Source organism: Harpia harpyja, chromosome 3 (genome assembly GCF_026419915.1).
Source record: "Harpia harpyja isolate bHarHar1 chromosome 3, bHarHar1 primary haplotype, whole genome shotgun sequence".
Lineage (NCBI taxonomy): Eukaryota > Metazoa > Chordata > Aves > Accipitriformes > Accipitridae > Harpia > Harpia harpyja.
The window spans coordinates 14,967,684-15,085,240 of NC_068942.1; the positions used below are offsets into that span (position 1 = coordinate 14,967,684).

The 117,557-nt window shown below is 43.6% G+C and overlaps 4 protein-coding genes across 8 annotated transcripts; 2 read left to right on the forward strand and 2 right to left on the reverse strand.

Annotated features, from left to right (window-relative positions):
• Positions 1–2,472: 2,472 nt before the first annotated feature.
• On the reverse strand, positions 2,473–9,960 carry PRDM13 (PR/SET domain 13). Of its 2 annotated transcripts, none has more exons than XM_052781438.1 (4): positions 9,520–9,960; positions 7,679–7,810; positions 7,460–7,604; positions 2,473–4,105 (listed from the first exon to the last, which is right to left on the reverse strand). In XM_052781438.1, exons 1-4 carry the CDS (start codon positions 9,658–9,660, stop codon positions 2,592–2,594), a joined length of 1,932 nt encoding a protein of 643 aa, XP_052637398.1. In that variant the 5' UTR covers positions 9,661–9,960; the 3' UTR covers positions 2,473–2,591. The 2 variants fall into 2 exon arrangements, with proteins under 2 accessions (XP_052637398.1, XP_052637399.1); XM_052781439.1 differs by having other exon boundaries at positions 7,460–7,580; positions 9,520–9,954.
• Positions 9,961–28,188: 18,228 nt separating this feature from the next.
• Positions 28,189–46,603, forward strand: CCNC (cyclin C). Of its 3 annotated transcripts, XM_052781442.1 has the most exons (12): positions 28,189–28,343; positions 29,093–29,199; positions 32,917–33,001; positions 33,245–33,314; positions 34,831–34,882; positions 37,732–37,787; positions 39,079–39,114; positions 40,877–40,968; positions 41,698–41,765; positions 42,041–42,120; positions 44,042–44,160; positions 44,836–46,603. In XM_052781442.1, exons 1-12 carry the CDS (start codon positions 28,312–28,314, stop codon positions 44,888–44,890), a joined length of 852 nt encoding a protein of 283 aa, XP_052637402.1. In that variant the 5' UTR covers positions 28,189–28,311; the 3' UTR covers positions 44,891–46,603. The 3 variants fall into 3 exon arrangements, with proteins under 3 accessions (XP_052637402.1, XP_052637404.1, XP_052637403.1); XM_052781443.1 differs by lacking the exons at positions 28,189–28,343; positions 29,093–29,199 and adding an exon at positions 29,212–29,594; XM_052781444.1 differs by lacking the exons at positions 28,189–28,343; positions 32,917–33,001.
• Positions 46,604–49,637: 3,034 nt separating this feature from the next.
• On the reverse strand, positions 49,638–52,190 carry TSTD3 (thiosulfate sulfurtransferase like domain containing 3). Of its 2 annotated transcripts, XM_052781445.1 has the most exons (5): positions 52,082–52,190; positions 51,755–51,925; positions 51,371–51,530; positions 50,206–50,356; positions 49,638–50,063 (listed from the first exon to the last, which is right to left on the reverse strand). In XM_052781445.1, the coding sequence occupies exons 1-4, from the start codon at positions 52,155–52,157 to the stop codon at positions 50,212–50,214; spliced, it is 552 nt and encodes a 183-aa protein (XP_052637405.1). In that variant the 5' UTR covers positions 52,158–52,190; the 3' UTR covers positions 49,638–50,063; positions 50,206–50,211. The 2 variants fall into 2 exon arrangements, with proteins under 2 accessions (XP_052637405.1, XP_052637406.1); XM_052781446.1 differs by lacking the exon at positions 50,206–50,356.
• A 4,180-nt stretch (positions 52,191–56,370) lies between these two features.
• USP45 (ubiquitin specific peptidase 45) lies at positions 56,371–111,175 on the forward strand. The gene is given in 19 exon segments (XM_052781441.1): positions 56,371–56,456; positions 64,424–64,533; positions 66,670–66,839; positions 68,425–68,528; positions 69,022–69,122; positions 77,492–77,637; positions 78,929–79,024; positions 81,148–81,278; positions 93,604–93,691; positions 97,326–97,407; positions 98,410–98,501; positions 100,563–100,619; positions 101,973–102,116; positions 105,211–105,696; positions 105,698–105,881; positions 107,595–107,692; positions 108,081–108,167; positions 108,643–108,796; positions 110,009–111,175. Coding segments are annotated over 18 exon segments (2,454 nt in total). The 5' UTR covers positions 56,371–56,456; positions 64,424–64,433; the 3' UTR covers positions 110,143–111,175.
• The last annotated feature ends 6,382 nt before the right edge of the window (positions 111,176–117,557 follow it).

Here is a 117,557-nt window from a genome sequence, read left to right on the forward strand (position 1 = left end):
GCCCCCGCACACGCACCCGCTGGACTCCGTGCTGGAGCGCTCGAGGGACGTCGCAGGGATGGGGTCCCAAAATTGGAATCTGGTAGAACTTCTCCCTGCGTCTCCCCCCGTATTTTGTATTTCCCCGCAGCCGCTGCATAGCAGGTGTTCGAGGGTTTTGTTGATTTGGGTCTTTTTTTTTAAAAGCAAAACATATTTTGTTCTGATGTTTTGGTGTTCTGTTTTGTTCTCGACTTCGGTTGTTTGCGGTCCGTTGTATTTACTCCGGCTTATCGTTGTTTCTTAACTCAAAGAATACACTAATTTCTAGACATACAGACCGTTAATTGACAGGAATTGACTGCCCAGAGTACCTTTTTTTTGTAAAGGTAGCCCGAGCAGGACGATTTGATGGGACACTTCTATTAAAACACACAAACTCCAGTGACATGGAAATAATTCCCGGATCACAGTTTTATTATTCTACCCTTCGCGCGACCTCATGGCATGCATGACGCGCCTCTCCCCGGCAGCAGCTCCATGGTGGGTGTCTTCCTTTGGGAAGGCAATAGATAAATATTGAAATAAAGAACTGGCCGGCTAAATTCCGGGTCCCGCTGCCGGTGCTGTAAAGGACCAGAGGACTTTCGACTCCACCGGCAGACGGAGAACATCCCGCTCTCCACAGGAGAGACGTTTTCCATTTACTTTCATGACAGAAACACAACTTGCGTCCTGGGATAAAAGCGAGTCAAGTAAGTGGGTATTTAGTGCACCAGCCCAGACAAAAAACAATGCTAAATCCTACAGCTTTTGAATCTAAATCAAACCTTTAAAGGAATTCCAAGCCTGGCATTTGAATTCCCCTTTCCTATTACTGTCAAGCGCGTTTAGCCTTAAGTGGGCAAACGGAGGATCGGTTTTGTATCCGAGCTTCTTTCAGCTTTGTAGCTGAGATTCTTTCAGATGCTGGAAGTAATTTGTTTGTATTTTACATTGCGTCACCTACAGCCTGGACTGAAATGGGGCCCGACCCTGGAAACTCACAGCCTTCTAACTCTCCGCATCCGTGGAAGAGACCTACCATCTGCTCCAGAGTTGTGAGCCACGCAAAATCCAAAAGCGGGGCTCCCTCCTGTCTCCTCCGCCTGCCCGAGTGCCACCTCCCACGGAAAGCACCAGCTCGGAGCCGAGAGGGGAGACCCGCACAGCCGGCGGGTCGCTATCGGCAGCGTTGCATGGTGACCTGGAGGATTTTCCAGGGGAAACAGATATTTTTCTGACAGTCTTTTTTAAGTTGAATGCGTTTCAGCTTTTTCATACCAACAGTATAAGGAGATTTTTTTTTTCCCTCGGATAAAAGTAACAATGATTCTAAAGCAGAGTGTTTGCAAAAGGGGTAGATTTGGCAGAGCACAAACAGATAAAGCAGACTAATCATGCCCAGCCTTTAACATGCCTGCGCTGGCCCCGTGGAAAAAAAAAAAAAAAATGTTTTCCAAAAGTCATAGGCACAGGGAAGAACGGATTGGATTTTGTTTGGAGTTTGCTGGTTTGTTGTGCCGAGTGAGAGAAGGAAAACGCTCAGACGAAATATTCAGGGGCATTCTTTAGAGCTTGACCCAAAGACCCCGAATACAGCGGGATCTGGGCCGAGCTCCCGATCATCAGAAGCGTTATGGAGAATTCCTGCTGACAGCACTTCAGTGAACAACTAGACAAACACTAGTTTGTCAGTAACTTTATTTTTTTTTTAAAAATCGCATGACAAACTGGAACCAAGACCAAAATACTGTATCCACTGTACATCATTCATTAGAAAACAAACATACACCACATTTGTATTCTACCAAACAGAGAGTGTATTTCCTTTAAAAGTATATAGTGCGTGCTTTTAGATTCATGCTTTTCAATATTTATTTTACATTTGTTACTCAAATATTATCTGTTATAAATAATTGCAACTTGATCAAATGGTGCACCTGTTATCCTATGCGAACCTCTTCAGTGCTGCAAGTGTGGCTTTTTGTCGCCTTTTTTTTTTTTTTCTCTTTCTTTCCAAAAAGCTGTTGGTATTGCTTTATTAGGACCCGAGAAAGCACATCTGAGGTGTCAAATAAAGTGTACAGATGCCAGAGGCGCTTGCAGACCCGGGACTGCTGCTGAGCCCCACGGCTCGGACCGCTGGAACAAGTGACGGGAGAGCACATAGAAAAAAATCGTTTCCAAAAGGCACAATTTCCTCGACACAAAGGTACAATAAAAATATATGGCCACTGAAATACGGGCGCCTACGGGGAAGCGGTGCCTCTCCAGTGGGATCCCGGGCCTGCCAGGGTTTCGCCCCCCTTGTCCCGTTCCCCCTTGTCCCCGTCCCCCCCACCTTCTCCCGGCCCCGCGGCGGGAACCCGGGGACACCCGCGACGAGCGCGCAGTCCCGGCCGCCCCGCCGCCACCGCCGCCGGCGGGTGGGTGCCTGCCAGCCGGCTCTCCCCCGCGACACGGCCTCCCGTGGGACCGCCCCGGGAGGCCGGGAGCTCAGAGTAAGGGGGGGGGGGGCTGCATCGCGCCCCACGCCGCCGCCGCCGCCGCCGCCGCGCCCGCCTCCTGCATCACTGCTCGCGGTTCCTGCTGCCGCTCTCCGGGTCGCTCTGGTCGTCGGTGAAGCAGACGTCCACGTCGCTCTCGTTGTCAGTCTTTTGCTCCTGCTCGGGGTGCGCGTAGCCAGAGTCACTCTTGTCCTCGGCCGCCTTGCCGAGGCTCTGCCCCGGGTGCCGGGACTTGACGTGCCGCTCCAGGTCGCGGCGCCGCACCAGCACCTTGCCGCAGTACTCGCAGCGGTAGGGCGTGTTGCCCTCGGCGTGCAGGCGGATGTGCTTGTTGAGGTTGCTGGGGTCCCCGAAGGGCCGCAGGCAGACCTTGCACTTGAGGGGCTTGTAGCCGGTGTGAGTCCGCATGTGGATCTTCAGCCCGTACTTGCGGGAGTAGAGCTTCCCGCAGTAGAGGCAGAGGTGCCCGGTCTTGGGCTTCCCGCCGGCCGCCGCCGCCGCCCCCGCCGGCAGCGCCTCCAGCCGCCCGCGGCCCTTCTCGGCCGCCAGCTCGGAGAGCTGCTGCGTGTGCATGGCGATCTCCCGGTCGATGCCGGCCAGCGAGCCCAGCTCGGCGGGGTGCAGCCCGGCCGCCGGCCCCCCGAAGTACGACACCGACTCGGGGTACTTGAGGAGGCCGCCGAGGTGCAGCTTCAGCGGGTAGTAGGGCGCGGCGCCGTAGAGCAGCTCCCCGTTGTAGACGGTGAGCGGCATCACCGGCAGCCCGCACTCCCCCGCGTACGCCTTCAGCCCCTCGAAGGGCGGCAGCGCGAAGCGCTCCAGCGCGCCGCCGGGCAGCGGCGGGTAGCGGGCGGGCGGCAGGGCGGCGGCGGCGGCGGGCAGCCCCCGCTCCACCTGCCGGAAGGCCGAGGCCTCCTCCAGGGGGGAGAGCAGCGGGAAGGCGCGCAGCCCGCCGCCGCACGCCAGCCCCGCCGCCGCCGCCGCCGCCGCAGCCGCCGCAGCCGCCGCCGCCGCCGGGGGGGCGGCCTCGCCCGGCAGCGCCCCGCACTTGGGCGGCGCCTCGGCGGCGGCGCGCCCCGCCTTCAGCCCCCCCAGCAGCTTGGAGAAGCCGAGGGCGGCGGCGCCCCGCGCCTCCTCCCGCAGCGGCCCGGCGGGGCGGAAGGCCGAGCGCGCCCCGGGGCAGAGCGCCAGCCCGTTGCCGCCCGCCGGCCCCAGCAGCGGGCCCGGCCCGCGGGCGGCCCCCACGCTCATGTCCAGGGCGCGCTCCTGCTCCTCCTTGCCCGCCGGCCGCTTGGGCAGCCCCGGCTTGGCGAGCGGCGGGGAGGTGGCGGCGGCGGCGGCCTCCCGCTTGACGGCCTCCCGCGGGCCGCAGCCGGGGGGCGGGTGGCCGCGCAGCGCGGCGGCCGGCGGCTCCTTGGGCGGGAGGCCGAAGGCGGCGGCGGCGGCGGGCCGGCCGTGGTCGTGGTGGAGGAAGGGCCGGCCGTGGCTCAGCGCGCAGTGGAAGTGGACGTGGGCCTTGAGGCTGTTGGGGTACTTGAAGGTCCTCCAGCAGTACCAGCAGATGTACCGCTCCTCCCCTGCGGAGGCAAGCGGAGGGGCCCGTCAGCGGCGGCCGCGCATCCCCGCGCCTCCCCGCGCCGCCTCTCCGCGCCCCCGCCGCCCCGGCCCGCCCCCGCCGTGCCGCGGTGCGGTGCGGTGCGCGGTCGGGGCTGCGCTGCCGCGGACGGCGCGCCGGGGGGGAGCAGCTGCCGCCGCGAGTCGTCTGTCGGGGGGCCCATCTGTTGGCGTTTGCAGGGGAGGTAGCGTATGTCAGGGAGTCGGCTGCACCGAACAAAGGCCAATCTAATGATCGTGAGCCCCTCATTACGCGGCGAGACAATATCCGATATGTATGGGCCATATGTAATCGTTCCCTTTCAGAGGACAATGCCCTTTGTGCCCCGTCCCCTAAACATTTCGGCTTCTCTCAAGCGGAACAGACCTCGGTGGCCGCGGCGCTGGAGACTGCCCCGGCACCGCAGAGGCACAGGCTTCGCTTTCCCCCTCCTGGCCCTGCTTGCCAGGAGGAGCACCTCCCCAGCCCCGACGGTGAAACTCTGCCTCTGCGGGCAATCTGTCTGTCTGGGTATCTTTTTCTTTATTCTTTTTTCTTTTCCCTTTTCTTTGCCTTTTCCTTTTTCTCTTTCTTTCTTTCTCTTACTCTTTCTTTTCGTCTCTTCCTTCCTTCTTTCCTTCCTTCCTTCCTTTTCTTTCCTTTCTTTATCTCTCTTCGCCCCCTTTCCTTTTCCCTTTCCCTTTCCCTTTCCCCTTTCCCTTTCTCCTCTCCTTTCTTCCATCTCTTTTTCTGTCCGTACGTTTCCATCTCTCTCTCTCCCGTTCCCCCCGGTCACTACAACACACCGACAAGACGTTTCAGAAGCCCCCGGAGTTCCTCCGAGCGGCTGCCCACCCTGTCCGTCCCCAGCCGATCCTCACTCCCGGGTTAATGCACTGAAACGCCGAAGGTGAGGCCAAGTGCCACACGGAAACGAGAGGCCGCTCCAGGCCTGGGGCCAGCTCCTCACGTTTCGGGGGGTCCCTTGGGGGGCGATGGGGGGGTGAGGTGGGGCACAAGCGAGCGGGGATGCGCTCCGCGGCAGCCGGGGCACCTGGGGAGGGGGCAGCGGGTCACCGAGGCGGACACGCTGGCCGCGACCAGCCTCCCGGGAGGGCTTTTGAGGCAGCGTTTGGGCCAGGGATCAGCCGGGTGCGGGTGGAACACGAAGGCTTCGCTCTCCGCGGGAAACTCGGGCGCGAACTCGCGTGCGAGGATCCAGCGCTGTTGCCTGCGTCTCGTCGCCTGTGTCCTTGCCGTGGTGCGCAGCCCTTCCTCGCTCGCCGTGGAGCGGCGGTCCGCAGGCTGTGCAGCGATATGAAGTCGTCGGACGAGGTTTTTCGCCCCGTCGAGGAGGGAGGGAGGCGGGAGGGTGTCTGCCCGGGCGCGGAGGAGGGGGGAACCACGGCCGCAATCCCACCGACTTGCGTTGCAAAACGGGTGAAGGAGCAGTACGGACCGAGGGGCGTGCGGCCACCCACCCCCGCGGGCTACCTCCTCCTGCCTTCCGTGGCCTTTACGGGTCTCTCCAGCGGGGCGGTTTGGCCCTAGTCGTCCTCGGCAAAAGCGTGACGGGACCGGCGGGACCGGCCGCCTCCCGAGCGCCACCGAGCCCGGCCCGGCGCTTTCCCCGGCTCAGCTCCAGTCCAGCAACCATCGCTCGGGGGAAAAAAGAAAAGAGAAAAAAAAAGAAAAAAAAAAGAAAAAAAAAAGAAACTAAAACCGTCCCTTTCTCATCACGGTAAACCCAAATAAATGGGGTCAAAGACAGATTTCCAAAGTTTTGTTTTGTTTTTTAAAAAAAACTCTCTAAATTTCTTCCGCTCTGATTGTTTGGTTTGGGGTTGTTTTTTTTTTTTCCAGCGTACTATCCTTAAAAGAAGAGCGCTTCAGCATTTTGATACACTTATTCTGAGTCCGTAATAATTAGTCTGGAAAGTGTGGGGCCGGAGACGCAGCAGATCCGCAGGGTCAGCCTGCAACTAAGCCTCGCTTCGTTGGGACGAGGAAGATTCCACACGCTGGGTGCCTCTCGCAGACCTGAGCTCCTTTCTTGCCCTTCTTTCCCCCGACCAGCACTGGCACCCATCGACAGGCAAGGGCTGCTGGGTCGGAGGGGCAGAACCCAGCACCGTGTCCTCCTTCCTGCGGCCGAAACTTCGCCAGAGCCCGGGCTTTTCGAGGGGGTGACCCTCCGGAGACCCAGTCTCTCACTGCCCTTGGTGGGGGGGGACAGAGACGTGACCAAGAGTTTCCTTTCCGGGTACAGTTTCAGCACTGGGAGGGATTTGGGCTCCTGCGCCATCGCACGAGTCGAATGGGACGTGAGCAGCCAGCGCCCGGCGTTTCGACAAGCATCCCTCCGGGCCGGATCCTGATTACCCTGCGGAGTAGCCAGCCTTGAGGGGTGGGGAAGGCTCAGCCCCTCCCCGGATCGTGCCCTTGCTGCCTTCTCAGGGACAGCGTCAGGCTGAAGGGTCTTCTGCCTAGGGCGGGAGCGGGTGGGCTGCCCTCGCCGCCGGCGGAGCGGGCTTAGCCCGAGGGGAGCGAGTGCCCGCGGGTCCCACCGAGCCGCCGCCGCCCCGGGGAGCGCCGGGACCCGGCCAGGACCGGCAGGAGGGTGGGCCCGCCGCCGGAGCTAGCCCGACGGGTGAACACTGAGGGGTTTCGTCTTCTTTTCCCGTTTAATGTGCTGCCACCTTATCATTTTTCTTAACATCGGTGTAATTCCAGCTGAGAATCAGCTTGCAGATTGAAACGAGCGGTCCCAGGCGGGTGTCTTCCCCTTCCTCGGATGTCCTTATCTGAGTGTAATTTGACGCCGACTTAATTTTTTACCTAATGCATCCTAATTTCTGCCAGTAGGCAGTAGACTGCCCAGTACCCGTTTTGACCTATGTGAATCTGCCCACAAGACAGCCTGAAGAGAGGCTCTGAAGCCCTGACCGAGGAACACCCAAGGTGACAGCGGTATTTTGAAAACCTATGAAGCCACATTGCTGTCTCGCATAACAGCACTAGCGTTGTTTCAATAGAAATCCCATTTGCCTATCAAAAGATCATTAAATTGTGCCGATGACGGAACGACTCGAGGCACGGGGGCCTTTCCATACGCTACCGAGTTAATAGATCACCCTTTAAATATAAGCAGATGGAGTCTTAGTTTAAAGGGTGGCAGGTTAAAAGTCACTGCAGCTGTGCGGGCATTAATTTTTCTGAGGGCGCGGATTTGAAGGGCCCACGTTTGCCTACGGCAGTCTGAGCTCCCGGCAAAGGTATCAGTTAAAGAGGGTTGCATTTAATTAGGTTGCTCTGAAACGAATGCCCGCGTCTGTACCTTTCTCGTCGTGCGTCGGGGTGGCCGTGACGGGGATGTCAAACCACTGCGCCAAGGGGTTGGAGTACCAGACGGTGAGCTCCTCTCCCGGCTGGACATCTCGCAGTGCCCGGTAGAAAATCTGGGAGGGGGAGAAAGGAAACTTCTTCAGGAGGCTTGAGAGGGGAGGCTGGTGGCGGAGAGCGGTGCCAGGCCGGCCCGGAGCCGCGAGTGGGGTACCTGTCCTCCTGGCAGATCCGCAACAGCCTCCAGTGTTTGCTCTTGGGAGTTTCGGGCAGCCCGGATTAACCCTATCCACTCCAGAGCTGAGCTCCCGGCTTCATCCACTAATTCCCCTCTCACCATCCGCACCTGGAAGACAGGCAGCACCACTGTCACCTCCACGCGAGACGAAGCAGAAAGAAAGAAAAAGCTTACCCGCCCCCCCCCCCCGCCTGCCTGCCCACTCTGCCGTGCCTGCTCTCCCACACCGGGCCGGTGTCTCGCAGTGGCGAGAGCACCCCGTTTTGCCGCCTGTTTGACTCTTCCATCCTCACCCGCCGTTGGGTAGGACCTTCCTCGACTCGCAGGTGCCTTGGGAGAGCTGCGGCTGGCCTGGAGGGGGTTGCTGCTCTGTGGGGGTAAGGATGGAAGAGCCCGGGCCCGGCGGGGACCTGCAGCGTTACGAGGGGAAATGGGATTTTTTCCTTTGGGCCGCACTGGCCCAAACGCACCTTGCTCGGTCGCAGCTGCTACGTTTAGCTTAACGCTGTATTAAATGTCCAGGTAAGACGTTATTTTTTTGGGAGGGTCTGTGCAGCCTCTGAATCGGTGCAAAACAATTGCCACACACACGACTTGTCGGAAGACGGGGAGGGGGAAAGGGGAGAGGATTCCGCTTAGCTACAAAGTCTCTGTAGCCCCATACTTCATAATCTGCTTGCCCATACAAAGAGAAAATGAAGTGCCCGTTCCCTGAATGACCGTGCAATAAAAGTCATCGGAACAAAGCCGTCTAAAGCGAGAAACCAAGGGAGCCAGATGAGAAATAAATTTGAGTGGGCTGGCAGAGCGTTTAAAAACAATTAAAGGGCATTAAAAATCCGAGCGGAACGCGTGAGCCGCGGCTGCCCGGGGGGTGGAAGGAGGGCTGTCCTCCGCAGCCCCCTGAAGAGCCTGATGGACGGGGCGAGCACCCTTCACCGCCTCCTCCTGGCTCCCTCCCAGCTCGGACACCGACTGACCCCGGAGCCGGCAGCCGGCTGGCCGTCACCCCCTCCCGCTCCGGCCGTGGGGGTTGGTTTGCGGCTCCTGGGGTAGGAGCCGGCCCGAGGCTTGGCGAGGAGGCCGACCTGCGCTGGGCTGCCCCGACACCTGCGACCCGCACCCCGCCGCCGCCCCCGGGGGACCCTCGGCCCGCTCGCCCCGCGCTCCCCTCCGGCCCCAGCCAGCGGATCCGCGGCCGAGGAGAGGGACGGGGGAGGCACGAACCCGAGCCGAAGGCAGAAATAAATCGGTGCGTCTGCGTCTCGCCCCCCTCCTTCCCCGGACAAAACCAGGGGGGCTGTGAAAGCCGCGTGCCCCCGCCTCGCCGGGGCTCCAGGGGCGAGGAGCCAGCCGTGGCACGTCCTGGCCCTGCCGGGGAAGGGGCAATGCCCGAGTGAGCGGAGCCCCGCGGGGCGGGGGCCGGGCGGCGGGACTAGCGCCCTCCGGCACCGGGCACCGGGCACCGGGCGGCGGCGGCGCTTTCGGCACGTCTGTGTCCAAGGCGGGGGCGCGTCCGCTCCTCCGGGAGAGCCCCCGGGTCCCCCGGCCTCGCCGCGGAGGCCGGCCGGGCTAGCGGGGCCCCGGCGCTGGGGAGGAGGGGGAGAGGGCACGGGCGGGCCGGCTTTCCTGGCAAAGCCGCGAGGAGACATCTCGGGACGCTCTGGAAACGCTTCCCTTCCCTTTCCTGGCTCGCTCTAAGAAGGGAGGATCGAGGAGAGAGGGGAGGGAAGAGCAGCCTCTTCTCCCAAGCCGGCTTCCCCCGAGTCAACGAAAAAGCAAGGTCCAGCGGTGCAGGAGAGACGGTAGGAAAATACCTTTTTTTTGGGTCCTGGCTCCCTGCGGTCTGAGAGGTACTTGCCCAGTTTGAAGATGCCCGGCACAGGACCCAGGCGCAGCCCCGCCGGGATGCAGCTCTCCGCGCTCACGCTGATGGCCGGAGCCCTGCTGCTTTGCATCGCTGCCTCTGGGTGTGAGCGCTCGGGAACCCCAACTACTTAAGGGGGCCGGAGTGACAGCGGCGGGAGGACGAGCACAGGCGTATCTCCGCCCGCAGAGTGACGCGGCGGTGTGTGGACGCCGGCTTTTCAACGGGAGCAGGAGGGGTACCCCTTGGCAGGGGGATGCTCTGGGGCGCAGAGTTTGGTGAGAGAGTTTGGCTCCTCGAGCAGCTGCGGAGTCCCATCCAAGAGGGTCACATGGAGCCTTTCCCTAACCCTCCTGCATAATCAGGCGGAGTGAATGGCTGGCAGACAATGGGCCAGGCGACCTTCCCATTCCTAAAAATCCAATTTGTCAAGGGCAAAGAAAAGGCGCTGGTGAATCAAAGGTCTGGAGGGACCATTAATCCTCAGCATGGGGTATTGTCCCCGAGACAGTTACGATATTTTAAGTGACAAATCCACTGTATAATTTCTCCATAAATTTTACTTCCTTTTATTGTTCCTCGACAAACCAGTTTTGGAAAATAAGTGACTATTTTAAGTCTACTTGGCTGAGCCTTTTGAGGTTTAATATACTTCAAAGATTTTTAATTCTCTTCCCTTGGCTTTATTGTAAAGGAGATTAAACAAAGAGATGGGGAATGTTTTGAGGACTTGTTAACTTCTATTGATTCCCGGCGTGTGCCATACAGAAATTGGGCAGGTACTTGATGGGAAAACACCAGAAAATACCTACACTTTTTTTTTTTTTTTTAAAGAACGACCATATTACCATTTCAGTGGGTTGGTTTCAGGCCAGTAATCTGTTCAGAAGAGCTTTGATCCTTAAGGAGGATGAATAGCACAAAATATGAGCCGCCGTAGCCCCTGTAAAACACAACCCGCTGCATCTGCGAGCGCTGGGGAAGCTGTGTCTGTAGATCGTGCGATTAAGAAATAGGGACAGGAGGAAATAGAGACATACAGCCACCAGGAAACAGGGAGGCACGGCCAGCAGATAACACAGATCTCTAGCGAACAGCGTGCAGCTGGATTCCTCGTTTAATACATCCACAGGTTCCTCTCCCGCACGCAAAATCGCTTGCACCGAGACCGCTTTCGGAGGTGGAACCTACAAAAAGCCACTGTAAATAAAGCCAGAACGAAGTGATTGGAACAGACTGCGTCTATGTCCCTCCTCTTCGCATAAATATTTTAATTAAGATACAACGAGGCGCTAGGATTATGTCGGTTTATAATTCGGGCTGGGTAAATGTCCCAAGATTTTTCCAGGAGGTGAAAAGGAAAGGTGTGCGACTTTTTTCTTATGCACGTGAGACAGTCCGGATGTGCCTGTCAGACCAAAGAGTACAGTTACACATTCGATTTTCCACTTTCGCTTTTATAGTCCTGTCTAATTCGTGCTATCAGGTTTTCTCTGCTCCATACTTCGCTAACTCTCCAAAAAGAAGATTTCTGAACCTTTCTCCCGCGGAGAAGTTGCACAGGCAGATTTTATCCATTGCTTTCAGAAGTAATTGCAGATATGGGGCTTTTTTCTTTCTTTCTTTCTTCCCCCCCCCCCCCCCCCCTGCCCTTTTCCTAATAGTCAGACCTAATAAATTTCAAAAGAAAATCCGGAAAGCTACGTTTGGAGGTGTATCTGCCAATAGGTGCCAGGTAACGGAGCGGGCTCTTCTCAAGAAGCCCCGATTTCAGCAAGATAAACCCCGGCACGTCGCTTTCCATGTGACGGCTAGTGTGGGCTTTACTCTGGATTATGTCTGCCGCCGTCACGAGTGGGAGCAAGGGCCGCAGGGACGCGCGGGGCGGGGGGACACGAGAGCGATTTTGAAGCGGCACGTCTCCCGAGTTGCCCGTCGCAAAGATGCTCTTTCCCCTCTCCCTGCCCGGCACGGCAATTACAGCTCGGCCTCCCGGCGAGCTACCGCCGCTGCCGCCATGACATTCGCCCACGCCGGTCGCCGGTTGTTCCGGCCCCGCGGCGGCAGCGCCCGGCCAGCCCTCCGCACGGCACCGGCCTCCGCTGGCACGGCCGGGGCGAGCCGCCAAACCTCTGCGTCCCCGCGGAGGCCGGCGGGCAGCGAAGGGCTGGCCGCACCGACCGCCCTCGGCGCTGCCCGCGGGCGCTGGGCGGGGAGCGCCGGGCTCCACCGGCCGGGCGGCACCGGCACCGGCCGGGCGGCACCGGCAGCGGGACCGGCAGCGGGGCCGGGCGCTGCCGCCGCCCGCTCCGGGGGCTGCTGGCCGGCACTGAGTCCGGGTGGGCCGCGGATGGATGTATTTTTAGTAATGACACGTATTGGCGCGCACGCGAGATAAATGTCGCGCCTGTCCCCCCGCAGCATCAATGATCATCGATCGCATCTCGCCGGGGTGCAATGGCAGGGACCGTCCCGGGAGCGGGGCGGGGGGGGGGGGGTTTCTTTTTCCCTTCAGGGACGGGAAGGGGGCGGGGGGCCGGGGGGGGGGGGAAGAGAGGATGTGGGGAACTGAAGATGACCCCTTTGATCAGCGGCCTGAATGGGGCAAAAAGGATAAACAAGAAGTTGAGGGCAATAAATTTAAGCCATGAACATGTCCCTGTAACCTCTGGCCTGGCCGCTTGAAGATGAGACCGGGTTGAAATTCCGAGAGCCGCAGAGGTAGAGAGGGGGCTTTTAAGGCGACCAAGGTACCCTACTGCTCCGCCTCGGGAGCCGCTCCCTCCCAGGCCTTAATGAGTCAAAAAGCGTGAACGACACGCGAACAATTTTATCAATAGGACCATGTAAAGGCCGACTGTGAGGAAAGTTATTTATTAATATAGCCGATTGTGGCTGGTTCCCATCCACTCAGAAAAGAAAAGCCCTTGCTCTGGAAGCATTCACACCAGTTCTCCAATTTTTATTCTGTCCTGTGGCTCAAAGTTGAAGTTCCCCAAGTGAAATAAATTGTCCACAAAAGAGGAAAGGAACCACATTTTCTTTTATTTTTCCTTCCCTAAAAAGGAAGGGTGAAACCGATCTAATGTGCCCACTGGAGCAAGATGCAGCATGAAAGGCCGGGTGTTAAAAGTAAAAGCAGCCTTTGGAGCAAATGGGATGGAAAATTAAATGAAATTAAATAGCTTGAACGACCGTATTGTCCCTTATTAAAAAGACACATTAATTACATGGTTTCAGCTTTATTCAAAGACAATGTTTAGACTCAATCAAAACATTCCACTATCGCTCTTTATATACTTAAACCGGGCTACGAGAGGCACCATTAATGCGAGATCACTTTTGCCCAGAGATGCGATGAAAGTTATTTTCCTCGGCGGCCCTTATTTATGCCCACCGCTGAACTGCCGGTGCCCCTGAGTAACACTTTGGCACACTGTTCTCCCTGATTTAACAGGTTGCCCCATAATGAGGCATGAATGTTAAGGAACAACAGTCATCCAAAGAGGCACAGTTGCAGAGAGCAATGTCCCACCAGGGAGCTCCATTCAAACCATCAAACCGCTCCGGCACAGAGAAGGTTCAACACCACATTCAGACCAGCATGAATGCCTGTATACAGGGCCCGGCTCATTATGCCGCGGAGCACCGCAGCGGAGGCTTGAACAAAATGCTGCAAGTTCATTCAGCAGGCCATACTCTGGCGGGGCAGTCCAGCCGGCGGCTCCCGGGGTGACCTTTTTCCCAAATGGCTTTGCCCCGCCGAGGCGGCCCTTCCCCGGGCTGCGGGACGGCCCGGCCCCGGGGCTCCCGGCCCTGCTCTGCCCTGCCCCGGGGCTCCCCGCCCTGCTCTGCCCTGCCCCGGGGCTCCCCGCCCTGCCCGAGCCGGCCCCGGGGCTCCGGCCGGGGGCTCCTCTGCAAGGGGATGGGGATGCAAGGAACGGGGCGGAGGGCAGGGGGGGAGGCGTGCTGAGACCCCGAAACACGGGAATCCCCTTTAAACCGAAGACACCAATACGGTCTGAACGTCTTTTCTCTTTTTCCTTCCTTTTTTCTTCTTCTTTTCTTTTTTCTTTTCTTGTCTTTTCTTTTCTCTTCTCTTCTCTCTTATCTTCTCTTATCTTCTCTTTCTCTTTCTTTCTCTTTCTTTCTCTTTCCCTCTCCTCTCCTCTCTCCCTGCTTCCCTGCCTTCCCCTCTCTCTCTCTTTTGCAGTCCCTTTATATCTCTTCCTCGACTTCGCTCACTTTCTCTCTTTCAGCCACCCTCTCTCAAAAACACTTCCCTGTACCACCTTCCCCTACTTTCTTTCCCACCGCTTTCCTCCCCCGGGACGCCGCCCGCCGCCGCCGCCGCCGCCTCCCCGCCGCGGCGCTGCCGGTGCCCGGTGCTGCGGGCGGGCGGTGCCGATCGGCGGGGCCGGGCGGCTGCGGCCCGGGCCGGCGGCCCCCAACCAGCTGTGCGGTGCAGACGAGATGCGGGTGGGATATTAAAGCAGCTTTTGAATAGTAATTCAGGTTCTATGGGAACCCGGGCAGATGACAGGAGCTCGATTTGGTATTCGTATTGTTAATCGCGAGCGTCAGCCCAGATCGGATTCAAACACGTTTTGTGCTCGTTAAAAATTCCAGTGTAGGGGCCGAGATTTTTTTTTTTCTTTTAGCCCAGCTTCAATTGGAGGCGAAACTTGCCGCATAAAGTATTCAAAGTCTGTCTAAAGTTGCCTTTTAACCGGATTCTCCCCCTCCCGCAGCCCCCACCGTATCTCTTGGTTCTTTCGGTTGACATGGTGCAAATAAAAGTCAGTAAACTTGTTGCTGAATTGCAATGTTTCGGTGTACCTTATAAATTCATACCTTTTCTCCCTCGATCGCCTCAGAATGAGCCCCTGCCTCAATTCGATTTTCCTTGCTGTTGGGCACATTTAGGAGAGAGTCTATTTGTGAAGTTCATTTCTAGGCAAATGTATTCAAGAGCTGATTGGGATGAATAGGACCGTGTGTCAGCCGCCCCTAATTGGGATTAAAGCACTTCGGACCATATGCAGAGAGTGACAGAAATTCTCAGGTTTCATTGTGCTCAGACTTCCACCCGCCTGGACACTCCTCCTGGAAAAGGGGGATTTATAAAGATTCCAGGGAGAAACTGAGGAAATAAAGGAGACGCAGAAAACGACCGGGCTAATGTCCCTCTGCGAGGCTGCCAGCGTGGCAACTGCCGGGGACAGCGGCGGCAGCGGCGGGCGAGACCCGGCGAGACCCGGCAAGACCCGGCGAGGCGGCGGGGCCGGGGCCAGGCGCGGCGGGAGCGGACCTGGAGCCGGGTTTCCCTTCGGAGGGAGGGGAAGCAAGCCTCCGCTCTCTCACGCCCGGCTCGTGTTCGGGCTTGGAAACGTAAATGCAAAAACATAACCCCGGGGCTGGGGGTTATATGGGATGGGAATGAAACCCCCCACGCAGAAACTTCCCCGGGTGTTTCTAGCCTAAGGAACAGGCTCCCAGGGGACGAGGGAGGCAGGGAGGGAGGGAGGGAGGCAGGGGAGGTGTGAGTCACAGGCAGACGCCACTCCCTGCCCAGCCCAGCACTGGTATCAGGGAAATTAGGTTTTTGGCAATGCGGGCCTGCCTGATCTAGTGAAAGATGCCCATGGCCAGGGGGTTGGACTAGTTGATCTTTAAAGGTCCCTTCCAACCCAAACCACCCTGTGAGTCCGGGAAGCTCTTAACCCAAAGCTGCTCCAAGTGCATATCCATCCATCGCCCTGTCTGCCCATCTACCCATCTGCGTGCCAGCTGTGCACAAGCGGCCCTGGCAGGGTGAAGCATCCTGCTGCCGAAGGCTCTGCCCTTGCTGGAGCTGTAGCGAGAGGCACATTCTAGAGCTCGGGCCTGGCCTTCACACTGCCACTAATCCGGGGTCGACTGGATGCGGCAACCCAAAACGTACGTGGTGAGAAAAATATTACTTGGGTTAGTGATTTTTAAACTCTGTGGTCGGTTGTCAGAAAGACGATGTTTAATCCCATCGTAAACAAAGGGAGAAGAGCCCGTAGCGCTATCAGGGCCTTTGTTCGCAGAGGTTACTTTGTCCCAGCGAGGTGACCGAGAGCTGGCGACCGTCTGCTGCTCTCGTCCTCTCTAGGCTCCTCTGCAAAGCACCCATCGCCCCGACGGGGCGGGTTTGCGCCAGTGTCCCCCGGCAAGCCCGTGTGTCGCGGGGTGCACAGCCTGTGTCCCGGCGGGGACGCCGTTCCCGGGCCGTGCCCTGCTGCCGTCCGGGACCCACAGACCCAGCGGGGCCTCCGGGAGGGCACGGCAGCCCCGGGGCGATACGGACACGACTTTGCTCGGCGATACAGAGCCGGGTGTCCCCTCCGCAGGGGAAATGCCCCGGCGCTGCCTGCAGGCTGGTCCGTGGCGGTGGGAAGGGTCCTGCCCGCGCCCCAGAATTAGGCAGTAACGCCGCTCGCCTGCGTGGGCACCTCCCCTTGCCCCGTGGGTCTGGCCGGGCGGGGAGAGGCAATGGGGCTGACCGAAGCCGAAGCGTGCCCTGCGTCCCGGGCGGGGTGCCCTCTTTCCAGCGCTGAATGGGGCTCGGGATGCGACACGTGAAGTCCGGCTGGCCTGGGAAGAAGCAGAGGGACTTTTAACAGCAAATGTTGCTGAAGTCTCAGATCAAGGACTGAAGTCCGTTCTCTGGCGTGGGTTTGCCCCTGCAAGCCGTCCCCGGTAAGCGGAAGGTCTGGTTTAGAGGAGGCTGACGGAGCCGGAGCCCTCCGCCTCTCCTCCCGCACCGCCGGCTACCCGACGTTCATATTCCCGCAAGACAAAGAGCGGGAGGAGCGGCGGGCACGGCCGTGCGTGGCGGTGTGCGGGGCTCGGCCGTCGCGCCGGCTGGCCGCCGCTCAGCCCGGGAGAAGCCCCTGACAAAATTTCGCCGCAACCGCGCTGGTTACGGGCCGGGAGAAATGCACAGCCCTGACGTGCCTCCGTGGCCCCCTCGACGGCTGCGTGCCTACGTCCCCCGTCCGTCCGTCCCTCCCCCCGACGGCTGCGATATTTAAATAAAAAAAAGGAAAGAGCACCCCCGCGCCAGCCCGGCAGCGCTGCCCCAGCTTTCCGGGGCAGGGCGGGGGGAATGCGGCGGGTTTGCCAGCGCAGCCCGAGCCCAGCCGGGGTGACCAAACCGTGTTTGCCCCCCGCGCTGGGAGCCAAACCTCTGTCCCCGGCCCAGTCCGAGGGGAGAAGCGCGGCCCCGGGTCAGGGCGAGGGGACAGGCGCCCGGCCCCCGGCTGCCCGTCGCTCCCGGGATGCCCGGGGAAGGGATGCCCGGGAGGCCCCGCTGCCCGGAGGCTGCTCCTCGGGTTAAAGGCAGAGCTGCGCACAGCTGCCTGCAGCTACAGCATCCATACGTATCACGCGTATATCCACAGGCACCTCAGAGGCAGGAGGGATGCGGGTTTGCCTGTGTGTCCGTCCATACGCACCCGGGTATGTCTGTGCGTATACACACACATACACACATTTGTTTCTAAGTCGGTATGCTGGAGTCACTGCGATCCTTTTTTTCCATGGCTTTCGTGACCGGAGCGCAGGGAGGAAGGCCCTTCCTCTCCTTCACGGCCGTCCCTGAGAGACAGGGCTGTGACTTATGGAAAAGCATACTGTACGTACCAAGCCAAAGGCTACCGAACATGTACCGGACCAACGCGCTAGGAAGCATCTGCAAAGGTCTGCGTGCGCTGAGGAACCGATTTGTTCCTGTGCTCCGGAGAGCAGCAGAGTGAAGAAGCAGAGGGTGCTTCCCTCCCTCCCCGTCCTCCAGCATCAAAAATATCCCCGGGAATCCAATTCATAGAGCTACATTCTGATTTGAGCTCCGTCTGAGTCGGGCTTTGTAAAGACAGTGGTTGTACCGCTTAAATCACATGGTCCTTCCACCTCTAGGCAGGCAAGCTAGCATTGACTTTTTATTTCAACTTGGGCTTTAATTGTTTGTTTGGGGTTTGCTTCTGTTTTTAAGTACAGTGGGAGTCCCCTTCTGTGAGCATTTCCACAGACTGTCTCTCTCCGTCCTGACAGCTTGATAGATCCGAGCCCGACCCTGAATCTCTTCCAGGGATGAAATTGTGCCGCGACAGAGGAAGCCGAAGCAGGCGGGCAGAGCGCACATCCTGCAGAGCTCCCCTCCTCCTCCTCCTCCTCCTCCTCCGACCCCTCTGCCGTGCTCAGCTCGGCTCAAGGCGAAAAAAATTCCTTATTCACAGTGTAAATTTGTTGCGTTTTCCTCAAGAGCTCACAGGGGGGGCTCATCTATTTTGAAATCAACCCTGCGTTTACAGAAGAGTTGCAGCTCTAAAACGAGGCACTTAATTTCTGTAGATCTTCTCCCCGAGGGGCAGCGTTATAGTACAGTAACAGCAACGACCTAGCTGGAGCTTGTGGAGGGGAGGAGTGGTTCATAGGTAGATGAGAAGCAAGTGGCCGTCAGTGCCGGGATGGGAGTGCGGAGCCGGGGGCAGGGCGGAGGGAAGGCTGCCCGATGCCCTCGGTGCGGGAGTCGGGAGGTGAAAACGATGGTGATTTTGCCTGTTAGGCTCCCACTGAATCCAGCACTTGATCTGAGGAGAGGCAGGGAAATAAATCATTGGCACGGAAGAGAGAAAGAGATGAAAAAATGGTAGCTGCTGGAAGGAAGACCTCTCTCTGCAGTGGCACCAGAGAGCAGGGGCAGAGCTTTCTGGCTGGCTGGTAATAGTGTAAATGGAGAAAGAGATAGGTTTTGCCAGCAAGGAGAAAGGGCTGTAAGAGAGCTGACTTCCTAATGAGCGCATATAATGTTGTAAAGGGTTTCAGCGTTTTATGCTTTTCAAGATACGACTATCAGCAAGAAAAAAAAAAAGATTTTAGCAAAAATGCAGCCATCAGAAACTGTTCGTTACACTCTGGTAAACATCCCCTCATGGTGAAATTGTTGGTGGGGGCGGAAGGCAGGGCAAGAAAATGCATCTTCTTCTAGTATATGCAGCGCTCTAATTAATGAATCTGACAAACCGAAAGGTCTTCCTCTGGTTCCTGTGACTTGACTTCTTTTTTTTTTTTTTTTTTAACCCAGTAAAAACATTCGAAACAAGAAAGCATTTGGTTTAGATATGCAGAATAACGGAGGTTAAACCCACGTTATCTAGGACTTATCTTAAAGTACACCACGAAGTACAGACCTTTTTCTTCTCTTCATTTCGGCATTGCATATTTTGATGCCGAAATATGCATCATTTTTGACAGCTTCGGAGTTATGAAACAAAAAAAACTTGTAGGTGTCATCTGTCGGAAATAATTTTTCGTTACAGACTGTAGATTTAATGTTGTTCTTTCTATTCATTGTTTGTGCTATTAAAATAAAATCTAAATAAAATTATTCTGGATTTTTGCCTGATCGCTTGTAGACCGCTGCCCTCAGCTTCCCCAGTGTCACCATCTTTCAGTCTAAATATTCAAATATGCGTTTAGAAGAAGAAGAAGACAGATTAACCTCAAAGTTTCTGTCTCACTCTATGTCTCTCACACGGAAAAATAAGGGCACACTTCGGGCACACACATACAGAAGGGTTAGCTCTTCCAAAACTAGGAGGAAAAACCCTATTTGTCTTTGAACATTTCTATCACGGCTTGGTATTCGGAAGGGGCGCGTCTCGTTAATAAACTGACCCCTTTAAATTATTTGCGGAATGAACCCTTCTTAAAATCGGGGTTGAATTAAGCTGCGCTCAAAATATCAGAGTCAAACTACCTCCTGTTTTTGAGTCACTGGTTTTAAAGTTAAATTATGATGCCCACCGTATAGGTATTTCTGCCTGAGAAAGGTGATTTGCGGCCATTGTGTTTAAACCCGTGTCCCGAGGGATTTGAAGAAAAAAATCAAGTGTGCACATTCAGCTACCGCTGAGAAGAGGTTTTCAACAGCCCCTGTTAGCCAGAGCAGTGCCCCGGGCTTTAGGGCTCACCCCCAGGTACAGAACCTACTCTCGGGTGGGTGCGGGATCGGACCCTCTACAAACGTAACCCCATATGGAGGGAATACCTGACTTTCCGACATCCCTTATGAGCCTTCCAGGCAGCTTTTCTTCAGGAATTTGAGACCCAGGCCAGTCCCCGAGGTGCCCGCACCCCCCAGTCCTGGGCTCCCAACGCTGCACCAAGCTGTCCGCACCCGCTGCCCCCCCGCCCGGCTTGCGGACTGAGCGCCGCTGCCCTGCTCGCTCCCTAGCAAGACCCCGCAACCCCGGACGTCCCGTAGTCTGTGTGCCGAGATTTTCCACTAGCCTTTTACCTTGCAAAGAAATAAAAAAAAAATCGACCATGTTTTTGAAATTTCGAGAGACGAAAAACACGTCTGTCCCCTGGGATGAGTTCCCAGGAGGGGAAATATCCGGATTTTCATCACGGCACACCTGAAGCTCTCACCCCGCCCCGCTGTGCCAGTGGTCACAGCCAGCCCCTCTCTCCGTGACCCTCAATTCCGATAAATATCAACCTCACCGGCGGTCCCCCCCCACCCCGCAGCCGACCCGCGGGGTCCGCAGCGCGGCCGCGCAGGTTTGCGCGGAGCGGGTGTGTGTGGGGGGGGGGGTGTGGGGGGTGTGGGTGTGTGTGGGTGCGTGTGTGTCGGTTGAAACCTGGGGCGAGAAGACGGCAGTTTCTCAAACTCCCTTTGGGAGCCCGCAAAACTGGGTGCAAAAGTACGCGCGTACACACGTGCACGTGTAATGCGCGTATGTGAAACCTGGCCGGGGGAATATAAACACGGAAATATATAACGCGGCAGTGATCTATTTTCTCTCCTCGGTTATACAGTTTTTCCTCACTTAGATAGTTTCAGAACCCCCCTCTGAGCTTCTGGGTTGGAGAGAAACCCTTTGCTACCAGATAGAGCGAGGCAGCGAAGCCTCCCCTCGGAAAAGCGTCTCTCAAGCGTGATCCGGCGAAGATGCGACTAATTAACTCGCTTCTCTGTTTTCCGCTCATTTCTTTCCGGTAATGTCAGGGGCTTGCCGGGGAAGCGGGAGTTTCTCCTCGGGCCAGGCTCCGCCGTGCGCACCGGGGAGCCGCAGCCCCCCTCCCTCCTGCCGGGTTGCTTCAAGGTTACCCGATACCTTCGCGAAGTCGTGCAGAAAACCCGGCTCCCGAGGTCCCACGGGACCGAGTCAAGTAAGAAAATACGTGTTCCTAATTTTATTCGAGTTAATAAAAGCGACACAACAGGTTTGCAAAGGCGGGCGGCTCGGGCTGAAGACGGAGGAGCTGCTCGGGGGGGTGTAGGGAAACGCAAGTTTTTGAGTGAAAACCTAGAGGAATAGAGAGAAAGGAAGGAGGGGTCCTGGGGAGGTGGGGAAAGCCCCTGTGCAAGCCTGGGGTGGCACCGGAGCATCCCCAGTGTCCTGCGGGGGGGCCGCGGGTCGTTTCCATTTTACGGCAGCATCCTTTTCTCCGGAGGGGCCAAGAGGTCAGCACAAAAACCTACACCTTCGGGTCAGACTCGCTTTCTCCAGAAGGTGTTTAGGGTGCGGAGGGGTCCCCCGAGGCACCCAGAGGTGCGGGGCAGGTAGAGAGGGCTCCTGCCCTGGGCTGGGCTGCAGCCTTGGGCTGCCTCCTGACTTCTCAGGACGCCTTTCATCGCCCACGACGACTTAATGTTTGTTTAACTGAACGTTTGCCAAGACATAAGAGAAAGGTAAACTCTCCCTGCGAGGTGCAGGCTACCCCTGAGACCTTCGGTCCCCTCCTCGTGTCCCGGCGGAGGTCCCCAGCGCAGCCACCCTCCCTTTGCAGCTCCAACACAGGGAAAGGACAAGCCGCGACTCTGCTCAGCGCTGGGGTTTGGCGGGGGGGGACACAAGGGGGGCAATCCGCAAAATACCCATTCAGGGGGGCTCCATTTCACCCTGGGGACTTGGTCTTTCCGGGAGGGAAAGCCCTCCCCGATGGGACACATGCCCCATGTGAGCGAAGGGCCACCCGGTGTCCGGACTGCAGGTTGATCTACGCGGCCCCCTCCCAGGGCCCGAAGGCCGGTTTAACCCCCGTCTCAGCCTGGAGCGGGTGTGCTGCTCAGAATCCGGCCCCACACACCGGGGCCGGGGCCACCCCTGCACGGAAACCCTGAGCCATCGGGGTGGAGGATGCACTTCCAGCTGACCAGAGGGGAAAAAAAAAAAATTAAAACCAACGTAACACTGATTTGATACTCTGTCCTGCATATGTTCCTGCTGTGTACGCTTTACTGAGAGGAGGTGGGGTTAAATGCCAGAGTGTCTGTGACCCAGAAAGGAAAACCCTTTCAAATAACAGGCTACTGTGTGGGAACGCTGGCGATTTTTAAAAATTATTTTAAGCGCATGTTGGAAGGAGGTGGCTGAGAGCATCTTTCTGAACCAGCTACCCTCGCCAAGGAGTTCTCACAACAGAGCTGATGGTCTCTTGTTATTTATCCTCGTGTTGTAAACTGAACCGTCATTATTCTAAACTCTTTCCCTCATCTAATGAAATCCTGAATGTCTCCTATGTAAAATATTAAATGGTTGCCTTTGCAAGAGTCTTTTTGTGTGTGTGTGCATTGGGGGGGGTGAGGGTGCTTCAAATAAAACATTCTCCAATATAAATCATTTGCCCCTAAAATTGTTGATCAAGAACAACAGGATCCTTACGTTCAGATGCGTGCTACTGAGCAGATGAATTTTTATTTCATATGTATAAACATTATTTGTGGATACTTCCTACTGGTTTGACATGGGGTCACATCCAGAGTCACCACTCCTCTAATCCACCTCCCTCGTTGCAGAATATAGCCTAAAAGACCACCTTTATTGGGAAAAATATCAGACAACTGTCACATTACCTAACTTAGTGAAATCATAACAAAGGCTTCCATTAGAAGTGACATAACATAAGCTGGAAGGGGTTTTCAATTCCACTTACACTTCTTTTCCCCGTTCCTTCCCTGAAATGTCTCACATTCTCAGCATGTTTTGTGGAAGCTTGATTAAAGTCAGGAAATCTGGTTTTGTACCACTCATTCAGTTCCTGAGGGGATATTAAACAGAAGAGGGCAAACAGGAACGCTTATTGTCAGATCCGTGAGAAGATACGTACTGTTTTCAGTTATTAGATGAATATGTAAACATGTAAAAAACCTGAGACTGTTAGTAAAGACTATTTTTTGTGTGCAACTAAGGGAGAGGGCTAAAGGAAATATTGTGTTTGGAACTGTGGAGGAGGACCCATGAACAAAAAAATGAACCCGCATCATTCTTCCATCATGTTAAATGCTATTTATAACATGTGGATTGGAAGAAGCATTTATTTTTCAAAAAAGAAGAATCTATCCAACCATCTTGTGTATATTTATATCTACCGATAGACTAGTAAGTATATTCAATATGTTTGTGATGGTTTTTTTTAGGGGGGCAGAGGGGGAAGAGATCAGCGAGAGCTGACAGATAATTTCATCTCACAAATAAGACAAAGTATAATTTTACCTGCAGGTTCTTGGCTGCGATTTTTTCATCCTATATCTGGATGTCCCTCAGAGCAGCAGCCAGGTCTGAGGCTGAGCAGGAGACATCGGCACACACAGCAGCACTGCACATCTGTTTCATGAAATCTTCGTTTGCCTGTTTTGACAGAAACACACAGAGAGGACATGGTAAATAAAGCGATCCTCCACACAGCTCCTGAAAAAGAAAGGCTGCAAAGCAATGTCAAGGGGAAAAAGCTCTGCCCTGTCTGCCCCCCGCCATGCCCCTGCCCAGGAAAGCCCTCCCAGCTGGGCCTCCAGGGAGATGGAGCCACAGCGGCATCCACGTCCTCCAAGAAACACGGGAAACCGCACATGGCCATCAATCCCCCCTGCACTGTGTAATGTGGCCCCATGGCTCCACTCCAGCTGCAGGACTCCTGGCCTGGCAACGGGCACCCCCAGCACACCCCAGTCGAGAGGAGCTTTTGCCCCTTTGCTCAAGGGATGCTGCAGGGCTGGGAAGGGTCCTCCAAAGCACTGGGAGCCCCTGGGTACCACGCCACGGGAAGGATCCATGGCAGGATGTCCCTTTGTAGGGCACCAGGAGGGTTTACTCCTCCACAGCTCTGGTACTGGTGTGGTCTGCTGCTGTGCTGTGAAATGGGGTCACACAATATGAGGCCTGTCCTGCCGAGAAAAAGACAGTCTGGGAGCAGGGCTGGCAAGACCCTGCCAGGCGCTCCCATTCCAGCAGCGTTACACAGCCCCAGCAGTGCCAGGTGCAGGGCAAGCAGAGCTGTCCCCTGTGCCCAGTGTGCAGTGGAGCAATGCTATTTGTCATAGCTATGGTAAGTCTCCTGCCCAGTCCCTCCTAATTATTTCCTGCCACACTGCAGCATACAGAAACAGAAATCGCCAGCATGAGGTAACAAAACGCAGGTACCAGAGCAGAGCAAGAAAAAGGCAAGGGGGCAGGTAGAGAAGGATGGTGAAACAAAGAGATGCCTGCTTGATGTGATAAGCAGCGGCATGAGGTCTGCTGCTATTTTGGTTGCTCTAGTATGTTCAGTGAGGCAGTGACAGGCTTCTCTGTTATACAGCAGCTTCTCTCTCTGCTGGCTCCTGGTGCTGTGCTAAGCTGGGTGCGATGCAGTTGTGAGTGGCTGTGATCCAAAGGCATGTGCTGGCAATCTGGTTCCCCTCTTTGTAGCTGTGACATTGAAATAGCGGAATAAGGACTTTCTCCTTTGAGTTTTCACATGCTCACAAGTTCTGCAAGGTCTAGATGGCTTTTTGGAGAAAGGTGTCAGGTCACAGAGCCTCCATAGAAATCCCACAGAACTCAACCTGTGGTCTCCATCATGTCTCCTTGCACTGAGAAGGGAGAAGTAAACACAGCCAGGGCATGCAAATTCTTTCTTCCCTACCTCACCCCTTACTCTCACATTCTTACTTAAAAACAGGGTCTCAAACCTAGACTTCGACATGGCAGGGAAGGTGTCTCATTCCTCCAGCAAAGCCATTTAGAAACACCACTGTCTCCATCTTATCCCATTGTCGTGGTTTAACCCCAGCCAGTAACTAAGCACTACGCAGCCATTCACTCAGTCCCCGCCCTCCCCACAGTGGGATGGGGGAGAGAATCAGAAAAAAAAAGGTAAAACTCATGGGTTGAGAAAAGAACAGTTTAATAGGACAGAAAGGAAGAAACTAATTATGATAACAACAACAACAATAATAAAATGACAATAATAATAATAATAAAAGGATTGGAATGTACAAAACAAGCAATGGACAATGCAATTGCTCACCACCCACCGACCGATGCCCAGTCAGTTCCCGAGCATCGATCCCTCCCAGCCCCACTCCCCCCAGTTTATATACTGGGCATGACGTCCCATGGTATGGAATACCCCTTTGGCCAGTTTGGGTCAGCTGCCCTGGCTGTGTCCCCTCCCAACTTCTTGTTCCCCCCCCAGCCTTTGTGCTGGCTGGGCATGAGAAGCTGAAAAATCCTTGACTTAGTCTAAACATTACTTAGCAACAACTGAAAACATCAGTGTGTTATCAACATTCTTCTCATACTGGACCCAAAACATAACACTATACCAGCTACTAGAAAGAAAATTAACTCTATCCCAGCCAAAACCAGGACACCAGTGCATCTTCCCTCTCTGCTTCATAGTTCCTCATGCATCCCCAGCATCTTAGCTACACCGTCAGCAACAGATCACTGCAGAGTCCTGTGGGACTGGGTCTGGAATGCCTTTCAGGAGTACTTGGTCAGTCTAAGAGCAACCATCAGGTGCTTCTCACTGCTCCTGCCACCCAGAAATTCTTGGTTTACTGCTTCCAGTCCCCAGCCCCTGCCTGTTTCAAGGCAAAGCCCAAACAAAGCACCCCTTGTATGCTGCAGGGACAGGGAGGGACATTCACAGACCATCTCTGTCATGACAAAATCAAGATAGCATTCAGGTTCCTCTACACAAACACATATATGTATATGTATACACACCTGCATACCTCTAGGCTCATCTTTGCCTAACACAATGCCAAATATATTCATAGATATATGAACATATGTTAAGTTTTGCTAAAGTTTCCTTGCTCGTTGGTGACAATGGTGTTGGCTGCCTTGCAGGATATTTACTTCTGGCTCTGCAGACAGCCTCTTAGTTCAGGCTGATAAAGCTTAGGGAGGTGTTTGAAGTGGTGGACAGAGATGGAGAGAGTTTGCCCACTGTGAGGACAACCCCTAGGGAGCAAGCTGACTGCTCTTTGCACGGTATGCTGCATGCAGACAGACAAGGCATACTTAAATTTCAGAACAAATAGGTTTTGTCAGACCATGCAAAAAATAGTCCTCAAGTGCTCACAGGTCTTGCCAACCATTAGCACCAAGCACAACCTTCCCAGCAGGATAAACCAGGAGTTACTTCACCTCGCTGAGCATCTGTCCTGTGGGAGTGCTTCTTGCTGCCATCATGATTGCTGACAGAAACTTTGCTGACTTTTGTGGGCGCAGGGATGGGTCTGAACCTCAGCCTGGGTTCGTAGTGGAATGGGGAGGCCATGAGGGCTGCAGCTTTCCCATAGGTGCTGCCAGCTGCTGTCTGTCTTGTGTCCAGGCACCATTCGCCTTCCTGCCCACATTCAGCCCTGAAAACTGGGCTTGCGGGAGGGATGAGTACACACACTCATCCAGGTATAAGACCACACATGTATGTCTCTGGGTGGGGAAGGAAATAACCCCCCAATCTATGTTCTGCCATGGTAGAGTCCTCATTAGAGGTAACCGAGTCAGACTGTTGATCTTGCAGTAGAAGGTGTAGGAATGGGCAATGCACCCGGGACTGACTTACTCAATCCATTAATTTTATATATGGTGCATGTGCAGGATGGGGGAGAGGAAGAGATGAATGTAACTTCTGGCACCAGTGAACACGGGTAGAGCTTGCCTTCAAGACCCCAAGAGTTTCACCTTTTTAACATGCTTGGTTAATTAGCAAATTAGGAAACTGTTCTGGAAAGCTGAGGTAGTCAAGTGCAAAACCTAATGATCTGGATAGCAGCTTTAATGCAAACATGCTTGGGTGAAATATTAAATCTCATGAAACAAAGAGGTCCCTTCTACTGCATCCGTGCTGGCACATCATACACCAGCTCCACGTGCCAGGGCCCCGAGGGCACCCACAGCCCTGACTGTTCCTGCCCACCCCCCGGGGGTCCCCCCACCCTGCCCGCAGCCCAGGACCCCACCTCAGCCCCCTGGGGCTGTCAGGCACTGCTACCTGCTGCCAAACGGCATTAATGAGCCCCCTCTCCAAACGTGGAGCGGGGTTTTAGCCAGCGTGTGACAGGACTGCGGATACTTGGCCTGTAACAGCGTCAGTCCCAGCAGCCTTGCTCAGGGCGCCTCGTCGGTGGCCGCACACTCCCAGCCCTGCCAAATGCCAGCAGGCTTGCTGGCCTGCGAGGTGACAGCTAGTATTCAGCTAGACTCCTTCAGACTTTTTAAATACGTCCTTTAAATACTGATCTCGCTGCAAAACTGTGGCGTACTTCCCGTAGCGACACTGCTGCTCGAAGAAACAAAGGCACCATCCTTCCCTCCCTCCTGCCACGCTGGCCCTGCCGGGAGCGTCCCCGCAGCAGGGCAGGTACGGGGACCCACAGCTCCTGCCTCCATGCCCCCTTCCCAGCAGGACGTGGATCAATACGTCTCAGATCCCACTCAGAAGTGGAGAGCTGAGTGTTTCGTATGCCACCAGAGGGAAGAGCTGGAAAAGAAAGCTGCAAAGGACTTGGGCCCAGGTTCTTCCTGTTAAACTGGAAAAAAAATTACTTCCAGAGGCTCTCTCCCATTAAGAAAACTCCAGCACGGAGCAAGCTGTGCCCTGAGCCCTTGGGAACGGGTGAGGTGAAGGGAAGTTGAGGTGAGGTGGAGACAGTGCAAGACAAGTCAGTGGTCTTACTGGGACCGCTAGGCTGTGGCCGACTGGGACCTTACTGGGAGCAGACCGGTACTGAATTTAGACAGCAGTGGTTTTAGACTGAAGGAGGGCAGGTTCAGACTGGACATGAGGAAGAAGTTCTTCCCTGTGAGGGTGGTGAGGCACTGGAACAGGTTGCCCGGAGGGGTTGTGGATGCCCCCTCCCTGTCAGCGTTCGAAGCCAGGCCGGACGGGGCTTTGAGAGACCTGGTCTGGCGGAAGGTGTCCCTGCCCATGGCGGGGGGGTTGGACCGGACGGTCTCTGAAGGCCCCTTCCCGCCCAAACCGCCCCGCGTCTCTCCGAAGCGAGCGGCGCCCAGGGAAGCCCTGCGAGGCCGGCGGGATCCCTAACGGCTCCCGCCAGGGCGGGAGCAGCCGCCCGCGCCCCGCGCTCGCCGTCCGTTGGCGGTGCCTTCGCCCCTCGCCGCCGCGGCTGGCTGCGCGGCGGGAGCCGGCCGAGGCCGTGCGAGGGCTGTCGGGACGCGGCAGCCCTGCCGTGCCACCGGGCGGCCGAGGGCCCTGCCGGGGCTCCGCCGGCGGCGGGCGGAACCCGCGCGCGGGGGAACGGTTGCCAGCGCCGCGTGTTGCCGGCCGGGGCCCCGCCGGCGGCGGGCGCGGGGCGGCGGCGGCGGCCGCCTCCTTCCTGCTGCCGGCGCGGGGGCGGCGGCGCTGGCGCGGCGGGGCCGGGACATCGCGGGCCCGGGCGCCTCCTCCCCTTTCCTCTCCTCTCCTCCCCATGGCCGGGAACTTCTGGCAGAGCTCGCACTAGTGGGTGCCGCGGCCGCGGGGTGGGGGGCGAGGGGGGCCGCGGGCGGCCGCCGCGCTTTGTCCATTCATTGCCGGGCCGGGCCGGGGCGGCGGGGCCGGGGGAGCGGGGGGCGCGGCTCGGTCGGGAGGCCCGGCGGGGCCGAGGGGAGCGCCGCGGCGCTGGGCTGCGTCTCCCGGCGGCGGCGGGGCCTGCTCGGCGCGGAGCCCTGGCGGGAGCCGGGCCGGAGTGGGAGAGCGGCCGGAGCCGCCGCCGGGCCGGCCGGCCTCGCGTCGCCGTGAGCTTCGAAGCGTTGGGGCTCCCCGGGAGAGAGGGGGGGCCGCGTCCCCGCCCGCCCTGGCTTGGCCTCAGGCGATGGAGCGCGGGCGGCTGCGGGGCCGCGGTCGGTTTATCCCCAGCGGTGGGGCAGCCGGGGCCGACCCGCCTTAAAATACGTCGTGCTGGGCGCCTCGGGGTTTAAATGGGTGCCTGTGACCTACCGACGGCACGTAAACCCTGCTGGCGACGGGCAGTGCCTCAGAGCTGCGCAGCCCGTGTAGCTTGCTGTAGGGAAAGCCGGTCTTAGTCCCTGCCAGCGCGTGTTTTTTCGGACGAGGGACTCGGAAGACCCGAGCGAGCCTTCGCTGGGGAAGCCTGCGCGTGGTTAAAGGCCACGAGCCCTCCAGCCCCGACCTGCAGCCCGTGGTCTGCGCAGGAGTCGCTCGTGGTGATGTTGAGAAGCAGTTGCTGAAGTAATTTTCCCTTCCTTTAGTTTACAATGGATTTTGGATAAACAAGATCTATTGAAGGAACGCCAGAAAGACTTGAAATTTCTGACTGAAGAAGAGTATTGGAAACTACAGATATTTTTTACTAATGGTAAAAGTGTTTTATTTTTATTTCTGCCGTGAAAGCTGCACAGTATCTGCCATGTCTAAATGCGAGCTTGAATTGCTGTGAGAACGTAATGTTTTCGTGGTGATACTGCATATACTTCCACGACCTATTTTAACAAAGAACTGCAATCGCAATAACGTTGTCATCTGTTAGTCGTATTAACACAATTTTAGGAGAACTTACAGGCAAATTAGCTGCATATATAACATTTTAACCTGTGATGGGACAAAATGTAGCACGTTTTCTTATTTTCAAGAGGTTGTTACCAAAAACGTAAAAGGAGGAGAAGCAAGCAGAAACTGCTGACCTAGCACATTAAAGGCTCAATGTCAAGCATTAATAGCCAAACTGGGCTTTTGGTGGGCTCTTAGGCTGTGGTAAGTATTTAGCCGATCTGTGCAGTCCTATTAAACAGTGAAGCTTGGAAACGTGTTATTTGTGTTCAGTTATATTTTCTGAAACCTGCACCACAGCATGTGTCTTGCCTTGTGACTGATGCCCCAGCACTGGGTGGCTCTCAAATTGTCTACGAGTTTCTGAGAGCTGTTGGCAGGCAGCCTGTTCTCCCAAAGAGTCTGGGGCTTGTCTGTGAAGTTATCTAGGAGTTACTTGGTCCTGCAAAGTATTTAACCGTATGAACGGCCACACTGGACCATATCAGGTTACGCCGCCACTTAAACTCTTTTCTGTGCAATTGTTCAGCATTTAAAAAAAATCTCCCTAAGCAGAGGATATTGCTCAGTAGTAATTTGTTTGCAGCCAGCTCTTTAAATATTTTTTCACAGGAGTCCCTTAAAGTACAAAATGCTTATTTTTTCAGCTATCTGGCCAGACTTGAGACAGAGAAGTGAAGTGACTTTCCTAAGGCCACTGGAAGATCTTATGTCAGTGCTGGAATGATATCTGTGAAAGATACTTATCCCAGCTTCTCCCTTAGCTTAGCTATTTTTATAATAATTGCGTATGCTGTGAATCTGATTGCTGTGGATACATCTGTGTTGTCACTTAGATGGCACCAGGAAATCAAGCTAGCAATGTTTCACCTATTCGATCAATTCCTGAAATTCCTTGAGCTTAAAACAAAGTGGCATAGCTTCATAGTGCAAAAAGAGAAATCTGAGTACTGATATTTCTAAAACTGTATTTCTATGCTAATTTTCACTAGAATGAATTTGAATTATGAAATATGCTTTTTTTCAATGTTTCACTTCAGTATTTTTCTTGAGCAAACAAAGATTTGCAAAGTAGACAAGCTGGTTTCAGTTTGTGGTTCTCAGACTCCTTTCCCTTGGCACTCCTTGTCTCCTGTGAAAGTACGGTGTGTGACCTGCGGCAGCTGGAGAACAGCTCTGCCAGCATCTCCCTTGTGCATGTGCGAACACAACCTACCTTGGAGGAGAGAGTGGTACTGGGCTTTCACCCCTTCTGTAGCAAAGAGAGGCACCTTCATGGGGAGGACAGTTAGGGGCTGCTCTGTACTGGGTGGGAGCTCAGGCAGAGCTTGCCGTGTCAAGCCCTTGACGTGTGTTGTATCATCACCTGCCTCTGAATGGGGACCCTGCTTTGGGTTTATAGAGCCTGCCCCTCTTCTCTCCCACCTCCTGCATTACTTGGGTAGGGATTGAGTCTCGGCCACGCCTTGTCATGTTCAGCATGTGTCTGCCCAGGAGATGGTTGTTCATTAAAGCCATGAAAAAATTGCCTGGAGAGAGGCAGTTTCCTGCTGCCTCCTCATTGGAATACAAGTGCAGTAGATCACCAACTGATTTTATGGCCACGCACAACTACTCAGAATGTGAATACTGTAGAGAGGGAAAACTGTCATCTTCTAAAATAGTTTTGAAAATGGAAATTGATGTTGATTTCTCTCTTTGGATCACCAAGTCTTAATAGAGTTTTTGGTTGAAAAGCGCAATAATGGATTTCCCTCTCTGGTCTAGGGCAGAAGCTGTAATGTTTGTGTTACAGGCTACTCAAGATATTCAGATTTAAAACAATTTTTATTTAAAACACCCCACTGAAACCACTTATTTTGTAAACATAGGGGAATAAATAATCCAACAGTTTCTTTTAAAAAATTTAAAAAATTAATTACAAGTGTTGGACTTTTTCCCGGCATATACAAGCTTCCATTTCATTAAGTCTCTCTAGGCTCATGTCCATTTTTTTCCCTAAACCACACTTGGTTTTTCTCTGACAGCAGATGGCCTAACCGTTCCTGAAAATCCCATGGGAGTGAGAAACATATTTGGAGAATTCTGTTTAGCTTAATATTTGAATTTTTCTGATGCCCTAGTAGTAGGACAGCTTTGTAGCCCCATGGTCAAATCAAAGGGAGAAATCCTTTCATGCCTCCCAAGATACACTGATAAATATTTTAATATTTGTACAGACGTGGCATACCGGGTTTAACCTCCTTTCTGGCAGTATTGCTTGTCCTACTGTCACTGGCAAGTTAGTCTCAATTTGGCATTCTTCTCTTTAGGAAAAGAGTAATAGGACACAGACAGGGACTTAATGTTGCTTTGGGTAATCATAGTGGCAAATTCGTTACCTTTTCCTGTGTGTGTGTGTGGGAAGTTGCCAACCATCAGTGCTGTTCAGGGTGTTTTTTTCCTTTTCTCCTACGTTCAGCCCTTTTCTAGCCAGCAATGTCCTTGACATTTGCATGTTTTGAAATGCTGTGATGCTCATTAAAAGCAAGAGTAGGGTATACCCTGACTATTCCCGAGGGATACAGGATAAGAGCATGGGGAAAAAAATCTGGACTTGCATGCTTAAGTAGAGACTAAGAATTTAGCAATGGCTGAGAACAGAATTGTTTGCTTTTCCCATCAGTGGTTGCAGTCTTGATCTTGCTGTACATATTTTAAATATATACTTCAGTATATTTTAAATTATTGTTTTGGACATTTCTGGTGAGGCAGAAAAAAAGGAAGAGGGAGGCTTAACACAGCCAAGCCTTGCTCTGAAGAATGGCTGCGAAGAAGTATGGGAAAAATAACAAGTAACAACCTTATGTTTCACTGTGCCATTCTCTATATCCAACCCCTGCTCTTAATCCCAGCTTGATGCATCTAATTTGCTTGGCACCTTTCCTTTGCCTGGGAGGCCAAACAAGAGCTACCTGCACAGATGACACCAGGGTTGTTTCTTGGCCAACTGGCAGAGGACCACTGTGATGGAGCAGCTGACTGCATCCTCTGGTCTCCCACCCCCTCTCCCTAGACTAAATATGTCATTTTTTTAACACCTGCTGCCTCTGCCAAATTGTTTGTGTTGGCAGCTTTAGTTGTTTGAAAAAAACCCCATCCATTTTGCAAGGCACTGAAACGCCATAGACTTATGTGTTTGAATTTGTTTTTGCTCTAAGAAGGGTAAAGCTTGGGTATTCCATTTGAGATTTGTGTTGTCATCTTCTTAAAGGTCTTACTCACTTTGTATGCAATGAAGTCAAGTTACCTTTCCCTTTCTGAAGGTGTCCACAAGCTTCAGGATGCAGTGCTTCTTCTTCACTTGCAGGTCTGTAGGTTTACAGCAACATGTCTCACCAAAGCAACGTATCTGAACTGAGGGAGAAGACTGTGCTGCTGCTCCTTAGAATCCCCAGCACTAGTCATGTTTTGAGATCCTTTGCTATTTGGTGTCAAATTGTTGTAAAAACTCAACTCAAGCTTTTGTTCATTTTTTTTTTTTAAGTTATCCAGGCTTTAGGTGAACATCTTAAATTAAGACAACAAGTTATTGCCACTGCTACAGTCTACTTCAAGAGATTCTATGCCAGGTAGGACTGTTTACTATGATGGTACAAGAATAAAACATTTGCTAGGCACATTTTGGTAGCCCTTTTAAAATGCAGTTCTGTATTAAAAACAGTGCCACTTTTGTTTTCTGGATGGTGTAAAGCTTTTATGCTAATAAAGTTAACTTAAGCTTTGCTTTTTCAAAAGGAAGTGTGGTGCTCTTAATAGATTAATCGTTCTACGTGTATGAAACAACATATTATAATTTTGTTATAACATTTCAGATATTCCCTAAAAAGTATAGATCCAGTATTAATGGCTCCTACGTGTGTGTTTTTGGCATCCAAAGTAGAGGTATGAAGTATTACAATTTTTTAATGTAAAATTATGTGATGTATGAGAGAGAGAAAACGTTTAGGACTTTTAAATTTTTTGTCATTCTTCATGCTTTGGGGGTTGAAACCTTCTCTTTTTTTTGTATAGATTTCTATAGCATTTAAGAAAAGGAGACGGAGAAGGCCTTCAAACATGTTATTTAGTATTTGATCTTTCACAATTTTGTCTGAATTACTAACCCTGAAGGGCCTCTGAAAATTGGAAAATGGCTGTTTCACTGTGATACAGTGTTTACATATTTACATGCACTATATCTTAAATTGTGCAATGTCTCCTTTCTAGTGTGTTTTTCCTTATTTATGTTTACTCAAACTTTAAAACATCATTTGAATTTTTTTCCTAATTATCCTTTTCCCTTTCATATAGTGAGGGATCCTCAGAGTTTACCACACTTTCATTACTTGAATTAAAAGTACTTTGTAGCTCATATGCTGTCTTTTGAGAAATTATCATAGGGAACTGACCCATTAGGGATAGTGGTGAGAAGGCTCCATGCCTCCACCATTAGAAGTCCACTTTGAATGTGGCCAAGAGTTAGCATCAGCTGGGCGCTGCTCTTAGTCTTCTGTAATGCAAGAAGTTTTTCAGCTGTTTGAGAAGTGTCTGCGTAATGGAAAAAAAAATCAAATTGGCCAATCTGTGATATGTCAGCGCTAATGAATTTTACAGGAGGAATTCAAACGCCTAGTGGATGGTAGAAGCAGTCCTACTAAACCAGTGTCTACATGTGATACTGTTGTCTGTACAAGTACTGTGATACCTTTCAGTGTTTGGAAAAGATGAAGGAAAGGAGAAAGATGCAGAGTATTGGACAGAGTATTTTTTTATGAGTCTGTTAATTAAGCCTTTAAGAAAGTACAGACATAGAGTGTATATGTACAGATGTACCGTATATTTTAGAACAAATACTAGAAGTCTGTGCGGCCTTCCTTACACTAAAGCTTCTGCAACTTTAGAGGGCAGCTGTAGCAGTAATGATTCAGCTATGCACTTCTCTGAAGGAACACTGTATACAGAAAATTTTCAGATTGCTTACTGTCTCAGCAGAGGAGCTAAGACTTTATGGAAACATAATAAAAAGAAGTAGTTAATGACAGGTTTCTAAACGCAGTTTTCTCTCCCAAGTGGGTTAAGGAAAAACAACATACCTTCTTGAAGCCCTCTTGTCTAGTTTATATGTAGAGTGTTAGCCAACCGAGCTTTTGTGGCTTTAGTACCTTTCATAAACGTTTACTATTCCTCGCAACTCAAACAACAAAGTAACTAATCAATGAAAAAACTCTTTACGTAAGAGTTTACCCTGTTCACCTTAAGGAAAAAAAAAAAAAAGGAAAGAAAAAGGGGTGGGGTGGGGGGGAAAAAAGTACTGCGTAAAGAAGCCCAGTTTAGTAAGAAGCTGTTATTTTAATTTGATAACAGTGTGAGTATATGGTATTTCAGGTGGTTCACTTCATTTACCATTCTTTTTCTTCAGGAATTTGGTGTTGTTTCAAATACAAGGTTGATTTCTGCTGCTACTTCTGTATGTAAGTATCGGTGATTTTCATTATGCTGTAGTTAGGTATCTCTATAGGGAGATCAGATATTTTCTTTGTGGGTTTTTTGTTTGCTTGTTTTTAAAAGGTAGCTTTTTATCAAGTCACGGGGGGGGGCTTGTGTGTTGACTGCTAGAAGCCACTTAAAGCCATTTAGAATAAACAACTTCTGTTTCTAAATACAGAAACAGAAGGGTCCTTTCTGTATTAGTTTTGGTTGATTCTGGTTGGAACTTATGCCAAGCATAAATAAAACTAAAGTAATAAAATTAAACTACTGAGGTTTATAAACAGTCTTGAGTAGGAAATTGAATTCTGAACTACTCAAAGATAGAATTGGAAGTGTAGGACTTTACTTGTCTGTTTTATAAAAGGTATGGCTCCATGGAAGTACCTATTTTCAGAATTTTTGGTAGGCTGTATACCTTCTAATTTTTTTTAACCCCCCCCCCAATAAAATTAGTCTTTGCACATGGTATTTATTTCTAAAAATACATTTTATAACCTATATATTGTTCACAAATAAATGCAATAAAATCACACTGTAGTTACTTCATTCTCTCCCACTTGCCTTCTATTTCCCAGTTCCTGTAACTTGCATCTCATCCATCAAGGTCTTAAAGTGATGGCTTCTTTAACTGAGTGCTATAATTTGACCCAGAAGGTCCAGCTGCTCTCAGTAGACAATTCCTGGCTATGCTCTTCAAAATGTAGGTCAGTGCTTTCAAAATCCCTCTTAGCCATTGAGGGGACAGGTGATTGGCTGCATCTGTAGCCTCCACATGCAGTAAGTATATCAGTCCATGGGGCTGGCCGTATGACAGTTCCACCACCAGGAACTGAAATGCATCTTCAGTGCCAGCATGACCAAGACCAGTACTAGATTTAGCAATAAGAGTTGCTATTTTTACATCAGTAGCATCTCAAAGCACAGATCTATGTGGCAGTTTTGATGTGTCAGTGAGAAAGTTAGATGGATTTTGGTAAATCTGCAGTAGCTGGTTTTACTTGGACTCCTAGTCCTGAGCTGTGCTGTTTCTGAAAATCCCAAGTCTCAGAATCCTGCAGAAGATTTGCCCCACAGTTCTTCCTTCAGACGTAGAAGCCCTGCCTGCCCCAATAAGTACTCTGCATTTCATGGAAGTGGGGACAAAAAGCAACAGGCTTTCTCCTAGTGTTTATGTCTTTTATTCTACCTGGTCTTCCTTTATCAGAGTTGCTTCAGTAGCACACAGCAATTTTTTTTTTAGATCTTCATACAAAAGGTGAAAAAAGCTGAGGCAAGACAAGTAAAAGAAAGCTAACAAGGGGTGACTAGCCTAACAGTGGTTGGTTGAAAAGGTTTGTTTGCTTTTAGTTAGGTAGAAACATGAAGTTAGTAACACATGCCTCCTTTGTAAGGAAGATAATCTCAGATTGGTTTCTGGCAACCTCTTCAAAAGCTGTTAGCTCTGTTTCCATAGCTTACTAAAAGGGCAGCTCCATATGGTTGTGTCTGCAGCTTGCTTTGTGGGAAAAATGTTTTGTTTCCCTATCTTCCCCCTCAAAGTGGTTTATTTTTTTACTATGTATCTATTCAGTTTGCATGCTTCTTGAGAAACCTGTTTTATTCATTCTTATCTTTCTTGAAATAATTAAAATTTCCAACCAGTAGCCTAGTCTTACTGTCCTGCAGCAAATTTTCTAGCAAAGTCCACCATAGGTCTAAATGTTGAAGACTTTAGTCCAGAGGACTGACGCTATCTTTTCATCAAAGTGAATGGCGTACTGATTTTCTGGAGGTAGTATCAATTCATAATATACTGTCTGTCATTAATATAAGGAATGTCATCTACCTACAGGATGTTAAATGTTACCTGTTTTCCTTGGAGGACAGGGACTTTAAGTAGATTTTAAGTGTTTCACTTGTACAAATCTCAAATCCACATCCTCAAGTGTATTTAAGGTTTGTTTTTTTTTTTTTGCTCAGCATTCTCGTATGAGATCACTCTGTTTTTCAACTTAACATAATTCTTAACAGTGCACTGTTTGTACCTGTTCTCCTTGTAAAATGCATGAGGATAATTAGGTATCTAAATCAGGGATCATCATAAGATAGAAAACTGAGGATATATTTGAACATTCTTGTGGAGGCAAGTGTCTTGAATCACATCATATGCCTAAGCGGATGCTTAGGTGTCTCTCTCAAGGAGAGAAACACCCTTGAAATGTCCAATAATCCAGTGCCTAGGACACTGATCTGCAGTGTGGTGAATTGACATCTTGCTTTGAATTTGAGCCTGGTTTTTGCATATCCAAAATCTTTTCCTCGTGGACATCCAAGATCTCTTGGTTGAGCTCACTCACCCTGCCCTCAGTCTTGCTTTTCTAAGACCATTACATGGTTTAAAATCTTCTATGTTGAAGGGTCAAGCCTATGTAAAAAATCCTACGTGGAAGTTCCATCTGGATTTAGTGTTGGAAGTGAGATCCTGAAAAGATCACCAGATTTGGAGTGACATCAGTAGGTAGATAGCTCTGTGAATGATAACTTGTGGAAAGTTAGGTGCCCATAAGCTAGTTGGTGGTTAAGCAGAAGATTTAGTAGTGCCCAATGCAGCAGACAGATGTCTGGCTGAGTACCTGTGCAAATCTGGGTTACAAGTGTACTTCTCTTTCCCTTTCAGGATCTTAAATCTTCTAACTTAACTTTTCTCTTTCAAATACAAACCTTTTGTACTGCAAGCAGTTGTGCTGCCAAATGGATTTGAAGGGCTATATACAGATGAATTAATAGAAAGGTAAAGAAGTAAAAATATTAATTACATAATTTTTAACATACCGATTTCTCTTTACTGTAGTGAAAACTAGGTTTTCGTATGCCTTTCCGAAGGAGTTTCCTTATAGGATGAACCATGTAAGTATGCTGTTCAAAATACAATTTGATCAAATAAATTAAGACAAATAATTGTTAGCAGGAAATCCTGTCTTTCAAATTCTAAGAAAGAAATATTTTCATACTCATATGTCAGGTTGCTCATAATTAGTTTTGGATAGATTATTGGGAAAGTTACTTTTAAAAGTAACAAATCTTACATAACCTCCTTTCCTTAAATTGTTGACAGGAATGCTGTAAAGAGAAGTGATGTGACTCAGTGACTGAAATAGTAATTGTTATATAGTATGATGATAAAAGAGATTTAGGTTTGTTTTGAATGTTCTTGTTTACAAATACATTGCTCCATGGAAGGTAAATAGCCCTTGCAACCTGGTATGCTTCCAAGCTTGCACACAGGAGCAGTTGGCTTACAGAAAGCTGTTTTATTTTTGCCTGTAAAATGTAATGGCTTTTGAAAAATGATTTTTATTTATTATTTAAAATTTAGATTTACTAGTAGTTTTCAAGGCATCCTCAGTCACAATACTGAGAAATTTTGTAGTTTTTCTTGAAACCAGTTTTGACCTGTGCTGTGGTATTTTGAAAGTTAAACGGATCTAATTATTTCTAGATCCACTGTGGCAAATGTTACTTTTTTTTGTTGGTTTGCTTTCCACCCAATTTAGAAAGCCAAATGATATATCAGAATATAAAATATCTAAGACCTTGCAGTAAAAGTGCTCTGCTATTTTACAGATAAAGGCAAATGGAAACATATTTCGGAGTACTGCTTTCCTATAGCCAAAGCAGTCCAATCTTTTGCTTGATATCACTAATACTTTACTATCTCTATGGAAAATGAGAGCTGATTTAATTGCTACAATTGAACAGAATAATTCATATTAAATTAAATCTGAAAATACTTTAAAAGGTCATTTGGCATGTTAGTGGTCTGATGAAGAGGCTCTAATTCTACAGAAGGACTTCTCTATTGCTGTTAAGTGTTTATACGCTGGGAACAATTTGCTGCTGCCAGGTATTGAAACAAATCAGACAAGTACTGTCAATGAAGTAGTCTTTCATAGTAAACTTGATCCAAAATGTTTAAATGCATTGTTATTATGACTGGAGTTAAGTTATGATGGTGGTAAGGCAATGGCTAATAATAGTTTGATTTTTTTTGTTTGGTTTTGTAGTTTCAGGTGAAATGTATTTAGGACTGTTGGAAATGTGTTGAGAATTCCAGTGATGAATTTAAACTGGATGCCAATTAATTCTTTCTGCTGTCTGAAACATGCTGCTGTTTAACTGTGATTTTACTTCTTTGCAGATACTAGAATGTGAATTCTATCTCTTAGAATTAATGGTAGGTTTTTTTTTTTACTACTGTTGCCTCAGTTTACTTTTTACTGATAAAGAATATTTTGAGTTTTGTGCTATGAAATATGCATTATGCTGTCTTGTTTTTTTTTTTTTTTCCCCACTCCAATTTTAGAATGAATGATGTCCATGCAGGTCTAACATTTATGTTTTCAGCAGAATGCCGTAATTACTGTGCTGTCATCTAGGCTGAGTGAGGGCATTCTCACCTCCTTGTGTTGAAGCTGGACTTCTCAACAGAAAGAGGGCAAATTGTGGGATCGGTGAGGACAGCAGGAGTGTGTATGGCTTTGCATCCTAGTGGTTAGAGCAGTTGGTTAGTGGTGTTGGAAGGGTAAAGCATAAGTTCTGTTTCCAGAACTGCTTGTTTTTAATAGAAAGGTAACTGTATATAAGTCCTGATGCAGAGACTAGGATGTCGGTGTCCTTATTTCCCCAGATGAATGGCCAGTCAGGAGCATAAAGAGTTGTATTCTTTCTATGCCCTCTTCTTCTTGCCTGGAAGAATCTGGAGCTATATATGTACGTTCCAGCTTCAGTAGAAGGTGTGGGTAGTATCCCACTCAGGCTAGTGTATAACCTGATAATTAGAGTAATCTTCTAGGAAGTGAGATGTGGGTTTGAATCCTATGAGGAAGAAACTGAATTCAGGGCCTTGCGTTTTCTGAGATGGTGCTGTAACTGTTGGATGAAAGGAGTACAATGTGACATTTCCTTCCAGGCACTTTCAAAGAAAGGGTCTGTACCTGCTTTTTGTAAAGTTGCCATCCCATTGCTATGTTTTCTAGGGCAACTGAAAAGATGCAGCCCAGGCTTCTTAGGTAAAGTGGTGCCTAATTTCTGCATATTGGTTGGACTTGGATGGGTTAGGCACCAAGGTCGCTGTACTGGAGTGGTTCTGCTCAAGTGCAGAGAAAAGGAGAGAGAAACCAGGGAGGAGCCTAGTGAGTTAGGCAGCAACGGAGAAAATATGTTTTGGGAACAGGACACAGAGGAGGTTGGATCAAAGTTTTTTGTTCGTGCCTACAGTTGTTATAACCCCTTTTTAGATAGCCTGTTTAGATTTAGTCCTTGATACCTCTTCTATACATGGCAGTAACTCTTGAGTTTTGTATACAGGAGTTTTATCACAAGTAACTGCATTTACAAGAAGTTACATTTTAGGGATTAACTTACTTTTCCAGTGTGCTATGCAATATATAGTATGTATAATAACTGTCTCACTTCAGTGTTCAGCACATGTAACTTAATGGAGCTTTTCCCTATAGTATCCATACAGTTGACTGCTTTCAGCGACAGGGTTACTCCTTCTTGCTTACACCAACCTGGGCCTGAAAAGAGGGGTTTTGAGAGCAGCGGATTTTTTTCCTTTTCTTTCTTTCTTTCCAGACCAGTGTCAATTATTTTGGCATGCTTTCCATGTATGGTATTTAGTGACAGACTGTTTTCTGGCAGTGGTTTGTATTTCCAAGTGGGAATTACGGGTTTGTAAGCAAATGAGGTTTCAGTGTGCTGCAGATGTGGCTTTCCCTGTCTCTTAGGGGAATGACATTGACAGACTGGCAACCATGCTATGTAATGGTATTCTAGAGAGAGCACTGCCTTCATTAGAGCAGGGTTAGGTGTCAGAATGCTACATAAAAAAAAAAAAAATCAGTAATTGACTTGTAAACCAAATGTTTTTAATGTGAACTGACAACACATTCTGCATTGTAATTTAACTTGTATCCTGTTGACATTTTTCCTAGGACTGCTGTTTGATAGTGTATCATCCTTATAGACCTTTGCTACAATATGTGCAAGATATGGGCCAAGAAGACATGCTGCTACCTCTTGCATGGTAATGAAGACAATGAGTAACAATAGTGCCTCCTTTCAGCAAGAAAGCAAGTGTTTAACGGTTATGCTTCAAAGGTGGTTAAGCAAAAGCAGGCTTAGCCATATTTGAATACAAAGGGTGCCCTAGTTAACCTGTGCAGGTACATGTCCCTGACTTAGCTTATTCTGTCTTTAACCCTGTAATGATTTGACTTTGCAGTGGTCTAATTTTTATTTTTAGACTAGCTCTAATAGCACAGTTTTTTACACTACTGAATGGTGACTATGAGTAGAGGTAATCTTTTTCTACCAACTTCTGCTTTCTGTTGTATCTTGTCATAGGAGGTAGAAGCAGTATGTAGGGTTTTTCAGCTGTGTTAGCAGAACTCTTATTCTTGAACTGTTTCACAAATACAGAAAGGCAGTAAAAGTACTACTTTTATGCTTGCCCTTATTTGTGAAACAGGGATAAATATTTTATGGTATACGTCAACACCGTCTGCAGAAGGACTTTTATGGTATTATAATAGTGTTTCCAAATAAACTTCTGCAGTGACTACAAGAAAGAAAATGAAAGGCTTTAAGAGATTTTTACAAGGGGCGAGATCTCTTCCCTCGCTGTTTTGCCCTGCAGCCTCACTGCTTCTACCATCTGGGAAACTGACAAAATATTTATAAACTGACAGCAGTTTTTGAAGTCTTATAGTCTAAAGGTGAATAGGGCAATACTTACAAGTTCTTTTTTGCACAGGAGGATAGTGAATGACACATATAGAACTGATCTTTGTCTGCTGTACCCTCCTTTCATGATAGCTCTAGGTAAGTAACACAAGTAATGTCTCTTGTCATGTTTAAATGGATGTGTTCTGTGTGCTGTCCCATCAACAAGCATTCCTTAGAATAAGGTGCTTCAGTTTGCATTTCATACAGTACTGACAGTGTAGCTTTGCAACTTAAAAAGTCTTGGAGAAAAATCAGGTAATTAATCCCGATTTTTTTCTGTTGACCTGTATAGTGTTTATAAAAAATAGAATGTTTCTAACTGTATCAAGAGTGGCTCTTTGTTCAATATGCATGTCACCTGATCTTTGCAGCTTGCCTACATGTGGCCTGTGTTGTCCAGCAGAAGGATGCAAGGCAATGGTTTGCTGAGCTATCTGTTGATATGGAAAAGGTACTCTGTTTTTAATTCCTGCCACCTGTTATGGACTGACCAGAAATGGTAGTCATGGTTATAAAACTACCGTCTTACATGTCTGCAGTACTGATTTGAACTTCATTCAGTGATCATATGTTAGGTGCTGTTGAAATTAGGTAGATCTCTCAGGGAGGAAGACAATGTCAGGTCATTCAGTCATCACCCTGCTCTGAAAGTCAAGACAGAACCATTGCATAACCAGCAAAGTGTTGCTGGTGTTGCCGTTTTTCAGATGGATACATAAAACCAATATACTTTGCATTTTTTGCCAGAAAAAGAATTCCCAGTGTTTTTTGTCATTCAAGATTGCCATCATGAGTTTGACTTCTATTCTAGTGCATGTGATTTTCTGTTCTCATTTTCTCTCTATAAGCGTATGTAATATAGCAGAGTGTAAAACATTCTAAGCACTTTCAGGATGACCAGGACCATGACTTCAGTCAGTGTTAAACAGGGGGATGCCAAGATCATTCAGTTGAGTTCCCTGCTGTTGCAAATTCTGTGTCAAATGATCTCCTTCATAAATTTGTCAGGTTCTGAGGCGCAGTTGTTCTCATACCAGTAACGTGCTTCATCTTCACTAGTTCCTTTTACTTTTTAGATTGACTTCTTTAACCTTTGTTGAGCTCCAGCAAGCAAGCCAAACTAGTACTCATACTCCTTATCACACTGTTTCACTCTGCACATATTTTTCAGTCTATCTTTTTTGAAAATGAGCATCTGGAATTAAATAGCATATTATGGATGAGACGTACCATTGCCCTCTCTGCCCTCAGTATTGCCCTTTATCCTGGCATTGTATTTGTATTCCAGGATTTGTCTTCAAATTTAAGCACGGTGTGGATGCTATGCTGCATCAAGAGCCTTCTGAATTGTGCTGTCATGCATGTAAAAGCAGGGTGATAATAAATTAGCAGCAGAGGAGAAGCAACCTATATTTGACAGATAAGGTTACCATAAGCTTGATACTGAACATGTTTGAATGTTTACATGTCTTGGTTCTCATGCCAGTGATACAATCTAAGCTTGATTTTTTTTTACATTAAGACCATGGACCTCTTAGCTAACTATGACTTTTGTTTCAAGGATATATATTGTTCTAGTACTTAATCAAGGTCCATGTATTAAAAAGAATAAAGAAGTGTACTTTATTAATTTAGAGAATGATGAAACAAAATTATGAACCAAACATTATGCACTGTTTATATAGAATATTGCACTAGAAATTTAATAGGAAATTAAGGTAGTTGAGGTGCAGTAGATAGGAAATGTCCAAACTGATAGAGAATGCTTATGCTTCCAGAAGTGGAATATGAAAGTTCAACAATTCTTATTATATGTATATAAGAATATAGCAAGAATAATAATAATAAGAATATAATAAGTATTTAGATACTCCTTGGCTCTTTATTTCTTGGAAGGAAAGAATTCAGACCAATGTTTTGTGGTTTGGGGTTTTTTTTCCTACACTGTGCCTCTGATGTGTATGAACATTGATAATCGTCGGTTACTGTATTGGTAATCCGTGGTCATCTAGCTGCAATCATGCTGCCAGGTGTCTGTATTTTCCCAGTAGCATAGTTATAAACTGTGGCAGTAGTTGCAAATAAATAAAAAGCTATTTAGCTTGCAGGGGAGGAGAAGTGGTATATACAGTTGAATGGTAGGGAAAGTATTCTGTTCAGGCTTCCATTCACAATTAAATCAAAAAACTAATTACAGAAATGGTTGATTGCCAGACCAGATTAAATGTGAGACAGCTCTGTTTATAATATGAAAATTGTGCTGCTTAATTTCAGTTTGGGGCATGTTTAATTAATTACACACTTAAACTGACTATGACAAAGATAAAATCACTATTGTGTCTGACCTTAGGATCTCTTTTCTTTCTAATCAGATTTTAGAAATAATCAGGGTTATTCTGAAGCTGTATGAGCAGTGGAAGAACTTTGATGAGAGGAAAGAGATGGCTACTATTCTTAGTAAAATGCCTAAACCAAAACCACCTCCAAACAGGTACTGTACTTCCTTAATACACCTTTCACATGGAAAAACTGGACTGCTATCTTAAGAATGAGTAAATGTTTAATCTGAGGTATAACCACGACACGTATATTTTTACAGTGCAGACTTTTCTATTACAAACAGCCAGTCTGATTGTTCAGGAGCTAGCGAGAAGCAGAACATTTATTGTTTTATGGAGAGTGTTAATGTGATTAGAATGTGATCAGTACAGCTTAGCAAATGTAAGGAACCACGGTGTGAGGCTCTGTGGTTGAGCCAGATTCATTAGAACTGGGCCTGCTTGATGTCGTATTTAATGACCGTGATTAAATACCACTGTTGGGAATCTGCACATGCAAATTCCTGTGCGCATGCTTATGTAATGTGAACTTTGAAATGTTGACTTCAGAAGTAGATTCAGCAGGCAGGTGCATGGGTATATATTGAAATTATTACTCAAGTAAATACACTGAAGTTATTTATGCATGCTGAGATTAACCTTTGCATTTTTAATGAAATTTAGCACAATATCTTAACCTAGTTGTGTATATGTTGAAGTATTTTCCTTCAAAAGGTTTTTACTACTTTCAGAATACCGTTTTTTTTTAAATAAATAAAAAAGACAAAAATGTAATATGATGCTTCTTTTTGAAGACATGTGGTTTTGGTTTTTTTTCTTCCAAACAGTGAAGGAGAACAGGGTCCAAATGGTAGCCAGAACTCTAGTTATAGCCAATCTTAAGACATTCCAAAGAATTTGTTTATGGACCACTTTGACTCAAGACATCCTGGGATCTTTCCTGTGTTCATGAAATGGACAGAAGGTTTTAGTAACATCTTTGACAAAGAACTTGAAGAATAAATAGCTTGTTTGTGTCAAGCATTTTGAAAGCTTTTTCTCTAAAACTGCATCATTTTCTCTGACGCTGGAGCAAATGTACTAAGATTTTTCAATGTAAGGAATCAAATGTTAAACCAAGCTGCAAAAGATTAACACTATCCACTCAAAATAAATAGTTCATTATTGGTTTTGTTTGCTTTGAGAAAATTGTAACTTGCCATTGAAGTGAACTATTTTTAAAGCGACAGTAACCTGAAGCCTAAGTGTAACTGTATTAATGACTTGTGTTGTCTTCATTTTGTTTGTGACTGAAGGAAGGTAGCGCACTGTGTGTTAAATCTATTCATTACCTTGAGTTTTGTTGATTTTTTTGAAAATAAATATGGATTCTGTAACAAGTAACACAGCAATCCTTCAGAAACAAAACCTAGAAGAGCCTGCAAAGAATATTGTTACAGTTTTAATGAAAGCTGCAGGAAAGAAATTCAGTTCCTTTTTTGGATTAGAAAAATGCTATTTTACTTAGCAGATGTACTTGGATGTTTTTGCCACGAAGTGTAGTAGCCCAGCTTACCAGAGAAGTGCAATATGTATAGTGATTCTGCAGTTTTCTTAAACGTTTCAAGTGTTAGGAATTAAAAAAACCCAACATACTATGATTTTTTTTGCAAGTAAATGTACTGTATAGTACAATCGGAATATTTCACAGTCAAGTACAAATCTGGATATGATTGCTGTTTTTTATGGTGGATTTTTTTTTGTACAAAAGATATACACTGTTAGTCTGCCTTCACTGTTGGTGTGAATTTGTGTGGTTCATTAGAGAGTTTATTTAAGAGGATCAAGCTTTTGGTGAGTTTCATACTGGCTAATTTTAATTGTGATGTTAGGAGCAACTCTTTAGAATAACTGAAATGGGATTCCTTGGTTAACTATGTGCTGGAGAAAATGAGATTCCTTCAAACAGAAGGCCATATCCTGTGTTCCTTACTCAGGCAGATATCCCACTGAAGTCAGGAATTGGCCTAAATCGAATTTCTTGATTTTTAGGTAACTTTGTTTCTAATTAAGTTCTGTACAACTTCATTTTGAATGATAGTGCTGACTTGCCCAAGTATAAAAATTGAATGATAAAGTGCAGTAACATTGTTCTCTTTTTTTTTTTTTTTTTTTTTTTCCCTGAAGCAACACATTTCACTGGTCTGAAATATTGGAGGGAAATTCTTGAAAACCCTTGCTCTGTGATGCGTCTTGGTTTAAAAAACTGGCCCCTTAAAAAACCCCTGTTTTTTGCAAATACCTGTCTTTGTAATTGGCTGGTCATTAAGTGAAATATAACTGAAGTGTGTTTGTATGTAGCCCATTAGGCTACTAGCATTTATTTCTGTTCAGGTTATTTTTGTAAAACATTAGGTAAACAAGCCCAAACCACTTTGGTGAGATAGAAAATATATACATTTTGGTCTTTGCTACTTTGTTTCCATTTGATCCATACCTTTTATAGACACTTGATTGATGAAGTGGAATTTGGCTGTTTGCCTTTGTTTCTTGAAGTCTAAAATGTGCTATTTGTAATGTGGACTTGGGGAGTAGAAATAAATCAATGCAACTTGACCATTGTGTGGAGTTCTTACACAGGAACTGTCCTTTAGGTAAACATCAGTCTTCTCACATATACCACATACTCTACTAAGAAAGCTAATGTTTTGAAATTAGGGATTTCACACAATTAATGAAGAATTCTGGGTGGAGTGATTAAAAGTTTTCTTGCTGTTCAAGAGCCTTGGCAGACTTTACTTCATACCTAAATTACCTATGTGACCTAAATGTTGGAGCTAAACTATCAGGCACTTCTTGATGGTAAATAGAAGTATCTTAAGTCATTTCTCTACTGGGGAGGTGAGGATAGTTTTACCAGCTCTGGTTCCAGTGTAAACAGTGAAAGGCAATAAAGTGCAGTCAAAGGAACTGGATTCAGTGATGACAGTTATAAAAAGAAAGATGTAAATTGGAACAACAGGAAATAGAACATAATCTGAATTCAACAGCTTTGCTACCAACCAGACAGAAAAAAATCACCTTTACTGTGCTTAATTTCAAAGGAGAGAAATGCATAAAAATGAGGTATCTCAAAGAAGAGGTAGCTGAAAGTCTTCATAGATTATATGGTTACAGGTGACGGTGGAGTGTCAAAGCAAACACTGGTGATCTGTGCCAAAAAGACTTAAGGAAAAATCTAAAAGGAATCAAACTGAACTGAATCAGACAACTTATTTAACTCAAAAAGCATAATTTGAAAAGCAAGTTATATCCACATAAGGAAGATACAGAGGAAGACACAGAAAGGATCATCAACTTTGACAAGCTACAAATAGTTTGAGAAACACCTTGCAAAAAACTAGCAAGACTAATAAACACTAAATCTACCAAGACTAATAAAAACTAATGAAAATAAGAGGTAGACAGTGGCTTTCCTATTAAAAAAAAAAGAAATCCACTGCTCTTCAGCTCAGACAAGACAGCAGAGGTCTAGAAAAATCATGAGTGGTGTGAAGACTGATGAGGTGACAACTGTTCATCTCTTCTGACAGAAGCAGCAGGAGCATCCGATGAAAACAATACATGGCGAGTTGAGAAGCAACAAAGGGAAAGACCTCTTCTCACAATGCATTGTTAAACCCAGTACAGCCTGCTGTGACTGCTGGGAGTTTGTGTTGAAAATTTACAAATACCCAAATATACCAAGACATGCAAAGCCTGAAGGAAGTATCAAAGCACTCCAATTTGTAAATTAGAATAATCTGGGGGTTGTATCACTACATACTTGTCTTGTTTTAAGCTCTTCCTCAGATGTTTATTACTGGTTGTTGCCAAACAGGAAAATAATGGGCTAGACAGATCTTGGTGTGACCCAATATAACTGTTTGTTGTTCATTGTTTGTAGCTATGTAGTTTTAGATGTTTGCAACAAACTTTAATGTAGCTACAAAAGGAAGCATTTGCCACTTATGACTAAATCGTGACTAAGTTTAGTTGATTAGATCTCCTTGCTTTGTTCATCTGTATACTGAAGTTTGGTGGCTTGGTCAATACAGCTAGGCATGATTAATAACACTTTTAGCTAAATATTTTCAGTGTGTCTCAAATTTTCTATACAATCTGACCGTAATGATCTAGATCAAAAGGCATCATTAGTCCTGGTGAGGCCTGGCACAACACAACCAACAGTGGGCTTCAGTTGCCCCTTTGACTATGTGCCCACAGCATTGTGAAACTGTCTAGGTCATGTTAAACAGGCAAAATTAATAGATCATAGGATTTGGCTAAATCCAGCAAAACTGTTGGCATCTGTTACTCCTCCTGATCCAGTCTGAAAAACACCTTTCAAGAGTAAGATAGTGAGAATTGCAGAGTAATTGACCACAACAAGGTAACACCCATCCTCATTCTGGCATTTTAATTTCATCTTACTCCCATTAATCGATCAGTTAAACTAAACCAGTATTTTGGAAATTAGTCTAAATTCTGGTTCTTGTTTGGTTTTTTTTATGAATTGGAAATAAAGTATAGCATTAAGACCGCTAAAAAGTCAATGATACTTTGAAGAAAAATGCACTCATTACTCACTATTACGACAGCTACACTACAGGGTCTCTAATTATTAGCAAAGACAGGAGAACGGAAACCACTGTAAGATACATCATCAGGGCAGCACAGCTAACACAGCTGGCTGTGCCAACTGCAGGAGTTCTCCTCTACAAACAAATGACTGCAGAGAGACTGTGGGACTTACTAGAAATAAAGTTCTAGTAAGACTAGTGACTTTTTCTTTTCTCTAAACTTGAGACAGTATATTTTTTAGGTCCTCTTCTCACCATGCAGACCGGACGGTCAGAATGGAAGAGCTGTAGGGTAAGTGCACATTGCCTGCAATACTCATTAGAGCAGAACCAGAAGTTTTAATTTCTTCTTCCAGACATCCTGCAGAGTCCTGAACTTCTGTGCTAGGACTTGAATTTTCTAGAGGCCAAAGCAATTCACCTTTGCTAGTTCACCTGAACTGCTAACAGCATTAAAAAACAAAAAAATTCTTAAAATTATGACTATGCAAATTTATAGGTGGGGATGGGATGGATCAGTTTGGTTTTTGAAGTTTAAGACACACAACATACATAAAAGAAGGAAGGGTGTTTAGTAACTTCCTTCGACACCTCAAATTTTCCAGCCTAAAATGATTACATCTCTGTAATAGTAACTTCAAATATAGGCAAGTTCTCACTTGATACTGAGCTGCTGAGGGAACAGAAGTTGTTGACTGAATGCTATATAGCATTCTGTGCTCAGAAGCAGATCTGCATATAAAAATGGATATATTTTTAAAATAAGGAATCACACAATATTTTGAACAGCAAGTATTCTAGCATCAGGTCAGTTTCCCTTTGTATTTTCTGACCCGTAAAGTTTTGACTTTACAATCACATAGTACAAACCTAAAAATCTGTACTCTACTTGTACTCTTTGATAACACAGTAACTGTTTTAAAACTCCAGCTATGCATGAAATACAATAAATCTGTGCTTAGGGCGGTTACCCCAATTCCATTACAATATCTGCAGTTTAACTATTCTAAACAAACTATCCAACACAATTATTTGGGAAAGGGTAATTTTATTTGTCCCATCATCATCATTACTTTAAACAGTCGTAAACTACATCATACAAAAATCTTAGTAAACATAATAAGCACTTAGGTTCTCCTCACATACTTTCACCAAAAAACATAGCCCAAAGTAAAGACTGAACAAATTTAATGTCCTCAGTTCATGTCATAGTCTTTAGCTATAATTTGAACCAAGCAGCCGATATGCATGGCTATTTGAAGGTGAATGTTCATTTACACAAGAAAGCAGGAGTGGGCTGTATTCCGGAAGTGGAGTACACATAGTTTGAATGCTAAAACCTACGAACCATCCTGAAGCCTTGATGGGGCAAGGGTTGGGGTAGTCATCTTCATTTTTTCTCTGGAGGTTCATGTTTTACCCAATCCTCAAAGCCACCAGCATATTGCTGAACTCTGAAAATATGCAGAAGATACAATGTTAAGAAGGACTCTTGAAAAAGGTATCTAAGAGGGCAGGGCAAAAAAAAACCAAACCAAAAGAAAATCAGAGAAAAAAAGCATAACAGAAATTCTCTGCAATCAAATACACTTGTACCTAGCTTCAATGAGCCAGATTGATACTCCTTGTACTCCAATACTGCCTGCTTCCATGGAGTGTGTTCTGTAACTCTTCCAAATGACACAAAGCTGGAGGGCAAATATCAAGCAAGTAGCAGCAGCCAGACCAATGAAACAGTTTGCCGCTTCTTTTTTTAAAAAGAGAGAACAGACTTACTGTGGTGGGAGATTTATTATGTCTAATACTTCAGATGTCATCAAAGAATGCGGCACACTGATCTGTTACTTCCTTGCAAACCTACATGCTCTGTAGATCTGAAATAAGCCTGTACAAAGCTAAACTCTGAAAAACAAAAACCCACCATGCAAAACAATATTGACTCCTTCAATTAGGCAGCATGAAAAACAGGTAACGGAGGATATTTTGCACTTACTAAAACAATATATTTATAAAACAAGAACGTGGTTCCATCTTTTGACTAGAACTAGCAGGGATATTGCAGTTCCATGAAAACATGAGCAAACAACCAATTTTTTAAATCCTATCTGTAGTCTTCAAGCCAGCAAGGCACCTTCTGGCATGGGTATAATAATTCTGCCAACCAAACGCTGCTTTTGCTTTCACTCTATCAATCTCACTGTCTTTTTAGCTACTGCCTTCACTGCTTTACTCCTGGCAAATGATCCAATGCTTTACTGAAAGTGAAGGCCTACTTTGTCAACAGTGAACTGTACAGGTAGAACTGCAATTTAACAAAGGGCGTGGTTTCATAAACTATTTAATCTAATTTAAGATTGTACTTCTACCAAAGTGAGCAGTTCTCCACCTTTCCAATAATCCTGTGGCTCAGGACTAGTGCTTATGAAGCCGTATAAGGAAGCAATGTCTTGGCGAGCGAGCCCTAAGAGGCAGAAGGATCCTTCAGTGGCAGCATGGTCTTGCCGCAGATTGCATCACCTGCGACACATGCACAGAGCTGCTGAGGGGTTGTTTCACAGGGCGATACACCTCACTTTTCTGGAGCACTCAAGGGCGTCTTTCAAGGTTCAGTGGAGACAAGAGGAGGTGTCTAACTCAAATACCAGTCGTTTTGTTCATATTCCACTTTAAATTTTTACCCTTGCCTGCAAGAAGCTGAGTAAGAGTTCTGCTTCATGGGGGGAGGCCACATTAATCCCATCCTTACACACACAAGTCATACCTGCTGAAACCCAAGGACATGGCAAAACTCAGTGCTTGTTTACTTCTTGTTCCTGCCAAACAGGAGAAAACCACAGGGTCTGACTTGGATGGCATCTTTTGATTGTACTGCTCCTTGAACTCCATTGGGTCCATTTGTAGAGCTTCCACTAATTCACCCACTAGGAAATACAGAAAAAAAAAAAGTCTCATTTATTCTCCATCCACAGACAGGCTTACACTGTCAGGCTTGTAATTCCTCTGGAGGAAAAGTTCAGCCTCACAACATACTAGCAGCTGTCTAGCACAGCCCCTCTTTGCTCAGTCACTGCCACTTGTCCACAGACTTGACCATCAAGCAAAGGGCAACACCCAACGTCTCCACGTCGCAGTGTCAATAACTTACGCGGTATGTTGATGGACGCTGGGATTTTTCCAAATCTGTCGATCTCCCACCTCTCCCGCACGTCTATGTGGAGGACGTTGGTCTTCTTCAAGTCTTTGAGCTCTCGGTAGGAAAGGCTGGGTGCCCCGCCGGCGCAGAGCCTGCGGCTGGCGGCACCCGCCGCCCCGGGACCTGACGGAGAGGTGCCGCCCGTGAGCCCAGAGGAGACCCCCGCCGCCCCGGCGTCTCGGGGAAGGCCATCGCCCCCAATAACGCTTAACCTAGCCACACGGCACCCCGCCCCGGGCGCCCACAAACCTCACCCCGCCGCTCTGCCCCCCGCCTCACCGGGCGCCGCCGCCCGCCACCAGCCGCCGCTCGCCGCCCGCAGCGCCCGCCGCCAGGCCCAGCCCGCGACCCCCATCGGCCCGCCTCCCAAGATGGCGGCCGCCCGCACCGCCCCTGCCGCCTGCCGCCCGCCGCCCGCCGCCCGCCCCCGCCGGCGGTGGAGGAGGCGGCTGCCCGGGCGGCACCGCCTTCTCCTCGCGGGCGGCGGGCCGCAGGCCGTGGTTCGGCGCTGGCCCGCTCAGCGGCTGGGGAAACGGCAGCGGGCTAGCCGGGCTGGCTTAAAGACAGTTTTGGGTTTTTTTTCCCCTTGTGAATCCCTCCGATTTCTGACAATTTGTGACTCGACGTCGATAAAACCTCTGCACGCTCGCGTCTGATGAATTTACGTCTTGGCCTTGCGTCACCCTGGTTCCTGGATTTCGCCAGAGCTACGAAAGGCCGAGCGGCCTGGGCGGACGAGCCGCAGGGGAGCTGCCCACTGCCACGCACAGCAGCCGACACAGCTGGGTTAGGCAGCCGCTGCCTTCGGTTTCGGTACGTCCAGCGACTGCCCCTTTGCCTGGGTAGGGCGATTTCCACAACTGAGCCGAGCTGTTGAGAAGATGTAAAGTGCCAAAGGCTGGGAGACTGAACAGGGATGAGGAATTTTGATGCCAAATCCACTCAAAGCAATTCCGGAAAACCCCCTCGCTGTTACACCTGAGGAGAAAAGGTGATTTTAGCATTGGCCTGCACCGCTTTCACCCGTGCCACTGTCCCCTTACAGCCACAGCAGCTGTGGTCCAAGGGTAATAACCGCATCCCTAGTTTCGATACGCTTTGGTTTTGAAAGCTGTCAGTCTTCCAGCCCCAAGGACTGATGGCCAAGACATGTTTTAAGTGGAGAAATGAGGGATGAGGGTCCCTCTGCTCAACGCGTTTTAAATCAGTACTCCGCATTTACTACATACCTTTGTAGATACCTTACGTACCAGCGGTTCCAGCCTTTAAAGGCAGGCGTGCTGGACCTTTTCTCTTCATAAAAGACCCATTTTGAGGAGCGTGTTGTTGAATCTTTACTAATGAGAGTTTTCCTTTTCAAAACGAGAACAAAATATTTCTCGGTACTGTAAAGTGTGACAAATTGAACTTGGCACATATAACTGGTTCACTAGCTGCCCTTCTGCCAGCCTCTCCATATGGCCTCCTTGACAGGCATTCGCAAATTGTCTCTTTGAAGCAGTGTATCTATATATGAGTCGAACTTTTATGCGTTTCCCCTTTTCAACAAGGTATGGGTAGAATCCACTACTTCTAGAAATTCTCCTTTGAAGTATAATTTACTATATATTTTATCTGTAGTAAAACAACAACCACAGTTACTCTCCATTTATTGCATATATCAGGACCATAAAGCATGTGATGCGGAGTGTCAGGATACTTGTTGTATGAAATGCATATTCACATGAAGTTGCCTTTTTATAAGTTAATGTATGGTTTTGACCCTGAATCATACATATATACACACAAAGAGAGACCACACTAGCTTGCTTGCAGAAGTAGGAATGATGCACTAGCCATCTTGTGAAAGACTTAAGAGTTTGAAGTCAGAGGAGATCAAGACAGGCAAACTCTGCAGGTTGGTGAAAGGGTGGCAAGCATCACATTCAATTCTCCTCTCGCCTTCATGGCACTGTCATCCAGCACCCACTCAACCCCTCCTCAGCAGCTTGCTTCATTTCGCCTCTTGGGACTCTCTCTCCATTTCTGCACAGCCTCCCACACTCATCCCCAGTGGCGTCAGTTCCCAGCTAATTACCCAGCTGCATTTACCCTTGCACATTCTTTATCTTCATCTTCTCATCTGACTGAAGCCTTCATTGATTGAAGAAATGGTTCACAGACCTAGGCTTTCATCAAGTCTTACTGCCTGTCTGATTTTTTTTGTTACTGCATCTTCTTTTTCTGACTGTTTTTTTTTTCCCCACAAGCTCTTCAGCCTTCCCATAGTATTCTTCACCATGTTTTACTATTTACTTTTGGCCTTCCCTCTCTGCTTTCTCTTCTCTTTCTTTCATGCCTCTGATTGCTGATGCTCTTCATGTTTATTCTTTGCCCTTGACGCTTCGTTTTCTCTCATTACCAAACCCCAGACATGATTCAATCTCAACATTGGCTTCCTTTGGCTCTGCTTTTGCGTTGTTGAGTGCTTTTGGAGGAAAGCTGGGGACCTGGCTGATTTCTGTGACCAATCTGTTTTCCTAACATGCAACTCTAATTTATATCCCATTTTTCCCAACACAATGGAAACCTATGCATAAAGCCTGCTGCCCTCGCTCTCTGCACAGAATTCAAACCATTTCCTTTGGGAAACATTTTCTCACCTCATCTTCTCCACCCCCTTTGCTTGCCTTCCCCTTCTGCCAGTGCCCTGATGTTCTACCTCTTCCAGATATTTCTGTTCTCCTCTCCTGTGCTAAATGAACGTATTCCCCTTCACATCACACTATCCGCCTTTCACACATGTTCACTTTTCCTTCCTTCTCTTTAACCTTTTAATCTAGTTATTGTTCTTGCAGTGCAATAATTCTCTAATCTCTCCTGTGTGGAGGAGGAAGGACCCACCTCTCGATCCAATTTGTTTTAAATCATTGTACCATATTCTTTCTCCCTTTCACATGTAGACTCCACGAACACGGTGTTCACAACCCATGTCCGGGGCTCCTCTGTTACACAGTCTGCAAGTCTGCCTGCAGATCTTTGTGCTCAGTTGTCACCACTGTCATTGAAGTGCCTAAAGAATTCCTCCTACCTAAATCAAATCCCATTTAATCTGTCAACCTCTTTCAACAATACCCTTCTTGACATCTTGTCTTTGCTTGGTCCAATGACTGCTACATCCTTCTCTAACCACTCTTTCAGCCTGCTTGTCAGCAGACCCACTACAGGCTCTCCATCCTGGGTTTTTGAGGGGTGCCACAGCAACTTCACCCTTTCCCCCTTTTTCCTCTGTGCCTTATCACTGGATAGTCTTATTCCAGTAAAACTACTCTTTTTCAGTCCTTAATTCAGATTTGCCTTCTGTCCAAACAAAGTGCCCCTTGCTGTCTGGCCACACGCCGAGTTTAATCTCAATCCCGGTTTCTACTAGCTCCTCCCTCGTGTGCTGGACACCCGTTACCCTGCCTGTCCCTCACCTGGGACATGCACCTTTGATTCCCATCTCCCTCCAGTCCCTCCCTCGGTGGCTACCTTGAAAATCTACGCAGGGCCCGAACCCTTCTGCATAACCTCTGGGTACGACGACCCATACCCCTGCGCACAGGCAAGCCTGTTACCTTGCTCCTCGCACGCACAAATCCAGGGCGGTATCTCCAGGCCTTTCCGCGAGACCCCGTCAAATTCAGACGCGAAGGCGACCCCGCCGCGTCTCCCTTCCTTTGCGCCCCCTCCCCTTCTTTGCCTTGGGTTTCCAAGGTGCCCCGCAGCCAGCCCTGCCGCTCCCTGCCGCCTCTCCGCGGGCCCAGGTACGCTCCGGCCCCGCCGGCACCCGCGGGCAGCCCCGCGTCCCCACCGCCCTTCCCCCCCGGCAGACGCATTTCGCCCTCCAACCGGCGCCCGCCCTCCACGCTGCCTTGCCCCCGGCCGCCCCCTCCCTGCCAGCTCGTACGGCGCCGGGGGCAGCTCGGCCGCCCCGGGCGCCGCGGGGAGCCGTCCGGGCTGAGGCTGGGGCGGGGAGCGGCGCGCTGAGGCCGGGGGCGGGCCGCGCCGGGCGGAGCGGAGCGGAGCGGCCTTGGCTGCGGCCCAGCTTCCTCCGACGCTTCCTGCCGCCGCCGTGCTCGCCCGCCTGTCTGCCTGCCGGCCGGCCGCCGCTCCGTGAGTGCGGGGCGCTCGGGGCGGGGAGGGGGGCAGGCCGCCGGCCCCGCTCGGGGGGCGCCGTGTCCGTGGAGCCCGGGGGGCCGCGGAGCCTCGGCGCCGACGCGCGGCGGCCGCGGCTGGAGGTTCCGGGCCGGGCCGGGCCGATCCGCCCCGCCATGGCGGCGGCCGGGCCCGCGGCCTGCGGAGCCGCGTCCCCGGGGGTCGCCGCGCAGGTGCAGGCGGGCGGGGCGCGGGGAGGGGGCGCGACACTTGTGCCGGGCTGGCGGCGGCGCAGCCCCGCCGTGGCCCCGGGCCGGGCGGGCCGTCCTCCCCGCTGCCTGGGGCGCCCGGGGCAGCCCTGCCCGGCGCTTCCACCGCTGTATTCCGAGCTGGCGGCCGAGCGCGGCTGGCGTGGGCTCGTTCCGGGTGGCCGGCGACGCGCGGCTGGTGCCGACCGTCCGCTGTCGCTGGCGGCCTAAAGCAGGTTAACCCTACCGTGACGTGAAGCAGCAGCGCCGGGCCGCCTCCGTGGCCTGCAGTAAGTTTCTCGGTCTGTTAAATTAGAGAGAGTCGGTAGCGTCGCCTTTGGCCGGGCTTAAACATGAGCTCTGTTCGCTTTGCAGGAGGCAAGTTAGCAAGCGCATGCAGGTATAAAATGGTCTTGCGGCTCTGTGTCATGAGGCCGGCGCGGTTCCTTCTGCCCCGCTCTGACAGCCTGGCACATGCCGGCCTGGCGATGCCACCGCCGGCCTGCTGCCGCTGCTGCGTGGCCGCGCGAACGCGGGCCGTGGGCTCCCCGCGCCAAGTGTTTTAGCAGGCGGTGCGTGTGGCCGCAGCACTGGCGCTCCGCTACCCCGAGTCTGGTTTTCAGGGAATGCAGGCCGGGACGTGCCTGGTGATTAGGTGACAGCCTGGTGATGGTCCTCTCGATGAAGCGGAGACGTGGTATTTTAGACCCAGGACTGCAATGCCGCACGTTGTATTTGAGTTAATGTTTTGATTCTCTCATGCTTGGGTTGTTTTTTAGAATTTCATTCAGTCTTTTGCTGTTGATGTCCTTTACTTTAGGACTTCATCCTGCTCTTGCTATAGATACGTTGCTACTTGCGTGGTTAAACAGGATACGCATGATGGCATATTAAACACAAATGCAGAAGAATAAGGTAAGACGTCAAGAGCGCAGAAGCAGATGGCAATAACTCCAGGTGTAGCGCTGTATTCTTGTTGCATGTCATCTTTAGCTACAGGTATTTCCCAATTTCATTAAATAATCCTCTCATGCAAGCATAATAAAGCAGAGTTGTGTTTAAAGATTCTTTCCCCTCTCGTTGCCTAGCTTTTTAAATGGAAGCATAGTAGTGGCACGAGCATGTGACAGATTTATAGCAGAATATGCCTTTGTGAAATTGGTCTGCCGTTTACTACAGTTGTAAATATTTTGTCAGATTTCTTCATGAAATATTGAAGAACTGGTGCTCTGTAGTTTTGTTTCTGCGAGATTCACAGAAATGCAGCTGGCGTCTCGCAGGTTCTGCTGTGAGCATCAATCGTAGATCAAGGACAAGTTGTTCCACTTTAGAAGTGTCATCAAAACAAACTGGGGCAGTTTGTGTGGAGGAAGAAAACAGAATGAAATTTTTTGCTCTTGGTGGCAAGACTTTGACTTTCAAAGAGCTCAAACTAATTTTCCGTAGTCCTTTATGGTTTTATCTGTTTTACCCCCATTAATTAGCTAACTCCCACAACACCTTTCCAGAGTAGATGGGAAGTTATATGCAGCCCTTGTCTTCCTTCATCTGCTCCGACTCAGCCCTTTAGGCAGGGGTACAGTGTGAGTGTCAGCTTAATGTAGTATCTTGTGTGGGCTTCAGCCTGGTATCTCTCACACTGTGCTGTGCTGCAACCACAGTTCCTTTTTTTTTTTTTTTTTTTTTTTTGAGACTTCACAGAATTAGCATTTCTCTGAAGTTCATCCTTTGCTCATATTGCCCTTCATGTTCTCTTCTGACATCTTGGATCACTTTTTTCCCAGTTTTTATCCACATGGTTATCCTGCCAAGATACTGTGAGTTCACTGGTTATTCTCCAGCTGTTTCAGTTGTTACGCCCTCAGATATTCTGTGGTGATGGCACTGTTACATCAGTGTTCATATCACGTGAGTGCATAGTCTGTCAGTCCTGTCATATGACTGCCTTTTCAGATAGAAAGTTTTCCCTTGCGGGCCAACATCATTAGTTACAAGCCATGGCCTTTTTTATGGTACTTACGTGTTTTGCTTTTTAAAGCATGAATTTGTAGAAAATCCATGTTAGACCATGAATGCACCTATCCAGATGTTTTTCCCTCTTGGTGTGTTCATATTTTTTTAAAAATACATTTAAGGTGGGATGGAGAACACAAGCAAAAGTTGTGATTTGCTTTATGAAGTTGGATATTGAAATTCTCCATAAGACCTTTGCTATAAGGTACTGGCAAAAATATGTCATCAAATACTACTCCTTTTACCCATTCAATCCTTTAATTTACTTTATTCATAAACCCAGTTACAGGGTCGTTTCATTCTTGTCCCTGGACACATCTGGTTTCTGTTCATCCTTAGAAGTATTTTTTCAGTGGCAAGTGGGTTTCAGTAGGAAATCTGAGGGAGATTGTGCAGGATGCAAACATGAACGTTGACAGAACATGTTTAGCGTGGGCAGTTGGATAAAAAGGATTAATAAAAGTGAGAAATGCCATGGGATTTTTACTGTCACTTGGAAAGTTGTATGTAGTGATCCAAAGGCTCCGTCGCACTCCTCACGCAAAAAGTGCATCAGTGTCTCACCCTCTTAGGACTGTAATATAATGTCAGGATTGGCGTTTGAGCTCCAGTGACGGTGTAGGATGTGTGATGTGCCTTTGGGCTAGGAAATCTTGGAGATGACACTTTCAGAATTTCAGATGACATTTTCCAGGGGAAGAAGTGTTGCTGCCACTACCAGTCAGCAGTTCTGGTCCTTTTACTGCTCTAGCAGGCAGCGGGGGCTTGTTTGCCGCAAAGGTTTCGTTGGCTGTCAGGGCGCTGAGCCTCCTGGCCCGCTGATGGGTGACACTGCCCAGTTGCTAACTGTGATGGATGCGGTTCTTGCTCTGATTGGGTGACATTTGATCTAGCAGCGAGCAAGCCAAAATGCCACAGGTAACGCTCAGAACAGATGTCCAAAATATATCAACTTGCAGCTTACATCAAAACATGTAGCAGTTCTGCAGAGGATCTGGCATTACTGAGCCGTACAAGGCTCTTCTTTCTGTACTCTGACAGTTCATAAAGACCCTTCACAGATGTGCTACGGAGTATCTTGGCCTTTGGACTTAATCTGCACATCTGTGCTGTTCCTCAGCCCCTTGCTTTGGTGCTAGGCTGCTGTTGACAGCTGGACAGTTCTGTTAAGTTACATGAAAGTGCGAATTTTTCACTGTGTTCAGTGCGTGCTGTGCCTTTTCAGTGCGATACAGGGGGGTTCTTCGCGTTAGCGACATAAAATGGTATCATTTTAACTTGGAAGTTTACTACAAGTGGTCAGACAGCTGGAATTTAGGATACCTCAGATGAATTGAGGGACTGAGGTAAATGTATTTGCCCCAGCTTCTTTGAATTCAGGTGCTCACTGATGAAATAATTAACAATACTGGTTTCACAGTTAATAGGCAGTCCAACTGGGAGAGTCTTACCTGTATCCAAAATAGTACCTGGAGACTATCTGTAGACTCACTTGGCTATATTGCATAGGGTAAGTATGTTTAGATGAGCTGGTGGTTATTATACCATTTTAATCTTGTTTGTGTTCTAGTAATGCAACTGTAATCCTCCTGATTAATCAAGAATCAGGAAAAATGTTGTGATAGGTATTACACAGGTAAGAACAAAAATGTGGCACTTGTCTGAAAGAGCTGGCACCCTAATTATGTGAGGAGGGAAAAAGTGGATCTTGGCAGATGGAAGCAGTGATGTGGTAGTAGTCAGTGTGGCAGGTTATTTCTCTAACATACTGGTGATCTGGTTTGCATTTCTTATAAGCATCATAGTGAAGGTACTGCATGGGAAAATTCACTAAGGTGGCACATTTCAAAATTTAGCAAGTGAGCTGTAGACATTGTAGGAGGAGGCACTCAACCTCTAAGTAAGGAGTGCAAGATGATGAGACAGGAATAGGTTTTGGGGTGTCTAGACAGTGAAGACATAGTTTGCTTCTCCACCTCTCTCACATAAAGATGCTGTGAAGAGGAATGACCTGTTTGGTTTTGCTTTGGTTTTTTTGTGTTTGGTTTTTTTTTTTCCCCCAAAAGAAAAGTGAATTCTAGTTCATGCTAGCCTCATATCTTTTATTGGTCCTACCTCTACAGGGTTCCAGTAAAATATAAAATTCTTAACAATAACATTTGTTTTGGGAACTACATCTAGCTCTTTTTGGTTTCTAAATAGATACTTTATGAAGAGGGTGCATTTCTAAATATAGAAATATTAATGCTGTTAAATATAGACTATTTCTGGCATACCTTACATTTAAAATAGTCTAGGCATACCTTAGATTTAACTTAACAAATTTAGCATGTTGATTTCTGGCACTTTGTCAAATCTGAAGTTTTTAAAATTAGGTAGGCAGATCATTCTGCTGCTTTTGAAGTGGTTTGTTCTTTCTAGAAAGGTGGAAACGAGCAGTTGTAGTGAGGAGCTTTTGATCTTAATCAGCTTTTTGTAGGTAGACTGGCATTAGGAGTCTTTTAAGAAATAAAAAGTAAACCGAGAATAGCAAGTGATGATGATTACACTTCAAACTCTTGTATGCTGAGCTCAAAGAATCTGAACACGTTTGGCAAGGACTATTTCTTAGTTTTCTATGAAATCGTTGTTTAAAAGGAAGAGATTTAGCTGTTTCTATTTTTAGTTTTTTCCCCATGAAACTGCATAATTTCTACTTAAGATTTTTACTGTGTGCCAAATAAAGATCAGGGTGGAGCTAACATACCCTCTGAACGCAGCTTTTTCTACCACAAAAATCAGGGTTTTTTTATTTGTCAGATTAATTGGTCAAGTATCATTTGCACTGTGACTTGATTTTGTGTATACAAAATGAAAAACTTACCATATTTGTTTTTCCATCACAGAAAGAAACTTCCAGGCAAGGATTCATGGAGACTTCTTTCTGTATAGGGAAAGAGGGAGAGTCTGTCTCCTGTAGGACACTCCACAGTTGACGGCTGTAGCCACAAGTTACTCATTGAACATACTAAAAAAATAGGAGAATGGGTTGGAAAGAGGCAAATCATGGGAATATTGCCACGGTTTTTAATCTTCAGTGTATGAAGTTCTTTTTGTGTAAATTATTAATTTCTCCTCTGCCTGCTTTTCATGAATGGCTTGTGCCTATGGTCAACAGAAACCTACAGAATGTGTCTTGCTTTTTTCGTAACTGTATTTTATGCTTTCTTGGGCCTATGTTTGTTCAGGGTTTTCATTCCAATAAAATCTCAACCTTTTATCTCCCATAAACTGAAATATTTCTGAGAAGTAATTTCTGAAGCACCTTTAGGTTTCTTCCTTGTTTATCTCAATTAAATATAATAATCAAATTCCTGGCATAAACGTTTTGATTTTGAAATGTTGATCGTGTTTTTAATTATTAAATGAGACCTTTTACTTGTAATGTTTTCTGTCCCCAAATATACTGGAAAAGGGCAGATAGTACTGCATATATACTGTGCTACTTGCATCGTAGATGCGTGCTGAGTAGCTCGTTGCTCTTACCCTTTCATCCCACTTACATGCTTTTCAAAATCAGGCACAAACCCTGGCTGACTAGGTCCTTGATATGCTGTGGCTTTTCCGAGAGCTCACAGGTCAGTAAACATTGTCTGATGGATGCCTGTCTCTATGTGTGTTCATGAAAACTGATTAATCTAATGGTCCGTGCTATCTTTGTTCTGCCTGCTCTTACTGAAAGAAGACTGAAAAGTCTCTGGGTTGCTCGGTGGGTTCCCAAACCTGCAGTGTGAATGCCGGTTTCTTATGCCAGTGTTCATTTCTAATGCCATGTTGATTATGTTGGGCTAGGAATGCCATGTTTTCAGTCATTGTGGGTACCAGCTGACACTTTGTGTTTTCCACGTGTCCTGAAGGACCCTAGAGAGTGGGTTCAGCAGTGGGCTGTGCATGCTCCGATCTGGATCATATCGCCTGGCCTAGAGTCCACAGGATTTCACAGGTGGTAAAGACTTGCTTGTATTTCAGCTGGTTGGGCCCATAATTGTTCTTTCATGAAGTTATCTGAGCTCTCAAAATGTACTGATAGGAACATGACTTTCATTTGGGTGAAATTCTGTGGTTTGGACAGTCTTACATAATCTGTCCAAAGAGATAAAAATTGTTATGCTGAAATGAACTCGTAGATAGTTTATGTCAATGTTGAATAACCTAAACACAACTACGTTCCTTTAGGGAGGACATTTTTCTGCCTTTGCTATTGACTCTTTACATAATTTAGTGTAAAATCATGGGTTTTCTAACAGCAGCTGTATTGGCCTTACTGTTTGATGAATGTCCTGATGAATCTTGTGCTCAGTTAAGCAGCAGTGCGACAAGTGGTGATGGGTAGTTTCACATGAAGCTTGGGTATATATGATAAGGTGCCAAGGCAGAAGTACACAGTTGAAGTTGTTTGGGTCTGAAGCACCTTTTCATGTTGTAGGGACACCGTGATGCATGGCTGTTGATGTACTTTAGGCGTGCTAACATTTGTTGAATATAAATAGTCAAGAGCTGGAATATTTAGATCTTTCTTACTGTATGAACATGAATTGCGAACCTACAAAATCAGCAACGCTGAGTTCAGTGGTATGGTTCACTTGCATGTCTAAGCATTTGAAGCTTTATACCCTTAAGTACAGGAAATTTTGAAACCTATAATTTAAGAACATCATGATATTTAATATAGTATAAACTGATGACTATGTAAATGTAGCATTCTGCAAAAAATGAAGTACATTTTGGAAGGCTGAGGAGACATGAAGCCGTTGATGCAAGGAAGCAGAGAGTAAAGGTTTCTTTCATGCTCTGCAGAAATTCAACTTGTCCAAAGTAAATCTCTAATTGATACGTTCATGCAGAAAACCTCCAGCACTAGCAGTATGTGTGGCAGATGCAGAGACATCTGTCCAGATCTGTAGGACCCTGGAACAGGAGCTCTGAGGTACAGATTGCCTGCTTCACTTCAGTGAAGGCTATTCAGATACCAGTGATGGTGGTGCTCTAGTATTGATATTGATGACTGTTCTGCTGATTGCCTTAATGGATAAGAGAGGGAATATTGAGTTCAGTATACAGGTCAATTCCCATGTCTTTCAGAGCTTCAGCAGTACAAAGGTCTAAATGCATCTACAGAGAAGATTTAAAAACTTAGGTAGACAAACTTTTTAAACTTTGGCAAACTTATTTACTTGATCTGTAGCAAGAATATATCTTTTGCTGTTCCCAAATGTAGGGCATTTTAGAGGTTTCCTATACATACATGAGGTAGCACAGTTGAAAATGTTTGGTACTGGTGGCTCGGGTGACATTATTAACCTGTTTGTGGTACACAACAAGGCATCATTTTTTTTCTAAATAGAATGGCTCACAGGTTTGCAATGTATGAATATTTGACTGTCTTATATGCTTTGTATATGAAAACATAAATTTGTTTTTATAAAGCACATTGTTAAAAGACAACCTGTAAACTAAGCCTCAGAAGCTGTTTGTGTGAGGCACAGTATTTGGATTTTGATTAAATGACTGGTGTGCTGAAATCTTTGAGGATTTTTTTTTTAAAGTTCAGTGGCAAATATTTGTGCTTTAATTCTGTTCCTCATAGGACTCCTTGATTAATGACCCAAATTTCCTATGAGAGACTTCATCTGTATGGATTCTCTGATCTTTAGTAGAGGGGCCAGCTTGCACTCCAGTCTGTCCTCACTCATAGGAGAGGACACTTTAATGAGATTTGAAAGACTTTTGTATTTTATTAAAGTGTTTGAAATTGCTCAAAAGCTTTTGGGGAATGTGCAAGGGTAAATGGTGACCGAAACCTTTCCTAAGGGAGATATGGTAAGGAAGAGAAACTTTTATTTTGATGAAGTTTTTCTGGTAAGGTATGGCTGGAGCTCTGTAGTAGTTCACTTTACAATAACGAAAATAAAGCAAATCTCGGTATCTCAAATATTTAATACCACTGCCTGGAAGTGTGTGTCCCCTGTAGCTATGCATACAATTCATAATGTCATGTAGCGTAAGTAACTGATCTTGCGGCATTCCTGAGAGTTCATTCCCGACACCTTCATGCTCCTTGTTACACAATAGCTGACATTAGTCAAAGCCTAAAACTGTTCATGAGGTTTGGTTATGTGATTTGATGTCATGCTTTTAGAGTTCAAACTCGCTACATTTGATGAAGCATTTAGACAATACAGCAACCTCTGTTTCTCTTTCCCAGTAGGTAACAGATGCGGGTGAAAGATCCATCAAGAGCCAACCCCGAGAAACCAAAGAGAAGCAAAAGGCCTAACAGGCCGCAGGATGAGGACTCTTCAGATGATATTTCAGGTAAATGCATTAGGTGATGTTTGGCCCTGAGGTTGAGGGCTAGTAACTTCCATGTTGACTGATGAAAACCACAAATCAGTGGTACCATGAAATACTTTTCGTGTTTGAATTTGTAACGGAAATATCCTCAGTCAAGTGCTTATGACATGATTCGTTGTTACACTACATGATTGCCCCGAAGGGCTGGAGAGTTGGTTGATCTTCAATGACAGCCTCTTCAAAGCAGGAGAATGGTCCTTTCCCATGCGTGGAAGGTCAAGCATGTGTGGCAGGACGCTGCTTGGCTGAACGGGGAGCTTCCAGCTGAGCTCAGAGGCAAAAAGGAAGGGCAGAGAGGGTTGAAGGCAGGTTTGGGCTGCCCTTGCAGGGGCCCTGAGTATGCAGGGATGGGATTAGGTAAGCCAGCCTCAGTTAGAGTTGAATCTAGTGAGAGGTGTGAAGGGTAAGATGGGCTTGTATGGATACTGTGACTATGAATACTTAAGGCTAAGGCAAGTGCAAACCTGCTGCTTGAAGGGGCAGGGGACCTAGGGACACAGGACATGGGAAAGGGCCGAGGAACTCAATCCTTCCTTTGCCTCTATGTAAGCTCTGCACTTGGTCCTCCCTGGTCCCTGAGCCTAGTGGCAGACTCTGGGATTTAAGCATTGTCCAGAGTAGAAGATGACTGAGAGTTGTTAAGCAAACTGGACTTGCACAAGTCCATGGGATCAGATGGGATGCATCTGAAGATGCTGAGAGAGCTGCGTGATGTCATTGTGAGACTACGCTCTGTCATCTTCATGACAACAAACTGAGGAGAGCAGCTGGTATGCTGGAGGGTAGGTCTGCCATTGAGAGTGACCTAGACTGGCTGGAGAAATGGGTTGGCAGAAACTTCTCGGAGTTCAATAAAGGCAAGTGGAGAGTTCGGCACCTGGGCCAAAATAACTACATGCAATTACAGAGTGGGAATCAATGGCTTCAAAGCAGCTTTGCAGAAAAGGTCCTGGGGGTCCTAGTGCATGCACTGAGTAAAAGCAAGGCGGTGTGGCTTGTGCCTGCTGTGTGCTGGACTGTATTAACTAGAGCAGAGGGCAAGGTACGTGATTCTTTCCATCTTTTCAGCACTTGTGAGACTTCATCTGGAGTACTGAGTCCAGTTGTGGGCTCCCTGTTACAAGAAAGACATTGACTTGTTGGAGTGAGTCCAGCAGTGGGTCACCCCCTCTATGTTGTTAAGGAGATTGAGAACATGATGTGTGAAGAGGGGCTGAAGGGAAGAGCTTTGTTTAGCCAAAGGAGTGAAAGTATAGTTTCTTTCTTTGTCTGATAGGTGGTTATAGAGAAGGCAGAGCCAGACTCTTCTAGGAGGTCTACAATGAAAGGACTAAAGGCAACAGACAAAAGGTAGGGCAAGGAAAATTTCGCTAGGTATGAGGAAATTTATTTTATTTTCACCCTGAGGATGGTCAGACAGAAAACAGATTTTCTAGTGAGTTGGTGAAACCTCTGTCCTGGAAGATATTCAACACTCAACTGAACAAAGCCATCAGCAGCCAGATCTAAATTTGTATTTGGCCCTGCTTTGAGTAAGGGTTTGGACAAGATGGCCTTCAGAGGTTCCTTCAAACCTAGGTTATTCTGTGATAGTATAGTGGAATTTGTGCAAAAAAATATGACTGAGAAGAATGGTGGTTGATACTTGTGTTCAGAACGGGCAGTTGTAGTAGGGATGCATGGGTATTTGAAAATCTTTCTTTATGGATTGAAAAGGAGGTCAACTGCCTGTGGTGTTATATGCAAAAATAGATTTATGTAGTATCTTACTGTTGACAAAAAAACACACCAAAAAGCAGGGAAATGAATTTCGTACAAAAGTACAAGGATTACTTTTGTACAAAGTAGTTTGCCTGTTTTTAAGAGGTGGTGTTTATTGACTTGAAAAGGATTTTCATTATAGAAAGACTGAAATAGATCCTTCAAAAAATTCAGTAAATGGGGAGCAGCTGGGTGATTTTTCCTATTTTAGTCCTTTGCTTTTTTTTTTTCCTAATGCTGAATTCATTGAAGACTCTGCTCTTTCAGTGTACATGTGCTCCCTTTCATAGCCATTATTTCTAATGGGTGAAAGTGAATATGTGTTGTTTTCTCTAGGCTTAACCTGCCAGCACGTGAGCCAAGCAGTGGATGTGCATCATGTGAAGAGAGCAGTAGCTCAGAGCGTCTGGTCAATATGTGCAGAATGTCTGAAGGAGAGGCGGATGAGTGATGGTGAGCCTGTGGCACCTTCAGACATATGGCTGTGTCTCAAATGTGGCTCTCAGGTAAGCATATGTAAATTTACAGAGGTGGATCAGCCCTGATTTTCTAAAGGGTATGACTTCAGTACCTTCAGTGAAACAGTGTGACGTAAGTGCTTAGTTGTGAGAGTCCATGCTTCAGCTTCTTCAGTGGAGTGGGATGTGGCCTTACTTTCTTCTTGTCTTGTTTTCAGCAATGTTTTGGGTTAGCTTTATGTGTTATGGTGAGGTTTGGCATCACAAGTAGTAAGTAATGGTCCTGCCTTTTCTCTGTTCTTCATCTGCATGCTCTTGCCACTTACAGAGAATTGGCTCCAGAACTGTGTGGTTGCAAAATGCATCTGTTCATCTGGTTCATCTGGCAGAAGATCCCACAAATACAAATGAATGAAAAAACAAATATGTATATTGCTGAATCAACTTGTATGTGGACACTCAATTGCTAGATTTGATTGAAATCAGGGAGGAAGGACCGTGCTGGAATGAGAATGCTGTTTTTTGTGGCAGCTAGCCATTAGATTGGATCAGTTATAATGTCAAATCGTGGCCTCAGAGTTTAAAATGGCAGGTCCTGACCCCATGGGCATGCACAGGTTTCTGCCCTGCGAGTGAAGTAAAGCCTGATGCAGAAAAATTCAGTTTACAGGCAATGTCACGCTTGGTTCAGCTAATAGTTGCCTGAACAAAGCATTTCACAATTTTCTTAGACTTTCAGTAGGTCTTACTATAGTAAGGACAGAAGCCCGCTCCTACCAGCAAAGAAACATGGTATTTGCAGGCTTCAGAAGATAGTTAACTAGATCTGAGGAGGGCTCAACTCATATATCTTGTTTCTGAAAATTTGTAGTTAAGAAGGGCTTTTAAAAGGAGTTAACTCTGTGTGCTTTTTCATGTATATGCTGTTAGTAGCCTCCAAAACTCATGCCTCATTCAGAGACCAGTCAGAATCTTCTAGGTCCCACTCTGTAGATACTTGAAAAATTGCAAGTGCTTTCTCTCAAAGTTGCTGTGCATAAATGGTGTGTTCTGTATAGCTTTTTAGTACAAAACAATTTATGTACCTTTCACATTTGCTGTCTGGAATGTATTTGGCATTCCTGAGCAGTGAGGGTTACCTATGCTGTCTTTTCCTTTGATGTTCTGTGGACCAAATATGCTATATAGTCATGTCATTCACATTTTTTTAGAGAATTCTTAGTTTTGTGAATGGCATTATTTTCTGTCTAATGGTATTTATTCAATACTTATTAAAAGCTAGGAATGATTTCTATTAAGTTAAAACAAACAATATATTTTCTGTACTTTCAACTGATTTTTCCAAGTAGAAAAGATGAGATTTTGGTTTTGTATTGTCATTGGTTATCCTTTATTAGTAAAAAGAAAATGTGTTCATTTAAAAAAAAAACAACCTCAACTGATATCTTTATAATATTGGATTATAAAGAACGTTAAACCCTCTCAGTCCTTGAAAATGCTAAATGAGTATTTAGGTTGCTATAGCTTTCTGTCTGATTTTGAAAAGTGAAGTTTTTGTAGTTTATTTACTAATAATATAGTCTTTTCCTACTTCCCTTCTTTCCCCTTACTGTGTCAATGTTTCTGTATTTAGGGATGTAGTAAGAACTCAGAAGGCCAGCATTCTCTGAAACACTTCCAAACAGCACGCACAGAACCTCATTGCATTGTTATCAACCTCAGCACATGGATCATATGGTGAGTATGCAGGTGTTTGTGTATGCTTGTATGTAAGGACTACTCATAACTTAAAGCAGTGTCTTCTCATGATTAAGAATGATTCTGACAGATAAAGTGAATATAAAGAGGAAAGGCAGGCTTTGTGGAGAGAAAACTAGTTTGTTGTTAGGACTCTCAGAGGTGTCACAAATCAATACTAAGATAGAAGTTCGAGTCCATTGTGTTCTGTACAGAGTTGGTTGGTTATAGAAGTTTGTCCTTCCTGCTTGTTTCTATATGATTATTTGCAGGACTATAAACTGAGATTATTTAAATCTGTAAGTATCGTGCTGAATTGGGACTGATCTATAGAAGAGCATATATGAGAAAATTCAATTTTATTACTCTTTTTAGTGTGAAAAATTGAAACCTAGAGCTTAAGTAATTTATGTACGGTTGTTAGAGAGGTTTGTTAGAGCTGGGAGGTGCATCCAGATATCCTGAATTCCAGTTCGTTTCTTCTTCTGTTTAGGTGTTATGAATGTGATGAAGAGCTGTCAACACATTGCAACAAAAAAGTTTTGGCTCAGATAGTTGACTTTCTTCAAAAACATGGTTCCAGGGCTGAACCAAGTAAGTTTACACAAATAGTTTTTATCTGGAGACATCTGTAATGTACTGTCTCTAAAAATGAGCATTTCCAATTTTGAGTCATGTTAAAGAATTGAAAAATTATGTATAATGTGAGTATAACGCAGTTTGTAGTTGCACAATTACTTGGGCAAGTAATGCCTGTCAAAACATAATGTCATTTTTTTTCTTCAGTATGATTACATTTTAAAAATATTTTGGGCACTGTAGGACAGTTTTTCCAAATTTTGTCTTTAATGAAGAAAGTTTATTGTAGAGAAGATGTTACCTTAAATAAGATGCCATATAAATTAATGCAGAAAAACTATATAAAAGCATAAATGAATTGAATTTTCCTAGTGTGGATGTCTCACATCTTAAAATTTTTCTGATTTAAATTTGTTTTCCACAGTTAATTAAATTTGTTTAAGTGGATTTTCTAGTAATCTGTTGTTGGATGTAATGCTTTCTGTTCATTTATGTTACTGGGTTTTAACTGATAGAACGCTCATTTCTATTAATAGAAAATAGTATTAAATTGTTTTCTTAGGTTAGGAGCCTACTATATCTTCTAAATATGTTTAATAGTAGATAGAACTTTGTATGTGTGGCTCTCAACTGTATACTCTTGATAATGTTGATGGTATTTATCCCTGCTGTAACACACTCGGTAGCATTTCTGGCTTGTGACTTAGCGAGTGTATCAGATTCCAGATTTTCTTCACAAAAACCAGCTTAAGTAAATTTTTAAAACAATTGGTTGCAGTTTTTAGCAGAGATAATCAACTGGTTAGAAGTAAGAGTGGAAAAGAATTGCCTTACTGAATTAGACTAGGTATTCCCCTAGCTGCATGTGCATAAATCCTCCTCGTTTTAAGAGGTGTTAAATATTTTTTGAGGGGAAAAAAATGAAGGGCCACTCAGAAATACATATTTTATATTTTGATCTAGTCACAAGTTGTATGTTAAATTATTCAATTGTAATAAATTAATAAATTGCTACTTTTTGCATCTTTTTGCTTGGAGCAATGAAAATACAGTATGTGATTTCACTTTTGTTCACAGCTTCAGTTTCAAGTTTACATGTAATAAATCGGTGTTGCAGCTTGCTTGCAGATGAAAATGCTGTAGTGTTTGTTTCGGTTAATTTAATGGAAACAATTTCATCCTGGTTTTGTACTGCTGGATAAGACTTTCTGAGTGATACATCTCTGTGCTTCATGGTTTAGATTCTTAATTTGTGAAACTTCAAAATATCCGAAGTCATGTGCAAGCCTTGCAAGACATGCGCAGCTGCCTCGGCAGCAAGAGGTCTCAGCATGCGGAGGTTGCTCCTGCAGGGCAGTCGTGTCTCCTGCTCCATGCTGGGAAAGGGCTGAGGCTCAAGTGCGAGCTTGTATTCACGCAAAAAGCATGTGTGTACACTTCCACGAATGTTGTAAAGGTGGAAGTCTGCGAGCCTCTCCACGTGCCAAAGTATGGCTGTGCTGAGCAGTTTGGATCCCCTTCTTGAGACCTCTGGGAATGTTGGCCCCAAAATGATTTGTTGGGTTTTCTTGAGTGGCAAGGAAAAGAGGAAAAACCTGTTTGCCTGGCATGGTCTGTTGCTCTGGGCTGGAAGAGGCTGGGAAACAGCTGTGTATTGATAAATAAGTGGTATACGTGAGAGGGAATTCCCAACTGGAGTTGGCATTCTTGTTTCACTTTGATAACTGTGACAGCAATGCCTTTTCTGTTTTATGTCAAATACTTGGGCTGACACAGTTGGTACTTCCCCTAAAGAAATGTAACTTAAGTAAGATTTTTTCTTTTCTTTAAATTAGACTGCCTTTAAGGATTTTTTAAAAATAAAATCTGAAATTGAAATGTAGTTCATGCTGTTGTCCAGAACACAAAGGACACCAAGTATAACAGTGAAAGTCAACTCTACTATTGATAACTTATCTTTTGGTTTTTTTATGTGTAGCATTTTGTTTCATGTTACAGTGATATTTTCAGTGTAACTGTCATCCTTTAAATTATTAGTTGGCTTAGTTTTTTAAATGTTGTTTATTCAGGCATTAAAAAACATAAACTAATCTTAAATAAATGAAAAATAACTCGTGAGAAACAAGTAGTGTAAAACTGACAATTAATAGTTCATCTTTCTCACTTAAAAATCAATCTTGTGCTTTTTTCCCATTGCTTTTCTGTTTCTTCCTAAAAAAGCAGCCAAAGTGAAGACACTTAATTTCATATCAGAATGTGGCACCGTAACAACAATTCATCTTATGTCTGGATTTCTTTCTGTTGTAACAACTGGTTGGCATGGTGCATCATTAAAATTCAAATAGCATTGTGTAGAAATTTCTGCAGAAATGCAGTATGAACATGGATATAAGTAACAGATGAGGGCTGCTAGGTTTTTTTTGGTTCTTAAAAGTGCAGGAGTCATTTAAAGATAAAATAATCAGCTTAAACATGTAAGGGAAGGTTATATAGATTTCCTAATTAATGCATCTTGGAAAATAAACAAAAGCAAAATGCTTGTCATTTGGTACTAATGTGGTGGAATAGTGTGGCAGCAGGATCCCTGCTTTTCATTCGGCCTCTCATAAAGATTCAACTTCACTTCAGCTGTAAAAATGTGCAAATTACATTACTACTACATGACTGACTTTTGTAATTACATTAAGCGATTGAGATAAATCCCAGTGCTGGGTTCCCAAAAGAATGCTTGCAGCTGTGTGATTTTCGCATCTGATCCTATGGTTTGTTGTACCCAGCAATGCCTGTTGTTTTTTTTTTTGTTTTGTTTCTTTTTCCTTTTTTTTTTTTTTTTTTTTTTGAGGAGTCTGTTTGGTTAAGAGGTCATGTTGGGCACAAGATGGAAGAATAAAGCAAGATTGCTTTCTAGGGTGTACCACCCAGAAATTTGTTTTGTGGAAAAGGTTAGCAGGCCATGATGATTTTCACAGAAAGGCAGGTGCAGTATTGTCCGTGTGGCACACTTGTGAGCTTCACATGGACATAATGCACATGTAGTACACAGAAACCATGCTGAGACATTGCGATCTGCGTGTCTGCTCATTTGCTGGAGAAAATAAATTGTTTTGCAGTCTTAAAAGTGAATATTATGCGTATTTTCCTTTACGAAAGCCAAATTAGACATCGGTGGAGACGTAAGATTGCGTACTCAATTTTTTTATAGAGCAGTTAATTAAATTGGTTTGTGTGGCAATAGAATGGGAAGGAAGAATATTTATTCTTAATTTTTGTAGTTAAATTTATTGTTGGGAAGGTCAAGCAGAGGAATGAGATTTTGCTAGTAAGTTCAGCTGCCCAGATTTGCCAATAGGTGAAAGTTAGAAACTTGATTTCTATTTTAATGGATATAAATGATGTAAAACAAAGATTAAAAAAGATATAATTTTACATTACAGGTAATAGGTATTAACTTGTATGGAAAAACAAATAGTATGATGAATAACTTTTCAGATTTGCATTTGTTGATATTAGCAGTTGACAAAGGATCGCACTGAAAAAAATAATTGCATTCTTTCATAACTGATTTTCACTACATGTAGTTTGGAGCTTGAAGTCATATAAGTCCATTCTATCTACTTAAAAATAAAATTAACTAGCAGAATAAAGCAGAATATGTTGATTCCCTAAATCTGAGATACACTTCAGCAAAAAGACATTTCTGTTGTCGGTCATAAATTTTCTTTCAAGTTTACTTACTTGTTAAGGGCTGCTGTTAATTATACACGTTGCAAAGAAATGAAAACTGAATCATTGGCAAAAAATTTTTTAGATGTTCTGTCATTTTTATCCACGGATTCTTCCCTTTCCTGTCCACATACTTATTTACTTGTGAGGTGTAGCACAAGTCATCTGAGAGTATAGGATCAAAACTGGTGCTTGAATAACTTGCTCTTTCACACTGTACAGACATGTTTTTTAGTTTATAATGTTCTGGCAGAATCAGAGAAATAAAATTGCAGTTTGTAATCTTTAATTTGGTAGGATTGTAACGCTGCAAGAGAAACTGGCCTTTTGAAATGTAAGGCTAGTGACCATTTCAGAAGAGAACCGTGCTGTTTTTCTAAGGCTTAGATTCTCATTGTTGTACAGTGTTGGAAAAAAAAAATACAAATTTTTTAAATAAAAAAGGAGTGCCAGACAATTTAGTAGCATTTCATAATACAGTATGATGAGAACTTGGTAAAAGAAAGGCAATCTATTAACCTTGCTTTTACTGTGAAGACCTTCAGCTGAAGTACCAGAGTTGTATTCAATAGAAAGGGCTTGACCTTGGAATAAAATTGCACATTCCTGCAACCCTCATTTTTCATTTAAAAAAAAAAAAAAAGTTGCATTGAAAAGATGAGCAAAAATGCTTACTCCCCTGGCTGAAAGAAAAATTGGATGTCATTTATCTTTTTGCTTGCATACCATCTGCAGCCCCAGGCACAGCTCAGTTTCAGCAAGGACGGCACAGAAGTCCGTGTGCGCTGCGAATGTTTGAAATACTGGCAAAACAAATTGATAGGGAACCTGCAATAAGATTTTTGAACGTCTTTTGCAAGTGAATGTGTCAGCATCGTGTGCCTTTGGACACCTGGTCCGGTGGCTTGCTCTGATTCATGGAGTGAATCATTGCCTGTGTTAACGTTGGGTTAGGAATCTCAGTCGCACACCCATGAGGCCGGTGCTGTGCAGCTGTGGGACAAAACGATGTCCCCTGCCTCCAGAGAGCTTACGAGACAAGACTACAGGTGAGCAGAAGTAGGTAAAAAAAGCTGAAGAAAAGAGTGGCAAGGAAATTGTGCACTGCAGGCAAGAGCTGTAGCAGAGGAGCCGTCTCTGACTGCTGTCCTCTTTCCTGTGGGTCTGGTGGGAAGGGGCTTTGCCGGCACAGGGGAGAGCAGGGTGACGTGGGGAAGCTTTGCCGAGCACGAGGTGGTCGGTAGGGTGTGACGAGTCGGACGGAGAGCTGGGCAATGGGTCTTGGCCTCTGGAGTGAGTGCTCCGGCAGGGCGTCCCTGCAGCCACATACGCTTTGTCCAGGGAGTCGGGGGGGGTGGTGATCAACGCACAACCTGGGTGAGAGTTTTCCCTACGTGACTGGATTAGAAAGGCCACCTCTACAACAAAACTGCAGAAGGAGTCTGATGGAGAGGCGTAGTCTGAATGCGTGAGCCCCGAAACAGTCACAGTCGGATCCGCGGTCCCCGCTGTGGAGGGACAGGCCTGCCTGGGGCTGATGTCCACGGTGCCCGAGAAGGGCAGAGAAGTTGAGGGTCACCATGTGAACCCTTCTAAAAGATGTAATAGTGAACTACGGACAGAAATCAATCTACGAATTTAATTACTTTTGTGCTTTTCACCCACCTTGCTCTTTTTAACATTAACGAGGTCCTTTATAACAGGTATTACTGCATGCGGATGGATGGCTTGGACTACTTCTTTTCTCCTGTTTCGCCAGGAGCTGAAGGCCCTTGTGGGCAGCAGCAGATGACAGCCATTTCGATGGAATCCTTCCGCTGGGGCCCTTGTTGTGTCTGTGCTGGCTTAAAAGTCACTTTTCATATCCAAAAGCATGCCTGTTAAAACATTACAGGGTTGCAAGATTGAGTTGGCAAGAGTCCATGAAACAGTTCAGTGCAAATTCACTTTAAAAAATTACATATTAGCCTTTTGATTAATAACATGCTTGTAGCCTTGGGTTAATCTTGCAGAAGGACCCTCCAGCCCCAATCTGTAGAAGTATTAGCTATCACAGTCATTACCAGCATCTTCTATTAAGACTGACCAACTCTTCACATGTCAACTAAACATTCAGCTTCAGGCCTGTCTGTCATTTGTCACTGAGCTGGGGACACTGAGCAGAGTTAAATTAAAAACTGCTGTCCATCCTCTGGCTCTGTACGTGTCCTTAAAAATATCTGTTTGGAATGGCAAAGCAACACTTTTCTGTCAAGACTTTTTCAGAGATACGAAAAACCTAGTAGAATGTCACATGGATTTTGTTTGTAAAATTATTAAAAAATCAAGAGGAGGTAATTAAAACCTTCGGAATGAAAGGAGGTTCCTAGACTTCAGTAACAACGTGGAGGCCTTTTCTTAATTTATTACTGCTTCTTCTGATCCCTATACTAATTATCCAGCTTTGTGGCAATTGGATGTCTGGTTCTCATTTATTGTGTTTTATAATTGCATATTCATCCAGCTCTTACCGCAAAGCTGGATGCTTCGGCTTTGTTTTCCCTCCCTTAAATAATTTATATGTAAGGTTCAGCAAATGGAACCTTGCTACTTGTGTGAAGCTGCCATTTAACCATGAAGTGAAATGCTTTTGTCGAGTTTGCCCTGCAGATATGGTCCGCTGTGGCAGTGCTGTCCATATTTGGTGGCTGTGCAAGGAGAGCCAGGTGGTGCTGCAAAGCATAGCACAGTGAAGCGTGGACAGATCTAGGTTTGACATTTGTCATCCTGTACTGCTAAAGGGAAGAGAAAAATCTGCTTTTCCATATGCTTATGCTTTAATTTTTGCCTGCAGTTTTGTCCAGATGGCCTTGTGAACATTGTTTACTTTAAGATGCTGTCCCAGATGTTTTTGAATGCCGATGGATAAATGCAACAACTGTGGTATACTAATACACAAATTATTTACACAATTTTGGCTTTTTTTTTTCCTCTTTTTTTTTCTTTTTAACCATCTCTTCTCCCCAGCACTGCTCTGTATGGCACACTTTTCTGAGGGGAAGAAGTCTCCACTTACATTACTAAATTTCTGAAAGTGAGCAGTGCCTTCCAGTTGCAGACACTTGGAGTTCCCATTCTCCTGCTACAATTCTGTTGGAGCTCTGCGTGGGTGGACGAGTCTCAGACACTGTAGCGTGCCCCTTGTAAGCATGTCAATTAAAAGGTGTTGCTGCATGTAGCCCATAAAACAGTGACTGTTTCAGGGTGTGAGCAGCTCCCAAGCTGTTTGTCATTCGTTGCGTTCAAAAACACTTTGTCTGCTTTTTCAAGGAGAACTTGGTCTCTTACTTTGCCCTTGTACTGTCTTAATTTTCCACACGAGTGGAGAGTATTTTAAAGCTGTGTAAGCAGTATTACCAAGAACATTTAAAATGTTTTTAAACAGCAAAGCACCTCTAACTGCATTTTGACAAACTCCGATACAATTTGGAAAAATAATTATGCCTTGATGGCACTATAGGGTGCAGACAGACTGCGTCACAAGCTTGTTGCCAGATACAACAGATATTTTAATGACTCTTTTTTTATTTAATGGTATTTTTTCATCTTCTAAGCAAGAAGCTACCTAGAGTGTACATAAAAGAACCTTTTGGCATGAGCATTTCATTAACGTAAATAGGTCTGTTAGTTATTTCTCAAGAACACTTTAATGAGACTTCAATGTGAAACTCATTAGGACAAATATATGAATTCATATGTCAAGACAGAGATTGCAGCATCACAGTTCTTGGCATCTATTAAGTCCATAACTCGTTTACATTGACATGCATTTTTAATCAATATTTAAGACACTGTAGATGTCAGTAATGTTCATATTTAGTCCTGCAACCATGACAATATGAAAGTTGCTAGTAGAATTCGAGGCTAAATATTGTTATCTCAAGTCTTTCCATTACCTCTAGGCTACAAGTTAATGACTGTCTAACTTTGCTGCTCCTCATCTATTTAAATAACAAGGGAAATAGGGAAATATGTGGATGTTATACTGGTAGCATATTCCATTGCAGTTTTATCAAATTTTTGTTGTTTGAAATTAAAACACTAGCATTGTATGTATTTGGGTTGTGTTAGCAATTCCTCAGGCTGTGACGAAGGGAGGTGAGTCGAGGAGCAAATGTAGCGTTTGGGGAAACTGATAACTCCGATTCATCTGTTGACCGAGTTGTACAAGGCAATTCAAACAGACCGCCATAATTGATAAAGACTTGCCGCATTCAGGTGGTAACTTTTGGTACCTCTTCAAATGCACCAAAAAGCAGCCTTTGTGTGGTGTTTCTAGTGTGTCTAATGAACGTACTTCTTAACTGCCTATTGTTAATAAACTCACAAAGCCCATTTTGCTTTATTTATTGCTTGGGTAATTGAAGAAATTACAGTCTTATGGGACAGTATGATTATTGTGGAAGGTTTTGTTGGATATATGTAGTTGTTGGGGAGAATTTTTTTTTTCCCCGGGGTTAAACTGCTGATGTCTCTTTTTTTTTAAAGATACGTAAAGCAGCTTAGAGTACCATCAAGGTGTCTTTCTGCATATGTTAAAAATGATAAACGTGAGCCATGGAAGGACTGAATTGATTAAACTATGCAATTACATAGTAATATTAATCTATAATTAATTATAGGTTCATCAAAAATCATACGACTCCGTGAAGAAAACAGTGAAACAAGTGAAATACTGAAAGGAAAAAGTTCTGGTAATGGTGCATCTGTTCCAGTTAAAGGAATAAATAATTTAGGAAATACGTGCTTTTTTAATGCTGTCATGCAGGTAAGATGGAAAGATCATACAGCTTTCCCTTAATAGCTTTCAGAAATACTTAATCTGTATAAACTGTGGACTTCAGAAAAGGTTATGACTGCTACCAGTCTTCATTCTGCTTTCTGAAGGCCCTTTTCAAATTCTTTTTACTCCTTGCTATCCAAGCAATATTTCCTGTTATAACAAAAAAGAATTCCTGGATCAGTAGCATTTTTCACAGTAATGAGACATATGAAAATGTCAAGTGTTTTACACACTGCATATGTGTGTGGGTTGTACTCTAGCATATGGTTTTATTTGTAGTTCAGCATTAGGCAGTCGTGAGTAATGCACAGTATTTACCGTACTGGTGGGTGTGAAAAGTGGTACTTTATGCATAAGGTGAATGTCTGCACTGTGCATTGTGATCATTTTAAACACCTATAATGGATGCAGTTATAAAAGTACTTTTAGTGATTATGGGTTTTTCTTCTGACCAGAATAAGAGGAATGAACTATACTAATACACTTTTATTGATGTTGAGTGTACAACTAAACCAACATCCTCAAAAAAAGCAGCAGCCTTAGTGGGTTTTATATTGGACCACCCTATTGCTTGTCAGTTGAGCAGAGACATTTTTATGTCTGGAGACAGGAGTGAACAAATGAGAGAAAACTGCTACAAAGGTGTTCTGAACTGGCACTCTACTTTGTGTTTATGGTGGGGATTACAAAACTCAGCAAACAAATAGTAAATTTGTAAGGAGTAGAATAACTGCAAATTATTCTCTGTCCATACTTAGGGCATTGTAGAAACCTAAGTGATCTGCAGTCAAAGTTAACCAAAAGTAAAAAACAAAGCTGAGATATGTTGAGTTGGTTTCTCTCTTAAATTCAGAGAGAGAATGCTTTTCAGTGTGCCAAAGCCTTTGTGCTTCTTGGGGCACAATGAGGGAGACTGCAGAGTTTAAAAGAAACAAATTATTACTGATACTAATGTCCGCACCATAAAAAAACCAAAACAAAACAAACCCACCCCAATCTTGTTATTCGACAAAAATAACAAAGTTATTACTAGGAAACTATTTCGGAATTACAGAAACAGAATTAGATACAATTGTAGAAACAGTCAGAGATCAATGATCTTGGCTCTTGTAAGGGTGATACCTGCTTTTTCCAGTGGTCTGATTTAAACCTCAGTTGTACATTTTGAAATATGTCTCATTTTGTCTATCCCTGAAGCTAGAATTTGTAACTAAAGGAAAATGTATACTTGAAAGATCAGCGTGGGTTTCTTGGGTTTATTTCTTTTTTCTTTAAGAACTTGGCACAGACTCACGTACTAAATGAACTGGTGTATGAGATGAAGGAGAAAGGAACAAAGTTAAAAATCTGTCATACTTCAGACTCCCAATTGGTAAGTATGCAGTGAGAAATACAAATTTGGGGAAATGTGGGAAGAAGCTGGAGGATGGGAAATCGCATCTCCGTTAAAGACATACTCTTACTCTCCTGTTTCTTTTGCCTTTTAATTGTTTAGCTGGTTTATGATATCTGTGAACTCACTCCTTTTACGAAACTAATTATTCAGCCCTGGAGAAGGAGGAATAATCACTTCCTTTCAAATTTTGAGACACTGAAGTAGCAAATGATGCCTGACATTAAGAAAGTGGCTGGCTTATTTTTGTTTCCCATTTCATTTCTTCAGTATGAATGTATGATACAGGAAATAGTATATTTGGCTCTAGAAAGTGTTCATGAAATATTTTATTCCAGTCTGTCCCAGACCTTCATTGATAAGGCTTGTAAAATTTATTATGTGCTTCATGGGCCAGAGGATTAAACTGAGAGAAGCAAAATTTCAGTGAGGACCAAATTTCTTGTCCGCAAGCTCATTACAGGCGTATGGGAAAGAGACTCCTGTGGTTATTATTAAAAGAATATGCTGCTGTTCCTGGTCATGTCTTAGAGACTTGGGTTTTCATAATATGTTGTTGGCAATGAAGATAATACCCCTTTCTCTCTGCTAGCTAAAGAAAGCAGTGTAGAGATGATTTTTTTATTCTTTTTTTCTTTTTCTGCTGTTCACTGGGAGCTTTCTGGTGGTAGCAAGGGTTGAGGGGTGGGATTCTGTTTCAGATACCTCGGAAACGATGAAGATTTCTGTATGTTGCTGTTGGTGATGTTCATAGCTTCTCCAGGCAAGAACAGTGTGAAATTTACTGCATTGCTGTCTATATTTCCTCCAGTGGCAGTTCTGGGCAGCAACATGTTTCACTAAGTTATCCTGAGCCACAACGGAGGTCTGGAGCTTGTTTGTGCCCGGAGGCTTAGAAAGCCAGTGGTACGTTGGCTTATGCTTGATGTGAAACTTGCACAGCCATAAGGTTGAAAGATTGATTTTTTGTTTAATGACAATGCTTACAATGTAAATAAGATCTTTGGAGCAAAGTCTGTGTTTTCTGGTCTTTGTATGTCAACACAGAATTAGAGGGCTGTAGTAGTCTAATAGTAATGTAGAAACTCGCAGCTTCCTGCTTGGTAAAGGGCATTTTTCCACCTTTCGATGGTGCATTATTTTGATAATGCAAATACTCTATATTTGTGTGTATCCACAGCGCTTATGTTCTGTGTGGATCTGCTTTCTGGACGAGGCAGCCTCTCTAACTGTTTGTCCGGCAGTTGTAATCTGTTTTTGTGAGAGTCGGGCCAGCTAGTAGGAAGCACTGTGGTCTTGTATGAACCTGGGAGCATGTTAGGGAGGGCTGGCGATCTGTGGTCGTTGGGACACACGTGGCATGTAAGCAGTGCGGGAGCGTCTCCTGCTCTAAGACGGGCTTGGGTGGCTGCTGGCCCGCTCCTTCCAGCCCCAGGACCTGCTGGCTGGGGCGAATCTGATGCCAGGAGGGGCTGTGCGGGGTGCGCCCTGTGCCTGTCCCCCACTGCCACGGCGGACCTGTGGGGTCTGCTGTTGGCTCCTGCTGAGAACCACTGCTGGTGCCTTCCCGGCGCCTGGTTCCTGGAGGAACAGGGTACGTTTCCGTGGCTGTCGCACGTGTGGAAATTCCGATGTGCAGCGCTCAGGTCAGAGAAGCTGGCCACCCCTTTCCTGAGGTGGAGTAGACAGAGTGCTGCTGAGCTCCGTCTTGCGCTGGCCCACGGAGGAGGTCGCCCGCGATGTCTTGCCAGCTGAATTTCACTGCACATGGGAGTAAGAGTAAAGCAGCCAATACAGGAGGTTGTCTGTTTTGGTGAGAGTCAGACTGGCTCATTGACATGCCTGTTCCCAAAACTATTGGTTACCAACCAATTTGCTCAACAAGAATTGTTTGGTTTTGCAACTATTACTACTTAAATAATAAGCTTTCTCTTCAACTATTTCAGTCATGTCGGTGACATCAACATTTAAAAAAAAACAACCCCAAAAGACTCTTAAGACTGAAAGTTACATTGTTCTTTGTCATAAACATACTAACTTCAGATAAGTCTTGTGTATCATTAATTTTTAAATCTGATGTGCAGTTTACCTTTGCTTTGAAGGATCCTTTGGTGGTAAACCTCTCCAGCCCGGGACCTTTGACTTCAGCGATGTTCTTGTTCCTTCACAGCATGAGGGAGGCTGGAAAAGGTCCTCTTTCTCCCAAAGTGCTGTTCAGTCAGCTTTGTCAAAAGTACGTATTGTCAGTATCTTTTACTTATTTATTTATTTTTAATTTCCAGTGATATGTTTCTAAGTGTGCCTTGTCTGTTGTCCTTTCTAAGGTGCCATTAGATTTTTACTGGGCAGTCCATAAAAATGTGTTCTTCATATTTTAAAGTTGCAGGGCTCCTTATTGCGCTCCAGGGTTGTACCTCCTCTTCATGAAATGTATGGCCCAGTCCATAACCACTAGCTTTGAATGGGCTTTGAACTGAGTGCGAGGGGGCAGAAGAGGGCATGGTAAAACTGAAGAAAATAGAATTACTTTTCAGGTTTTGTTGTGTATTAGCATAAAGCTGTGCTAATACTGCAAAGTGTATGTAGGTATTTTGAAAAAAAGGCTAAGCTTTTAAATGGGAAGCCTCTGCTATGATGTCTGACCTTGGCATCAATTCAAAATTAAAAAGGGTCTAACAAGCAAGGACTTGAAGCAGTACTGAAATGGCATATGGCTCCAGATTGCAAAGAGCTTACAAGCCCTGAAGAAACTCCTGTTTCTTGGTGTGGAAAATGTTTACAGTGGTGCTTCGTAGGTGCCTTCAATTATGATGCAAACAATATTGCTTTTTAAAACACCTGTAGAAGACCTGTTTAAAAGTTGATACAAATATTTAAATATTGACTTTACAAGTACAAGAAGCTGTAGAAGCAGAGTAACTGAAGGATGATATAGCTGAATCTCACATTTGAAAAGGTTAATAATGCATGTTAATTTATTTGCTACAGTATTATTGTATGGAATTGTAAGCATTCTGCAGCAAGAGAGTTAGGAGGAAAGTTGCAGCCTCCTACCATGGCATTCGAGGGCAACCTCACTGTGCAAGCATGAGTTTAAAATATGGTATAAAGAAACAAAAGCTTTTAGACTAGAGCTGGGACAATTTAATTCTGATAAAGAAATCAGTTATTACTTTTTCTTTATCCTCAAAATTCAACTTCAGATACTTAATATTATATTTTTTTCTATTGTACTTGACTTCCTTTTGATTCTTTTGAGCTGTAAAAGGAAGTGTGTATAAAGTGTCCTTATAGTGATTTTGAGTCAAACAGCAGTGTTCTATCTTTAGCATTATCTACCTGGAACAAAAATATATAGGGAAGAAAAATATGTTTTTTCCTCACTCGTCCTCCTGTTTCAGGGATGACTCAAAAATGTGATTATAAGAACAAAATTTGGCCGAGAAATGGAAGGGAAATGATTAAATAAGAATAGTAGATTTTTCTCTGTAAGTATTAAGGATAGAAGGGAAAAGATGAAGTAAAACATGTTTTGAAGCCCACCTTAGCAAACTCACCGTAAAATAATCATGATGCAGTGCACTTCAGATGACATTGTATTTTTGAAGCAATAGCTATTTTGTATCTGCTCTGTGTGTGTGTTCGTGTAGTCATCAAGTGGTGGCTGCACAATATATCGGTATTAAATCTCAGATATCTAGTTGTTCTTTTTTTTTGTTGTTTTTTTTTCATCTTAAGATGAGCCTATACTTTAACTACCAGCTAAAATTGAAACACATTTTAATGTGGGCAGCAGACTTTTGCTGTTTAGACATGTATTTGTCAGCTTCTACCATATCTTGCCTTCACCCCTACTTCTTACTTTTGTTAGCCTTGCAGAACACAACTTAGATATAAATCCTTTACTAGCTCTAGTATCAATAATAAAAGTGTCAGCCACATCCTGTTAGCAAGAAATTAGGTGTTCAGGGGCAGTAAGTGGCTGCATGGGTATGACAGAAGGTTTTGGTCTTTTGATTATTTTGTTATTGATGGTGACATGAGCAAGAAAGAAGAAAGGGAGAATTTCAGCAAATTCAGCAGTCTACAGTGGTGGAAGTAAGAGAACGGGAAATCTTCATCTTTGCAAACTGAATACATTTACTGTACATTAACTTAAACAGTATGAATGCAGTGTTCTGTCATGCCTTTTTTAGAAAGCCTTTTTTAATCTTTTAAAATTGGCTTTCTACTCTTTGGCAAAGCTGAAATGAAAGAGAGAGCACAGCAAGATTTCAGGAGTCCCAGCTAGGGAGAAGTCTGTGTTGCTGCAGTATTCTCTGTAAACTGCTTTTTGAATCCTGCCCAGAGGTTGTGTTAATAAAGTAATCTTAAAGGCATGCACTACTTGTGGTCTTCACATGCATTAGCAGAAACTCTTTTTACTTAACAAGTAAAGTTCAAACAGCATCTTTCCTAAAGAGATGACAGGATGCATGTGTGAAAGGAAGTACTACACTGAAAAGAAAATGTTTGTATTTCAGAGAGATAGGTCAGAGAAAGACATTTAACTACTGGGGAGAAGGGCATGGAAAAGGACGTCTAATGATAATGTTTTGGTTTTATATATTTTACATAAAAGTTTCTGACTCCAGTTGCAACCTTGTTTTGGGTTTTTTTTTTTATTAATTTATTCTCTCCCCATCACAGATCTTGCTGTCTCAGTTCCAGTCTACAGTATATGACCATACCTTTCTTCAGTAAAGAATTTATGAACCAGATTGTACAGATAGTGTAGGATGTACTTGTCTGTGATATGAAGAGTTGGACTCAGTGACCCAGGAATTGTCTTCCCAGTCTTTACCATAACATTGTTTTGAATAGCTGCTTGTAGCTTGCAAACAGGGACACGCACACTGAGTGGTCATGGACAATATAGACGTTTTACGTAATACTTAGTATAGTCACTTCCAAATCCTACGAGGCTTCTTACAAATGTGAATGGTTGAAATGCTGAAGCTGTCAGCAGGGATGGTCTGCTGCTGTTCTTTATGCACTTCGATCTATCTACTTGTCAGGACTGTTATAGTATGCTATCTAGCCAAAAAGTAACACAGCGGTTTCCTAATAACATTTGTCTTGTGTGTAGCAGAAGGCTGATCCTTTAAAAATGGATACTTCTCCCTGATGACACAATTGGATTATATATATAAAAATATATATAGATTTTGATTAAATTGGTATTGATGAGTTTGGGTGGTTTTTTGTTTTTTAATCTCCCAGCTGAATGATGACATGTTTTCATGTTGGATCAGTTAATGCAAGATATAGTAAAGGTAGCTGTATAATTTAACACCTGACATTTGCCCTCATTTCAAGTTCAGTGCTGGAATAACACTTCTGAATTTGATGTCCGGAGTTGCTTTTTCCTGTAGGACTTCAGGACTCCACCTGCTTGAGATGTTGCATTATGCAAGAGTTTGAATGCTCACATTTGAACTGGGCATCCTTACTCAAAAATGGAAAAGTGCTCAGTGAAAGAAGACCTAAGAAGGCAGGGAAGGAAGGAAGAGCTAAAAAGGAGCGGGCGAAGGCACATAGGACTGCGGTTAGGTGTGGGCAGAGAGCCTGTAAAGAAAGGGAGCAGGTGCTGCCTTGTTCAGCTGCAGCTCTGTCACGGCACCGGGTGGGATCCCAAAATCTGCAAGTGAGAAACTCTGCAAGTGGATGCGCGTTTGCTTCTCAGAAGCAGTAAGAGAACTGGGACACAGTCCTTTCAACTGCAGACTGCTTCTTTAAGAGTCTAGGGAGATCATGGCGTGAAGTTCATCATCTTGTGTATGAAAGGGTATTTGTGGTGCTTTTTTTTTATTAAATAACAAAAGAAAAAAATGATACTGAGTGTTAATTTTATCAAGTGGTGGGGTAGCCAGGTTGAAGAAGGGGAGAAGAAGAAACGAAATGGATGAGTCTTTCTATAGCAACTGTTTAGCGTCTGGTACTAATTCATCCACTGTTAATTTTGTTAGTGTTGCAGCTGTCAGATGTTTTGCAAGGACAGATTGTGAGCATAGCTACGGGGCCCTTCTGTTGGTTTTCCACTATGCTGAATATCAGGACTGCAGACTTCTGACTTATCTAGAGACTTAGTGACTAATGCAACACTGATGTATTAAGAGGACATAAATTTTATTTCCTTTATTTGTTATGATTGAATAATTTTATTGGTGGAAGAAAGCTTAGATTTGCGTAGCAAGTAAATGTTGCAGCATACAAGCGATGAGCCCAGAAAGTGGTTACAGAATTTAGCTGCTTCAAACCCTCACCAAATAATTATTTATAGGGGTATTATATTGCTACATTAACATGCAGGAAAAAATACTTGCCTAACAAAGATTTTATTGGTGGTCACAAAATATACATAGGTCTTTCCTCCCCAGGGAGTATTCATCCTTCCTTCTCAGGTGCAGAAAGCAGAACTCAAGACAGAGGTGGGACTGACAGAATGGAAGTCATGTGCAGTTAGGAATATTGATTAGTTTTGGAGGGAAACCTAAACAATGCTTGGAGCATTCCACATTTATCACTTCTGAGAGGAAATGCTAAGAGAAACTGAGATAATGTTGTACAAGATTTAAGGGGTGAAGGAAACAGGATTTTTCTCATTAATTAGGAGTCTCTTTGAGCCTTTTCTTTTAAAATAATACTGCCGTAGAGAAAAATCTCTTTTTAGAAAAGATTTCCAACTTGCTTATTTTTCCCATTTGACTTTTACCATTTAAAGATAACAGCAGAAGAACATACAGTTGAAGTTTCCTTGACTGATTGTGAAGAATTATTTTGGGTCCCTGTCGTGCCTCCATGTGCCTTGCTGACGGTGCTGCGTCATGTTCAGGAGCTCTCTGACAGAGGAGATTGAATCTTCTCCATGCAGCAGCAGTCGAGAGATTGCACGCCTTTATTTCAGTTAACTTTGTCAGAGTTTCTTTAATTTTAGGAACAAGTTAACAAAGCTGGATGGATGAGGTTTATGAGTGCAAAGTAGAGGAATCATCTGCACTTGTTTGAGTTTTGTGTTCACTTCTTCCACTCAGGAGGAAGACTTGTGCAGCATTTTGGACAACACAAGTATTTGCAATGTGTGTGGTATTGGTGAACTACATAAGCAATGCTTGTAGATGCAATGAAGGAGAAAACCAATAATTTCATTAGGTACATTGGAGGTGTATCCTCAGTAGCAATATTCATGTTAACCAGAATAGAGCATTACAAGATAAAGCCAGTTTGGAGCTTTAGGGAGAGGTAACAAAAATAGGAAGCCTTCACGTCAAGAGGGACTTGAATTTTGGGAGATTAGGGAGGAGAGGACATGAAAAGGAGGCATGACAGCAAGAGCAGACAATAAATGATAGAAGATATATTAGCTCTGCTTATTTAACTGCCCTCCTAAGAGTTCAAGGAGCTGTCTGTGAAACTGAAAGGCAACAGGTTTAGAGCCAGGGGAAAAAAGGGTTTTTTTAACATTTTATAGAGCTAACCTGTGGAACTTGCTGTCACAGAGCACTGTTGAAAATCTTAGTGGGACTTCAAGGAAGAAGGAAGAATTGGACGTCCATACAAAGAGAAAACTTTTTTTATAGGGATGCAAGACCTCATGCATAAAGGTCTTCACTTAGCTACCAGCTGGTAGGAAGAAATCGCACCAGACAGATATTTCCATTACTCAGTAAAAATAGCCGTATTTTCCCTCTGATGGTCAAGTGGGAAATGGCTCTGTTGTAGCATGTCAGCTATTATGTCCATTCAGAGCTACTTCTAACAAGTGCTTTTTGCTCAGGTACGAGAGATCTGGTGCATCGCAAGAAAGTGATGGTGCCTCATTTTCTCTTTTGGGCGAAGGTGAGACATGGTGCCTTGTTTTCTCTTTTGGGGGAAGGTGAGACAGAAAAAGATGAAAGAAATCAGCCAGCATGTCCAAAGGAGATAGGACAGGCATGTCTTGTGTTATTTGTTAATTACGTGTGGGGGCATGCTCATGTTTGGTTGGGTTTTTTCCTACCAAGCACCTTGTTGTAGCAGAACTCTTAATGTCTGCGCGGCAGGTTTGAGATAAGATTAATCACAGGGATTAATCAAGCTGTAGGATTTTGCTCTGTTTTCTGTCATAGTGCTGCATATAACTTGGGATCACTAATGAGAACGATTGCTTTAGGAAGAACAAAACTTTTCAGTCTGGCTATTCTATAATGACAGTGAATAGGTATTTGATAGTGTCACTGGGAAACCTAAGTTCTGTGAATTGTTGTAACTTTTATAAACTGGCCCTTTGCCGGCTTTTTTTGTAACTTTCATTGGTGACTGATCAGTCTTGAGAGATAAACATCTTCATCTGCAGATAAGCAAAATTTCTTCTCTCAGGCTAACATGAAGTAAACATTTTACTTTGCTTCTTTACAGTGTACTGCAGTATTGGAGGGGTTCCTCTGCATTTTGCACTGCTGGAAAAAATCATATAGCATGTTCTATTTTCTGTTTCCAAGCACTTGTTATTGTTTCTAAAGTTTTCCAAGGTATTAGGCTATCTTCTGCTCAAAGATAGTAATTATTGAAAGGATGATTTTGGAGAGGATTTTTATTAGAGACATAAAGGTATGGCAGTTCTGTGCAGTATGACTGAATGACTGTAATTGTACCCCAGTTTTGCTTTTGAAGCATATTCATTTCTTGAATAGGAGTTCAAATGATAGGAATTAAATGTATTAATGTTTAGAGAACTGTGGTTTTTTTCCTTTTAAAAATTACGTTATTGTGTAGGTTTTGTTATTAAAACATTCTAGAAGCAGATCATCATGAAAGGTGTTTCTTTAACTGACAGTCAAGCAATTATAACTGGTCTCCAGATGAGTAACGAGAGGCTAGATAAGTAGTATGCATGTAGATGTCACAGTTGTCCTTCACCACTTGTGGCCATTAGCAGGAGTTCAACCTGTTCTGTCATTATCCTGCTGACACTGTACAACAGGTTGTATCGCATTGGCACTGGCTTCCATATGTCAGCACATCTGTGAGCGGTCAACTCAACCAACCATCTTCAAGTCCCCCACTTTTGCCAAGGATCTTGCTTGAAGCATATTTTCAAGGAGACGAGAGTGCACATCTTTTAGTTGTCAGATTTCTGTGTATCAGCATGGATTAATTCCTTTTTTTTCCCCAACACTGGTTTATAAGTGTAGGAAGTTCCCAGTAAATGCATTGTGTGGTGTGAAATTCCCTCCCTTCTTCCTCTTTTTTTATTGTTGTTTTTTGGTTTTCCTTTGTGGCTTCCCCCCAAAAACAAATGCACTAATCTCAAATGTTTTTCCACAGAACATCGGATATTTAGAATTATATACAGCGTTACATAGCATGCATATACATGAATGACAGATTAACTATATGTTAAGCAGTGTGAACAATGACATCATTTGTCAGTCCAAGTAAATGACTCAAATCTTACATAGCATCTTTACAAGTTGCTTTCCCTGCCATTTCACATTTAAAGTGGTAGCTGTTACATTCCCATCATCCTTGTTGCCATTAAAATTCAAGTGTGTAGATTTATGTGAGGTTGGAAAAGGATTTAGTATAAGCACAGAGAAGCCTAAATAATCTTGTCCTTGTAGATGCTCTGTATGCTAGTGAAATGAACGACTAAGAGAAACAAAAAAATGCCATGGCTGAGTTCATTTTTTCCCCCTTTCATTTAAGCTGATAAAACTGTGTGGAACATACGGGTGAACTATTTTCCCTTGAAATATCATTTAGTAAATTAATTTTAATCTGAAATGATCATTGTATGTTCATCAGCGGGAGCTTACACTGCAAACCATAAACAGTAACAAAAGGTATGTGTGGGGCTTTTTTCTGATTTGCATTGATGATCTAGTTCTGTGAGGTGTGCCTACAATGAAAAAAACCCTCCTGTAACAGTGATGGAGCTTTTGCTTGCTTTTTTGTCAAGTAATTCTTAATTTTCTTCCTTTTTACTAGAATGTGTCTTGCAGTGGCCCTGCTTCTGTGGCCAAAAAAAAAAATCCCTATTAGTACCAAGATCCAGGTTGTATAAATGCAAGATTTTGTTTTCTCGCTATACGCTGGAGCTATTAATGTGTCTGTACTGGGGGAGACAGGCTGAATATACTCATTGATTCTCACTGTCTCAGGAAAACAAATTTCTCATAAATAAAACTAACTAATGATAATACTGCGGCTAACTAACTAGGTTTCTCAGAATTGAACTGATTTCAGCATCTGGGTTAAAAAAAAAAAAGATTCTTTCAGATTGCTGGGCATTCAATGAAAGAAACTATCAGAAAACTGTTTTAGCAAATTGAAAAGTGAAACTGCATGCATGTAAACATGTGCATGCAGGTACATATGTTATTTATCTTTTTAATGTATATTGAGTGTTTTATTGGATCAAAAACAAAGGTTCAGTGCTTTTCAGAATGTATTTGGTTTTTATAATCAAATTATTTGGAAATAGAACATTTGATTTTAATAGAAGCAAAAAATTGCATTTTAACAATATTAAACCAAAATATTTAATTTTTAAGAGGAGTATTTCAAGTTTGAATTAATTGATTTTTTTTTTAATTTGAAATTAATTTTTTAGGTTGACCTGCATGTGCAAAAAAAAATTTGACTTTAAAAAGAATGCTTAAAAAACCCACCCACTCAGCTGATTCCAGATTTTATAGCAAGTCTCATAGTAGAGCAGCATCATTAAATCATTTTTATCTAGGGATATTGTTAACTTTGTGTCAAAAAGTAGATACAAAGTACAAATGTGAAAGTATCATATTTGTAAATGTCAACATGTTGGTTTGCATATACAGGTCCAGATTTATTCCACTTAATTTTAGGCACTGACCTTAGATGCCTCGTCACCTTAGATCCTTCTCCAGTTACATCCCAAGTGCCTCCAGTGAGCAGTTCAAAACTGAGACCCTTCTATCGCTGTCCTGCCTGTAGCCCAGGGCTGCTGTGCCCTAACTTGGCGTCTTGACATCTCGCCCAGCTTTTAAGAAAATGCCTGATGCATTTTCTGATCACCTTTAATTTCTCCTATCCACGAGCACAAACTTCCAAGGCAAACCTGAGCAGCTTTAGTGTATGAGTGGGAAAGAAACCGCATCTTTGGGAACCCTAGAACGGCTGAAGAGCATGGCTGGGCAAGTAAGATCATTGTGCCTGGGGAAAATACTGATACGCATTTATAGCTCATTGTACTGGTTAGCCAGAGCATGCAATCTGAGTCTGAAAATGAAAACTGGCTCAACACACGTTTAATAAAATTGAGTAACCAAGTAAGTGGTTGGTTTTTCTGGCTGTTCTTCCAGTTTAATAAAATTCCTGTTTGAGCTCTGCTCAGCCAGTTGTCTCCTGTGCTAGATTTTGGGAGGGGTGCACGTGGTTACACCTGCATGTGCTCTTCTCAGTCTGCAGCGAGTCCGTTTGGTGGCATTACTGGAGATAGAAAAAAACACCCTTTCCACTCCCATTTTAGATTAATTGGTCCAAGACTGTAATTAAAGATCTAAAGGGTAACTTGCCTGGAAAGACAGGTATGGTTTGACCAGTAAGTTATAGTTAATGTGAGTAGAAATATGTTAATAGTGAATATTTACAGTCTCATTTGGGGTTGCAAGAAGCTGGAGATCCAAATTGTTTATGAGAAGCCTTCTAGCTATGGTTATCTTAGTAAGGATAACAGCTTAAGGATCTATCCATGTATTCATAAGCGTATTTTGCAATTTCTGTGTAATCTATGCCTGCAAAGTATGCTATTTAGAGTGTATTTAGATGCTGTGAGTAGTGAAAAAAGGAATCTAGTTTTTGAATAGCAGTGATTGAGACTACTGAATGGCTGTCTTATGAACAGATGCAACGTTACCGCTGTGCAGTTGGCTAAACATCACTGGTGTAAATGGTAGTGTCGTCTGAAACAGATGTTTTTCCTCTTTTGACTTATGAGGGTCATGTGGATGCTGTGGGTGATCCAAAAAGACTAAAAAAGAATTGCTCTTCCTGTGGAACCTTCCGTTTTTGTTTGTCCTGTGTAGTAAAGTGCAACGGTACAAACTCAGCCAGTGCCAGTGTCCCTTCTGCATCCTTGGTCTGACTCACAAGCTGGCTCGTCTCTGCTGGTGCAGACACCACGGAGGAGGACAGCTCAAAGGACAGTGTAGTCTGAGAGGACAAGGGCAACACCAGATGTGTATTTTCTAAGGCGTGTAGACCCTTTCCTTTAAGACTTAATTTCTAGAGATGAAAATTTGGAAGTATGCTGGGGTTTTTTGTTTGTTTGTTTTTTAAAGAAGCTGTTGCAGTCCTTGGTGATTTAGATCTCTCTTTAACCTGAGTAGCCAGTATATATTATTCTAGAAGGTGCACTTGTAGTCTGGGAATTTCAGACAGTCATTTGGTATTGCACATCCAAAGGTAATGACGTTATTATTTATGCAGAAGCAGTATCTTTTTCAGTTGCAGCCCTAATGCTTTTTAGCTCATGTGGATCTCAAAAACAAAACAAAAAACGCTCCTTCATTCAACTTTATTGTAAAAAGGAGGGCTGTGGCACATGGTTATACAAGAAGTGCTTATCACTTACCTCGCAAACAAAATCACAGCTGGAGAGCTGCAGCCTCGTGGCTTTCTCCTGCAGGCCACTTCACCTGCTCAGCCTGAGATGCTGCTCGCCGCTGTTTTGGGGATGGCCAGGGATATCCCTGCAGGGGGCTGCCACGCAGGAACGATGCTGGTGGGCTTGGGGCTGGCGTATCTGCCACCCGTGCTTATGGGTGCAGCATAGAAATGAGACTTTAAAAGATTTTACCAAGAGTTATAAAGTTCTGATGAGATGGACCACACTATCCCCCATCTTCTAAACTTGGATAGCGTGAGAAAAGAGCATTGTATCAGCATTTTCTTTTTAATTCTGGCTATCTAGATTAGTAAACTAATGGTGATAGGAAATGTAGTGATATTAAATCACAGTGTGGATACTTTATGTTCTTCCATGGGTTGTCCAGATGACTTGTTTTGGTGCACTCAGAAATTGCAGAAAAGCTAGAATTTGTAATGGTTTTGTATTCAATATGCAGCAGGAGCAACATACTTGATACACTTAGCTGTTATGATAGGTGAATCAGGAAGGTTCCTTTGATTTGTGCAGAAGACTTGTGAAAATTCAACCTCTGTCATCTCAGATATTTTTGCTCTCAAAACCAGTTGGGTATACAATTCCCGTAAGTGGCTTTGGGGAAAAAAATATCAGACAATGTATAGCCAATTTATTACCTGCCTTTGCAAACCTGATAGTTTTTGGAATATGGATTCAAATATATTGTCTTGGTCAAAATAACATTGAAGAGAGTGTCTCATCGGTTTCAGGCTCTTTCCATTTTAGGTATGAAGCTGTATTTCGTTTGCTTCTGGTAATACTACGTGTTTTAATATGAATTTCAGACGTGAAATATTGCAGTTTGTTAGACTGTAGGACAGAAGTTTAGATATGGATATGGTGTGAGTTGATAGTTCATGATGCTAAAAGGTCCTTTTAAAGCTTTTCTGAAGCAAGTATAAAAGCAACTCTTATCTGATAATGGAAGAGTGATTAACTCTTTCTACCAAGAAAACCTGCCCCAAACCCTGCCTTTCCTCTTAGCGATACTCTTAGAATTGAAATCCTCTGTCATATTATATCTGTAATATTAATTGAAGAGATCTAGCATAAATAAAAACTGATTGAATACAGTGTAAATTACATATATCAGAATATCCTATTATTACAGTTTTATATTTCTTTAATAGCATTTGAAATTCTTATGCTCTGTGATGTTACTTATTTCTAGGGCTTTTTCCATCTTACTCATGGACCGTTCACTCAGTTCAGTAAGCTGCAGATTAGTGGATTGATTGACTGTAGAAACATTTGGAAGAGATGGTTATGTATACTTCTGTTTAAGAAGTTAGGAAATTCTCAGTTGGATTCTGACCCGCAGTTCTTGCTTGTTTGATGCACAGCCTTGGGACTTCCCTTGCATTTCAATACCATCTTTTTTCAGTTCAGATTATAGTGCTTTTTCTGGTTTCCGATACACAAACTGTTTTATGTACATTTGAGATTTCTTCTTGGTAGAGAGAAGGATGAGTTAGCAGGAGGGAGGTTAAACACTTTGAAAATCTTCTTTCCCCCTCCTCCATGACATTGGGACTGTTTGGCGATACAGAAGTACTGGTGTAGTCTGTCAGCAAAACGCTGCTAGCATGGATGAAACTCTACTGGCAAAGCTGTATTTTAGTCAAGCCATACCCCATAGGGTCAAAATGCTACCCAGGGTCAAAATGCTACCCAGGTTAAAGTGCAGCCTTGTTGGTGTAATTGCTGCCACACCAGGAGCTTCCTAAAGCCCCATGAGGTCCAGCAGGGATTGTACCTATTTGTACCCCTGGCATCCAACTAGAGTCTGATGTAGACATTTTCTCATTAAGAACCTCCCAAGGTAAATTTAAATTCCTTACTGCTTCTTTCGTAGGGCTCCTCGATTTAAGGGGTTCCAGCAGCAGGACAGCCAGGAGCTTCTGCACTATCTGTTGGATGCGATGAGGATTGAAGAAACAAAGGTAATGTCTTTGTGCATGTTTTTAAAGAACTTATTTGACTGTATAGTGAACTGCTAGTCATTGCTTCAACGTTCTTCATGTTCCCAGTGTTTTAAAGATGTACTTAATGAAGTAAGAGTGGCTATTTTTGTTATCTTGAGAAAAATGACTTTTTTGAAAGACTATTTAATTATGTTCATATTGATATGTTAAAATTGCTGATTGGAATGAAAGTTTCAGTCAGCAGTAGAAAGAGTATGGTAAGTAGAACGTGATAATTTTAGGAATCTGAATTGTTTGCCTTTATTTAAATAAAATAAAAGGATCAAAAAAAAAGGACTTCAGGGGAATCAAGAAAGTAGAAGTAGGACCTCTGATTTAGCTGACAAAGTATATTTTAAAGCTTTTGGAAAGAAATTAGAAGCTCCTAGCTGTGGGCCTGCCCACAATTTTCACTGAAATCTAGTTCAATGAAAGAAAAAAAGGACAAAAATAAAATCCTGCAAAGTTTCTTGTATCTCTTGAAAGTGTGAAGAACTACTTGTTTTATAAATAAGGTGCTGCTTTTCATTACTTAAAATCTACATCTAAGTGTGCTAAGTATATAAGCTGTTATATTAAAAATGACCCTGTGTGGGGTTTTTTTGTTTCTTTTCCTTCGTTATTTCTGCCTCCTGCATTGTTGAATGCAAGAAAGTGTGTGTTTGCTTGCTTGAACTATTTTGACTGTATCTGATTTCATCTGCCTGACTTAGTCTTGAAACTTCTTTTCAGATGATATTTTGATAAATAGCCTTCTCTAAGTCACCTTAAAAGGAGGGCCTTAAATCTTGTACTGACCAGCGTACTTCCTCTTCCCTCTCATTTAGTAACGTGATGAATGTCATGATCCTGAACTGAATTATCTTGCAGACAAGATATAAAGCTGTGTCTGAGCCCAGTTCCTGGCACTAGAGTAGAGCTGAATAAATCTCCATCCTACCAGAATATTAATATATATTGGTCTTGTCAGCGGTATACTTGATCATAAACAGAACTGAACTACAGGGAGAAACAGCTAGACCTTGACATTGTCACACTTACAGAGTTACACATTGAACAGGGCATGCAACAGAAGTAGCTGACTTCAGTTAGAAAACAGTTGTCATGTTTTTGCAGTAGAGGGAAATTTTACTGTTTGTTGATTTTCATGTAATAAAAGGTGGAAACGATATTTGCTTCACAAATGAGGATTCACTGAAAGCAGGATTATTACAACGACTAAGCTTCTTCTCCAGTGGGTGACTGCTCTTTCCCCTCAAGTCAATCTCCTGTTTCACCAGTGAATGTGCCATCTTTACGATAACCTGCATTTGTATTTGCCTTTTGAATCGTTTATTATTAGAGACCAGTGACAGCTACAGTAGCTACCACAAAAGAGTAATGAAAGATGGTAAGAATTTTGAGTGACCTTTCGGGCATTATTTCTGCTGCCCGCATCACCAGGCAGGGAGAGGTTGGTCCCACCCTGCCCTGCAATTACACCACTCTGCTGCCCTAATGGGGCACTGCTGCAGACACGTCTTTATCACCTCGGGCTGCTCCGCCACGGGCATCTCTCTTTTCTTTTTTCTTTAATTATCCCGTGTTTCTGGTCCGTAGATGGCGTGACAAAACGGCCAATGTCAGGCTGGGCCACCGTGCCGGCCAGACACAGGCAGGAGCAGCTCTGCCCGCGGCCAGAGCCTGGCAGCACGCGGGCTCCGGCTGGGGACAGCCTGCAGCGACGGGTCTGCCACCAGAATCCTGCAGCAGGGGTTACAGCCACTAACCTTTCTCTTTCACGCCGCTTTTAAACTTTACTCTCAGAAGAGGGAACGGGCCTGCTGAAAGGGCAGCCTACTGCTTTGCCATCCACCTGCGAGAGAGCTGAACGCGGCCGTCCCTGCCTCCCTAGCCCTATCGGGATTAATTGTTTTTAAACCCTAAGAGTTTTGATGAGAAATACAGATAATACATAACACGGCACTAGTTACAGGAACTAACAAAAAATCACATTACACTTCTGCCTCTTCTCTGTGGTTTTTTATCTTGTATCTGACACCAGCGTTGGAACTTTTTCCTATCCCTGTTAAAAAAAGTTAGAAAGTGTGTATGTACCCAAGTGGGTTTTTTAGATAAAAGCTTGTCGATACTACAATAAAGATGACATAGCGTCTGCCGTTTCAAGCAATGTGGGCCGGAGATGGTTTCACACCGGGGCCTGAAGTGGCTGAACCCTGCTGCTAATTGATTAATGTCTGCTGCCATTGTCCACAGCACCCTGCCCATTCAAAGACTATGTCTTTCTTTGACCTAAATAAATGGTTCAACGAGCTAATCCCAACAAAAGGGTTGCTTATGGCCCTAAACCCATTTATGGTGCTCAACTTCATGAATTACCTATTGATTAGTCCCTCTTAGTATACTGTTGGCTTTAAGATGAACAAAGCTGAGCTGGGGCAGCGGGAGTTAATTCACAAGCCAGGTCACATACTCATAAGGTAGGAGTGTGACTTGGTCTGATGGGTGCCTGAACTGGAAACCAAACCTCCAACGCTGTCTGTCATCCTAACACTTTTGTAATGTATGGCTTGAAAGTGTACTTTGCTGCCTGCAAGCAAGAGCTATTTATTATTCTTTTCCTGTTAGGACATAGGGTTTGAGTTACTTGCAGAAGGTTCGGTATCGCCATTTGTCTCTAGAATGGTACTTTGCTCTAAGTGTGACTTCAGTGACACATTTAATTACAAATGTCATTTGCACACGGCACGGGAGGCTCGTACGTGTTACTAGAGTTTGTGGATTAGAGAGCAAATACATTTGCTGGGGAAAAGGGAAGCGCGGGTCGTGCACGCTACAGTGTTCCCTGTCTGGGGACCTGATTCATCCTCCGGCTTCCCTCTCCACAGCACGCCGAGGTCGGGCTGAGCCGCCTTTTGTACCAGCCTGTGCAGTTCTGCTGCCAGGGTACAGTCCTCAGGAATACAGCATCTCCTTATCCCAGGGCAACTGAGAAACAGGGGGGAAGCTCCCCCTGTCTTGAGGTGCAGCTACAGCTCACCTGTATGTATGAATTTGCTTCTTTCTGATTCTTCTTTCAAAAATGTGGGTTTAGGATTTTTTGAGCAAATGTTGATGACATTTATATGGATTCATAAAAAGTTTTGTATCTCTCTGAAGGTTTTCTCTGAAAATAACTCTGAAATGTACGGTGTTAGAAAATAAACAGAAGTAATAGAAATACTGGCCAAACACAGTCATTGAAGTCTGGCTATTAAAAGATACTCAGCTGCCTTCAAGTATTTTGTATCCTAGTCAATCAGTAACAGTCCATTCTTCAGTATATTTTTTCCCCCACCCCCAACAGCGGAAAAAATGGATAGTATTTGTTCACTGAAAATCTCATAGTTTCTTGATGACCTGTCGAGTGCTCTACAATGGCTCCCTTTTTAAGGGGAGGAAATTTTTGGATGGTTTTGACACCGTTAGTGAATAACAACAGTAGTTTTAAAATATTAAATTATGCTTATTTTATGGAAATAAGAGTAGATAAAATCTAATCACATATTAATGGTTTTTAGACTGTTTACCCTTAAAATACTTGCTAAAGATTTGTTTTTTTTTTTAATTATAGCGTATACAAACTGGTATCTTAAAAGCATTTAATAATCCAACTACTAAGACGGCAGATGAAGAAACTAGAAGAAAAGTCAAAGGTATGCAACTCTCTTGAAAACTTTTCAAAACGCACATGTTTTTAAATACCATTTTCTTCAAAACTGACTATTGCAAACAGCAGTCCCGAAGTACTCTAGTTACAAGACTTGTAATATGTATTATTCTAGTGCCACCTAGAGTGTATCTAAAGTATGGAGAGCTCAGTATGTGCTGACTTGCATCTTCGTATCCAGGATAAAGGCTTCCACTGTATGAATAATGCCTCTTTTAATGATAGATAGAATTTAATTTTGTTTTCTAAAATAGCCTGCTGCATCTTCAGGTTTGTTATATAGCCAAAATTATTGTATCACTCAGAGAGGCCACTTTCCATAAATAAAACTGATTTCTGTCAGTTGACTGATACTGCGAGCACTCTAAATATGATTACAAAGCCAAGACAGGAAGCTGTTTCAAAAGAAGGCATGTTTTTTCAAAACAAGAGGTTTTAAATTAATTTTTTTGGTTCGTGTGTTTAAGCAAAAGTTCTAATTTGGGGGATTTTGTTTTAATTAATGTCTTAATAATGATTAAGCTGTTTTGAAAGTCACCCTTCCCAAATCCACAACAGTTAAGGCATAGAGACATATTAGAACACACTTTTGTCTCATTTTTTAGAGTTTTATAGTTTCAAAAACCTTTTATAAAGGGTGACAACCTGTCTGCTATCCTAGTGTCTATATTAAGGCAATACAATATTATGTATTCAAAAGAAAACTGAGATTTTATTTAAAAGGTGGCTTCTTGAGAGATAAAATATTATTATTCTGTTACAGTAGGTGGGGAAGGGAAGGATAAAAGGGAACCGTCTCACTAAAATATTTTTAAATGTTGAGATAATACAGTATATGATGTATTAGTTATTGTATTGTGTTCAAAACATTTTGAATATGTTTAAAAATTGTGCTTTCATAATATATCTTAGAAAGAATTTTGTTGTACTTATAGTGTGGCATTGGATCTGTTATTTTTCACATTTAAAAAAGGCAATGTTTTTTCAGCATATGGAAGAGAGGGTGTGAAGATGAACTTCATAGATAGGATCTTTGTTGGTGAATTGACTAGCACTGTCATGTGTGAGGAATGTGAAAATGTAGGTATTCTGGAACTTGGTTTGATGTGGAATAGATCACATACTGGTTTGATTACATTGTCTTGAAAGTATAAAATTGTATTGCCAATTTTATACTTGTTTGTTTGTTTGTCAAAACAAGACTTTATTGAAAGTCTCTCATTTAAAATAATTTATTCCTTCTTTAAAGCATTATCCTCCCAAACCTAAGAAGAGGGGTCCTTTGAATTCAAAAAGGATTCAAGTACTGGGCTTGATTTTACATCTAACTTAAGGCTGGAGGTTCCAAATTCTGTAATCATCTGTGTTACATCCCAATTTTATTTGATATTTTTAAAACACCTACCTATCTTAAAACATAAATCCTCCTGCCTGCTCTTCTGGGATATACCTGAAAATTGGGAATTACTTACTTTGAATTACTTTGAATTAGTATGAGTGGGGAAATGCTAAAATCACTCTTCTTTTCCTTGAAGTATTTTTGATAATTAATGTAATAATGCTAATGAACAGCATATTCCTTTCATAATTAATATTACTGACATTTCATCATAAATGCTTTCCATGATCCTTTTAATTTTCTTTAACTTTGGAAGAGAAAAATCTTATTTGCATGACTTTTCTAATTGAATGTTACATTTGTGTTTGGTTTAAAACATTGTATTTCATATTATAAAGTAAAATCAATTAGTCTGAATAATTAAACACAGTCCTGCAGTGCCAGGTAAACTTCCGTGTGTGTGGTGTGTAGATTACACTTCAACGTGCGACTAGCATCAATGAAGAACTTTGACTATATAAAAAAATAGAGGTTGTATGTATTTTGCATGTCTCATTTATTTTTGCTGGTTTTTTATATTCTGCCTGCACAGGACTCAGGAATTTGCTAGCTGTAGCCCTTTGAGGAAGTTTAGCATTTGCTTTCCTTTGCCTGCATTGGCAAAGATATTTTTGACTAATGTTTGTTCATGCAAACTCACTCTTTTAGAGGAATCCCTGTTTGAACATCACTCATCAGGCAGTCAGTCATCATAGTTATAATAGTTTTGATCTCATTTATTGCTTTACTGGAACCTAAACCATGCTGAGACCTTCATACAACAGGTAAAAAACCAACAGTCCATATCAAATGTCGCAGGTGGAAGACAGGGTCACAACTGTAAGAGAAGGGCAACAATGACAGTAACTGAGGGCATGACTGCGTTCAGTAACTTACACGTACAACATGATTTTTTTTTTTTTTTAAGGCCTTGTTTTTCAGCCTTTCCAGAGGTAAGATAAGTCAGTTTTGGAAGGAATTTGAGAACGGCAAGGGAGAGAGCTTAAGGAACAGGCTTGGATGACATGTTCTAGTCATAAAGGCAGATGGAAAGTGCTGAGAGAGAATGTCTTTAGGTATGCTTTGCCAGATATTTCCAGTTAGAGCTTAGATTTTATATGGCTTATAGACGGCAAAATAAAACTTCAGGACAGAAGAGAAGGTTGGTTTTTTTTTTTCAATCCCTTTTTCCCCAGTAATTGGATTTATTTCAACAATTACTAGTGCATGTTATGGTGTGAAAAATTCTAATAAAGCTTTTGGCTGTAACCAGTAAGCTTGATTTAATCTTTTCTGAGAGCATCAGGTTAGAACCTGTCATCTAACTGTCATTGACCAGTCCTTGCTGCTTAACAGTGTACGAGGTCAAATGCCTGTGCAGAAGTGTCCAGGATCAGGAAACTCTAAAGTTAGCTTTCTGCCAAACTGAACCATCTAGAAGGCCCACATGACTTGAAAATCTGTCTGGAGCGCAGAGAAACTGAGCACCACACTGCTTCTAGGTCCAGTTCGTGCCCAGATGAATGGCCTTGCCCTTTATGTCTGTATGCTGAAATTTTGTGCAGTGTTAGAAAGAAAATCAGAGCTAACTTAAAATAAATTAAAGAATGTTTGTGGGAAGTTCTTCATTGTAGTTTGATACATCTTGTAATTAGCTTTTTGTATAGTTTCTGATAATAATTTGATTAAAAAAAAAGAGCACTATATGCTAAACCCATATAATGTTCTTTGCATTTAATATGCATTTTCTCTTCTTCTTCAAGATTTCAACAGTAAAAGAACCTTTCATTGATCTTTCACTTCCTATAATAGAGGAGAGGGTAAGAAACAGAATACCTGATAAATAACTAGTGCTTCCAGTGGATTGTTTTTACATACCTTTATGAAGATGTTTATGTGTATACACACAGTTTTGATTTCAAGACTAAAGATGTATGCTTGTCCATAAATACATGTACTGTCATATGTCTGTTCATTATATGATTTTATTTATATATATAGACATACAATGTCTTAAGTGCATATATTTTTAAATTAGCCCAAACTTGGAACAAATAACTGTAGTAATTTACAGTGTATGTAGGTGTGATATTAGGTTAATTTAGTAGTAGTTTTTGTATATACTTACATGAAAAGAATGATTATAAACTTTTTTTTTTGAAGGTCCAGAAAGTTAGATTCTAGCCTATTGGTTTGCATCTAGAGAACCTGAGTCCCTTGGGCTGAAGTGCACCAATGGGATGAGACAGTGTAAAAATGGATAGACTTTGAATATATTTATTCTGGTGTTTTTGGCATTTTAGAGAATGCCTCCATTAGCTGCAGAGGAACTGTGTTCCTCTGAAGGCATATACTCTGGTTTTGCGGGACTTGGGGTTTTCATTTGGGGGGGAGGGGTTTGGGAGTGGTTCTTCCCCCATCCTGCATATATTCATGTATATTTAAGGAAGAGTATTTAGTGTAATATTTAATCCGGTATAAAATGTACTCTTGTCCAAACACCAGTTTTGTTCATAATAAATTCTTCATCTTTGTTGCTGCATAGAGTGCAGATGTCTGGTGGGAGTTAAAGCTTTAAGAGCATTTTGAGTATCTGGGCCCCTGTGCTTCCTGGCTCACTTGTGTAACACAGGAACTTTGTGGCTCTGTCTGAGAGAGATCTGCTGGCTTTTAGCAATTGCTGTACTTACTTGAGGACATGCATTACTTTATGGTCGTCTCTTTCTTTTGTAGTCTAGATACGCTGCTGCCATTAACGTGATGGGGGATGTGCGGCAGCTCCTTCATCATGTCATAAGGTGGTAGGCTGCACCAGAGACTGACTTACAGGGAGCTATGTCCCCTTTGATAAATTCACATCTCATACACCTATGGATGTGCTTATACAACACTAGAATAGATTATTTGGTATGTATTCTGTACAGGAATTTTGTATCATTCCTATTTCTTGTGGCTCTCGGTTGATCCTTCAGAGATGTTGATAGTGAGTTTATGATAAATAAAATTAGAAAGTAGTCTTATACCACAATTCAGGGGCCAGTTAATTGGATTTATGTAGGCCACTATTTTCTAAAGTAAAGGAAAAAACCCACCTACATCCATCTTTTCTGTAGGTTGCAAAGGAATACAAAATTGGCATATTTCCTTTCCTAATTTCCCGTCTAATTTCTTAGGTTGCAAAACCTGTGCCTTTGGGAAGAACAGGTAAAGGTAAAAGTGTACAAGAGGCAGATCTTGGTCAGTATAACTGTTCTTCTATCACTACACTGAATAATCAACCCAAAATTGTGAAGAAACATGCTTTAACAAAAGATAAGGTAAGAACTTAAATACACTAACCAATCATCTGGAGTTTATTCTGAAGTTTCTACGGCTACAGGGGTGGGAATTTTGACACCTATCAATGGGGGGCTTTTTTGTATACATATAGCTGACATAGACTTGTTTTAAAATATTTAGGTCATTATTAGTGTGAGAAACTACAGTCATTGGGAACCATTTAGTTTTCAGTTACAGTGTTTCATTTGTAAGGAAAAAAAATAATCCGCACGTTAGTTTCAATTCATGTTGCTCTTGGTTTTGTTGACTGCTTTTCTTTTGGTGTCCTCTTTGTTTCTGGTTGCAATCACAAGAACTGCAATGCTGGCTAAGAGAGCAGGCAAGTCTGCGTTAGTGCCGTCCAAGGGACTAGGTGGCAGCGGGTACAACAAAAATAGTACAGCCAGCAGAGACTCTTGGAGACCGAGAGCACGGTTTCCGTGTTCCACTTGGCCTTCAGCAGCCCAAGGGCTGGGGAGCTCAGTTCAGCCCATCTCCAGTGTAGCCTCCTAATACAGTTCTTTCTGATGGTAGCAAAAGGGTTCTGCAGATGTGCCAGCCTAACAGAATTGATTATTTGTATGTATCAGTATTTACAGACTAAAAGAAATATGAAGTAACTATTGTGCACATATATTGTTGTTAATGAAATGTGACAAAGGCTCTTACTGTCATTATTAACATCACTTTTTTTAACAAGCCTTACCGTCCATATAGGGCTATGTGGCCAGTTAGAATCTATACTAGGGAGAGACATAGAAAAATAGTGTGAATAATAGTGTTAATACGGATACATGCAAACACAATTACTGAAATGTTTTCAAAATTAAGAAAATAAAGTATGGATTCAATAAACTAGACTAGACAGACTAATATAAAGGAAGCAAAAACTCTGCTTTCAATAAGAATGGACAAAGTGACCTATGAAGTATGTCTGTGTAATTGGTGAGCTTTGTGATTCTCCGCTCCCCCTCCATCTTTTCAGACACGTATTTATCAATATTTTAGTCTTTTTAAAAAAATTATTTTCAGTGTAATATATCTGTTCTGTAGTAAAACTTCTAATTCAAAACAAACAATTATTGAATTCAGTCAGTGTTTGTTGATATTCTGTGGCTTCAGTTCACCAGTTTGTAAGTTTGCTTGTGAAAATGGAGGTGTCCCATGGGTGGTTTTGTAGGTAACAGAGTACCTGAACACTCCTTGTTAGGCTTTTCTCCTGAAATGGGGAGCTTTACAATTTTAAGAATTTTTTGACTGCTGTTTGCATAATACCCCTAAACACTAACAGGAATTTCAGGCAAGTTCTTCTCACTTTTCTCTATTTATAAGGCAAACAAGCTTAACTGAGACAAAAAATGGTCCTAATGGAAAATAGTGTTTGTGGTTTCTAATGATTTTTATTAGGATTTTTTTTTTTTTTGCTAAACTGTTCACTTGCTTATAAGTTTAAGGACTTAAATTCTGAAGTCGTACATTTAGTGTAAGTTTAAACCCTGTTTAAGAAAATATTCAGGAATATTTTTTGTCTTTCACATGGACTTCATTTGGACTTAAGTTCTTGCTTAAAGTTTAAAACTGAATATGTGCTTGAGGATTCTTCATTAATTGAGTCTATGGTATATATTTAAGGGATAGACTTGAACAAAGTTCAGTGCCTGCAAGTTAGGCAGTTACCTGTAGTGCCTTAGCATACCCATGACCTGGAGTGGGATCCAAAACACAAACAGTCCAGAAATCCTCTCTACCAAATGAGAAGCTACCTAAAGATAGTCATTAGGAAATACTAAACCCAAAGCCCTGTCTCAGGTTACACCCTTGTTGCAGCTTAGGCACATGATCAAGTGTGCAGAAGGGTATTTCCCTCCACTTAGGATCCTGTGAAAGTTAGTTTCTGTTGTTTGTTCTGTGAAAGCACTGATGTGAGCTTAACTCGTGCTGTGTGTCTGTTTGTTTAAAGGTACTTTATTAATGCCAGGAAGTGGAAGATGCAAGTGCAGGGCTCCTGATGCTCAGAGGGAATTACGAGCCTTATTTTAGGAACGTGCCTAGACTACAGCTTATGACGTCATGGCAATTTTAGATTCTTGTACCTGGTATCTGAGTGAGTCCTACTGAAAGGGTCTGTGCCCTGTTGGGGACCATAAAAACTCTCCTGAATCAGGTCCTAACACACCAAATACATGTGAAGAAAAAATGTAACTGAATAACCATATAAAAGACTGATAGGAGAAGAGAATGAGATAGAAGTAGAAAAAGGACATGTGGTAGAAATGAAGGAAAGGACAGGAAGAAGGATGTGCAGATACTGTTATAGAAGAAAAGGCCTAAAAACCTCAAACTGTTGAGGTAAATGGAGGGATTCCCACTGGCATCACTGGAATTTTGATCCAACTCAGAAAAAGGAAAAAGCAAAGGGGAAGGAAAGTTGCTCATTTCTTTAGGAAAGCAGCCAAACAAAAGGAAGAAAGAAAAGAATCATGAACATTTATAAATTACCTAAAATTATGGCAGCTTTGGGTTTTTTTTAATCTATAGGAGTAGTTTTCTGTGGCAGCAAAGTTTTTTTTTCTTCTTGCAATCTTGATAAAAAAAAAAATCATCTTCAGATAACATACAAATTAGCAAACATACTACTAGGGATGCTTTATTTAATTCTAAGACAAGTGCCTACAAGGTGAGTTGAATTTTTTCTGGAGTTGCTCAACAGCTAAGGCCTCTGATGGGAGGCTAAGGGACTACCTTAACCTTGAGGACCTCTTAGAAGCCTGTTAGATTAAGTGAATACCACTTCAAATGTGCCATCCACAGCTGTCACAAAGTGAATGGAATTAGTTGTAATTAGTTGTGGGAAGTATTGATCTCATAGTAAGTATAATGCTCTTAGCTGACTGGGGTGTAGGTTTCTAATCCTAAATTGGTTTAAAAAGATCTTAAGGAAATCAGCTAGCTTAAACACGTGAGAGATAGAGAATATAAAATAATAGGTTTAATTTGCTTTGAATTTGTCCTGCTTCAAAAGCTATGCTAGATCACAGATCTGTTTTCTGTTTCTCCTCTATATTACTGAAATAATAATGCCATAATTTACAGAATCAATTGAACCAGGAGAGACGGCTTGCCAGAAAAGCTTCCTCTAACGAAGAAGAAAGAAGTCCTGTTATCATGCAGGAAAAAACCAAAAAGCTTGAGCTGGAAGGTAGCTCTGGTGTCCTGTACTCCAAAGACACAGCTGCTGACTCCGCTGTAAATGGAAGTCAGACGGATGGCAGTGAGAAGGAAGCCAGCCGCTCTGAAAGCAGCTTTGATGCAGACAGTGAAGCCTCAGAAAGTGAAAGTGCTTCTAAGCAAAAAGCTTTCAGCCCGTCCAGCAACACGTCTGGTTTGCACGTCAACCACATAAATGTTAAAATGCCGCACAACAAACCAAGTGATAGTAATGAAGAGATGATTTCCAGTGCCATATCCAAACTCAGCTTCTGTGATACTATAAATGAAGATAAAAAATCGAGCCGTGGCGATCCGGCAGTAGGTTTATCGAATAATTCCATGTTCTCAGTAGACAAATCCCCGCTCTCCCCAAAACCCTCAAAATGCTTTCCAGACGCTTTCCCAAAGCTACATAACTAGCTCAAAGGAATGTTCTGTTCAGTCCTGCCTTTACCAGTTCACCTCTGTAGAGCTCCTAATGGGGAACAACAAGCTTTTATGTGAGAGCTGCACAGAAAGGAAACAGAAGTATCAGAAGAGAACCAACTCCACAGGTACAGTGCTTGTATCTGCCTGGACACTTTACAAAACCGCCTGTCAAAACCTGCGCACTTGCTGCGGTTTCATTGCTCCAGCATGGGCCTCCCCCTTGTGGTTAAGTAGGAAATGTCTCCCCAGGCAGAACTTCCTTGTAACAACTTAAAACTTCATCCTGCAAAGGCAACAAGACTAAATTTCATATTAGAACATAATCGTGGATGTAACTTAGAATTTATTTTGCATCTCTTCTGTATTTTATCTAAGATAAGTAATTTAAAGATGACCATAAACTGAATAGGCGCCTCATTCGATACTAATCTTTGCTGCTGTTTCTGTTCTTTACAATCCTAGAAGCTTTGAAATAAATGCTGTAATATTCAGCTCTAGCAACTTACATACTCAGGGAAGTAATGTAATTAAGTATGTAAGAGGGGCAAAAAAAGACACTTGTAATGAAGAGGGAAAAAAACTTGCAAAGATTTGTAAGAATGGAGATGAGAGAGAACTACCTTCTTGAGACAATGTTTTCCTCAATGCTTGTATAGCCCAAGCAGACCATTAGGGTTCACTGAGTAAGAAAAGCAATTTAAATATAATGAAAAATAAACCTTTAAAAAGGACTGGAAGATTTTTTTTTTTGGATGTACAGTAATTCAGAAGGATAAAAAAATAAAGCTCTTCTGAGTATTTGTAAATATAATATAAAGGGAAGTCTTACAGTAACAAAAAATTGCCCATTTGCTGTGCATTTATAGATAACTGGAGAGATACAAGTTAAGCATGAGTAAATTCAAAAAAATTAATCTAAAAATAGTATTTTGTAATCATTCATTTATCATTATTGAACTGAGAGTTAAGTGCTGTATAAATAATATTTTGGTTCCATGCACACAGTGAAAAATCAAAAAGGAAAATCAGTTCACAGTTAATCATTATTAATTTCTTTCCTTCTAAAAAAGATTTAAGAAGTCACCTACTTTTACATGAAATGCTCCATTCTACCTCAAATGAAATATTTTCCTTTGAATATGTGTAAAACCAGTAAATTATTTTTTTCAGAAAAAAAAATGCTGGTGGCATGTTTCCTTTTACTGTATAGCTAACCACAGAGCTACTTTTGGTAAGAGCCAAGGGTTCAATTCCTGGTTCTGCACCATAGTGGGACTGGAGTCCACATATCCCAATCCTGTGTGCTCAAGCCAGCAGGTTATGAGGCACCCTGAAGTAGATACCCCTCCTCAGACCTTTCTCTTAAATAAGCCCAAAGTATGTAGTCATTCAGAAAGAACTGAAGAATGGAAAATTAATTTCTATCTCACTGGTTAGGACATTAGCATAGATAGATAGAGACCTGCGTCTTCCATTTCTTGTTCCAGTGATCATCCATTTATTCCAGGTGAAATGGCATTCCCGGGAAAGCTGGGTGCTATAGTAACAGACGATGTAGGTATCTCAGTGTGCAAGCTGACTTAGTGTACATGCTTCCAACTTTTGATCTGATTTGCAAAGGACAGGCTAAAATAATGCTCAGATTTGGCAGATTATGTTTATTAAAAATGAGAAAAATGAGAAAGTATTTTTCTGTTACTCCACAAAATTTCTCTTGCATTTTATATAATGTACAAAATCATTGCAACATAGATCTATTCTGTCAGATGTTTAAAAAATACTTAAATTCTGTGTGGCTGCCTTCACTTCACAAATTATTTTGATATTCATAAATACAGAAAAGAAAACGGAAGGTGTTTACACAAATGCTCGGAAACAGCTGCTGATTTCTTCAGTTCCTGCTATTCTTATTCTCCATCTGAAAAGATTCCAACAGGTAAAAGGCCAAAACCCTCTTGTATATTCCTCTGCCCCATGGGTGGACACGCAATTCTTTAAGTGTTATTGTGCATACTGATACTTGCTTTTTATGTGGAGAACTGGTAGAACCACTATTTGAAACATGCTTATGGTTTTTTTTGACTGTCTACTACCTTCAGAGTGCATTTTGCTGTTCAGATGTATCCAGGGAAACCTCTTACGTGTCCATCATGCTTATGTGTAGTAGGCACTGTATTGAAAACATAACAAAGAATGTTTAAATCAGTTACGATCTTATTCTTGGTTTTGGTTTATTTTAATAGTACAGTAATACACCTTAGCTTTAAAAAGCTTCCTAGTAAAAATACTTATTTTACAGTCTTTTTTTTCCTTTTCTTTTGAAGGCTGGTTTGAGTCTACGGAAAGTAAATAGGCATGTGGATTTCCCACTGATTTTAGACTTAGCACCATTTTGTGCTGCATCTTGCAAGGTACCCATTCCAAATCTTTATTTTTATTGTACTTCAACAGTTGTTGTCCTGAGCACAAGTTAAACTGGATTGATGATGATGCTGCAAGATGATGATGATGTTTATTATTCCTTCCTTTCCTAGAGAAATTATAGAGTGAATGTTTTCAAGTAGTATCCCGAGATCAGAATTGTAACTAATTGAAATTCCATTCATATCAAGAGTATCACAGATGTTAACTAGTATTAGTTAAGATATGGTGCCCTGATGGCGTTAGTCTATCTAACAGCATTAAGGACAAATATTGCTGCTTCCATGGTAACTAAATTCAATTAATAGACTATTGAGTATTTTTAATAGATGTGTTTCACTATTGGAAATGCTGTAGATGTCTGTTTGCTTCTTTTAAAGTAATACTATTGATAGCTAGTTAAGATATCTGTAAAATTCGTCATGAAATTACTTCTCTTTGTTTTCTGTGTTTCTGGGAATGCAGAATGTTACGGATGGTGCAAGAGTGCTATACAGTCTTTACGGAATAGTGGAGCACAGTGGGTCAATGAGAGGTGGTCATTATGCAGCATATGTGAAAGTCAGGACACCCTCCAAGAAATTACTAGAGCATATTTCTACCACTAAAAATGTTCTGGGTATGTACAAACAGAGCCTCCTTTCTCTGTAAGTAAAACCAAAAGCAACCACTGGCTACAGCTCCTTATCCTTAAGGGGATTTATAGCAAATAATTGTTTTAGCTCAGAATATTCTTTTATTTTTAGGGCCAGAATATTATGTTATTTTTTGCTGTTACACCCAGTGTATGACCTACTTCTGTATTAACCCCATGTAGAGCTGAGTGAATAATGGAATCTTGGTTCAGCTATTAAACAGAGAATTGATGGAAAATTCTCCTCTCTTTCCTAGTCAAAATAATATATCCAGATGAATAGTTGTGCCCGGTAAAATGTAATTATTTGGCATATTTGGTATTTGAAAATGTTCTAGTACAATAGCCGAATCCATGACAATTAAAATTAAATTTTCTGTATATTTGAGCATTTTGCATATTGTAGGATTGGAAATTTTTTAATGCTTAAAAATCTGGATTACTCTGGTTTAATGTGAACAGCAAGAAACTTTTTCATGGAGGACACGAGGTTTGCTGTAGGGTTTCTGTTGGTATCTTGAAAACAGCACACTAGTTCTTATTAATATGTTTTGGATATGCAGAATAAAATAATATTCTAGGATAGAAACTGTTAGTGAATGATCTGTGGAGGCAACAATGTTGAGCTGTCAGAGTAAGGTAAATATATTTACTGTTTCCCTTCATGGGGGGAGTGAGAACCAAGCACTATCCTGTCTATCCTGTGGAGTGTCACTTTGCATTTGAAGCTCGTTTCCCAAAAGGAGAAGTTTTTGTATTATTTTTGAAATCAAAGTCTCCCTCAGTCTTATGCTTCCCTTGCAATGATTATTAGAACAGATTAGATCTTTTTGTGTTCTTAATTTCACACTGGTCCACTGGTTGGCTTTTGAAATATGATTTTTTTTTCTATGTCAAAACTGGTTGTGAGCTAGTATAACTGTTAGAACCCAGCAAGCTGTACTTGAAATGTCTTAGGCTTTTTGAAAAAATATGAAAAAAGTGATGGCAGTGTACATTTTTAAGCACTGTCTTCCACCAGTTTCTCTTCCAGTACTCTTTGACATGTAAGTTTCAAACTACAAATACTGGACTGCATCTAAGTCATGAGTTATTCTTGTGGGTTAGAAGCTTCTCTTACTTTTTGAAATATCCACTGTATTTGTTTGATGATGATGTGAAAGACAAGAAAGAATTTATTTTTCTTTTGCATTTCAGGTTTAAAAGAAGCCATGGGAGCATCAGGAGGACAGTGGGTGTATGTTAGTGATGCCCATGTTCAGATGGTTCCAGAATCAAGAGTACTAAATGCACAAGCATATCTACTTTTTTATGAAAGATTATTATATTAATTCTCAACAATTTAATTTAAAATATGTTAGTGGTTATTTAGTTTATCTTATTTAAAGCTGCAGTGGTAAGAGTACCTGTAAATATTGTGCCTTTATCTCGTAGAGAATTTATCGTATGTTGACTCTCAAGTTCAGTCAAGCTATTACAAATATCTGAATGGTTCTCTTAAAAGTATGCACTTTGCCAAACATTTAAAATTCCTGGATTCATTAAAATACAGTACCATTAGAATGTAAGATGATGTCCTATCCTACTGAGGTCTAGGGAAAGTTTGTTTTTTATTTTAATAAAGATAAGCTTTCACCCATAGTTTTACAACAGTTGAGAATAAAAATACTGATAGCGTTAAGTGCCTGGATTTGCTGGTGTACAGTAACAATATAAAGTATTTCAAGTTTTTGTGATCTAGTTTAGATCCTTCCCATCACTGGGTTGGATGTCAGCTGTCAAGATTTCTGCAAACAAGAACCTGTCAAATCATGTTGCTTCCACATGTAGTAATTGGAAAGCACAGTGCTTCCAGAATGGAGTAACAACAGCTGTCTCTGGGTGCTGCTGCAGTGCACTTTCCCAATAGAGATGGGAATAGATTGGGAAAACATGGCTTCCACAAAGTGACAGTGAATCCTCAAATACCTGGCCAGTACCCTTTCAGCTGTCTCCAACTGGCACTGGTATAGCAATGTACTCCTGTTCTAATACAAATATATACTTGTTGTGCATATGTATATCCTTGGATATATATACACACACACGTGTGTGTGTGTGTGTGTGTATGGACACCATAAATCCATGAATATATATTGTCATTTTACCTACTAGGAAAAAGAATTGCAAATACTTCTGTATTTAGTAAATTTTCAACTTCATAATTATGAGAATGTACAGCATATAAGCTTGGTATGAATATGTATGGAGTTTAAGTGTAACTAGGTAATTCTGTTACTTTTGGTTCTAAACATGAATTTGTTTATCTGTTCCTGAATACTTTTCTCACAGGAATAATAAACTATAAATTATTTTTGCACTGTGTGTGTGAGTTGGACAGTAAATGATTACTTTTGCCCTGTGATAACATGTCTGGACTTCCCTTTGCCTTCAGCGGAGGACAGCAGGTGTCCCAGTGGTAGAACTTTTTTCTGTACCCTGGTGGCAGAACTTGCTTCTGTATCCTGTTTGACTGCCCTGTTTTGAGTTATTAATTTGAGTTTGGTAATTTCTCATTTCCATCTTAGTAATAGATCCATTTTAAGGTCAGAATCTGATGACTACTTTGAAGCTATGTGGTAATTCATTTATTTAATAAGCAGTTACTTAAATACAGATGACTTCTCTAACAGTTCCATCCTGTCCAACTTGCTCTTTGGTAGAGAAAAGACTATGTTTATTTCTGCTTACTATTTTCTTTTATGGAAATGTTTTTTGGTGAGAAAAACATGCTGTCCCTATTACTATCTCTACCATGGGTTGTCATACCTACTTGCATGACTTTCCTTTTCTTTAGTTCCGTTTCAGAGCTTCATCCCACTTGCATTCACTCTTTTGCATAAGAAAATAGCAAAACCTGCCGTAGTTGCATTTGCTCAAACTGAGGAGGTATATTTTATAGTCATATTACTTGTATGTACTTGTGCAGGCAGTAAGGATTGTTAGGCCAGACAACTGATTATCATAACAGAGTGAGACCCTGGTTGCACAGGATTTTATTTTCCAAAGGAAAATTCCTTTGTTTAGGTCAAAATCAGGCTATGTGCTTTGGCCAATGCAATAATTTTTTCCCTCCACAGATTAAAATTGTCTCAGTCTACTCAAAAGTAGTAAAACTCAGAGAAACCAAGTAGTCAACTTTAGCCATCTGTATTCCAACTAAACACATCTTAACCTGAGTCTACACTAAGAAAGAAAGAAAGAAAATAATGTTTAGACTAGAGTTGGTAAAAATACACTAAGTCTTTTTTACCTCCTTACCTTCCCATACCCTTCATCCAGCTACACACACCTCCCCCCTCTTTGCATATAGCTTATCAAAACTCAGAATTAGTTCTGGGCAAAAGTCACAGCAAATACCAACTAAGTTTCACTTCTGTAACACAGTCGTGCTAGGAGACCATAGATGGAGTGTATTTCATCCACTTTAAAGCAGACAGACTGACTAGATGAGGCCTGAAGTTCCTAGTTTTGCTGACTTCTGTAAACCTACTGAAGTACCTATATTAATTTCCTACTTTTTAGCCTAGAACTGCCTCCCTAGAGTACAAAACTAGGACAGAAACAGAACAAGGTTCTTAACCTGTTAATTCTTACTTTAGTGCTTTTTTCAGGAAACTCTTGAGGTGGTCCACTTCTCTTTAACCAGAGTTCACACTTCACACACTGGCCCACTGAAATCTTCCCAAGTGGACATACTGACTAGGATGCCATGAAAGACGCTGGCAGGATTATTTCCTCATTAACAGCCAGGGAACATTTCCTTGCTATTAAGGTATTTTATAGAACATGGAGAGAAAATGGCATGAAAAAAGCCAACATCTTTATCTATCTAAGACAGCCATCATTGTTGCTCCTGGATGAGGCTTCCTGAGTTGAAATAAAAAGCAGTGTTAGCAGCAACTCCAGGAAGTTCAGAGTCAGGAACAGGTATGAAAATATTTTAGAATGAAACATTCTCTAAAAATGAGGGCAACAGGTGAAGTTACATGTTTAGAATGAACAAATGATGACTAACATGAGATGTCATATACAATTTTAGATGCAAGTCACTCTTAGTGTGTCCTTTAAGACATGGGGGTGAGGGGTGGGGTGGGGTGGCAAAATTTGGCTCCAAAGCAAGTGATTGTACATAAATATGCATACTGAAGACTTGTTATAGTTTCTTATCAGGAATTGCAAGAGAAGGTGAGAGCATTCCAGGAAAATGGGTGTACATCCTATATTTCCTAAAATGTTAAATGTGACTAGAGGATATTTGCCCAGTCTAGGAACTTGCAGTTTCCTGCAACTGCCAGATGCGTGCATGCTATTGAAAAGCTATGTGTTTTCAGAACTTAACTGAAGGGCTCTAACGTTTAAGACTCTCCTTAAAATATCTTCTGTTACCAGACCAAAAATCTTTTCAGGCTTACAGCATCTACTCTTCATAGAGCTACACCATACCTTTGTCATACCCCCACCACCCTGAGAAAGTGCGGTAGCCTGCTTCTTCATGTGGAATAGCTTAGAAATGGCTTTTTCTTCATCCCACCGTTCTCAAAAGGTGTCATGGTTTAACCCCTGCCAGTACCTAAGCACCACACAGCCGCTCACTCACTCCCCCCCATACAGTGGGATGGGGGAGAGAATTGGGGGAAAAAAAAAAAAAAGTAAAACTCATGGGTTGAGATAAGAACAGTTTAATAGAACAGAAAGGAAGAAACTAATAATGATAACAACAATAATAAAATGACAATAACAGTAATAAAAGGATTGGAATATATAAAACAAGCGATGCACAATGCAATTGCTCACCACTTGCCGACCGATGCCCAGTCAGTTCCTGAGCAGCAATCCCTCCCCCTCCCCCCCAGGCCAACTCCCTCCAGTTTATATACTGGGCATGATGTCACACGGTATGGAATATTCCTTTGGCCAGTTTGGGTCAGCTGTCCTGGCTGTGTCCCCTCCCAACTTCTTGTGCCCCTCCAGCCTTCTTGCTGGCTGGGCATGAGAAGCTGAAAAATCCTTGGCCTAGTCTAAACACTAGTTAGCAACCACTGAAAACATCAGTGTGTTATCAACATTCTTCTCATACTGAACCCAAAACATAACACTATACCAGCTACTAGAAAGAAAATTAACTCTCTCCCAGCTGAAACCAGGACACAAGGGCACCACCACTGTTTTCTTCCTCAGCCTCATCTGTTCTTTATGTTTTCGGGATCTCCACAAGCCTCTGTGTCAATGTCTTTTCTTTCATCAATCCTTAGCCATAACATGATGTTTCCTAGTCCCATCAACTAGCAAAACTCTTCCCGGAAGAGCTACTGTAACTATAGTCTTGCCTCTCCCTACCACCACACTGGCTCTACCCTACAGACTGCAATACAGGTATCTGAGAAAAGCTGTGACCCCTGAGCAGCTCTCTGCTGACCAGTCACAAGACAGTGCCTTTAGAACAATGAGAAAGAAAGCAAAGTAAACAGTTCCTCGCTCTTCAGTAAGTAAACCTAAATTATGAGAAGTACTTGATTTGCATATGGACAACTGGAAACCCCTACAAAAGTTTCCCCAGAGCAGAGGCATTAACAAAGATGGCTAAGGAGTTAGTCCAGATTATAGTCTTTCTCCTCAGAACGAACTTATGTTATCTTTAGATTTATACACCGTTTATGCTAAATACAGCAAAAAGTGATGGGGAGAAGATGTATTATACTAACCTATCTACACCAATACCTGTACAGACATCATGTTTGTATGTCTGTTCTCCTAAGAAAGGGCTACAAACACTTAATGGTGAAGTAAAACCAAACAAAAAAACAAACCCTCAACTTCTCTGCCAGAAATGTACACACTGTAATCATCTTTGTTTAGCAAATGAAATCCATGCAGTCTGCCAAACCTTCTGCTCCCCATCCCCATCTACACTGTCTGTGTGTATCAATGAACTGCTCTTGCTTATGCATTTCAAGTGGTAGCAGGTAAGAGTGGTTTATAGATTCATTAAAAAAGGCTGAAATGTCTTAACTTTACCGTTTACTTCTCTTTGGACTTTTTTTTTTACACTAACACAAACTGAATCATAAATGGACATGAAATTAATGCATCTGCATTCTCAACCCATTATAAAAATCTTATTTGAACATATTAGTAACAAACTAAGATTTGGAAAGGAATAATTTCTTGAGGAGAAACTTTAAGATGTATTAAAATGGGAACAAAGCATCTGAATACAACTCTTGTGTTAGCAAAATTAGCAAATCCAATTTTAATTAAAAAGTGGTAGCATACTTCACAAAACAGCTTCACAGCAGCCCTGCTTTTATATTCCTCAGTTTTCATCAGCTGGAAACTTTTTTGCTGTGCCCTGTATACATCGATGCATTTGTACAAAGATTTATGTATCTATGTGAAAGAGATGCCACAAATTTTCAGAACCATTTCAGTCTAACTATTTTAGAATGGATTATTTTTGCTTCTGTATTTACTGTGTCCTAGGATGTCATTTTGCCAGCTGTTTTAGCTGTTTTTACCTCTCCCATGGTGTATAAATAAACTGCAGAAACAGTGGGAAAGTGATTATTCAAAATGATTAAAAATCTTTTTTTTTTTCTGTAAACTAAGATTATAAAATATATTTTCAGACCAAAGCCTGTTAGTGCAAGTCAAAACACTTCCTTTGCACAACATTAAATAAAACATCTAAATGAATTTATTTGTTATAATAAATATATAATTGCAATGCGTTGTAACTACTTGGTATATATTCCATTTATATAAAGTTATAAATACTTCTGTCTTCACTGATATCAGTAGAAAAACTATTTTTTAAGTGTCAAGAATGTTTCTTACATCTACTGCAGCTTCCAATATTTTTCCAGTTCAAAATAAAAAGGTGCACTACTGCTTTTAAAAGAAAACAGAAAAGCATTTATTTTGAGTAGGTTTATGACTTCTTAACACTTACCTCATTGCTTTGCTAGGTTAGTTTTTTGTTTTTGAGCTATGTAACCTGGGGATCATTACAGTGAACTCTGTAACGAAACCACCATGTCAATGGCAGCCATTCCCTATTTAGCCATTTCACAAAGTTGAGTTCTGATTCTACTGTCATTTATACATGGGGATAATCCCCAATATGTTCATATGTGCTTACACTTATACAAAAGACAATCCAAGTAATCAAAAAAACCCATTGCTAAGTCTAAAATACTTGTGAGCAATAAACCAAGCATGTTAAAAGTTTCATCTTGTTTTAATTTGTTTACTTCTTTCATCTGTTTGAACTAATAGTCTAACTCTACTCTGCAGGTATTTAAATAACAAATAATATTTTTAGAATTTTACTACAGTACTGATACATTGTACACTTTTTTTGTAGATTTCTAATTCCAAATATTACTGAGTAAACAGGGCTTTAAACACAGACTGTGTTTAAAAAACAAGTCTGATCAGTTTTCCAATCTATCCTAGGTGCTTTAAGAAGTTTCTTAGAATAAAGCTGCCATTTGTCTTCTATTCATTTTGTCTTTTCGCCTATGTTATATATTATTTGACAAATGTATAAATAAAACATCCAACCATTTGGAAAACTATATTGTTTAAATATAAGCTGTATGTTGTACAATTGACTTCACAAAGCTTCCATTTTTTTCCCAACTTGAGTGAATATTTTTTTCTTTTGTCTTGCATCACAACTTCACTGCACTTGGAGGAGCTACCCAGAGATGAGTCCATATCCTTGAACCCTTATGCTACACCACTTGTTTCCCCCTGCCTTACCATCTGCGGCATAAGTCATAGATCAAGAGACCATTTGTTCCCTTTACAAGAACCGTGTTCTGTAATTCTGTGATAAGACCAGAACCAAGAGTGGGTCCCCCTCACATCCCCAGTTTCAGTAGTAGCTTAAAGCTTGCCCATCCAGAAGTACCACTCCAGGGTTCCAGCTGTGCGCCAGTCAGCGCTGGACAGACTTAAAACTTCCAGAACACTTCTGTCCATGGAAAGCATTCTTGGTCCAGCCATTCCTTGTGACACAAAGAGGGAAAAGTCTAGAACCCTTCAGTTAACAGTAATATGTAGCGTAAGTGGCACCAACAAATCTTACAACGAAATCATTACATGAAGTAAAGCGCAAGTTTCTTGAAGCTTTCAATTTTCTATAGATTTATAAAAGTTAATTTATTCTGTTACTCCATGTGGGCATTGGTGTTACTTTATCCGATGATCAAAGAGATTACGGATGTTTTGGGCATTTACATCAGGTGACGCTAAAAGAAGGAAAGGCAGTGATCACAGCGGCAAGTAACGTGCTAGCTAATGAAAAACCTCTGTTTCGCAAAAAGCGACGCAACCGCTAAGTCCTCCCCTACAGAATCAACCCCAACGTCGACACAAGAAGAGCTATTTACCAGGGGTGATTTGGGTTTATCTTCATGCATTGGAACACAGTGATAATTTCAAGGTAAATGTCATGATAACTTAAAAGTTGATTTGGATATTCTGAATAAACCACTGAAAGAACTGTCCTGCTCCAGGAATGCTCCAGACAGGCACAGACTGACCTGACTGACTCAGAACGCCGACACCCCGCAGCTCTGCGGCGTGTAAGTTACCTACCCCTATTTCAACGCGGTATCATCGCCGGGAGCCGCGTCCACCTAACGAAGCGGCTTTGCACACTTCACGTAGGCTCCGCCCTCCGCGCCGGAGCCATGGG

Excerpts from the sequence above, each read along its gene's own strand:
- PRDM13 (XM_052781438.1), bottom strand. The coding sequence starts at position 9,660 with ATGCAAAGCAGCAGGGCTCCGGCCATCAGCGTGAGCGCGGAGAGCTGC. Across the intron at positions 7,811-9,519 it reads AGCCAGGACCCAAAAAAAAG|GTGCGGATGGTGAGAGGGGA; the intron begins GTATTTTCCTAC and ends CCTGTCTTCCAG. Across the intron at positions 7,605-7,678 it reads CGGATCTGCCAGGAGGACAG|AAGTTTCCTTTCTCCCCCTC; the intron begins GTACCCCACTCG and ends AGCCTCCTGAAG.
- CCNC (XM_052781442.1), top strand. The coding sequence starts at position 28,312 with ATGGCCGGGAACTTCTGGCAGAGCTCGCACTA. Across the intron at positions 39,115-40,876 it reads TCTATCTCTTAGAATTAATG|GACTGCTGTTTGATAGTGTA; the intron begins GTAGGTTTTTTT and ends CATTTTTCCTAG. Across the intron at positions 40,969-41,697 it reads ATGCTGCTACCTCTTGCATG|GAGGATAGTGAATGACACAT; the intron begins GTAATGAAGACA and ends TTTTTTGCACAG.
- TSTD3 (XM_052781445.1), bottom strand. The coding sequence starts at position 52,157 with ATGGGGGTCGCGGGCTGGGCCTGGCGGCGGGCGCTGCGGGCGGCGAGC. Across the intron at positions 51,531-51,754 it reads AGCGTCCATCAACATACCGC|TGGGTGAATTAGTGGAAGCT; the intron begins GTAAGTTATTGA and ends TGTATTTCCTAG. Across the intron at positions 50,357-51,370 it reads ATGTCCTTGGGTTTCAGCAG|AAGCGGCAAACTGTTTCATT; the intron begins GTATGACTTGTG and ends TTTTAAAAAAAG.